Source organism: Cricetulus griseus, chromosome 4 (genome assembly GCF_003668045.3).
Source record: "Cricetulus griseus strain 17A/GY chromosome 4, alternate assembly CriGri-PICRH-1.0, whole genome shotgun sequence".
NCBI classification, from domain to species: Eukaryota; Metazoa; Chordata; class Mammalia; order Rodentia; family Cricetidae; genus Cricetulus; species Cricetulus griseus.
Window position 1 is genome coordinate 176,704,681 of NC_048597.1, and position 140,938 is coordinate 176,845,618.

The window sequence follows — 140,938 nt, forward strand, 5'->3', positions numbered from 1 at the left end:
CCAGGAAGGAGAGTGGAAGGCGCAGCGTGCAGAGTGGGGCGCAGGAGCAGTCCCGTGGTGCCCAGGAGCAGGGTTCCCTGTGGGGCAGGGTGGCCACACTGGCGGGGCGCCCCCGCGTGGGCCGCTCGCCCAAGATGGCGATGGAGGGGCGGGTGAGCTGGCCGCGGCCCGGCCCCGCGCCGGCCCCGCTCGGGCCGGGCCCCGGAGGCCGCGCCCCCCGCCCGCGGCGCCGCGCCTCCCGGAGCCACTGACGCCCGGCGCGCCCTCCCCCGGCGGCGGCCCAGGCGCCCGGACGCGGCGGCGGCGGGCGCGGCCCGAGCCCGGCCCTATGGCGCGGGCGGACACGGGCCGCGGGCTCCTGGCGCTGACCTTCTGCCTGCTGTCCGCGCGCGGTAAGGGCCCGGGTGGCCGCAGTCACGAGTGGGCGTCCCTAGCACCCGCGATGTTTGCACGCCGGGGGGCTGCGGGGACTTGCCCTCAGGGGGGGTGTGTGTCCTTGCTGTGTCCGTGCGTGTCCCCCTGCGCGTGGACCTTGTGCGTGTGAGGTGTGCATGTGTGTGTGTCGGGGTGGGGGTGTCCTGCGGGAGAATGTGTCCACAGTGCGTGCCGAAGGTGCCGGGTGGCATCGCCAGCGCGCGAGTGCCTGCGGCGCTGGTAGCCCTAAGCGGGGCATGCTTCTGCCCTGCTCGCACGCGTCTCGCGGTCGCGAGTGTTCCTGAGAGAGCCGGCGGGGCGGGTGTGTGCTCTTACACCTCCATTTGTGTCGGGTGCGATGTGGAACTGGATGGAGCTGAGCTAATATTTGGCCCTGGCTTTTGGGGAGTGTCCTTGCTCGTGGTGGGGGCGGCGGTGAGAAAAACCACACTCAACTTTGCCCAGTGGGTGTGGCCCCTGGGGCCAACTAGGGCCCTAGGGGAATGTGGGGGTGTTGTGGACGCAAACCCGGGGTTCGGAGGGGGTTGGGGGAAGGGCAGGGAACCAGTTGCTTTAGTGAACGGACCCAACACTAGATCTCTGGATGGGACGCGTGTCACTCCTGCCCCACCCCAAAGGGCGGACCGGGGAAGCGTGGAGGAGGTCAGCAAGGCCCCCTCCAGTCCCCCGGTCCTAGTGTGGGGTAGGGTCAGGGGTAAGGATCACAATTGTACACACCGGAAAAAGGGTTGGGAGGGGGTAACGAAGTGTCCAAGTGTGTGTGCCAGAGCTGCTTCTGGCACCCCCGGGCCCTCTGACTCTCAGTGGGGTATGCGTTTGCGGGGCGGCCCGAGGGAGGTTAGGTGGTAGGGCCGCGAGGGGGATGGGCTGCCCGCTTTGTTCGATTACTTCTTGCCTTCCCTGCCGAGGGGGGAGTTGAGGATGTGTCCGGGGCGAGCCGGGGAGGGACTTGGCAGTGGGGGTGGGGAGGGGGATTTTTCTCCAGCTGCTGCGGCTTTCCAGAGAGACTGGGCCAGGCCACGTGGGAGGGAGGCAGGGAGGGGAGAGCGGCGGGAGGGGGGGTGGAAGGAGCCTCCGCCGGGCCAACCCCAGGCCCATCTCCAGGAAAACAGCGGGTGGGAGAGTGCTGAAAACAGCTCGGACCCTAGCTCGCCCGGCAAGACACGCCCCTTTCCCTCCGAGACGGTGACCCGGCTGGAAGCCAGTGGCCGCTCGGTGCGTTGGGCTGGGCCGCAGAACCTGGGGGGCCCGGAGTTGTCAGGTGAATGCAGCGCGGGGAAATGTCAGAGAGGTGTCTTCCGGGAGCCCAAAGGATCAAGGAATAGTTGCTCCTCCCTACCTCCTGCTCTTCCCAAAGCTCCACGGACACGGGATCCTGGCTGGCAACCTCACTCGCGCTTTATTAAATACTTCTGAGGCCTCGGGCTGGAGCATCGGGGAGAGAGTCTGGAGACTGCCCTCTCCCTGCTTCCCAGTGCACAGGCAGAGAGGAGCGTGCCTTGAGATTCTCCCTGGCTGCCACCTGAATGGCTACAGCAACTACTATTCTTGCCCTGGTTTAACCTCCTTTGAGTGTGTAACCTCTGCAGTCTGCAGACACCCCTATGGAGTGGAGGCCATCCACTCTTTCACAGCATTTGGTTAACGTGTTCCTGATGCCCAGAATGTTGCAAATAAGGTCCTAGCAGCAGGCTACCAGCCTTAGGATCAGGGTCAGAGGTCAGGATTAGCAAGGTACTGCAGAAGAGAGGCTCCCGAGCCATACTGGGAAGACCAGGAGAGGTTCTGAAGAAAATGATGGCGAGAGGAAGAGCCAGCCCTGCAGAGGGAGGAGTCTTTCAGATCAAGCAGGGGGTGCCAATACTGGGAGGTGATTTAGTTCACATCATTGCATCAAGCTAAATCTGGTGCCATTTAGAATACGTGGTGGGAGTTGGGCATGTGGGGGAGGGGTAGGCCACTAGAGAATCAAGAGAGGACGCTAAGGAGGGAACTAGTCCCAGCTCGCAAAGAACAGTGTCAGTCCCACCAAGGTTTCTGGCCTGAGACCTTCCTGCCCCACTATGGGCAGGTTTTCAGACTAGCTTTGCATCAGCTCATTGGAGCCAGTGTGGAGAATGGATGGTGCAGGGATAGGCAAGAATCTCCAGCTCCTGGGGAGGAGGTGGTGATACAGGAGACAGACAGTGTTGGCAGCTAGCAGAACAGCATGGCCAGAGTGGCTGAATTCTAGAGATATTAAGGAAACAGAATCAGAAGGGTGTGAGCATGGATCAGTGGTTTTTTTCTTTGTTTTCAATTTTATTATATGTGTATGGGTGTGTTGTCTGCAAGCATGTCAGTGTATACCATGTATGTGCCCAGTACCTGTGGAAGCCAGATGACAGTATCAGATCCTCTGAAATTGGAGTTACAAATGGTTGTGAGCCACCATGTGGGTGCTAGGAACTGAACCCAGGTCCTTTGGAAGAGTAGCCAGTGCTTTTAGCCACTGAGTCATCACTCCAGCCCCTATAGATGTGGTCTATTAGCGAGAGAAGAAAGTCAAATTCAGCATGGGCCAGAATGAGGTCTGGGACTGGGTTAAAACAATGGCAGCACCTGTCTAGTCCCGTGACCTTGCTCTTCAGTCAGAGATCGTGGCTGTGAGTTCATAGGAATGAGATTTACATCTGAGGGCAGTGGTAGGAAACAGATCTTTTACCATATGAAGGAGTGGGGCTCCCATCTCCAATCAAATCAGAATTTGAGGTTTGGGGAACCCAGAGAGCTCTGAGAATATAGGAGCCCTTTCCTTACCTGGAAAACCTCCTCCCCACCATCCCTTTCTCAACCTTGAGACTCAAGCCCATCTTAGAGGCCAACACTAGAAGCTTTTTGTTTGTTTTGAGACAAGGTTGTAGCTCTGGCTGCCCTGAAACTGGCTTTGTAGACCAGGCTGGCCTAGAACTCACAGAGATTTGCCTGCCTCTGCCTCCCAGTGCTGAGATTAAAGATGTGAAGCTTCTTTTAATAGTGACTGGTGCAGGGAATTTACCTAGATCTTCAGGTGATCTGTGTGTATTTTCATGGCCTAATTAATCACATATTTATATATGAATATTTTCCTGATTGTATCTCTTTCAAGCTAAGAGATCTCATGATCAAAGCATTATATAGTATCAGCACTCAAAGAAACATAGGAAGCTAGGCATTGTGGTGCCTATCTGTAACCCCAGTGCTTGAGAGACTGAGACAGGAGGATTGCAGTGAGGTCAGTGCAGCTGGGCTATACAGTGACTCAACTTACTCCAGTCAAAAGAGAGAAAGTAATCGAAAGAATTTATTCAAAAAGAGTCTATTTTACAGATGGGCGACCTGAGTGTTATTCAATTAGGAACTGATCTGGGGCCAGACCAGTCTCCTGGTTCTTTCTTGTAAGGCAGCCTGGCCACTCTTCCCAGGGAATTGTACACAAACCAGTTCACCCTCACTGCACTTCTTCCATAGAGAAGTTAGCAGCTTTGAACCTGAGTCTTCTCTCTGGTTGGTCCAAAGATATGGAATTGTTTCACCCACCTCCTGCTCGCTCCAATGTCTCTGAGGTACAGCAACCAGACTTGGAATTCTAGATGCAGAACATATGTGGCTGCCAGATAGTCCTGGGGCTCCCAGGAAGGCAGGGGGAGGAATAAGGGGCTCTATGGAGAAGTCGTGGGGATGGAAAGTGGGGTTCAGGGAAGGATGTCCTGGGGTCTGCAAGAATGGGCCAGGCTAGCTGTAGGATTCCCGTAGATGTGGAGGGGCAGTGGGGTCATTGGGGTCAAGGAGGCCAAGGGCCAATAAGCTTTCTCCAGGTGCAGGTCAGGACTCCTGATCACTTGATGAGGGGCCTCTTACTTTATTTACATGACCTTATTGTGTAGTTTTGAGGACAGAGCTCTGGCACCCATCGGCAGAACATATGCAGAGACACAGGTTGGTTCAGAAGAAATTCTTTTAAGCATATGAGTTGTATAGCAGAAACTATACAGCTGTATAGCTATATAGCAAGATAAAGGGCTCCCGCCCTAATGTTGTTCAGACAAAGTTTTACTATGAATTTGCTGTTCTGTTTCTGTGTGGTTTTTGTCAGCATGTTTCAGACAGGGCTGATGTAGCCTAGGCTGGCCTTAAACTTACTTTGTAGCTTCGAACTTCTATTTCTTCTACCTTTACCCTCTGAGTGTTGGGATTACAGGGTTCACCACCACATGAAGTGCTGGGAACTAAACTCGGCATTTCATGCATGCTAGGTAAGCATTCTACCAACTGAGCATATCCCCAGCTCCCAGTCTAGGTGGTTTTAAAGCATTTTATTAGGTGTTTAGTAGAGGCCACATAATATGCCAGGCAGTTTCTGTCTGTATTATTCAGATCGTCCCTAGCTCTGAAGGGAGTTACTTTCACAGATTACAAAGCCAAGGCTTGGAAAGGCATACGGAATTCTATGATATTATTTGAGAGGGTCTGCATATCTACACAGCCATTTGAGAAATATGTATTGAGTATCTACACAAGACACTTGTTTTAGATGCTGAAGCCTAAAGGACAACTAGGATATGATCCTAAGAGATAATTAAGGACAAGTCAAAAGCTCAGTTGGTAGCTTGCTGGTGGCCCTGTAGCCCAGCATGTAATCCTAGCACTTGGGAGGTAGAGGCAAAGGGATCAGAGGTTCAAGGTCATTCTCAGCTGCATATAGAGATCAACAACAGCCTGAGCTACATGACATGGGTCTCAAAAAGACAGTCTGGAGTGGTAAATGCAGCAATCAGGCACTCCATTTCCTAGAGGCAGGAAGCCTTGGAGGGACAAGTGTAGTACTGTTGAAAGCCTTTCTAGGAAGACGTAGCAAGGGAACCCACAAGGCAACTTCCAGAGGCTTGGGGGTGGCTTGTTTTGTATGGCTTGGTGAGCAAGGACATCAGAGGGATCAGGTGGAGGGAGGGAGGTCATGTTGGATGTGGCTTTGCTGTCACCCTAGATGACAATGAGTCTCCCTCTCTGGATTGTAGATAGAGGGAGGCTGAGGCCTTCCTTGTGTTCTTGGCACCCACTCAGACTCTCCTTCCAGCTGTTGGAGGGAGGGACTTAGTATATGGTGAGGAAGGTGGCCAAGGTTCTGGAAGAAACTGACTTGTGTCTCTTGGGAAAGAAGAGTGGCCTATGGTGTCAGGGAGGATTGCCCTACAAGTGAGAACAAGTTGTAAATCTGTGGAAAACAGCAAGGAAGCTCTGATGTTGTGGCAAGTCATTGGCTTTACTCCCCTCCCCCACCTACATACCCTGTCCTTTCTGAACATTCCATGAAGAATAGAACCCAACTCAGGCTCCTGGGGACCTCACCAAATAGCTCCAATCAGACCCTGGAACTCTGTAACAAATTGCCTTTCTGATTAGGTTCTTACTGGTCTTATAAAACCTAATCTATCCTCTTGGGTGGCCAAAAGAGCTTCTTAGAGCCCAGCATGGTGGTGCAAACCTGTGTAAGAAGTGTTTGGGAGGCAGAGGCAGGCAGATCTCTGTGAGTTTGAGGCCAACCTGAGAGCGAGCTCCAGAATAGCTAGGGCTACACAGAGAAAAAATCAGGGGTGGGGAAGTCGGGGGTGGCAAAGAAGAAAAAGAAGCAGAGGCAGGAGGGTCAACATAGTGGGTTACATAGTGAGATCATGTCTCAAGAAAGAAAGAAAAGAAAGGGGGGAGGAAAAAAAAAGAAGATTGAGGGCCAGGCACAGTGGCACATGCCTTTAATCATAGCACTCAGGAGGCAGAGGTAGGGGCAATCTCTGTGAGTTTGAGTCCAGCATGGTTTACATAATGAGTTTCAGGACAGACGGGGCTAATTTGAAAGACCCTGTCTCAAAAAGAAAAGAAAAAGAAAAAATAAGGTTGAGAAATGGCTGGGGGAATTCCAAAAGCAGTTCTGTATCTATGATTGGGTCTCACCAAAAAGACTGATGTAGACTGAGGGAAACCCCTGAAGATGAAAGCCTGGTACCAGCAAGTGTCTCCTGGTCCTGTGAAGACCAGGAAGATGCTTGTGCAAAGGACTTTGGGAGTCAGCTATGCAGTGGCTTGGGGGAGCAAGGTCCCTTGGACAAGTGAGGTTTACTCACTTTCCCCAATTTCAGTCATCACTATTATGGGCCTGGTGGTAGACAAATCAGACTTTTTTTTCTTTTGGTTTTTCAAGACAGGGTTTCTCGTGTGTATCCCTGGCTGTCCTGGAACTAGTTCTATAGACCAGGCTGGCCTCAAACTCACAGAGATCGACCTGCCTCTGGCTTGCTTTTCTTGAAACAGGGTTTTATGTAGCCCAGGCTGGACTTGAACTCCCTATATCATTGTGGATGACCTTGAACTTTATGTGTGTAGTGTTAGGAATTGAACTTAGGGGCTCAAATATACTAGGCAAGCAGTCCTATGACTGAGCTATATTTCTAGCCCGCTCTTGAACTTCTGATCCTCCTGTCTCCGCCTCCCTAGTTCTGACATTTCCTATTTCAGGTGTGTACCACTAAACCCTAATTATCCAGAGCTAGGGATCAAACCCAGGGCCTCCAGCATCCTAGGTCTGAGCTGCTTCTCCAGTCCAAGAAGTTTGTTGTAAATGTTTGAGTTTGGAGATTGCCCTTAAACAAGGATGGAAAAGTGAGAAGGGGAGAAAAGGAACTAACCCAAGATTGTGCAAGAAATGACTGGACTTAGTCCTGGAGGAGGGGGCCAAACGATGGGGGCGAAGCACAAAGCTTGTTTCACCTGTAATAGAAACGGAAAAATGCTCAGGAGACGTGCAAATGGCATTTGAAAAACTTCCCTAGAGGAAGGCAGAGAAGTCTCCTGGAGGGAGGCTGGCATCTGGGCAGAGCTCCCTGGAAAACTTCTTTTTCAAGAGTGTTCTTCCTAGTTGCCGGTTCATCTCCTAAAAGTCCAAGGACCGTTTGCTCAGATCTCCACACCGCACCCCTATCTCTGGTCCTTAGTTTCCTCACCCGTGGAATGGACCTTGGACTTCGGAAAGTTGCCACTGAAATGGGTCCACTAAGCCTTTGCCACAGGCCTGCTGCTCTCTGAAGCGGACCCCTTCTCTTTCTGTGTCTTCATCCCTGCGGGTTTCCTTGATTCCGCCTTGCTGGGCTCCTCTGAGGTAGTGAAGCTAGACATCTGCTGATCCATGAATATTCAGGAAGGGAACTGGAGCTCCTGGGGCCCCCCTGCCAGCCACCAGCCCCTCTGGCGGCTGTCCTGCCCGCCAGAGCCCAGGCTGCTGACATACTCAGCAGCTGCTCGGGCCCCAACTGTTCACATTGTTTGTTCAGCACGGCAGGGGATTTTCCAAGCCCCGGACATGCTTTAGGGGGTGGGGAGGCTGCCAGAGGGCTCGAGGATTCGTGTTTGTGGGGGCTTTTTCTCCTCTGAAACCCAAGCCTACAGTTCTGCCACTGGACCAGAGCATTTGAAGCTGCTGGGCTGAGAGCCCATGCTTGCCTTCCACGACTCTAAGTTTGAATCATGAAATCTAGGGCTTTAGAAGAAGAGAAAGGGCTGGATGCGAAGAGCAGCAAAGAGCGTTTGTGTAGCTCCTTGACGGGTGCCCAGGGTCCTAAAGAATGCGCGGCTGGGGCTCCGGGTGCAGCTGTGTGATGAGCTTTTGCCTAACCTCACAAAACCATTGGTTCTATCCCCAGAACCACCAAAAAAGAATGAGCTCCCTGCTTCTTGAGCGATGTCCATTGGGCTCTGGGCTGAACCCCTGACACTTTTGCAGCACTTGGTTGATTCCCACAGGCTCAGTAGCATCTGCATTTTAACTATGTGGAAACTGAGACTCAGAGAGGACACCAGGCTGCTGTCACAGCTGGCAGGGGAAGCAGCAAGACTGGGACCTTGATCTCTCTGTCTCTATCTGGTGTGTGTGTGTGTGTGTGTGTGTGTGTGTGTGTGTGTGTGTGTGTGTATTTGTTGTATGTGTGCGTTCATGTGTAAGTGTGCATGCAGAGGTCTTTTTTTAAGTGAGGGCATGGATGAGATGCGGTTCACTGAGGATAACAGCAGCATGAACCACCTGGTGTCCTGAAGTACCAGGATGCTTAGCTGAGGAGGAGGGAGAGTTTGAGGAGGAGGTGGGCTGTCTCAGAAGCTAAAGCATAGGAGCAAGGTGAACCCTCTATTCACTCACAAGCCTGTCTGCTGGTCGTGCCCTGACATCATTTGTACAGATGCCACCATTAGAGCAATTTCATAGTGAGAAATAAATAATTAATTAAAATTTAGATGTATTTATTTTATTTGATGTGTATGAGAGTTTTGCTTGTGTATGTGTTTATTCAGGTACATGGACCTCAGATCCCTTGGAACTGGAGTTACAAATGGTTGTGAGTCACCATGTGAGTGCTGGTCCTCTGCAAGAGTAACAAATAGCCTTAATGGCTGAACCATCTATCCAGTCCCTACCTTACTTTTTTGAGACAGTGCTCTCACTGATTGGAGCTCATTGGCTAAACTGGCTCCAGGGATCCACTTGTCTCTACCTCCTCAGCACTGGGATTACAGATGTGAGTGCTAGGGATCCAAATTCAGATCCCCACAACTGTGTGGAAAACACTTTTCCCACTGGGCCATCTCCCCAGCCCCTGGAAGCTCAATTGTATGCCCAGAGTGGGACTGCCTTCTCCCCTGACACTTGCTGCATCACTCAGGCCAGCCTTGCAGCCAGATCTGTCTAGGAGAGCCTTGCGGATAAAGTGGGAGAGCAGCGGTCTGGTGAGGTTCTTTCTGACCCTCCATCCTTCACATCTCTTCCCTGTCCCCTTGTCTCAGCGAGTTAGGACTGTCTCCCCACCCCTTTACTACTGTTGTTATATTGTTATTATTATTATTATTATTATTAATTTTACGTGTATAGGCATTTTGCCTGCATATGTGCCTTGTGTCTGCCTGCTGCTTGCAGAGAGCAGAAGAGGAAATCAGAGCCCCTGGAACTGGAGTTACAAATGGTTGTGAGTTGATGGGGGTACTGAGCCTGAATCCCAGTCCTCTGAACAAATAGCCAGTGCTCTTAACCACTGAGCCATCTCTCCAGTCCCTGGCCTATCACCCCCATCTCCCCAAGACAGTGTTTTTCTGTGTAGCCCTGGCTATCTTGGAACTTGCTCTGTAAACCAGGCTGGCCTTGAACTCACAGAGATCTGCCTGCCTCTGCCTCCCAAGTGCTGGGACTAAAGGTGTGCACCACCACCACCCAGCCCCTGGACTGTCTTATTCCTCTTTGAATGCTATAGGGAGGAAACATGAAGACACAGGAATTGTTGACCGCTGTGGCAGACAGAGGAATATGTATGTCGGGAAACATAGATGGAACAGCGTGGGGTGTTCGTGGGGAGTGCTGTGTTTGCTCCATAACAGATATCTCTGTATCAGTGAATAAGCTGAGACCTGGAAGAAGCGCTTAGCTCAAGGCACACATCTTCCTGATTGCCTAGCCTTCCTGCTTTGTGTGGCTCTGCCACTCCAGACTTGCCTGATGATAAAGATGTCACTTCCATCCTTGGTCTGCTTTCAGATGTGTCATGCTACCTTGCAGTGAGGAGTCAGGCCAGAGACTAAGAAAAGACTTTAGACTACTGAGTTTTTATGGCACAGGGAGATACAGTTTAGCTGTGATGAAGGACTCACATGGCAAACCATAGATCCATAATAATGATGGGCAGGCCCTATTGAATCATTTAAGTATGATAAGAAATATTTCCCTCTGCAATGTTGTCTTGATTCAGGATCGAGTGCATTCTATAATGATCCTCCTCCCTTTGTGGCAGGGGCAGTGTTAGGATCTACAGGCAGTATGTACACACACACACACACACACACACACACACACACACACACACACACACACACACTCATACTTGCTTTACACACATAGTACATTTCTCAGAGTTTTCCACTTACAACATTTTTCTAGCTGTGGTGTGTATTTAGCTGGGTGATAGTGGTGGGGATATCCATTGGATTCCAGAGGGAATAAAACCACTGACCCACCACACAGTGCCAGGCAATGCTACGTCTTCTGCATGTCATCCGAGTGGGCACTCACGACAGCCTTAAAAGGAAGGAATTGCTATGTATTTTTTTTTAAACCAAGATACAACTCACAATTTACATGGAATTTACCACACCACGTGTATAAGTATGCTTTTTTGAGACAGAGTTTCATGTAGCCCAAGCTGGCATCTAAGTTACTACATAGCTGAAGATGAGGATGACCCTGAACTTTTGATCCTCCTGCCTCCATCCCTGGAATTTGGGGAATATAGGTGTGACCCCAGTGCTGGGGGTCAAACACAGGCCTCCTGCATGCTATGCAAGCCATCTACCAACTGAGCTATATCCCCTGCACTGTACCCTCCACCCTGTGGTTTTTAATATACTAATAAAGTTGTGTTCCTCGAACACTGTTTAATTCTAGAACATTTTTATCAAAAAGAAACCTCATGCTCCTTAGCAGTCACTCTCCATTCCTCTCTCTTCAAAATTCTTGGTAACCATTAATCTACTCTCCTGTCTGTGGACATTTCACGGAAATGAGATCACCAAGTTTGTAGCATGTGGTGACTGGTGTCTTTCACTTGGCATGAAGTTTCCAGGGCTCCTCCATGCACAAGCAAGCAGAGTACTTCATCCCTTCTGCTGAATGAACAAAATATTAGTCACTGGTGAAAAGCAAACACTTGGGTCGAATCTACTTTCTGGCTGTTGTGATAGACTGCTGTGAGCTGGGATTTTGGTGGTTGAAGAAGTCAAGCTAGGGGCTGGAGAGATGGCTCAGAGGTTAAGAGCACTGACTGTTCTTCCAGAAGTCCTGAGTTCAATTCCCAGCAACCACATGGTGGCTCACAACCATCCATTATGAGATTTGGTGCCCTCTTCTAGTGTGCAGATATACATGGAAGCAGAATGTTGTATACATAAATAAATAAAATATTAAAAAAAGAAACTGTTCTAAAAAAAAAAGAAGTCAAACTATGGAAAGATGGGACCCAAGAAGAAAGGAGCTTCTGGCAAATGGAGAACTGGCTCAGATAGATGCAGGGTCTTTCCACACAAGATTGGCACTGGGTGGTGAGCCAGTGATCAGAAGTCCACACACCCACAGCCCTGGTGCCTCTTTCTCCTCACAGGAGAGCTGCTGTTGCCCCAGGAGACAACTGTCAAGCTGAGCTGTGATGTGGGGCCACTGCAAGTGGTCCTGGGGCCCAAGCAGGCTGCAGTGCTGGACTGTAGTTTGGGGACTGCTGCTGCCGGACCACCGACCAGGGTGACATGGAGTAAGGATGGGGACTCTGTGCTGGAGCATGACCACCTACAACTTCTACCCAATGGCTCCCTGTTGCTGTCCTCACCTCTAGAACCAGAAGACAGTGCTGATGAGGAAGCTTTTAGGAGATGGAAGGTCATTGAGGGCAGCTATTCCTGTCTGGCCCATGGCCCACTGGGAGTAGTGGCCAGCCAGGTTGCTGTGGTCAAGCTTGCCAGTAAGTGCTTGCATATGGGGTGAGGGTTGGGATTTGGAGACCAAAGGGAAGGGATGGGGGTGGGGGGGGACAGAAGCCCAGCCCAGGATCCCTCCTCCTTTCCTGTCTTGCCTACTAGGTCCTGCCCTGCTACTATCTGCCCTTACTTCCCCGCCCTAGTATATAGGGGTAGCATGTCTACCAGGAAGGGGTCAGGGCCCCAAAGCTGTCTTTTTATGTTCCCCACCCAAATACTACCATGCACAAAAGGTATAGCCAACCCCATTCTCCTGGCACTGACCCCTCAGGGCTCTCTAGAGCCCAGGCTACCAAGAAATGAACCTGTCTTATAGTGTGACTGTGAGGAGGACCTTGCATTCACTCAGCACCATCTAACCAGTAATCTTTTTTTTTTTTTTTTTTTTGCCACCTCTCTGCTCCCCAACGGTGTCTCCCTTGGCCACCTGTCTCCCCTCCCCAACTGTGTCCCTTGCTCTGGATTTGCTTGGCTCTGTGTTTCCATGACTCTGTGTTCTGTGTCACCGTGCATACTGCACTCACTCTCTCTTCACTGTGCTTATCCCCAGCACTTGCAGACTTCTCTCTGCACCCGGAGTCCCAGACAGTGGAGGAGAATGGGACAGCACGCTTTGAATGCCACACTGAGGGGCTACCAGCCCCCATCATTACTTGGGAAAAGGACCAGGTGACAGTGCCTGAGGAGCCTCGGTGAGTGATCTGCAAAGGAGTCTGCCCCAGTGTGTGCAGGGCAGAGGGTTCTGGGACATGCTTAGAACTGTAGAGCTGGGATTCTTAGATCCAAGGTGGCTCCAATCACCTAGACTCACCCAAGAGCCAACTGCTAGCCTGACTTCTAGCCTGGTTAGAAGGTTTCCTCTCTGGACAAAAAGTCACCCACCAGGTTGGGGTGCATAGAACTGGAGAACAGTCTAGAGCCCTTCCAAGCACTCATAGTCCACCGCTTGCTTTACTGAGGACACTAAGTGCCAGAGAGTGGCTGTGATCTATTTACAACCACAGCAGGAGCCACTGACAGAAGGCTGGCTTCTGCTCAGATTGCTCTTTCCAAGGTTCCTCTGGAGTTTCTCCCTGAACTCCTAACTTCTCGTCCTGTCTCTGCTCTATCCTGTCAGGCTCAGGCATCTGGTAGTAGTCCATAGGGCCTGTCTTGTTTCATTCTCCTCTCTTCCTATAAAGATAGTGGCTTGGTGGAACAATCCAGCGAAAGTTCCAGATTGGAAGCAAAGCAGAGGACAACCAGGACTTTTTCCCTGCTGTGGCCTCCTGGCAAGTCCAGATGCACACATAGCAGCCCAGAACCCAGAGGCTTTCTGCCTCTGAGGTCTCCGGGTTGGCTTCAAGTCACCCCTTGGGACTTATACATCTTTGGGGGATGTGGCTTCAAAGGTCTGTCCCAAGCGTTCCACAGCCCTCTTCTGCATCTGTCTATCAGCTTCCTCTTTATCCTCTGCTACATGGAAGTGGGATCCTCACCTCTGGCTTCCAAATGACTCCTAAGCACCCCCCCAACTCACTCCTTGACTATTGGGCTGCCCCTAACCTTGCTGAGTCATGGGGTTGGGAAGTGTAGAAAAATCACAGGACATCTGTGATCAGATAAAGTCAACAGATAGGATCCTTGTTGACTTAGTGTAGCTTGGCCTCCACTCATCCTTAGTACATGGCTTCCCATTCAGCTCTACTCTACCTGTATTTGTGAAATGAAATGGAAAGGGCATTCAAACAAGTTGGAATTTCCCAAACATGGTCTTTTTTATTTTATTTTATTTTTTGTTTTTTTGAGACAGGGTTTCTCTGTGTAACAGTCTTGGCTGTCCTGGAACTTGCTTTGTAGACCAGGCTGACCTCAAACTCACAGAGATCTGCCTGCCTCTGCCTCCCAAGCACTGGAATTAAAGGTGTGCCCAACCCACCACCCGGCAGTCCAAATGCAGTCTTTATATTAGTGTATTAGTTTTTTCTTTTTCTTTCTTTCTTTTTTTTTTTTTTGAGACAAGGACTCATTGTAGTTCAGGCTGGCCTCAAACTCAACATTAGTCAAGGATGACCCTGAACTCTTAATCTTCCTATATGCTGGGTTCTGGAATAACAGTTTATGTGGTTGTAGGGATGGGACCCTGGGCTTTGGACATGCTAGGCTAGTATTCTTACTTAGCAACTGAGCTACATCCCCAGCCCCAAAATATATTTTTAAAGTTCATATAAACAACAAAGAAAGAAAAACTATCTCATTGCCCAACTACTGTTATTTGTGGGGAGGTCAATTGTGGGTTTTTTTTCCGACATAGGGTCTTGCTAGGTAGCCCAGGCTAGCCTCGGACTTAGGACCTTTCTGTCTCAGCTTCTGAAGTCTTGGAGTTATAGGCCTGTGCCACCATACTTGGCTCCATTTATTAGTTTTTGTTTCTGTTTTTCACTCATTGTTAGGTTTCTGTTTTGCTTTAAACAGGATCTCCCTGTGTGTTCCAGGGTTGTCTAGATCTCACTATGTAGACCAGGCTGGCCTCACTAGAACAGCAGGGATCAGACTTTCCCTCCCAGCATCTAATTCAGGCATCATCCCATGGAGCTACAGGCGTCACCCACAAGGTGAAGCTGCCAGCTCCTGGCTCCAGCAGCGCTTGCCACCAAGTCCTCTGAAAATTGATCCTGGTCTATAAATAGCCCAGGCTCACATGCCCCAGCACATTGTGTCAGGGAATAAAGAAATGTCTAAAACAGCAACTTGATTTTGGCCAAGGTATGTATTTTCACATGTGTCCAGATATACAAAATGATAGTGGTAAACTCAGCCCAGTGGTTTTAGGAGGTTGTAGGCTGTGAACATTTTCAGTACAACCATATTGTCAGAAGAAAGGCACAGATTTTCTAACTAATGTTAACAGCTAAATCCCAAAGCAATCCCTGGTGTTTACTCTTGTTTGTTTGTTTATTTCAAGGCAATCTCATGTAGCCTAGGTTGGTCTTGAACTTCCAATTTCCCTGCTTCTACTTCCCCAGTGCTGGGACTGCAGGCATGAGCCACCATAACCTGCTCATGAAGTGCTGAGGATAAAACCCAGGGTTTTGTGTATGTCTACTCTACCAGCTTAGCTACACCCCAGCCCCACTTACACTAACTTCTAATAATAGGGTATACTTTGTCTTCCACAGGGGCCAGTCATAAATGAGACTAACAATTGGACTTTATGTTAAGATTTATGCCAAAACACGCAACTTTACGGAACGAGAAGGAAGGTCACCTACTAACTAAACATAGTTACTAACATTTTGAGTATTCCATACAGTCCATTTGAAATACATGTGAGGTTCATACCTGTATAAATGTGTTTGCAGTTTGTAACTTATGGTGTCTGTGTCCCTTACGGAATGTGAGCTCGTGGGAAGAGGGTCAGAGCTGTGAAGCACGCAGGACAGGATCACTGGACTCTTTTTCCAGATGAAAAAACTGTTACCCAGATATGTCATGTCCCTTGCCACAGCCACATACATTAGAACTGTTTCTCTCGCCCTTCTACATTGCTGTTTCTTCTGTGTGGAAGCCCACCATTACAAAACAAAATGGGGAAAGGCATACACTTTTAAGTTTCACATTTGAAAATGTTCTATCCCGGGGCTGGAGAGATGGCTCAGAGGTTAAGCACTGGCTGCTCTTCCAGAGGTCCTGAGTTCAATTCCCAGCAACTACATGGTGGTTCACAACCATCTATAATGAAATCTGGTGCCCTCTTCTGACATGCAGGCAGAACACTGTATACATAATAAATAAATAAATCTTAAAAGAAAAGAAAATGTTCTATCCCAGCATTCAGAAGGTTGAGGCAGAAGGATCAGAAGTTCAGACTCATCTTCAACTGTACAGAGTGAGTTTCAGACCAGCCTGTGGTATCATATTTTATCTCAAATAATTATTTATTTCATTTTGTGAAGCTCAACAAATAAGAGTCCCCAGTAATTGCTATGCAGAGAAAACCCCATGCACTACCCAACCTTGGCTTTTTCTTCATGCATCCCAACCTATCATTTATCTGTTTTCCAAAACCAGAATTTCTTCCTAAGCAATATTTTGTGACTTCTCCCCTACTAGCCAATACATCCCGGACATCTTTCCAAAATCAGAGCTTCCAAAACTACATTGTAACAAAAACAGAAAAGGTTTAGACAGCCCTGAGCAGGCAGGGTCCCACCTTGCCTCTGGCTGCAGCTACAGCTCTGTGCCCAAGAAAGGAGCGTGTCTACCCATGCACACAAAGTTAAGTTCTAGGAACAGATTTGCTCTTGGCACTTGGTGTATCATTTTCCTGGCAAGACCAGAGACCCTTAGGGTTAGAAAGTGGAGGCTATTAGCTGGAGGGTGGAGGGAAGAGGAAAAGCTTTGGAATGCAGCTTTGTTAGGTAGGGTCTGGCATGAGGGGGTCTCATGAGGGGCCTGCTTGTTCTTTCTCATTTAATTTCTCATGGCAGTGGGTTGGGTACTGGCCCAGATATTTGCTTGCATCCCCTCCTGATTCAATACCCCCACCTCTTACTTTAGCACATGTGTGAGTGGATCTGGAGCTGAGGTCAAAGGTTGCATGGGGGACAGAGGTTCACCTGGGGGACAAGGAAAGGAGTGACACTGCCACTGCAGGTTTCCAAGCACCTGTCTAGAATGTCTCCCAAGACCCTTCTTCAGTCCCTGGTCCGTTCTACCTCTCCAACATTTAGATTTTCTCAGCCCCTGCTTCTCTAGGAGCAAAGGGTCTTCCTCCAGCACACCTCTGCCCTGTCCCCCTCTGACTCCGCTCAGTTTTTCACCTAAGATTTTCATCACTTGGAGCTGACCCTGTAGAAGACCTCATCACCCCCTGTTTGGTTGAGAATACTCAGTGCCCATCATCCCAATCTTCCTGCCCCAAATTTCTCAAGCAAGGCCTCCTGGCCTCCTCAATCCTCTAACAGGAGATCAGGTAACAATGCAGTCACCCCACCTGGCCCTCTAAAGTGCTGTGTAGATTGCTGGATGGGACCTACTAGAAACCACACCCATTCCTTCCCACAGACATCCCTAGCTCTGTGAGTAGTGGGCTGAGCATAGCATTGAGGGCCAGGAGACCCAGGTTCAAGATGTTTTATTTTGTAGCATGGTGGCCTCAAACTCACTATGTAGCACAGGACGACCTTGAACTTCTGATCCTCCTGCCTCTACCTCCGGAGTACTGTAACTGCAGGCACGGAGCATCAGTGGTTTATACAATGCTAAAGATGGAAGCTAGGACCTGGTGTACACTAGATAAACACTCTTCTAACCACAGCCCAAGACTCTGGTTTCAGTTCTGAACTGCTCCAGCTTAAAGACCCTAGGTGAACATCCTCCTCTGAGATTTGTTACTGTAAAATTAAGGTTGTGATTCTCCTGTCTCTTGGGATTCTTTCGAGGGTCAAATGAGATAAGGGAATTTTTCTTAGGGAGAAGAAGAGGAAACAACGGTAAGAAGTTAATGGGGCAGAGAGATGGCTCAGCAGTTAGACATGGACTGCTCCTCCAGAGGACCTGGCTTCAGCGTCCAGCACCTATATCCAGCTGCTCCATCTGTAATTCCAGCCCTCTTCTGGTCTCAGCAGACACATGCACACACCTACACATAGTTTAAAAAAAAATCCTCAGAAGGAAAAAAAAAAGAGGTTAAAAAAATCCAAATTGTTTTGTTTGTTTTTTTGTTTTTCAAGACAGGGTTTCTCTGTGTAGCTTTGGACCCTATTCTAGCACTCGCTCTGAAGACCAGGCTGGCCTCGAACTCACAGAGATCCACCTGCCTCTGCCTCCCGTGTGCTGGGATTAAAGGCGTGCACCACCAACCCCGGCAAAAAAATCCAAATTGTTTAAAGTATATGTATGCATAATAAAAAGTAAGTTTCTGACAGGCAGTAGTGGCATACATCTTTAATCCCAGCATTCAAAAGGCAGATCTCTGCGAGTTCAAGGCCAGCCTGTTCTACAGAGTGAGTTTCAGGAAAGCCAGGACTACAATGTGAAACCCTGTCTTGAAAAAAAAAAAAAAAAAAAAAAAAAAAAAGTAAGTTCTTTATACCCCCAGAATTTTAGTGTCCACTCATGTGATTTTGTGGCACCAAAGCACACTGTGCAGATGGCTCCTGGACCTGCAGCATTCCAGGAAGTCCTCAAACCTGTCAACTCAGGCCAGACCCAACTGTTTCCAGCCTCTGGCTTTGTGGACAGGGTTGCTGTGTTTGCTGCACATGTCTGAGACTCACGGGGTTACAGTCCAAGAAGTGCCAGGGCTAGATCAAAACCTCCTTGATTGTTGAACTGTGTGAGCTTGCCCAGGAAACAGGATATGTTAGGTGACAGCTGCAAGACAATTGTGCCTTCCTCAATTTTCTCGCCCACCTAAGCTGTTACTAAATCTTTTAGTCTTTGCCAATCTGTTAGATAAGGTTGGATCTTGTAGTTTGGATTTGCATTTCTGTCACTGTGGGCCACCGCTATATGTCCTTCCCCCACCTCACAGGCTCCCTCTCTTCCTTCTCAAGGCTCATCACTCTTCCCAATGGCGTCCTCCAGATCCTGGATGTCCAGGACAGTGACACAGGATCCTACCGCTGTGTGGCCACCAATTCAGCCCACCAACGCTTCAGCCACGAGGCTTCACTCAGAGTGGCCCTCAGAGGTAAGGGGACAGGCAGACAGGAAACCTGGAGATTTCCAGGGACGGACATCTTGGAAATGAAAGGGACCAGGCCAGATCTTCTGACAAATGACTGGGTAGTAGTAGTTCTACATGAGGCTAAGACTGGGGTTAGGGACCCAAGATCCCAACTTCCGGTATAAGGTTTCTTCCTTCTTATGGGGTATCTGTGCTTCCTAGGACTGGGCAGGAACTGGTGAGCAGGCAAGGTTATCAAAAGAAGGGTGTCAATGACCTACAGTGTCCATCCCTTCTCCCCCTCTGGGTGCCTTAAGGGCTCTGGGCAGGTGGGGGCCCTGTCTCACTCTCCATTTTATATACTGCCAGTCTGGCTCAATGTCACCTGTGTGCTGGTCCTTTTCTGCCTTTCTTTTTTTTTTTTCCTTCAATTTTTTACATTTATTTTTGTGTGTTTGTGCACACGTCCATGACACTCATGAACAGAGAATAATTTGTGGAAGCCATTTGTCTCCTTCCACTAAATGGGTTCCTAAGATCCGACTGGTGTCTTCAGGCTTGGCGGCAAGCAACGTTAGCTCTTGAGCCATTTTGTAAGTCCCTTTTCTGCCTTTCTTTGAAAAGCTCCTGCCGGGATAAGTTGGTGGCAAGGGCACTGGTTTTGGTGTCACAAAGACTTGTTTTGACTCTCCTCACCCATCTGTGTGACCCTGGTCTGGAGATGGAATGTTCAGCTCAGAGAGGTTAGAATAATAACCGAGATGGAAATGGAAACTTGTTTGGCACTCCACAGCTGCTCAATAGATCTAACTTCGAGCCTCCCCCAAGTTCGCTCTTGTGCCATAACTCCCTTTCCCTGGTCCTATCCTCTTGTCCTTGGGGCTTCTCTGGGTTGCTGCTAGGGAGGACTTTGCGCTCTCTTCTGCACTGAGCCTCTGCCTCCCCCTGCTGGGCAAACAAGGTGTTCACCATTCTGCGTCGCAAAGAGAGTATTGGATACAGAAAACACAGCGCGAAGCGTCCGTGCTAAAAACTGGAGGCCACCCTTTGCTTTTGTACTTAGGACCCCCAGGCATTTTAGGGAAGGCATCTGCCTAACTCACACAACGCCTTATAGGTTATATAGATCTGCCTATATAGATCTAGGCAGTGCTAGATCTAGAATCGAGTGCTGGGTCCAAAGCAAAGGCCCGGTGGGATGGATTTGGGAGGGAAATATGGGTGTAATCTGCGACAGTCATTTGCGGGGTGGGGTTCATTTGTGTCGAAGAGCATTCTTCTGGCTCCAAGAGACAGAGCCCCGAGGTTCAGGCCAGCTCTATTGAACTTGGTAGCTGCTTTCCCCTTCTGACAGAAGGAATCCTGATGCCCCCTGCTCCCCTGCCTCAGTCATTACAGGAGCAGCAGGTGGCAGGCAGACCCCCTCCTCCTATTGTCTCTCCAGGGTCTTTGGAGGCTACCAGGGGCCAGGATGTGGTCATTGTGGCGGCCCCAGAGAACACTACTGTAGTGTCTGGACAGAGCGTAGTGATGGAGTGTGTGGCCTCTGCTGACCCCACGCCTTTTGTGTCCTGGGTCCGACAGGGTGAGTGCGGAGGGAAGAGGAGGAGGAGACTGGGGGAGTGGGCAGGATGGTGCTGTGTCTCAGGGACTCCAGGTCAGTAGCTACCTAAAGATAGATGGCTCAGAGTTTAAGAGTGCTGGCTACTCTTCCAGAGGTCCTTAGTTCAATTCCCAGCAACCATATAGTGGCTCACAACCATCTATTATGAGATCTGGTGCCCTCTTCTGGTGTGCAGATATACATGGAAGCAGAATGTTATATACATAATAAATAAATAAAATCTTTAAAAAAAAAAAAGATAGAAGGGGAGAACTGACTCCACAAAGTTGTTCTCTACCTCCGTAAGCACTTTCTAGCATGGCCAACATGTACATGCATTCATGCAATAATAAAGTGTAAAGAAGTTTGTATTAAAGCCCAGCAAAGGTAGCTCATGTCTTTTATCCCAGCCCAGAGGCAGGCAGATCTCTGAGTTCAAGGACAGCCTGGTCTACAGAGTGAGTTCCAGAACAGCCAGGGCTACACAGAGAAACCCTGTCTCCAAAAACAAAAAATAAAAACAGCAAAAAAAAAAGTTGTATTAAATATCTGCCTCAGGGGCTGGAGAGATGGCTCCGCAGTTAAGAGCAGTGTTTGCTCTTCCAAAAGTCCTGAGTTCAAATCCCAGCAACCACACGGTGGCTCACAACCATCCGTAATGGGATCTGATGCCCTCTTATGGCCTGCAGGGATACATGCAGACAGAACACTATATGCATAATAAATAAATAAATTTTTAAAAAATGGACTCCCAGACTCCCTCTAGCTGCCATCTTGCATCCCCATATGTGTGTGCCTTATCTCAGTTGGTCTGCCCAAGACCCCTGAGTGCGAACCCTAGTCCCCCACCTGGGCCCATTTCCACTCCAACAAGATGAAAGAAACGATCATGAACCAGGAAAAACTGGCCAAGCTGCAGGCACAAGTATGCATTGGTGGGAAAGAAACTGCTCGCAGAAAGAAGAAGGCGGTTCACAGAACAGTCACAGCAGATGATAAAAAACTGCAGTTCTCCTTAAAGAAGTTAGGAGTGATCATGTTTACAAACCAAGGAACAGTGACCCATTTTAACAACCCTAAAGTTCAGGCATCTCTGGCAGCAAACACCTTCACCATTACAGGCCATGCTGAGACAAAGCAGCTGACAGAAATGCTTCCCAGCATCCTAAACCAGCTTGGGGCAGACAGTCTGACTAGTTTAAGGAAACTGGCTGAAGCTCTGCCCAAACAATCTGTGGATGGAAAAGCACCACTTGCTGCTGGAGAGGATGATGATGAGGTCCCAGATCTGATGGAGAATTTTGATGAGACTTCTAACAACGAGGCAAACTGAATTGAGGCGACTTCTGAAGAAGGTGACACTTGCAGAAGTCACTGGAGCTGCTATTTTATATCATGACTGCTTTTTAAAATTCTTTTGTTTATGGATCTGATAAAATCTAGGTCTCTAATATTTTTAAGCCCAAGCCCCCTAGGCACTGCAGCTCTTTTCAGTTTTTGCTGAAACACAATTTATTCTTTGTAGCAAATTAAGCTGAAGAAGGCTGGGAATAAAGTATGGAAAGGGGTTAATAAAATTCTTTGCCTAGTAAAAACACAAAACAAAACAAAAATGTCTGTCCCACTCACCAGAGGCCATCTAACCAGTCTGCCCACTGCCCATCTCTCATCTCCCATGTACCTAGGAACCAGAGGAACTGGGATTCAGGCCAGCCAGTGTGGGGTGGAGGGTATAGAGGGAGCCCCTTAGTTGGAGAGGGAGTGGAGGGACAGCCCCAGCGTCCCCATCCAGCCTGCTCCTTCTCTGTCCCCAGATGGGAAGCCTATCTCCACAGATGTCATCGTTCTGGGTCGGACCAATCTACTCATCGCCAGTGCACAGCCCAGGCACTCTGGTGTTTATGTCTGCAGGGCCAACAAGCCCCGCACCCGAGACTTCGCCACGGCTGCTGCTGAGCTCCGAGTGCTGGGTGAGGGCTGAAGCTGTGGGTCACTAAAGGACGGGTGGTGGGTGGGTGTCAGAGGGAGGAGGGGGGTTCCTAGAAGATGGAACTTGGAAAGGGATGAAAAGGAAGGGGTCTTTATTTACTAATGGTGACTGTTGGAGGACTGGACTCTAGCTGGAGGATAGAGCAGCCAGAGTTGAGACAGGGATGGAGAGGGGTGTATAAGGCCTAGCTTGGGTGATGGAGAGTGAGTGAGTGGGTGATCTGGAGGGGGGTGAGGTTATGGGAAAAGATAGTAGAATGGCCTGGATGGTGTAAGCCTAGGAGCCAGAATCCAGACGTGTTAGCTAGCACTTGTCTGTTATCCCATCACTTGGAAGGCTATAGCGGGAGTGTGAGTTCGATGCTGGGAGCTGAAAGAGAGGAAGGCTAGCCCAGGATGGGCCAGGGCAAGTGGGCAGGCGGGTGGACTCGAGCTTGGTCCAGGTGACTAGGGGAGAGGACCTCAGGGAGCCGGTAGAGGACGCGGTGTTAGGACCGACCTCTTGTCAGAGTCCCCCTCCTGCCCACAGGGGCTCCTGCTATCTCTCAAGCTCCAGAGGCGTTGTCGCGGACTCGGGCCAGCACTGCGCGTTTCGTGTGCCGCGCGTCGGGGGAGCCACGGCCCGCGCTACGCTGGCTGCATGACGGGGCGCCACTGCGACCCAACGGGCGCGTCAAGGTCCAGGGCGGTGGCGGCAGCTTGGTCATCACGCAGATAGGCCTGCAGGACGCCGGCTACTACCAGTGCGTAGCAGAAAACAGCGCGGGAACCGCGTGTGCCGCTGCGCCCCTGGCGGTGGTGGTGCGCGAGGGACTGCCCAGCGCCCCCACTCGGGTCACGGCCACGCCGCTGAGCAGCTCCGCTGTGCTGGTGGCCTGGGAGAGGCCTGAGCTGCACAGCGAGCAAATCATTGGATTCTCCCTTCACTACCAAAAGGCAAGGGGTATGTCTACTCAAGACCAAGTGGCCCTACTTAGGGCAACCACGGATTAGATGACTGGAAGGATTGCCTGGTGGGGACCGCTGTGGGTGGGGTGAGGGAATGGGAGGCAGTGACCTTCAGTCTAATATTAGAGTTCAGAGTGTGCACCCGCTCCTTCCCCAGAGAGGATACTTCTCTATACAGGGTTAATGGAGTCATCTTCCACCTCAGCTAACTAACTACAGTAGTAGCTACTTCAATTAGACAGCACAAGGAATTTCCTAATCCGTTCTGGAATTGATACAATGGTTAGACTAGATGGCAAGGGCATTTATACCCTTCAGCCTAGATTGCCTTTGATGATTTAGCTATACATAGGCCATTAGGATCCCCAAACTAACTCCAACTGCTCAAACCTGGAATGGGCTGTGACAGTCCCCTTGTCCCCTGTGCCACTACCTCAGGAGTGGACAACGTGGAGTACCAGTTTGCAGTGAACAATGACACCACAGAGCTGCAGGTTCGGGACCTAGAACCCAACACGGATTATGAATTCTACGTGGTGGCCTACTCTCAGCTAGGGGCCAGCCGAACCTCCAGCCCAGCCCTGGTGCATACTCTGGATGACGGTAGGACCTCTGAACCTGCAGTGGCCTGGAACCCAGAGACAGTGTACCCTAAGGACTTCGTCCTTGCCTTGTGATGTCTTTTGTGTCCTGTAAAGGAGTGGGCAGGGTTTCTTCTTCCCAGTGTAAAAGGGGGAGACTGAGGATCAGAGAATGAAAGTGACTTGCCCAAGGTCAGTAGGACAGCTGGGACTTGAGCCCAGCTCTTGTGAGTCCCTGTATCATACAGCCCTCCTTCCTAACACCCATGTCCCATCCAACCATTGGATATAAAAGCTTCTGGCCCACACTGTCTGTTAGCCTTGGAGTAGGAAGGATGTCTCCTCATCCTCCAGCTTGGGGCTCCCCTAAGAGGCTCCCTTAGGAGCTTATGCCGCTGTTCTTCTGTCCTCAGTCCCTAGCGCAGCACCGCAGCTCGCCCTGTCCAGCCCCAACCCCTCAGACATCAGGGTGGCATGGCTGCCCCTGCCTTCTGGCCTGAGCAACGGACAGGTGGTGAAATACAAGATAGAGTATGGTTTGGGAAAGGAAGGTGAGTGGGATTGGGGCAATGGGAAGTCGTCAGTGGGAAAGGGGGTTCTCCACCAGTTGTGGGAGCGGTCCCAGCAGGGGCATGAGAAAGCTCTGGGAAAGGGCAATGGGAGGCTAGAGAGATAGCTTGATGCATAAAATACTTATGCAAGCCCAAGGACCTGAGTTCAATCCCAGCCTGGCACGGTGGTGATGCCTGCTTGTAATCCCAGTGCAGGGAAGATGGAGACAGGAGGCTCCCTTGTACTTACTCACTGGGCTAAATTGGTGAGTTCCAGGCCAGTGAGAGGAAGCCTGTTGTAAAAGGTGCACATACCAGAGAAATGCCAGCAGATGCCATCTGACATGTACCTGCATACGTGTGAACACAAACACTCATGTTAGGGGGCAGTAGAGGAAAAAGAAAGGCAAGGAGGGTTAGTAGCTCAGACAGGGTAAGCAGGTGCCGTGTGTAGTTAGTGGACCCTCTGACTCAGTTTCCTTTCTGTAAGCATGCAGTTCACCTAGTTGATCTTTGGAGCCCTTCTAGTGTAAGCACCAGAGGAGAGATGGGGTCCTACAGGTGTGCATGGGCTTGGGATGGTCCTGCTGGGGAGATGGCAGTCCGGGGGAGGTGACGTGGCTCTAAAAGGAATGGAGAATGTGGAAAGAAGAGTGGCCGCAGTGAGGGTAAAGCTAAAGAAACAGAGGCTGACCCAAGGCAGCAGCCAGGGCTCCTGACCCCAGGTAGTGCTGAGTGCTCTTAGCTGGTCCTCAAGCCCGCACAAGGGGTGTGTACTGCTTACTTTGACGGTGCACAGAGAGGAGATCGTGCCTTGGTCTTTCCATGCTGAACCAAGACCAGTGAGTAGGCTTCAGCAGCTGGAGCTAGAGGCCCCGGGGTAACCTGGAGGCATGGAGGGGTCAACCTGACTCCATGCTGAGGGGTCAGTGCCCACAGCGCTTTGGGACCTGAAGTGGAAGTCAGTGTGGCAAATTTATAGATTATGGTTCCCAGAAGAAGGACACCAAGCAGCCCATCCCTTTTGTTCCAGAAGATCAGGTTTTCTCCACTGAGGTGCCCGGAAATGAGACACAACTTACGTTAAACTCACTTCAGCCGAACAAGGTGTACCGAGTCCGGATTTCAGCTGGCACTGGGGCCGGCTACGGCGTTCCTTCCCAGTGGATGCAGCACCGGACACCCGGTGTGCACAACCAGAGCCATGGTATGGAGCTGCGGGGGGTGGGGGCGAAGACTGGACAGTGGGAACGAGTGTTCTGTGGCCTTGGAACCCCAGACCATCCCCAGCACAGACCTTTATTGCCACCCCACCCCCTCTTCCCACCTCTCATCCCCCCCCCACCTTTTGCACACACACGTGATGCAACAGGGAAGCCTGGGTGTAGGAGTGAAGGGCTGGGTTCAAGTATCTCTCTCTCTGTTCACTTTGTGACCTCTGACAAGTCACTCACATCTCTAAAGCTTCATTACTGCTATAAGGGGTGGCATCAGGAGTCGATGTATTTACACATAAAGGGGTTGGCACAGAATAGGAACTCAAGCTGAGGATATGGTTCACTTGGTAGAGTGTTTGCCTAGCATGCACAAAGCCCAGGGTTCGATCCTCAGCACCACATAAACCCAGCATGGTGGCACTTGTCTGTGATTCCAGCAGAAGGATCAGAAGTTCAAGATCTGCCTCACCTACCTAGTGAGTTTGGGACCAGCCTGGGATGCACGAAACTCTGTTTGGAAGGAAGGAAGGAAGGAAGGAACCCATTAAATAGAGGCCCAGTAGTAGAGTAATTAAATGGCTACAAAGTCAGCCACCATTTTCAGATATCTGGCAAGTTACTTGACTTTCTGAGCTTAGTTTCTATCTGTAAGATACAGATAATAGATTTAAAAAAAAACCAAGATTATAGAGTGGATTAAAATAAATACACAAAGGCTGCCATGATGGCCCAGCTAGTAAAGGGGCTTGCTCCTTTTTTCTGCGGATCAGACTCCTATTGTCTCCCCAGAATCTATATGGTGGCAGGAAAGACCTCAGACCTACACACACACACACACACACACACACACACACACACACACACACACACACACAAATAGATACTTAAAAAAATTTAAATACATATACAAAGTGTTTGAAGCAGTGTCTTACATATAGCCAGTTCTCTATTCTTGGGCTCAGAGTAGGGGCCTTCACTCTAATGGTTCCAGACCCCCTTCCTTACCTAAGCAGTCCCTTGTCTGTATTCCTTCAAGAGAACAGCAGCAGCCCCTCTGTTCCCCACATCGGGCCTGCGCCGAGGCGCCCCCTACTGTCTCTTTTGTGCATGCCCAACAGACGCGCCTTCACAGCTAGCATGCAGTGCTCCAGGCCACCGGGAGGTGGCAGAGTGGAGGAGTAGGGAAAGCCCTGGGACAACTCGCTATGCTGTGCCCCGCCCCTGCCCACCATCTGCTCAGGTCTCTGACCTCACTCCTCATTCTCTTCCCCTTGTCTCCATCATCTTCCTCTGCCCCCAGTCCCTTTTGCCCCTGCAGAATTGAAGGTGAGGGCAAAGATGGAATCCCTGGTGGTGTCATGGCAGCCGCCCCCTCACCCCACCCAGATTTCTGGATACAAACTCTACTGGCGTGAGGTGGGGGCAGAGGAAGAGGCAGACGGTGACCGCCCCCCAGGGGGCCGTGGAGACCAGGCTTGGGATGTGGGGCCTGTGCGGCTCAAGAAGAAAGTGAAGCAGTATGAACTGACCCAGCTAGGTGAGCAGGCCTGGGCTTGGGAGGGTCATGGAAGCCGGGCAAGGTGGGTACAGGGAGAGTGACCCCAGTGGCTTTCTTTCCTCAGTCCCTGGCAGGCTGTACGAAGTGAAGCTCGTAGCTTTCAACAAACACGAGGATGGCTATGCAGCTGTGTGGAAAGGCAAGACCGAGAAGGCACCCACGCCAGGTGAGGGGGCTGCAGGGGACGTGAGCCTCCTTTCTCCTTTCCCTGACCAGCCAGCAGGCAGTGAGCATGCCACATCCACTCCAGCCCACCTTCCTGGGCAGGAGTCCTTGTGCTGTCAGACATGCCCCTTTATTCTCAAGCTAAGCAGAACAAATGGGGGAGAGTTTGAAAAGGTTTAGGAACCCCATGCTTGATGCGTGATTCCTGGTTTCAAACCGCAAGATCCTTCGATCCTTCCGATCATCCCATAATTCTCATTTACGTAAAAAGAAATGAGTTTTGTGTATGGATGTTTTGCTTGCGTGTGTCTGTGCATCACCTGAGTTCTTGGTGTCCCTCGAGGCCAAAAAAGGGCTCCGAATCTCCTGGGACTGGAGTTACAGACAGTTGAGAGCTGCCTTGTGGGTGCTGGGAATCAAACCCAGATTCTTTGAAAGAGCAGTAAATGCTCTTAACTGCTGAGTTGTCTTCCTCCCCCCCCCCGCCCCGCCCCATGCTCCTGGTGTATTGCTTCTGCACAGCACTTCGCTCAGCACAAACCATAAGCTAGCTTAAAACATTTTAATGTTTGTGCGGGCCGGTGGTGGCACAGGCCTTTAATCCCAGCACTCGCAAGGCAGAGGCAGAGGCAGAGGCAGAGGCAGAGGCAGAGGCAGAGGCAGAGGCAGAGGCAGAGGCAGAGGCAGAGGCAGAGGCAGAGGCAGGTGGATCTCTGTGAGTTCAAGACCAGCCTGGTCTACAAGCACTAGTTCCAGGACAGGCTCCAAAGCTACATCAGGGAAACCCTGTATCGGAAAAAACCAAAGGAAAAAAATTAAGGTTTGTTTGACTGTAATCTTAAATTTTTTAAATTATTTTTTAATTTTTTTTTATTATTATTATTTTTACTTTGCATGTGTTGGTGCACTTGCAGGGGTGAGTCTCTGTTCTCTTCTGTCATGTGGGTCCTGGGGATCAAACTCAAGTCCTCAGGCAGGGTTGGCAATAGGTGCCTTTACCCACAGAGCCATCTCACTGCTCAGTGTTGACAGGTGTGTGTGGGGGGTCTGATTTGTTTTTTGTTGTGGTGGTGGTTGTTGTTTTTCCTCAAGGCAGTGTCTCACTATGTACCTCTGACTGTCCTGAAACTATATAGACCAGGTTGGCCTTGAACTCACAGAAACCCACCTACCTCTGTCTCCCTAGTGCTGGGACTAAAGGCATGTGCCACTATGCCCAGAAATTTCACAGTTCTTTGTTTTGCTTTTGTTTTTTGAGACAGGGTTTCTCTGTGTGCCCCTGATTGTCCTGGAACTCACTCTGTATACCAGGCTGTCCGTGAACTCATATCCACCTATGTTTGCCTCTCGAGTGCTGGGATTGAAGACACACACCATGCTCCCCCCCAGACTAATTTCACAGTTTTTGAGAGTGAACTTTATAGGTGATGGTATCCTGTCACAGTGTCAAATGTCACTGACAAGGGTCAAAGAAGCAAAGGAATTCACCTAAGGCCACACAAAGCCTAGACTAACTAGGACCAAGAGCCCTGGCTCCCAAGCAAGGGTGTTCACGGTTGTGTTGCCCTATGGGCCTACTTTGTCACCTTGGGGACATCCTGACAGTCAGAAGTAAAGAAACCTGGGTTCTAATTCCAGATAGTTCTTTTTTTTTTTCTTTTTTTCATTTAACGAATACTTGACTAAGTATCTACCACATGCCAGCTCTGTTCTGGACATTTAGGTGTCTGCTGTCTTGGAGTTTATTTTATGTTTATCTAATAAACATTTGTCATCACACAGTATACACTATACCAGACAGTTTCCTACCTGCATTGTATTAACTAATTTAACCTCAAAAGAACCCCCATGAGGGGGGCAGTGAGATGGTTCAGCAGGTGAAGGGCTTGTTGCAAGCCAGATGACCTGAGTTTGGTTCCCAGGCTCCCCCAAGTTGTCCTCTGACCTCCACAGGCACAGCGCAGTACACTCACCCACTTTCCTCCACATAGCAAATACATGTCTGACTGAGATGGCTCAGTGGTCAAGAATATTTACTGCTATTCCAGAGGACCTGAGTTGGGTTCCCAGAACCCATTTCAGTTGTCCCACAATTGCCTGTGACTTCAGCTCCAGTGGGTCTGATACCCTCTTCTGGCTGCAGGCACTCTCACACACACACATTAATAAAAATAATATTTTAAATAAATACATTTAGAGAGAAAAAAAACCAAGACATAGGTACTGTCATCAGATCCATATAAGAATAGGAAATGGAGGCACAGAGAAATTATGCAACTTCTCTAAAGTCACACAGCTAGTAAGTGGCAGAAATGGAATTTCAACCAAGCCTGGCTCCAGAGTCCTGGCATGCTTTCTTTGTCACATTCTCGCTGGTGATGATTCATAGTTGTTCTGTGTGTGACCTTAGCAAAAGTCACTTCAATTCTTGGGAGCCTCAGTTGCAGTGGGGATAATGCCACCCAACTCACAGGATCAAAAGCGAGGGACAGTGTCAGCTGTGGTAGCACACAGCTATAATTTCTGCACTGGAGAGGCAGAGGCAGGAGGATGGAGAGTTAGAGGTCAGCCTGGGTTACTGTGTAATGAGACCCTGTCTCAAAAATAAGAGGAGGAAAAGGCCAAATAAAGCCTATTGGGTCTATGAGTGTGGGTCCCCTCTCCCCATACTTGGACTTTCCATTCTAGACCTGCCTATCCAGAGGGGGCCACCCTTGCCTCCTGCCCATGTCCACGCAGAATCAAACAGCTCCACTTCCATATGGCTCCGGTGGAAGAAGCCAGACTTCACCACCGTCAAGATTGTCAACTACACTGTGCGCTTTGGTCCCTGGGGGCTCAGGAATGCCTCCCTGGTCACCTACTATACCAGGTATCAGCAACGGGAGGCCTCAGGAGTGCTAGGAGAGAGACTACAGGGCTCGGCTGTGGCAGGGGCACACCCAGGATCTACACAGGTGTCTCTTCCCTGACCGGGGTGCAACAGTGAGAAGGCTGAGTTGTCTGGTCCCATCCCCTAATGGCAGAGCCTGTGGTCACCCTTTGGTGAGAGTGAGGTACAAGACTAGAGGCTTCCATCTGCTGGGGCCCTGACCTCCCATCATGCAGAAAGATAGCTCTAGGAGCTGCTAGTCTGGTTGAGAAAATACCCTGTAAATGGTAACAGAGATATAAACTAAGACAAGAAAAGATGCCTCGGAAGTGATCAGTCCTCCAGGTGCAGAATAACTTAATTAATTCAGGAAGGCTTCCTGGAGGTCAGGAGGGTCTGGTTTGGAGGTTAGACATGAAGTAACATACATCCAATTTCTCTGTGGGTTACCTGGATGTGTGTGGAGGAGAGGTTAATAGTCCCAAGGAGCAGCTCCCTCCAGGGTAGGGCCTGGCTGGAGACAGGGGCTTACACTTGGGGTTCTGCCTGGCTTGAAACCTGTCTGAGGTCACTAGCCCTATCTATCTCCCCCCACCCCCAACAAGCTCCGGAGAAGACATCCTCATTGGTGGACTGAAGCCATTCACCAAGTATGAGTTTGCAGTACAGTCCCATGGTGTGGATATGGATGGGCCTTTTGGTTCCGTAGTAGAGCGCTCCACCCTGCCTGACCGTAAGTATCCACCGCCCTCTTCCCCATAGGTGCCACCATTTGCTGGGTCCAGTGAAGGAGAAAGAAGGGCAGATTGTGCCCTCATCCCCTAACTTCCTGCCACCCTCAGCTGGGACTGTGTCTCTGATCCTTCCCTCCCTCCCCTGCACTGCAGGGCCTTCGACACCCCCGTCTGACCTGCGCCTGAGCCCTCTGACCCCATCCACTGTTCGGCTACACTGGTGCCCCCCCACAGAGCCCAACGGCGAGATTGTGGAGTATCTAATTCTCTACAGCAACAACCACACCCAGCCTGAGCACCAGTGGACACTGCTCACCACAGAGGGTAAGGGTGCCCTTCCACCCTCTCAGGTGACCAAGTTAGTCCTGAGAACGTTCTGGGGGCTTCGAGGTTAGGTGCAGCCTCCTGCCCACTCCCTTCTACCTGCCACCCAACTCTCCGCATCTCATCACAGGAAACATCTTCAGTGCAGAGGTTCATGGCCTGGAGAGTGACACTCGGTACTTCTTCAAGATGGGGGCCCGCACAGAGGTGGGGCCGGGGCCTTTCTCCCGCTTGCAGGATGTGATCACTCTCCAGGAGACATTCTCAGGTACTGGTCAGCTGTGGTTAGAGGAGGAGAAGGGAGGAGGTCTTTGGGGCAACCTGGGGTCCCAAGATCCCTGAATTTACTCCCAACATCCTGCCTTTTGGAAATTGCACTCTCTTGACTTTGGTACCATGGGGTCAGGGTGGGGGGACAGCGGTAGCCTGGTAGAGGGACTGTCATAGTTCTTTTATTATTTTGTAGTGGTGTGTGTGTGTGTGTGTGTGTGTGTGTGTGTGTGTGTGTGTTAGTATAGCACAGTGCACATGTGATGGTCAGAGGGCATCAGAGAGCTGGTTTCTTGGGGAGCTCGCTTTGCTTAGAAGATTGGCTTTGGTGAGCTCATGAGCTCTGGAAAGGGCAAGTGGATAGCAGGCTGCATAGAAACTCACAGGGCTCAATTAAGATAAGAATGAGAATCCAGGGCCCTTATTGAAAATTATTATAGATGCAAAGATGGAACCAACAGAGCATTAAACACACATAGGACTGAGGAGATGTCCAGTTGGTAAAATGCTGCCATACAAGCACCAGGACCTGAGTTCAAACACCCAGCACCCATGTGAAAGCCTGATGTGGCAGCTTACACTGTAATCCCAGTGCTGAGGAAGCAGAGACTGGCTGACCTCTGGGACTGAGAGCGATTGAGGAAATCATGTGATGTGGACCTCTGACCTCCATGGGACACATGTGTGCACTTGTGTGCGTCTCCCCTACATGCACATGTGTGTACATCACAGATACATGTGTGTGTACACAGCACACCACACCTTGAGCCCTTCTAGGTTATTCATGTATTCAACATGAAAGCAGGCGGAGAAGGCCTTGCTGAAAAGCTGATTCTGTGAAGTCTGGTGTTGTGGGGAGAGAAAAGTGGTGTAGAGCAGGGAAGACCATGGTGGACTTAGTACGGGGCTTGGTGAGGTCCTGTGGCCGTCTATACTCCAGTCAGAAGAGTGGGGGCTTCGAAGCTTGGTGTGGTGGCCATGCCTTGATCCCAGTACTCGGGAGGCAGAGGCAGGTGGATCTCTGAGTTCGAGGACAGCCTGGTCTCCAGAGTGAGTTTCAGGACAGCCAGAGCTATGCAGGGAAACCCTGTCTCAGGAAAACAAAGCAAAAATAAAAGAGGGGAAGAGAGGGGGCATCCCCAAATCGTGAGACTGAGGCTGGCAGTCCTCTGCAGAAGGAAGGTCCAGCCCTTCTGGATTTATGACCACTGTGCCCTTCTGTCCTTGAATTGCTCTGTCCTTCTCCCCGCCAGACTCCTTGGATGTGCACTCTGTCACCGGCATCATTGTGGGCGTCTGCCTGGGCCTTCTCTGCCTCCTGGCCTGCATGTGTGCTGGCCTACGACGGAGCTCCCACAGGTGAACCAGGGAACTGTGGGGACTGAGGGTTTCCAGGAAGGCTGCAAAGTGGACCCAGGAGCATACACTTCCTTGTTGTACATGGAGTCCCGTTAAAGTTAGGGCTACGGAGGTGGGGTGGGTTCAGTGCTACATTAGCCCAGCCTATGCGAAGCCCTGGGCTCCACTCTCAGCAGCACAAAAACAGGCCAATAATTTATTAGCATTCTGAGATGAAGGATTGAGGAGTTGTTTTCATGAGAATGTGGGATGAGCTTAGGGGAGCCCCGGTCTCCCCACCTCAACAAGAGCAGGCAAAGCTACCCTGTGTGCTTCCTTCATAGCTTCCAGCCGAGTGCACAGAGAAGCCCACCTCTCCATACGAGGAAGGGGTCAGGCTGGACAGACACTATTCCTTCCTTTCTTGTTGCACACACCACGCCAGGAAACCAAGTCCACTCTCGTCTGACCCATTGCTTTGTTCCTGTTGCAGGGAAGCCCTCCCGGGTCTGTCCTCCACAGCCACCTCCTCCGGGAACCCAGCCCTGTACTCCAGAGCTCGACTTGGGCCCCCCAGTCTCCCTGCTGCCCATGAGTTGGAGTCCCTCGTACATCCCCGCCCCCAAGACTGGTCCCCACCACCCTCCGATATGGAAGACAAGGCTGAAGTGCACAGCCTTATGGGTGGCAGTGTTTCAGATTGCCGGGGCCACTCCAAGAGAAAGGTGAGAGACAGTCTGGATAGGTCAGAGGCACACGCGGACTCATTCCCAAATTAAACACCAGGGGGAGACAGAGCACAACTTTTGACCGCAAGACATACCCCAGGCCCTGAGCCAACTGGAGAAGCCTGTGTCCATTTCCTTGGCCCTTGGGAGTAGCCAGCCTTGTTCTCACCTGGGAAGGCCCCAGAGCTGTATTTGCTCAGAGCACCCAGATCTCTCCTCACTTCCCTTATCACTTTGGCTGTGGCCAAGTAGGGCTGGGTCCAGGATTAGGTAAGACCCCATAGGCCAGGTCCCCTGGGAGCTGCAGTGGTGTCACACCCTGACTAAGAGGACAGTCAGTCCTCCTATCTCTCCCCTTTCCTCTGAGATGAGGAAGAGTCCACCAGACTTGAGAGCCTCAGGCTTTGCATATCAAGTGTTGTTGGGGCTATGATTCTGCCCTTCCTATGCTCCCTACCTCAGTTCTCACCCTGGCCTAGGGAAGGCGCTTTAGCATGGAACCTGTCTGGAGATAGCAGGGTCCACAGGCCTGGACGCTGCATATGCCTTCTTCCTTCTCTGCAGATCTCCTGGGCACAACCAAGTGGGCTGAGCTGGACAGGATCCTGGGCAGGCTGTGAGCTGCCCCAGGGTGGTGGTCCTAGGCCTGCTCTGACCCGTGCCTTGCTGCCTCCAGCCGGAACTGGGCAGACACTGTTGCTCCAGGCTCTGGTGTATGATGCCATAAAGGTCTGTGTCCTGAGAGGAAGGGGAGGCAGGAGGGAAGGGCCCCCTATGTCTTTCCAGGGATAGGCATGTATTCAGGAGGCCTTGTAGCTTCCAAAGCGGAGTGGGTGACAGGAAGTCCAGTTTGGGTACAGTTCCTTCTTTACCTGGAACTAAGTGGCTCACAGTAGAATTACAGAGTAACTGAGGGTAGCCTAACTCCTGATACACTCAGTCCTTCCTGCTCCTCATGGAGGTCCTGTGTCTAGTACTTTCTGGAAGCCTAAGTGTGGGCAAACAGGTGAAATTCTCTACTACCTTCCTTTGCCAGAGTCTGAGCACCTTCTCAGGTGGGACAGTGCTTGTGATATTATCTAGTGGAGGGTCCGCCTTTCTCCACCCCACATCTGTTGATCGTTTTTCTGATGACCATTCTCAGTGATGCTCACCTGGCCTTTTGTTCTCTGCCAGAGCAACGGGAGAAAGAAGCCGCCCCCAGCCTGCAGGAATCAGGTGGAGGCCGAGGTCATTGTCCACTCTGACTTCGGTGCATCCAAAGGAAGTCCTGACTTCCACCTCCAAGACCTGGAGCCTGAGGAACCCCTGCCTACTGAAGCTCTGCCTTCCACCTCAGGGGCTGTGGATCTGTCTCAAGGAGCAGACTGGCTGGGCAGGGAGCTGGAAGGGTGCGAAGAGGCAACCACTGGGCCAGAGAGGCTCACCTGCTTACCAGAGGCAGCCAGTGCCTCCTGCTCCTGCCCAGACCTCCAGCCCAGCACTATTCTAGAGGAGGCCCCTGGGGAAAGCTACCAGCCCAAAGCTCTGTACCCTTTAGCAGTCAGCCCAAGCCTCCCCAGAGCCCCTGTCTCCTCTGCTCAGCTTCCCTGAGCAAAAGGCTGATATGGCTCAGGGACCTGATATGCACGGCCACACACGTGTGTACTAGAGATGTCAACAAGCCTTTGGAGCCTCTTAGGATCCTTTGGCTGGGATGAGGGAGACCTTTACTCTCTCCCCCATATTCTGCATCACATACGTGATACTGGAGGGACTTGAGACACAGCTCCATGTGATGGACGTATGTGAAGTCACGTGTGTGAGCTGGTTGAGCTGGGAAACCTCATGGTATGTAGCAGTCACAGTGACCTGATGGATCCTCCATGGCAGGATGGTGTAACAGTGATCAGTGCCAGCTCTTTGAGCCATAGCTTTGTCACCTAGCCTTTTATTACACTCTGAGAGTGTCTCCAATGCTGTGTCTACGAAGACAGCCCCAGCCCCTCTGCTGTCAGCTGGGCTGAGCCGGGTGCCAGTCAACTCTGCAGGCCTACGATGCAGCCTGCAGTTGCACAGCCGTCATCCCCCTGGCCTCCTAAGGCCCAGAAGGCTGGGTGAGCCCAGCTCAGCTCCCCTGTCCTTTGAGCAACTCTGCACCTAATTTTGTAATATGGGAAGTGCCTGGCTTGGGGAATCTTCTTCTCTCCCTGTCCCCTCTTTTGTGCTCCTTCTTTGTTCTAGTGGTCTGTGTTGTGTTGCCTTGCTCCCTTATCCTGGGGCCCTTCTCTTTCCTGTGATGCCTCCCATTGCCTCACCTTTCTCTGTGTCTCCCATGCTTGTCATTGTGTCATGTGTTTCTTGTCCCTAGGTTCGACCTATGCACCCTTCCCTAACAACATGACTACCTCATGTCTGCTTCAGACCATAGTATGACCCATGGGTTCCCCACGACCCCCCTGCAAGCCCCCTCTCTGGGCAAATGACCCACTCCAGGTAGATTTGGGAAAGATCTTTTGGCTTCCTGGCCTCCTTCCCCTTGAGACTGAGATGGGTACGTTTTCTGCGGAAGTGATGAACCCAGGCTGCACCAGGGAAACCATGAGAAGGGGTAGGGACTGAAACCAGAGGCTGAATAAAACGACTGCCACCCATCTGCTCAAAAAAAAAAAAAAAAATGGGTTCATGCTTTTGCCTTGCAGTCTCCAGTCCCGGCAGAAGCTGAAGGGGGAGGGGGAGCTGCAGTGGCTTCAGTTCCCTGACCTGACTGGACTCAGAGTGGGAAAGGAGTCTCCTCCAAGATGCTAGAAGGGAAGTCTGTGCACAGGAAAAGGGTGGCTGGCTCATTTTGTTTTATTTTTCTTTACATTGAATCCTGAGATCATCTTATCACACAGGGACAAGCCTGACTTGTACTTCCTGTATCATGAAAGCCATGCTATCTATTTGATGTCTCATCTTAGTCATCTTCCAGGAGTATGGAATGTGGGGTGTTTGCTCTCTGACTGCACGTCTTTTTATTTTAGCTGGCTGGCCTATCAAGCGTTAACTCTGGCTTCTGGGCCAAATTAGAAATAACCAGTGTATCTTTCTTTCTTTCTTTCTTTCTTTCTTTTTTTTAATGTCTTTCAGCAGAGTTGCAGCTTCCTCAGCCCCTGAAAGCATCTGTGTTTATTACCCTCGTGTGTCACTCACGTTTGACACCTCACCTACATTTCCTCCTCCTCCCCTCTTCGCCAGCCTATGATAACACTAAAGATTATTAATGTTGGTTTCGTGTCTCGTTAAAGACAGGATTGTCACTTGAACTACTTCTATAGCATTCAGAGTGGAGTGGCCACGGCCAACACCACTGTGTGTTTCTTCATTGCTTTGAAGGTCAAAAGCCTCATTTTATTTTGCTGGTTAGATTTTTTTCCTTGCCTTGAATGAAATAACCGTTTTAGCAGTAGGCTCTTAGCATTACACCACATAGTCATTTCTCATGTTCTTGTTTAACAGGCACTGAGGTTCTGGTTTAAATTAAATAGCTGCAAATGAGACAATTTATAACCCATTAGGTTGGGTGGAAGATTGTTTCTCAAAAGCAAATAAGTAATAAATCTGGTATCTGCCTATAACTCACAGTTGATAAGAAAGTAGCCGTTACTCATGAGCATTATATATGATTTGGGTTCTGAGTAACTGGGGAGTGTTCAATTTGTGTCTTTGTAGCAGCAGGTTTTATTAGAAAAGAGTCTATTGGCCTTTTACAGGGTATTAATTCCTTTGTCGCTTGCCATGGATGCCTTAAATTCTTTTGAGTCTCATTTAAAAATCTTGCTTTTCTTGAAGCATGACAAGTGTACTCAATACTTACATGCTCACTTATTTACCCATCCTTAGTTTATGCTGTATTATTTAATTGCATTTTCCAGCATCATGTTTCCCCCTTACAAATATGATATTCTTTAGTGTTACACTAAGGCATTGATCATGTATCTGTCCCTATAATGAATTAATAAACTATTTTCCATATATGTTGCTCTCTTTTTTTTTTTAACTTTCTCTTAAAAATTGTGTGTTTGCATGCACTCAGGACACACATGCATAATTTATGTGTACCACACATATGCAGGTGCTCACAGAGGCCAGAGCACTTCAGATCCCCTGGAACTGGACTTGCCAGTAGTTGTCATCCCGTATGGGGGTTGAGAACCAAGCAAGGCTCCTCCGCAAGAGCAGTGAGCACTCTTAACCACTGAGCCATCATTCATCCTCAGGATGTCTTCTTTTTGTTTGTTTGTTTGTTTCTTGAGATAGGGTTTCTCTGTGTAGCTTTGGAGCCTGTCCTGGAACTTGCTTTGTAGAGCAGGCTAGCCTAGAATTTACAGAGATCCACCTGCCTCAGCCTTCCAAGTGCTGGGATTAAAGGTGTACACCACCACTGCCTGGCAGAATATATTCTTTATGGAACCAAATGGTTGCAGTCTCCTCAGTCTTCCTGGCCTAGGAAGTTTATTTCTTGCCAGGATGGGAAATGTTTTTTTTGGGGGGAGGGAGTTGAGACAGGGTTTCTCTATGTAATTTTGGAACCTGTCCTAGAACTCATTTGTAGACCAGGCTGTCCTCGAACTCACAGAGATCCACCTGCCTCTGCCTCCTAAGTGCTTTGATTAAAGGCATGCGCCACCACTGCCCAGTGGAAATGGTAAATTTTGAGAGGAAAGATGGGCCCAAGAAAAAAACTAGAGCCTCTTTCTCACTCAGTAGACATTTAGGAAACACAGACACAGATACATACACACACACACACACACACACACACACACACACACACACACACACACTTTCATAGACACATGTATACAAACATGTTTTTTTTTTCAAACTTCAAGACATGGGGGCTGAAAAAATGTCACTGTGTGGTTGAAAAAGCACGCCTAGTGTGTGTCATGCATGCTTGCCTGCATGTACACAAGTGCACCACATACAAGGCTGTGCAGGGAGAGGCTGGAAGAGTGTATCAGATTCCTTGCCAACTTTTTGAAATTGTGACATACATTGCGGCCCCCAGATGTGTTCAGCCACATTCCCAGCTCTCCTGGATGAACCTGCAATCAATGCTCTCTTAGGTTCACGCCTACACGCTCATCTTCACAGATATCTTGCTATGCAAGAACTCAAATGTATACACGGTCACAAATGGTACTCCACTCATCACAGGACCGCAGTGCTTTTTCACCAGAAGGAATCATGAGCCAGCAGAGAGGCTGTCATGTCCAGGACCACCCCCAAAGTGGCTGGTGGGCCAGGCTCAGAGTTAATTGACAGATCACACAGAGAGATACTGCACATTTTGCATGCAGCAGAATAGCCATTATTTGCATATCACTCTCAGACCAAGGGTTGTGATAAAGAAAAATTAAACACTTGTCAAGATGAATTTAAAATGACAGCAATTCAGGACACCAATTTGACCTCTCTGGAGTTCCGAACATGCCAAGAAGGGGTGGTTGATGATTCAAGGCCTGCAGGAGGGCATTCCAGGACTTCAGGCCCCAGAGAGGCCCCTCCTTCAGTACCACCTTCTCTGGTGTCTGTAGAAGCCTCACTCTAGCCCTTCCTCAGTGAATCCTTTGGTGGCAGTGGCAGACCCAGGTCCATGCTCTTGAATCTCTCCGTTGCTCACATGACTCCAGACAATCCTCTCTGGTTTATATTAATGCAGATCTGTCTGTGTACAGGCACCTGACTTCTAGAGGCCTGAAGGGGTTTTTACTTATTTAGGTTGGTTTTTTAAATTTTGTTTGTTTATCTAGCCAGGGTTTCACTATGTAGCTCTGGCTGTCTTGGGACCCATTATGTAGTCCAGACTGGCCTCAAACTCATAGAAATCCACCTGCCTCTGCCCACCAAGTGCTGGTATTAAAAATGTATACCACTATGCCTAGCCCTTCTGAGTGTTTTTGTTTGTTTGTTTGGTTGGTTGGTTTTGTTTTTTGAGACAGGGTTTCTCTGTGTAGCCTTCATTGTTCTGGAACTCACTCAGTAGACCAAGCCAGCCTTGAACTCACAGAGAAAACTGCCTGCCTCTGCCTCCCAAATGCTGGGATTAAACGTGTATACCACCACCACTCAGCCTTTCTGAATGTTTTTTAAATTAGAAAATGTTAGTATATTTCATTTATGGTGTGTGTGTGTGTGTGTGTGTGTGTGTGTGTGTGTGTGTGTACACATGTGCCATGGAGCAAGGGCAGCTGGCTGTCAGAGGACAATTGGCTGTGGATGTCATTTTCTCCTTGCATCATGTAGGTCCCAGGGATGGAACTCAGCTGGTCAGTCAGGCTTGGCCCCTGGTGCCTTTCCCTCCAGAACCATCTCATTGGCCTAAGCCGGAACATCTTTACTCACTGTACCAAAGCACGGTGGCACATACTTGTCATCCTAACACTTGGGGTGTGGAGGCAGGAGGATTAAAGAGTCCAAGATCAGCCTCCAATACAAAATGAATTCAAGGCCAGGCTGGGCTCTCAGAGGTGAGAGACTTAGTATACTCCTACCATTCCTGTCATGTCAGAGCACCTTTGTGAGGCCAGCGCTGCTAACTTTAAGCCTCTAGCATCCAGGATTATTTTTGATGAACTCGTCCTTCAAGTTGGACCCAGGGGATGGTGGCATAGAGTAGTAAAAGTCCAATATTCAAGATATTTGTGGGGTAACATATATATGTCTCTCTAGAGTTGTCTTCCCATGTGTGAAACATCAGATACAGCACAGAGATGATCCTGGCAATTTTAAGTTCTAGTGTGGTTTCCCAGTTACCAGGTCATTTGCCTGGACCTTTGCTTTCAGCGATCTGCAAAGTTGAGGGGAGATACTATTGTCTTCAGGTTTCAGACCAACTCAGTGAGAATGGCTGGGCTGGATAGCAGGCAGAATTGAGTGGGGTCTCGGGTTTCTATTGGGGCTCTTATTGTAGTGTTGGGGCTACTCTTCCTAGATCATCTACGGAAGTGTCCTAACTCCTCCGTCTACAGAGTCCAGTCTTGTAACGACATGGCCCATCCCTTGAAAAAAAGGACTGGGAACCTAGGGAATACCGAATTTCTAGCAACTTTAAGCAGTTTTAAGGGAATTGTCTTTAAAACAGAGAGTTGAACATTGTGGCAGAGGGCACCGCAGAGAAAGTGGGGGAGAGCAAACCCCTCAGCTTTGCGTGTTTTTTCTCATCCCGGACCCTCTCTCACAATCTTCACTTTCCCAGATCCTGAAGTCCGGACCGACCACGAGGAGCGGATACCGGGCTGCAGCCCGGGTCGGCGCCGGCTACTCCCGCTGCAGTTCAAAGCGCAGGGGGCGCGTCCGCCGCGCAGCCGGGAATGTCCGGCAGCTTAAAGCGCTCGCCGGCTCTTTTGTTCCCCAGACCCGGCCTCCCGGGAGAGGGGGTTGGGGGAGGGGAGAAGAGGGGGGCGGCGGGCAGAGGAGGAAGGCGGTGCGGGCGCGGGCGGAGAGCGGAGCGCGCACCCCGGGCGCGGCTGACAGATCGCCGCGGTGGGTGCAAGATGGCGCAAGCGGCGCTCTCCCTGATCCCCGCTCCCCGCTAAGGCCAGCATGCGGCCCCAGCCTCCCGCCGCCCGGGCTCGGCCCCGGCCTGAGCCCCGGCCCCGGCCCCGGCGCCGGCCCCGCGGGACGCTGTGAGCCCGCGAGAGGCCCCCACCCCGGGTACCGCCGCGCGTCGCCGAGCCCAGCGGACCGAGAGCCCCATGGCTGCGCCGCGCACCGCGTCTCCGCGCCGCCCGCCCGAGCTGCGCCGGCCCCGGCTCCTGCCGCCGTTGCTGCCGCTGCTGCTACTGTTGCCGCTGCCTGCGCCAAGCCGGGGTGAGCCGGGGCTCAGAACCCAGGCGAGAGGGGCGGACCCCCGGACACCGCGCGGACCTGCGCTAGGAGCGCGTGCTGGAGAGACCTGGCGGGACAGCGCTCTGCGGGCACAGGGAGAGCCACTCTGGCAAGGCTACCTGTGGTTGGAAAGACTGAGGGGGGCAGAATCCCGGGAGAGGGGTCGGGGATCGGTTCCCCGGGTCTTGGGGACTAGGGTTAAGTTCGGGGCTGGACCCTGATTTTGGACGGAGGAGCTAGGAGCGCGGCAAAGCGGGAGTTGGGGAGGCAGGCTGGCGTTGGGGACCAAAGGAAACAAGCCACAGGAAAATGAGCGGACGAGTCACAACCAAGGAGGGCGAGCTAGGGTGCGCAGAGCTGGGCTGGGGGACTCTGAGTAGCCCAAGGCGACTGAAGCTGGAAGCGACAGATCGGGATCCGGGGATGGGGGCGCGCCTGCACGGAGCTGAGAAGACATCATTCCCACCCCACCCCCCAGCAGTGATTAGAGCTGGGACTGGGTCCGGGGGTATACTAGGAAAGGGGAAGAAAGATTCCCGGTGGGTTGAGAGGGCGACCCTGCCAAGAGCCTGAGGAGAGGCGATGTCGTCTAGGGCAAGTGCCTGCCCAGTGCCCCGCCCTTCCCCGAGGGAGCTCTCTAGGAGTCTCTGTCCTTGGTTTGAGGGGCCACCCGTAGCTTCCTCGGTGGCTGAAAAAAATTCATTTCACCCCCAAAAGGGTGTGGATCTAGGTCCTCCTCTTTCTCAAATCATTTGCAGACACACATTTGAACTACTCTCTTTTCTTTCTCAAAAACCAAAATATTGCATCTGCACCCAGGAGAAACTTTATCCCCTATGGCTTCAGCCGGGGCTGGCTTGGAGGTGGAGGTGGAAGTGGCTCAAACTTAGGGTGTGTGGAGGATTCGAGGGATCTGAACGAGTGCAAGCGTCAAATGTCTTAAACTGTCCTTATCCTAGAATGGAGGCAATGCCTAGACAAACCATCTGCACCACCCCACCCCACCCCACCCCCGCCCTTACCCACTAGGGCCGGCTCAGCAGTGAAGGACTTGGGTCTATGAGGGAGAACCCAAGGTCCAGGATCACAAGGCCCCAAACATGTGAGGAGGGGACTTTGTGTCTGACCTTTTAGACGAGGAGGACTCATTCCTCTTGAAGGGAAGTCATAACCGATCTGGTAAATTGCTTGCTGGAGAGACTGGCTGTCACCCGTGGGATATTAGTGCTTATTTCTCTTACCTGGTCCCTGATTCACTCCTGGACACCATCACACACACACACACACACACACACACACACACACACACACACACACACACACACACACTTCCTGCTAAATTTAGGAAATCTAAATTAATGTTTACTATTTCCAATTTCTCCACGTAACAAAAGTCAAAGGACCAACACCCAGAGCCTGGAGTAAGAGGTACAACATAGGCCATACACAGCCTAGCCTGTACCCTGAGTGCTGGGCTCATACCTGCTGCTCCCAACCAGGCATTGGACCAGGTCTCTGACAGTTTGCCAGCAAATGGAAACCTGATTTATTACTATCTCACATCACTTTTTAGGTTTGGTTTGGTTTGGTTTGGTGTTTTGAGGCAGGGTTTCTGTGTGTAGCCCTGACTGACATGGAACTCACTTTATAGGCCAGGCTGGCCTCAAACTCAGAGATGTGCCTGCCTCTGCCTCCTGAGTGCTGGGATTAAAGGCAAGGGCTACCATCACTGCCCAGCTGAGACTCTGATTTTTTTTAAATTTTAGTTTATTTTATATGTGGGGGTGTTTTGCTTGCATGCATGTCTGTGCATCTCTTTGGTACTTGGTTCACATGGAGGCCAGAAGAGGGCATTAGAACCCCAGGACTGGATGCAGATGGCTGTTGTGTCCTCATGTGGGTGAAGGAAATCAAATCTGAGTCCTCTGGAAGAGAAGCCAGTGCTTTTAGTCACTGGGCCATCTCTCCAGCCCTCCAAGACTCAGATTTGTAATGACCAATTCCAATTGTGAGGCCCTGGGCAAGTCACCTAACATCTCCAAGTTTCAGTTTTCTTATCTATGAAAGGAGTGGTACAAATGGCATTCACTTTTCTGCTGTGGTTGGAGTTAAGTAAAATACTGCACAGGATGGCATTCTGTAAGACATAGTAGTTCTGTGTTTAATAGGAATTCCTATTAAGTCTACAGATGCACCAAAGGGTTGTGATGGGTACACAGAACCATGGAACTTGAAATCTCTCTGTATGGAATCCTTCCTGGCTATATGTACATTCCGTGCTAACACCTCCTTTCCTTCCTGATGCAGGTCTGGGCCACTCTGCTGAACTGGCATTTGCTGTGGAGCCAAATGACGATATTGCTGTCCCTGGACAGCCCATAGTGCTGGGCTGCAAAGTAGAGGGGACCCCTCCAGTGCAAGTCTCCTGGAGGAAGAACGGAGCAGAGATGCCTGAGGGCACCCACTCCACGCTGCTGGCCAATGGGTCCTTGCTGATCCACCACTTCAGGCTGGAGCAGGGAGGTGGCCCTTCAGACGAGGGTGACTATGAATGTGTGGCTCAGAACCGCTTTGGGCTGCTGGTCAGTCGGAAGGCTCGTATCCAGGCTGCAAGTAAGTAAATGTCCCTTTTTTCCTTTTACATTAACCAGAGTGGTGACTGGGGTCAGTCAATATCATGAGAATGTGGAAGAGGCCCATTTTGTGAAGCTCAGAAGAACAAATTTTCTAGCTTGGATCAGTTGATAGGTGGCACAGTGGTGACTTGCATGGCAAAGTTATGTCGTGTGCTCTTTTTAGTGACTGGAATGTGAACTGACAAGAATGTACTCAAAGATTCATAGGCTGGAGGCAGGGCCTCATCCATGTCTTCATTCTGCTTATCATGGTTTTCACATATGTGCTGTACCATGGGCATCCTTTACACCCGCATGCCATACCACAAGCATCCTGGTCCATTGTATGTGCTCTGGTGTTTAAACATAGAGAAACTTGCCTTATTTTGTGAGGGCACTTTAGATTTTTGAAGACTCATTTTAACAACATGAAGTTTTTAGTTATAGGTTAATTTTTGGAAACATTTGGAGTAGGATAAGATTTCACGATGCCAGTAATAGACATCTCAAACCTGTCAACAATTCCTTTAAAAACAAAACAACAACAACAAAAACATATGGTAGGTGCTGCTGGGGAAACAGTTGAGTTGGGAAGTACTTGCTGCATAAGCATGAGGGCCTGAGTTTGGTCCCCAGAGACCTTGTAAAAACCCGAGTGTGGGAGCAGCATTCTACATTCTAGTGTTGGGAAGTGGAGACAGGAGGATCCCTGAAGCTCACTGTCCAGCCACCTCAGCTGAATTGGCAAGTCCTAGGAGCCAATGAGGGACCCTGTCTCAAAAAACAAGGGGGACACTGTTGCTGAGGAAGATACCTGAGGTTGACCTCTGCTCCCCACCCCCCATGCATGCCCCACTTGAGCACATACACAAACAAACAATAAATAAATGTTAAAAAGAGAAGAGTTTGCCAGGTAGTGGTGGTGTATGCCTTTAATCCCAGCACTCAGAAGCCAGAGACAGATGGATCTCTGAGTTCCAGGACAGAGAAACCCTGTCACAAAAAAAAAAAAAAAGAAAAAAAATGAAGAAGGAAAGAGAGGAGGCTTATTGGAGGAAGAGGAGAAAAAGGAAGGAAGGGAGGGAGGAAAAAAAGAAAGAAAGAAAGAAAGAAAGAAAGAAAGAAAGACACTCCTCTTGAGAAATGGCAAGAGTTGAGTGAACAGTGTTCTACATCCTAAATCTCTGTACTTCAGGGAAGCAGCTGTTCCTTAAAACCGCTGCTTTGACTTGGTAATAATGCTAGCCAGCATTTATTTAGTACTTGCTGCACGCTGAGCACCCAAAATGCTTTATGTAACTTATTCCACTGAACTGTCACAACTGAGGAAGACATTCACTAACATTCCCCCTTTGGAGATGAGAAATCTGGCCTGGAGGAGGGTGGGATTCAGTAGTGACATTCTGGGAGGCAGAAGAGCCAGGCTGCAGCCTGGGCAACCTGAACTCTATACCCTCCCACTTAACTCCTATGGCATGCTGCCTCCTTCCCTGTGAAGGCTGACAAGTTCCTTCCTGGCTCAAAGGACATTTGCACTGTGACTGTGAACGGGCTGGTGAGTGATGAATTGTTCCAGGCAGGAGCCCTCGTGCTGGGCTGAAGATGCCCCTTTGTTCTGAGGAAGGCTGATCCAGGCCCCCATATGGAGCTTGCTGGGAAGCAGCCCTGGACTTTGAGATGGGAATCACTTCTGGCTCAGCCACCCCTGGCCCTGGCCCTCTCCACCAGGCAAGAGAGACTGGTACAGCCTCTGAGCAGATGGCCGGGTGTGTGAATGGAGGGGATGGGAGGAAGGAGGGCAGAAGGAACTTCCCAGGAATATGCTGCCTACCTCCATGGTCTGTTTTATTTTACTTTATTGATTCTGGTAGGTGCAATGAACTTTATTGATAGTGTTCAAGAGAGTAATGCTCCCTAAGCCTCTCCCCTTCTCCTGTGGGGCTGGAATGGCAATTGTGAAGGGAGATACAAGTGTTCCAGGGCTGAGTTGGGACAGGGACTCCTTAGAGGCTGAGGGCCTCTCTCTTCCTCACTGTTTTTTTCAGGGTAGATGGTCCAAGGCTTCTTACTTCTTGGAGGCCATGTAAGCCACTCACCACCCTGTTGCTGTAGCCATATTCATTGTCATAACAGGAAATGAGCTTTACAGAGTTGTCATTGAGAACAATGCCAGCCCCAGCATCAAAGGTGGAAGGGTTGGCAGCATTGTTAAAAACTTAAGAGACAACTTGGTCCTCAGTGTAGCCCAGGATGCCCTTTAGTGAGCCCTCCAAAGCCTGTTTTGCCACCTTCTTTACGTCGTCGTACCTGGCAGCTTCCTCCATGTGGCATGTCAGATTCTCAACAGACACACTGAGGGTAGGAACATGAAAGGCCATGGCAGTGAGCATCTCCTTCAGCTCTTGGATGACCTTGCCCACATTCTTGGCAGTGCCAGTGGGTACAGGGATGATGTTCTGGGAAGTCCCACTGCCAGAACGCCACAGCTTCCCAGAGGGACCACCCACAGTCGTCTGGGTGGCAGTGATGACAAGGGCTATGGTCATGAGTCCTTCCACAAAGCCATGGCCTGTTATAGTGAAGAGAGACAGAGGCCTGTTGGGTCTTTGAATAACCAGCAAAGGATCCTGGGAGGTAAAACCTCAGAAGGAGAGAGAAGAGTTATGAGAGGGGAAGAAAATGGTAGATGTGTTTTTCTTTCCTTTTTTCATGCTGTGAGTCAAACCCAGGAACTTAAACATACTAAGCATTCTATCTCTCAGTCCCATTGTATGAGTTGTATGTGTGTACATGTTCATGTGTGTGCACATATGAGGGAGTGTACATATGTGTGTGGAGAACAGAAGTTGATGTTGGTTGCCCTCCTTAGTCACTATTGACCTTATTTTTTTAAATAGTGTTTCTCATTGAACTCAGATTTCACTGATTTAGCTAGACCAACTGGACAGCAATTCCCTGGGATTCTGCTGTTTCTACCTTTCGGGCCCTGGGATCATAGGCCCAGCTTTTTATATTGGCCCTGGAGATCTGAACTGCAGACGTTGTGGGACACAGGAGGGTCGCCTTATGAAAAAGTATAAGGAGCCACTAGGGCCTTGCTTCTCCTGTGAGATCCATGGGGATGGTGTGCTTGGCCCTGCTCACAGGCAGGTCTGCTGGGGCATCAGAGCTCTAGGCCAGAGGCCACTGGTCCACACCAGATGCTGTCCTTGAACTACATTCTTCCCAAGGTGGGCTGTGCTACAGGCTGATCTGTCCTAGGAACTTCAGGGGTGGGGGGATACAGCAGCTCAGGGTTTTAAGATCTATTCATAATCTCGAGATGGGCGTTGGTGGCGTACACCTTTAATCCCAGCACTTGGGAGGCAGAGGCAGGCAGATCTCTGTGAGTTCGAGGCCAGCCTGGTCTACAAGAGCTAGTTCCAGGACAGCCAGGGCTACACAGAGAAACCCTATCTCAAAAAAACAAACAAACAAAAAATCTATTCATGATCTCAGGATTATTTATTTATTTATTTATTTATTTATTTATTTATTTATTAGTTCTAGTTAAGGAACAAGCTTGTTTCACATGTAAGTGATCTCATGATTCTTGTAGTCTGACTCTCTGCCTTGTTGTCTCCCAGGCTAATAGTGTGAGAGTTGGAAACTGAGACTTTTTTAAATTTATTTTTATTTTATTTGCATTCGTATTTTGCCTGCATGTATGTCTGTGTGAGGGTGTCAGATGTTGGAGTTACAGACAGTTGTGAGCTGTCATGTGGGTGCTGAGAATTGAACTAGGGTCCTTTGGAAGAGCAGCCAGTGCTCTTAACCCCTGAGCCATCTCTCCAGCCCAGGAAACTGAGACTTGGCTGATGTGGTGTTCCTGTTCCCTTGGTGAGTCTCCTGGCCCATGACACGTGCATATATATCATCCTACCTTGAAGGGAAGTCACATGGACCACTGCATCCTAAACTGCCTGACAAACAGGAATCACTCAGGCATCCATGTCTGTTTAAAGTCAGCTTCACAGACAAAAACCTTTAAATGTAATCTCTGGCTGAAGTCAGCTGCCTGATCCTCGCCCAGCCTGGGCTTTCTCACTTGTTGGACTTCATCTAGAGAAAGCTCCATGGAAATCTACCAGGCCATGATCTGTGAGCTCCATGTTCTGCTGTAGCCCTTCCCAGCCTAACTACCACTGACTCTCTGCTATCTCTCTGGAGGGATAATGCATTAATTGACTCCCTCTTGCTGAGTGAGATTTTTGTGCCTGGTTTATTTCAAGAAGGGATGATTTTAGGGCTGGAGAGATGGCTCAGTGGTTAAGACTACCTGTTGCTCTTTCAGAGGTCCCAGGTTCAATTCCCAGTGCTCACATGGCACCTTACAACCATCAGTAACTCCAGTCCCTCGAATGCTCTCTTCTGGCTTCCTTGGGCACCAGGCACAGACGTGATGTGCACAGACATACATGCAGGCAAAACACCCATGTACATAAAATAAAAGTTGTTTGTTTTTGGTTTTGTTTTGTTTTGTTTTTTACAAGTATGGCTTAGGCTCAAGTTGTAGAGAAACGGAAGGGATCTATTCCTAGTTCTCTGTTCTCTGGTAGACGCTTTCCATCCTGCCTCTTGATTCTTGGTCCCAGGATTCTTAGGGAATGGAAAAGAAACACCCTATGATCAAGTACTGGATTGCCCAAATGAACCCATCCTGCCAATGGGTGGGGAATCTTGATTAAGATACAATGTTGAATCTAAACTTCTAGACAAGGCCCATATTTCTGCATTGAATGAGAGTCCAGGTAAAGTCAATACTGCCCACCCACAGCTGACTCTGAGTGGCCACCCAGTCTCCCGTCATAATCTAACATCATAACCTACAGTTTAGGAAACTGTGGGTGGCCTAGTTAAGTCTATAGAGCAAAGGCTTTAGAGGAAGAGGCTGGTAGGTTTGAACCAGCTCTGCCATCACTGACCAGAATCCCTGAGCAAGTTTTACTTAATACTCTTTAGCCACTGCACCTCCATCTGGGCAAAGGCTGTGATCCCCTCTGTCTGGCTTTGGGAACACTTTTTGAAGTAGTGGAATAAAGGGCTTGACATCTAGGAAAAGCCCAATGAGCATCCTAGGTAGTGGGAGGCATTGTCCACTAATACCACATGCACACTTACCAAGCAGGCTGGGCAGTCCTAACAGTAAGTTCAGATATGGCTGATACAGCAAACAGACCTGGGCAGGGTGGCCTTGGACCTTGGCCCCGCTACTCACTGGCTTTGGGACCTTGGGCAAATCAGTTAACCTCTTGGAGCCCCAGATTCTCTAGAATTATGTGCCTGGCGAGTTCCTCACAGACCACAGGCAGTGAGTGCTCTTGTCTGTGGATATGAAACCACAATGTGAGCTATTACCTTTCTGAGCCCTGACTCCAGTATGGTTCCAAGGAAGGAGGCACAGTGAGACTCTGTCTTAAAAAACAAAACAACAACAACGAAACCAAGATCAGACCAGATTCCTAGGAAAAGCAGTAGGTACCATAAGAGGGAGAAGGCCAACTCTAGTTCCCTGCCCTCACCAGAGCTGCTCTTCCTGCTTCAGAGAGCAGAATCGTTCTCAGCAGTGAGAGAGCTCAGGTGGGGCAGCTTCTGATCCCCTTTCCCAGGATTGGTGGTCACGTGGGGCCAGGAAAAGTATGCGCAGGAGCTGCTGGGGGGGCTACACTTGGTGGGAGGCTCAGTGTATTTACAAGGCCCTGAGAGAGGGGATGGGTGGTGGGGAAATGGGTCCTGGTATTGTGGCCTCTGTCACCTGAGAGTTGATTGTTCAGGCTGTGTGTGAAACTAAAGCTTTCCTGCTGTCCTCAGAGGGCAGCCTAGCTGAGGAGAGCCAAGGGCAAGTATCTGGTTACTGTCAGGGCAGGAAGCAGGCACTGCAGCTAAAGTGTCAACTGGTAGGTGAATGTCCACACATAGACATACTTCCTGCTGCAAGTTCACCCCTTTCATGATGTGACAAATGGGTGAGGGGCAGCCCCTTTGACGTGCCAGTCCTGCCTCACAAGTGACATGTGTGTCTGTTCATTTGTGTGCATATGAGTGTTGAAGCCAAAGGACAGTCTTGGGTGTCATTCTGTAGATGCCATCCCCTTGTTTTTGTTTGTTTGTTTTGCTTTTGTTTTTTAAGACAGAGTCTCACTGTGTGTCCTTGACTGGTCTGGAACTCACTGTATACACCAGACTAGACTTGAACTTATAGAAATCCACCTGCCTCTGCTTCCCAACACTGCTTCCCTAGTGTTGGAATTAAAGGCATGGCCCACTACACACAGTGCAGTTTATTTTATTAAGGCAGAGTCTCTCCATAGCCTGGAGCACTAGGAATAGACTTGGTTGGCCAGGGAGCTCCAGGGATCTGCCTGTATCTACCTCCCTAGCACTAGAACTGATGTCTCTTTTTGTTTGGTTGGTTTTTTCTTTCTTTTAATTGATTAATTAATTAATTTTTTGTTTGTGTGGTTGGTGTTTTTGAGACAGGGTTTCTCTGTGGCTCTGTGGCCTGTCCTGGAACTCTCTCTGTAGACCAGGCTGGCCTGGAACTCACAGAGATCTGCCTGCCTCTGCCTCCAGGGTGCTGGGATTAAAGGCAAGTGTCACCACCACCTGGCCAATGTCTCTTTTTTGTTTTGTTTTGTTTTGTTTTTCTATAAGCAGGTTCTGGGAATTGAATTCAGATCCTCATGCTTGCAAAGCAAGCACTTTCCTGACTAGGCTAAACCCACATGTAGACCATCATTTGGCACTCTGGAGACCCTTTGAAGGGTAAGGAGTGGCTGGAGAGATGGCTCAGAGGTTAAGAGCACTGGCTGTTCTTCCAAAGGTCCTGAGTTCAATTCCCAGCAACTACATGGTGGTTCACAACCATCTGTAATGAGATCTGGCACCTACTTCTGGCCTACAGGTATATATGAAGACAGAACACTATATACATAACAAATAAATCTTTAAAAAAGGAAAATGAAAGGAAAGGGAAGGAGAATGGAAAGGCCCTTTTGGGACCCAGGAGTCCTGTGTGCCTGAACAAACAAGTCATTGAGAGTGTGGTCCAGGCCTATCTCTGCTGTGAGGTCCCCAGGACAGACCTGCCTTTGCTGGAACTTTCCCCAGCCCATTCTTGCTCTTCTTCCCATATCCAGTTCCTCCCTAGTCATCTACTTATAGTCATTTCTTTTTCTTCTCCTATGGTGGGAACAATTGTGGTCTGTGGCATTCAGATTAGAGCCTTTCCCCTGGGTGATGGCTGCTTGCATTGTTAAGTAACTGGTTTATAGCTACACACTCCATCTGTCTCTTCAGCTACATTTTAAGCTCCTGGGGGCCTTCTCAATTTTTTTTTTTTTTTTTTTTTTTTTTTTTTTTTTTTTTTTGTATTTCTCACATCCCCTGCCTGAGAAGCTTAGTAAAAACTAAATGAACATGTGGCCTTCTGGGCCCCAAGTACGGATCTCCTCTCTCTCTCTCTCTCTCTCTCTCTCTCTCTCTCTCTCTCTCTCTCTCTCCACTTCTTAAATTGACAGATAGGCTGATAACATAATTCCAAGGAACAGAGAGCACGAGCACGGAGATGGGGCCTAACGTACACTGTGTTCACATGGTGCAGGATCATGGGTGTCTGCTTTTCCCTTGAGGAGCTGAAGCTCTGACTGCCCCACCAGATGGGGTGTGACTCACACTCAATTGCATGATTCTCCCTATAGGGTCTTCGATCTCCTGCCTTGAACCTTCCTCTCTGGCTGGATGGGTCCTGCAGCCCCAGGCACTTTGGCCTGATGGGAGGGAGGGCCTCCAGCTCTGTGCAGGGCTCAGGGCTGCCCCTCACCCCACCCGCAGAACTCGAGTGTGGAAGTTGAGTGCTTCTGGTTCCCACACCTTGGCTCCACTGTCGCAGGCAGCCAGCTGGCCCCTTAAACACAATGTGCAAATCTTCTCTGTTCCTGTCCCTGCATTGTCAGTGGCCAGGCGCCTGGGCTGGGAATGTGGGCCCGTGAATAGGAGAGGCATTTGCAGCCTGCAAATGAAACAGGCCCCCAGCCCCCCTTAACCCTCTGCCCCCTTCCCACCCCTAGGGAGAAAGGACTTTTTCACTCCTGGCCTACTTGTATTGCCTTTCTCTTTCCTCTCCAGAGCCCCTACAGGCTGTGTGTGTGTGTGTGTGTGTGTGTGTGTGTGTGTGTGTGTGTGTGTGTGTGTGTGTGTGTTGAAGAGAGACTTTTACACAGTAGCTTGAAGGTTATTTTACATCCCTTTAATAAAAGTGAATGGAACAGTAAGGTACCTAGAATGGCAAACCAAACAGCTCCCTTCTGTCTTTGTTTAAGTTGTCCTGAGTAATTCCATCAGAAGTGTCTGCTCTGTGTGCAGCTAACCCATGACACCCTAAATTTCTCTAGCTGTAGCCATGGGGGGGTGGGCAGCTAGGTTCATCTCTCCACCCTCCTAGTGTGAGCAGCGTAGCCTGGCTATGGCTGCAGAGCTGCTGCAGACCCCATAAAGGCTTGATAGTTTCCTGTCCTAATGGACTGAAGTGCGAAGGAAGCAGGTGAGCCACCGGTCATTGCTTGGAGGGTGAGGACTTAGACTGTAAGCCGGTGGACATGACCATAGCTCCCCAGTCATCTAGCTCCTAGTTCTCATTCAATAGGTGGGTCCCCAAATCTGCCTGCCATCCTAAGTGAGCCAATGGACATGTGCTGACTCCCTGTTTCCCCAACCTCTCCCTCGTTTCTGAGCTTGCAGCCCTGTCCCAAGGCTTGCTAAAACTCTGATATTTGCTGCTCTCAGAGCAGGAAGGGGAGTCGAGCGTTGGTGGTGCACGCCTTTAATCCCAGCACTGGGAGGCAGAGACAGGCGGATTTCTGTGAGTTTGAGGCCAGCCTGGTCTCTAGAGCGAGTGCCAGGATAGGCTCCAGAGATACACAGAGAAACCATGTCTCAAAAAACAAAAAACAAACAAAAAAAAAGAGAGCAGGAAGGGAAATGCTTGTGCACTTCACAAGGAGGGGCTCCTGGACCTGATATCCCACGCTAAGAAGGTAGACAAAAGGCTAGAGGGGCAGACTGAACCTAGGCATAATATAGCCTGGTTCCAGCAGAGGAGAGTTTGGCGTAGAGACTTGCACCCACCACCACTTTGGTCTCTTGGTTGCTGCTCAGAACTTCCACTCACTGCCCACCTCTGCCTTCCTCTGAGGCAGCTTTTGGTGTGTTTGTCTTAATAACAGGACCAGTTTCTTCTGCTCTGCTCTCCCTATCTTCTCTTCACCCCTTCTTTCTTTCCTCATTTACTGGCCTGACATTTCTCCTACCTTCTGCCATAGTGATTTCTCTAATCTGCTGTGTTCCCAGGGAACCCTCTGCTATGGGACCAGATGGCCTCTGTAGAGAGTTAGAGAGAGAGAGGTTCAAAAAGGACCCCAAAAGAAGGGCTCCACAGGCTCCCCCACAAGTAAGGGCCTCCCTAGAGGCCCCTCTTTGCCAGGGGGAATCTGAGAAGCTAGCTGCCTCCTAGCTGGACACTGACCCTGACTGTGAGCTGGGGCAGCCCTAGGCTGCTCTCTGGAATGCTGGTGTTGGGTTGCAGAGAGATGCTAGCAATTGATAATGGGCAGAAACTGGACTTTCTGGTCTCGCTGCTGCCCCCAAGGCCACTGGAATGTGAGGGAGTGGAGACTATCAGGAGGCCCTGGGGACTTAGGGTGGCAGATGGAGACCAGACCACCTAAACCGAGAGGAGGGGCAGATGAGGGGCAGACCACCATGAGAGAGAACCAAGTTGTAGCTCTTTCCCGAAGGGTATACTGCAGAAAAGGATCCTAAAATGCTCAGCCCACTGGGACCTGAGTGGTCTTCCCAGTCTCCAAGAGAAACCAGAAGATACTTGAGAGGAATGTAGCTCCATTGTTTTTCTTTTTTCTTTTCTTTTCTTTTCTTTTTTTTTTTTTTTTTGAGACAGCATCTTCCAATGTAGCTCAGGCTGACCTTGACCTCAAGGCAGTCTTCCTTGTCTTCCTAGTGCTAGGATTACAAGCATGCTCTACCACACTTGGTTTTATAGACTTAATAACTGAGTCTTTAGGCCTGGAAAGATGATTCAGAGATAAAGAGCGTTTGCTGCTCCTGCAGAGGACCTGAGTTTGGTTCCTAGCACCCATAACCAGCTGCTCACACCCACCTATAATCCTGCTTCCAGGGGATCCAATTCTCTTTTCTGGCCTCTGTGGGCCACTTGCACACACATGGCATACACTCATTCAGATGCACAAATTTTATGCAGATACATAAAATTTAAAAAACATTAAAAACTGAGGACTCAAGGACCTCTCAGTCCTTCCACCTGGGCAGCAAACTCCCCCTCTCCCTGCCTGCCCAAGGGCAGCCTGTACCTAGGTACCCCCAACCCCATCTCTTTATCCTATTCTTCAGGCCTTGGCCCAGCCACTTTCATGTGTTTCCCTGGTTTGTGAAACCTGTTTTGTCACCTCTCTGAATTCTGGCCTTGGCCAAGAACCTTATTGCCCGCTACTTCAGAAAGAGGGTAAAGGATAGTCCCTTGTGCCCCTCTCCTAGGACAAACCGGAATATGTATGTCTCTATTTTGCTTTTGACATGGTTGGAGTTCTGATGAGGACTGTGACACACCTGTGGCAGATTTTGGAGAACTTGATGAGTTCCCAAAGCACACTCGATACAGGGGACTGACCATGAGTTGGCACTCAAGTGAATCGGCTAATAATAATAAAAGATGGAGTCGGTCATGAGGGGCTGCTCTGTGATGAAGCCTCTCTGGGCTCATTTAGTTTCCACAACAGTGTCATTAGTATTTCTAGTGCTGTTCTGCAGGTGAGAAAATGGGGGTCCAGAATGACTGATTAACTTGCTCAAGGGGACACAGGAAGTAGAGAGGCTGAGATTCAAACTCCAGTTAGCCTGCTGCAGTGCTCACTGGAACACACCAGGTACCCAAGCCACAGGGGGTGGAAAAGAGACCAGCTTGGAACCCTGGTCTAGGAGGTTCCTCTTCCCCTAGCCTGAGCCACTGCAAGAACTCCCAGGAAGGCTTGGGCTCTGCTCACCTTCCTGGAGGGGCAGAGTGGAGTAGCGTAGTAGGGAAGGAAATTGGGGGGTTTGCCGGGACTGCTGGAGGTAGAGGTGGGGTTTCCCTGCTCCGGAGGAGAGAAGACAAATTCCCCTCCCCCCACAGGGTCCCTAGGCTTCCTTTCACTTTCTTGTTCCTCACGCATAATGATGCTGATTGCTCCACATCTGTCATAATTACTCTTTGTTTGAAAATTCAGAACAAATCACAGGAGAGGAACTGGCTTGGTTTGTGATGGCTCCTTCTCCCCAGGGGTCCTGGCAGGAGGGGGAGGGGAAGGAGGGTGTCAGGGAAGAGCCTTAATCAGCCTGGAGGAAGGAGCTTTGCTACTGATTGTCCTTGTGCTGTCCCCTGGCCAAGGCGGTAACTACAGTCCCCCCCCCCCCGTCCCCCCAGGCTTGATGGCCCAATGCTTCCAGGAGCTATCTGCCCACTTCTGCCCAAGGTTATAGTCTCTCCTGCTGTGGAGGCCAGATGAACACCTCCTCCCACTAATCTAGAGAGAAGTCCATGGTGGTGTCCTTGACCCCTTGGCCTTATTGGACAATTCACCAGCCTGCCCAGGCGGGAAGGGCAAAAGGTATCTGTTTGGAAGGGCACAGGGCAGAGATCCTTGCTAGTGAGGGGTAGATGTGGCTGAGTCCCCGAAACAGATCAGTCATTGTATCTTTTAGAACTCAGATGACAGCCATGGGCTCAAGGCTTCGGTCTCCCCCAGCCACTGTTAGCTTTCAGTTCTGCTCAGAGCTCAGCCTGAAGTCACTTGAATTGGGGGTTTCATAATTGCCCTGGCCCAGCACTTGTGGTTCTGTAGGTCGTGTGCAGCCCTTTATGCCTCTCCCAACCTACGTCCTCACACCTCTGTAGTTTATTAGCCTTTACTGCCAAGTCACCTCTGCAGCTGCTAGCAAGTATGAGAGTGTATATCTGTGCATTGTGTGTGTCTCCTTACTTCCCTGGCTCTGGGTATCCAGGACGCGGTGTCCCAGGGACCCAACCCCTGTAGTCTGCTGTGCCATCTTGAACAGGGGCATCTTTACCTGGCTAACCCTGAACGCTCGCCCTCCACTCAGTTTGGGAATCTGGAACTGCAGAGTAAAAAGTGAAAGAGCTATATAGATAAGTCTTGGGTTCCCCGTTCTGTTCTTCCCATGGGGGCTTTGGCAAAGGATTTCTGATCAAGGGGCAAGACTAGACAATGTATTTGCAATTTGCAATTGGGAGGGAAAAATCAGAAATCTCAGAAGTGACAAGACAGCAGACTTAAGCATGGTGGGGGCATGTCAGGCTGACAGTGCTTCTGCCCAGACTGCATCAGAATGGGGAGGACATAGCTCTTCTGGCATTGCAGGCTCACACTGCCCTGCTCTCCCCTCTTTCTGTCCTCCTGACCATTTCTCATACCACTGCCCTGGAAACAGAAAACCTTGTCCCAAGTCCTGAATGTAGAACTGTGGCAGAAGATAGCAAGGGACCAGATGCTCTTTCACATATGCTGATTGGTCAAATGGGATTTGAGTTTTAATTTCAGAGCCAGAGTTGAATAGGACCTTAGAGAATTGGAACCCAGTGATAAACAACAATTCCTGGATCTTTTCCTGCCATTTTCAACTCTGGCTTATTTTTTCCTTTCCTTTCGGGGTATTTTTTTTTATCATGTCTCTTACATCTCATGTTATATAGAATGTCACACTCTTTCTGCAACAGTCCTCTTCGCCCTGATTTTCTTGAGATCTCTGATAATTATGTCATGCTCTTCTATCACCCCAGAGAAGCCCTGTCTAATGCAGTGTCACCTGCAGGTTGCATTAGGATATGCTGTTTCTGTTACTTCAGATCACCAATAATAGTATTATATAGAATTAGTCCAGCAGCATTCCTGTTCCCTCCTTTGCTTCTGACTTTGCTTCCTAAGTCAATCATTTTCCCATCAAACTGTGCCAAAATTAAGATCACAACAAGTGACCTGGTGTGATTAGGACTTTATGAGATAAGATAATACTGATTTTTTGTTGAATGTATTATTTTATTTTAATTTTTTGAGAGAGGGTCTCATGTATCCCAGGCTGAACTTGAACTCATTATGCAAACAATGATAACGATGAACTTCTGATCCCAGAGTGCTGGGATTATAGATATGGCCACTATACCTGGTTTATATAGTCCTGGGGATCAAACCCAGGACTCTTTGCATGCTGGCAAACAGTCTACCAACTGAGCCACAGCCCAGCCCGATTGCTTTTGAGATAATTCCAAGTGCTGAATTACAAGCATGTACCACCAAGCACCGAAAGCTGCTGCTTTTATCACATCATTCTGAAGAGGATCCACTGGGTTGTGTGAACAGCTTTACTCTTTGGGTGCTTAAGAAGGCTCAGTCCTTCTGTGTCTGGCTCAGCTTTCACTCTGGACTATACACCAGACATAGGAGAGGATCCTTCCTTCTTGCAGCCTTGTAGCATGGCCTAGAGTTGGTACCTGAGGATGGAATTGGGAGTCCGATGTGAGAAGACAGGAGCCCTGCCTGCTGTGATTTCCTTGCTCTCTGGAGCTCCACAGATGGGTTGGGGTGAGCCAATGAAGCTGAGTTTATCTCCAAGGGCTCCAGGAATGGTTTCCCCTAACCCACTCCCAGTAACTACTCAGTCCCTGCATCTGGAGTCCACAGTGACTGTGTCTGGCTGCTCTTAGCTCAAAGATGATAAAAGAGTTTTATCCAACTCCCTTCCTCTGACTGTACCCTTTAACACCCATTTTAGTCACAAGCACCCACTCATATGCCACTGTATAGAGTCTAATTGAGCTGGAGGTTCCTTTTGCTTTTGAATCATGAACCATCTTCCAAATTCTAATATATCTGAGGGTTAAACATTCAGCACTGATGCTGAAATCTGGTCAAACTACAAAGGCACATTTCTGTTTGAGTGAGCATTGCATCTTATAAATTAAAGGTAGTAGGCTGGGGAGGTGGCTTGCTTGGTAATGTGATTGCCAAGGACCCCAATTCTGATCCCTAAAACCCATATAAAAGTCTGACACAGCAGAGCATACCCAGCCCCAGGGCTGGGTATACAAAGACAAGAGGACCCTGGGCAATTATTCAGTCGAGCCAAACTGATGAGCTTCAGGTAAGCCAGGGAGCCTATCTATCTCAAAAATGAAGGTGGTGGGGTCAGCCATCAAGAGCACTTGCTGTTCTTCCAGGGGACGCCAGTTCAGTTCCTAGCACCCACTTCCAGTGGCCAGGTTGCTCACAACAGCCTGGAACTCCAGCTCCAGGGGACCGGACACACTCTTCTGGACTTCAATGGCATATGCTTGCATACACATGCACACACATAAATAAAAATCTTTTAAAAATTGTAAAATAAGATAAAGGATGAGAGAGGAAGACACCTGACATTCATCCTCTAGCCTTTGCATGCATGTGCACACATGAACACATGTATACACATACTTTCACATGTACATACACAGAAAGTGAAGGTAGTGGACTCTATCAAATTAAAAATGATCTTTGATCTGCTACTAATAGCTGTTTCCTTGGATAAATCCTTTTTCTCTATAGAAAAACAAACATTAAACATCATTCCCTAGAGTCTTGTGGTTCTGCAGAAGGGGTTCAAGAACCAGAGGTGGAAGAAGAGGAGGAGGGAGTGGGTCTGGGGTGGGGGCGGTCCCAGACCTCCTGCCTCTCCCCCATACACAGCAACTCTGCTTTTATCTCTTTGTTTTGTTCTGGTGTTCTCTAAATTGACTAACTAGGCAGATCTTTCAAAAGTAAGTAGTTCACAGCAGCAGGTGTTGTGAAGCCAAGCAGGCTTAAAAGGTCCCATACAGCCTTAGGCAGAAGAAATAAGAGTCTGTGGCAAAGATTTACTTGAGTTATGAAGGAAAACATTGTGATCACATCTAGGGCTAGGACCAGGGTTCCACTAAACCTTGTTTTGGAATTGGGTAAGGAAAACAATGAGCTAGACTTAAATTTTGAAAACATGCTTTTTACCAGTGATTACAGCCAGTACTTGGTAATGTTAAACACATTTGCTTACAGCAAGGAACTGGTTGGTGGCTGCTCATTCACTCATTCCCTCCAGTGTCGGCCTGGGATTCACTATGTAGCAGAGGATAAATAACCTTGAACTTCTGATTTCCCTGCCTCCTGGGTGCTAGGATTATGCAGTACAGGGGACAGAACTGGGCTGTGTGTGTGTGTGTGTGTGTGTGTGTGTGTGTGTGTGTGTGTGTGTTACTACCTGAGCTACATACCTAGCCTTCTGTTCTTTAGTGCTAGTTCTCAAAGGCAAAGGGGTTGGCTGCAGCTGCCTGCGGCTGCTTGTAAAGGGATTTTAATGTTGTTGTAATGACATGGACATTAGAAAATCCTCAGATGCAGGGAGAATTCTTTGGTATGTGTCAAAAAAGATAACGCTCACTAAAGCCAGGCATGGTGGCTCACACCTATAGCCCTGGGCAGAACAGAGGGCAGAGGGAAGGCACTCCTCATGGAAGGATGTGCTGTCTGTGTTACCCCAAGACCCTTGTCTTTTTTGGTAGTGATGAAGAAAAGACAGCAGCGGCCCAATGCAGCATGAAGCATCTTACACAGCAGGACCATCCGCTTGCCCATATGTATCAGTTTCCTTTAGTTCTGATTGATTTCTTAGCTGAGCTAACTATCCTAATAGATGAAGAAATGCTTCAGGCTTGACTGGTTTCTGATGAGGAGTCGTTTTCACCTATCTGTGGCTGGAACCTTTGTTGGTACCTATCAGCTCACCACCCTGCTATCAAAGCCCAACGTTTGCCTCCGAACTCCTGACCTGACAGACTTCCCCCTGCATGTTTTTGTTTTGTTTTCTTTTGTTTTGTTTGCTTGTTTTTGTTTTTTGTTTTTCTATTTTTTCTAAGATTTCCTGAGCCATTATACTCATTCTCTGAACTTTTCGGTTGCTTGCAGTTGGTGACCTACAGGTGGGCACCAAAGTGGACAGTTTTCCCCACTCTCCCGCCAATGGTTTCATGTGTTCTCACGAAATCTAATTAGGTCCTGGTGAATGCAGGCCTCTCCTGGCTTTCAGAGTCAAGCATGGAAGCGGGAGACGAAAGGAGGTGATTGCGAACGGAGAAGGCAGGCTGAGGAGCCAGGAGTCGTTCCGAGCGGGAGGGGTGCTCCAGTCTCGTTCATCATCTCTTTGGGGAACAGGAACTGCTTGCTGCCTCAGTTTCCCCTTACCAGAGCAGGGGGCCAGGCCTACCTCGGGAATTCGAATCGCTGGGGAGGGAGGGGGTGGCGGGAAATGGTGCTTTGCTCGCCCCAGCGACATCAAACCCTCGTTTGGCGTGCGAGGACAATGGCTGTCTTATTTTCTCCATTCGCCGCGCACAATGTCGGATTCTCTCATTCACCCGCGGTGGTGCGAGCGAGGTAATTAGCCAGTGCCATTCAGCGCGGACACTATTGCTATGCGGGGGGGACGAGGACGCCCGCGTCGGCCCGGATTAGCCGCGGGGCGGGGTGTGCAGCTGCGGCCACTTCAAAGGGGCCCGGCGGGCCGGGCGGGCTGTGGGAACCCGGCCTGCCTCCTGCGGGAGCGCCCGCCGCCGGCGCCTGCACCGCGCACCGAGATCGCGCATCGCACGTCTTGCGCTCTGGCTGCGGAGATTACCGGCCGGGGCTGTGCGGTGCCGCGGAGGCTGGTGTTGCATCCCCATCACACTCCCACTTTCATCAGGACCTCAAGTGCTTTTCTCCCTTTGAGTCTCGGGAGTCAAAGGGCAAAGGGGAAGAAAAGAGGGAGGGGAGCGAGGGGGATGGGGAGCTTGACACAAAGCAATGACCTCCGAGGAGTGGAGCAGATGGTCCCACTTACTCCTGCCGCTGAGCGAGCGAGACTCTCAGGGCCCCCGGCTCGGGCCCTGACCTTGCTCGCCCGCCTCCCGAATGCCTCTACCGGGGCCCCGCGGGGGCTGAGCTCTGAAGGCTCCCCCACCGCCTGCTGCCCTCTGCGCCTTGCCTTGCCTAGGGCGCTGGAGTTGGGAATACTAGGACCAGCCGGCCTTCAGGAAGAGGTGGGGGGCTGGGCTGAGAATCTGCCCTTGTGGCGGTTCTCAAGAACCTGCACAGTGCCAGAGGTGCCCAAAACTAGCTAAATATGTTAGTCGTCTCCTGGAGCTTTAGTAGAAACGGATTCTTGTCGCCTTCATCCACCCAGACCAAGGAATCTCTGACAGTGGGATACGGCTGTCTGCATTGTTAGGCAGAACTCTGGGTTGCTGGAATCCATAAGCAAGTTTGAGAACCACTGTCTGTCCAACTTTTAAATTTTCACTGAAGAAGCTTAGGCTAAAGTAGAGGTAATTGTGCAAACATGGGGACGTGAGTGGAAGACAAGACGAGGAAGGCTTGGGGACAGCTCAGTTGGTAAAGTGCCTGTCTAGCATACATGAAGCCAGTACTTCATAAACTGGGTGCCATAGCCCATATCTGTAATCCCAGCACCTGGGAGGTGGAAGCAGAAGGATCAGAAGTTCAAGGTCGACTTCTGCTACATCAAGTTGCAGACCAGACTGCTATACAGGAGACCCTGTCTCAAAATAAGATGATGAGGAACGACTGACCTCCTAGACCCTTCAGAGTAGACGGCAGTTTATGAGGACTTACTGTTGTTTTTTGTTCTTAGTACTACAAATAGGAGGGCAAGTTAGTCTGTTCTCTGTTCTCATTGGACTCATAGCCCACAGGTGACTAGGCAGAAAGATATGTGGGCACTTGACTCTAATACAGTTTTGGTGAGGATTGGGTAGGAGCTGTAGGCAATGCTGTTTCTTTTGGGAGATTTGGAAGATGGAAATATTTGCAGGGAAAGGTATAAAATAGTTTCAGGCCAAATGAAGAGGAAAAGCAAAAAAAAAAAAAAGTGAGAATAAACTTCCATGGTATAGTCCGGTGCCCTGTTCTACACCTTTAATACCAGCAGCACTCAGGAGGCAGAGGAAGGCAGATGGATCTCAGTGAGTTTGAGGCCAGCCTCAAACATAGGTCTACATAGAAAGACCATGTCTTTTGGAGGGAGGGGGGCACAGGTTGCTAGGAAGATGGCTCAGTGTTTAAGAGGGCTTGCTATTCTTGCAGAGGACCTGTATTGGGTTCCCTATACCTTATAACCATCCTTAATTCCAGTTTCAGGGGATCTGGTGCCCTCTTCTGGCCTCTGAGGTCACTTATATGAATAAGTAAAATACCCACACATATAAAATAAAACAAATAAATCTTTTAAAAATCAAAACAACCATGGTATATTCAGGGAAGGAAAACCTATCTCATGTGACTACAGAATTATTGTCTTTTGAGCATAGAGAGATGAAATCCCCTAGTAATGAATGCCAATCTAAGTAGGGTCCCCTGATAAATAGCAACGGAGAGACACTAACTACGCTTTAAGAACATCATGGCTTTGGGACATTTGGGAGGAGAGACACAAGACAGAAAGAGAGAAGGGTGGAGGCGGGTAGGTGTAACTATTGTTGCAGCAATAGTTGCAAGTGATGAGACCCTAAGCCAAGGCAGTAAGAAGAAAGGGAAGGATAAGTCTGTATCAGTTAGCCATGGGAGGGAGGGAGGTGGATCAGTGGCTCCTTTGTTTATAACCTGGGCCCCTGGCAATGATGGGGCTATTAATAAAGTATACAGTAAGAATCTCCTCTTGAGTAGGTCTGATGATGCCCACAACTTCATGGGAAAACTTTTAAAACTCTCTGCAGATGGTTCCTAAGATGTTAGGAGACCTCTTCCGACCACTGTCCCATACTAGCCAACAAACTCCACGGTCCTCCCGGGGTTATGAACCTCCCACCTCCTGAAAATAGATACCTCTTGTTCAAGAGAGCTATTGGGGTGGAGGGTCTACAGGTCTCCATCTGTTGGGTTTGGTGTTGAGGCACCAGACATTCTAAGAAGCAACAGTGTGTTTTGAGATACAATGCAGAAGTACTCTTTGCTGGATGGGGAAGGGACATTGCCTAGTGTTGTCCTAGAATCTTTTTAAAGTTTTAGTCGTGTGTGTGTGTGTGTGTGTGTGTGTGTGTGTGTGTGTGTGTGTGTGTGTTCATGAATGCAGATGCTCCTGGAGATCAGAGATCTCCTTTGAGCTGTAGTTATGTGATTGATTGTAAGCTTCCCAATGTGCAAGTGGGAAACAAACTCAAGGGCCTCTGCAAGAACGGTGTATGCTCTTAACCACTATGCCACCTCTCTAGTCTTTAAGGAAACAACAATGGCAACAACTAAAGATCCCCAAGGTCCCCTGTAGCCCAGGCTGGTCCCAAACTCAATATGTAGCCAAGAATGACCTTGAACTTCTGATCTTACTGCTTTTCTTGAGTTCTGAGAGCTCCTGTATGTGGTGCTGGGGACAGAACCCAGGGCTTGGTGCATGCCAGGCAAGCACTCCACCGAAGGAGCTGCATCTGCAACCCCCTTTAGATAATCTCTTTTCCATTTTTAGGTCCGGATCTTGGGAATTACCTTTTCTATCCTCTACATCCATTTTACAGACAAGTAAAACCAAGGTTGGAATTGAAAAGGATACATAGCCTAATTAGAGAGCAGTGCCTGATCCAGCTTGCCTCTCTATTACCTAACTAACCCCTACACCATCAATCCCTACAAATCCTAATATATGGCTCTGGAAATTTGGGGGAAGTGTCTGTTTTTGTTGAGTTGTCCTGGTGGTCATGTGAAAGCAATTTACTTAATAGCTCCAGCCTGGGCCCCCTAACCAGACTCCCTTCCGGGAGGTGCGAGAGATCCGGTGTCCCGACCAGAACAACGGAAGTTAAGGATATGGTGGGACCTGGCAGGTTTACATAAGGAAGATTGGTGACCCTGACACTAACAGAGACACACAGTCTGCATAGAGAGGCTCTGCTGGACCTGGGCATTTTCAAATCCAAAGCAGAGATTCATTCCTAGGTCCACCCCCACCCCCTGACCTGCACCTCAGGCAGCACTGGTGCCTTGAAGGTTACATCTGGGTAACACTTTGTAACTCAACAGCCTTAACTCCCCAGTTGCACAGAGGGAAAAACAAAACAAAACAAAAACTGAGGCCCAGAGAAGGACTTTGACTTTAGTATGATTGCATAAGTAGTTATTTGAAGCATTGGGTGGGGCCTCCCTCTCCCCCCATAGAAGCCACTGGCAATTCACCATGCTTCGTCCTTCCAGCCTGAAGGAAAAAAAATGCTTCTCCATTTGTATATCCCACTGGGGTATCCTGGGCCTCCCCACTTTGGAAAGATCTGTAACTCAGATTTTCTGATGGGAAGTGCTGGACTTGCTTAGAAAAGAGCCACTTGGGACAAGCACATCTTGGCTATTTATTTACCTGTGTTAATAGAAGTTAGGGGCCATTAGCGCGGTGATAACACCACCTCATCATGGTGCTTTTCTGCATTAGTTACACTCTATAAAACCACCAAACCCTGGGGCAATTAAACTAAAGTGAAGCTTGTGTGGGTATCTCAAACAGTGATCAGGAGTGATGGCTGCAGGGTCTAAGATGTAGGGCACCCAGTGTGTCTTCCTGTGGGCGTGTCAGTTGTATTTGAGCAGCAGTGTGAATGTGTATTTTCTTACTGAGGGCAGCTGTGATGCTGGGAAAGAGCTCTCAATTTGAAGTCAGCCCACCTTGAGTTCAAACACCTGCCTTAATTCCAGGGCTTATCTGTGTGACCTTTATCAAATTCTTTTTTTTTTTTTTAATGTGCATTGGTATTTTGCCATGGGTGTAGGGTCCCCTGGAACTGGGGTTACAGACAGTTGTGAACTGCCATATGGGTGCTGAGAATCAAACCTGGGTCCTCTGGAAGAGCAGTCAGTGCTCTTAACCCTCGAGCTATCTCTCCAGCCCCTTTATTAAATTCTTAACTTCTCTGAGCCCTAGAAAAGTTGGCAATCCCTACCACACATGGTTGTCATGCCAATATAAGCAATATGGGCCTGGTTTTGTTGTTGTTGTTTGTTTGTTTTCTTTCAAGACAGGTTTTCCAGACCTGGCTGTTCTGGAACTCACCTTGTAGACCAGATCTCTGCCTCCCAAGTACTGGAATTAAAAGCATACGCCTGGCTCCCAGGGCCTGTTTTCAGAGCCATGTTTTAAAATCTTTGTTTTATGTGTGTGGGTGTTTTGCCTATATGTATGTCTGCATACTACGTGTGTGTCTGGTACTCTCAGAGGCCAGAAGAGGGCATTGGATCCCCTGCAAGCATAGACTTTTGTGAGCCACAATATGGGTGCTGGACACCAAACCTGGGTACTCTGGAAGAGCAGCCATTTCTCTTAACTGCTGAGCCATCTCTCTAGCCTTCACAGCCATGTCTTTGTGACAACACATAAGAGCCTGGTAATGATTTCACTAGGTTTTTCTTTTTTCAGGATGTGATGGCAACATCTAAGGACAGTGCCCAGGGGTGGGGCAGCTTTGTTCCTGGGATGCCAGAGTTGATGTTGACACTCCCATTCAGTATGTGTGTGTTGAATGCATGCTCACAGTGGGCTCAGCAGGTCTGTTGTGTGACTGGGACAGGTGACTGTACTTCCTGAAGCAAATCCCAGGACATATATTCACCTGATACGTGACATGAAAACAGGACGAGATAATTGAAATTGGGTCTGCTTTTGAAACCCCAGCTGGGGTGGAAGGGCTACATGGAGCTGGGGTGGGGGTGGGGCTTCCTTACATTTCCTCTGTCCCCCCTCACCCCACCCCACAATGCTCCAGAGGCCACCACCATGTGTCTTATCCACCCTTAGGCACACATACTTAATAGGCAAGCACACACTCTCCAGGCATACTTCACACCCTCCATGGGAGGCTGGAAGTGGAGGAGGAAGTGTCCAGGGAAGAGCTGGAGCCTCCAAACTTCCAGGCTAAGTGATTAAAAGGGCTTTGTGGAGTTTTATTCTCCTTGGCCCCAGCCCTGGACTTCTCTGCCATCCTGCCTTTGACCTACTGGTGTATCCAAGTTCGGAGGTTCCCCAGCCTTGCTACGGCCAGTAGTTGGAAGCACGCTTTTCTAAGGAGAATGCAACCCCCTCCACTCACCATCCCACACCACCACTCCCCCTTCCAGGCCCCCATTTGTCAGAGGCGGCTGCAGAGGGGTGAGCTGTGGATTTATGGCTGGGGACTTGAAAGACAAAGTTGCCTTTTGTGTTAGAATTGGGGCCAGGGTAGAGGAGATTGGTGAGCTGGTTGTGGAGTCAGAGGGTGGGAAAGAAAGCCTGAGGTTCAGGGGCCCAAGAAGGGGTCAGCAGCTCCAGGGATATAGAGGTTTCTCAGCAGGGTCACCTGGCAAAATCTGGCCAGCAAAGCCCAGCAGGCTTCTGAGCCAACCACAGTCTTATGAAGCTGTGTGTAGGTCCATCTGCCCTCCTCTGCTATTCCAACATCCACACAGCCCTCCCCACTTCCTAGAGCACTTTTGGATTCAGAACCCCAGTTCTATCCACAGGCAAGTCCACAGGACTACTGAGTTGTACTTTTGATCATCTCGATGACCTGGCCAGGGTGTCTTGCTCCTTAACAGAGCTAAAGTCAAGGGTTAAGAGGAATGTGGATGATGGGGAAATGTGAGCAGTGTTAGCAGGGGTGAGCCTGAGCCAGATAACTGTGTTTAAAGGCCAGTACTTCCCACCCAGGGGTAAGGGCAGCAGGAGCAATACACCAGCTGCCCCAGGACCCAGGGCTCCTCACCATCTCTGCCCTCCTTCCGCTAGTCTTTTTGGAATGGGGCATTTACAGAGGTGTCCCTGGGATTAAAGAGCATGTGAGGTCGGGTACAGCTCCTTGCCCTCCAGAGCCCAAATTCCATTAGGCTTCATGGCTGGTTCTGCTGAATGGGACTAGACAGAGGCCAGAGTCGCCATTGGTGCCTAGTTCAGCAGGTGTTTTAACTATGCCTCAGAGAGCCACATTCAATGCTGGGAATGAGCCTGGCCAATAAAGGCATGAGTTTATGGGCTTCATAAACATTTTACTAGAGAAATCAAGGCCCCGATTACCGGCGGCCTCTTCCAACTGACAGCTTGTCTCTGTGAAACCTCCAAGCAGAAGTCAGATAGAAGCGACCACACTCTGGTTAATGCCCTGTTATCCCTAACCCCCGAGAACTGCCTCCCTACTCCTCTTGCAAATTCTCTTCTTTCCCATATCCAGGGGACTTGAGGTGCCCACCTCTGCTTTGTCCTTTCCACGAAAGATTGCTCTACCCTTGATAGAGCCATTAATCTCCAGCCTTGTTCATTCATTACCTCTTTAAGTTCAGTTTTCCTAATCCCCTCTAACAGTAGATAGCAGCAGGCCCAGTGAGGGAAGCACACCTATTTTATAAGTGAAAAAACAGAAGTTCTGAGAACCAGGTGGATTGACAGGCGCATGACTCTCACCCCAGAGGCAGAGGCAGGTGGATCTCTGAGTTTTGAGGCCAGTGCTTCCCACTCCTGGGAAGTGAGTTCCAAGCCAACCAGAGCTGCTTAGTGAGGCCCTGTCCCAAAACAAACAAACAAACAAAAAAAGCCAACAACAACAACAGCAAAAGAAGCTCTCAGAGTTCATAATAGTGAACTGTAGTGCTGAACTTTGAACTCGGTTCTGTGTGATTCCAGAGTCTTCCTTGATGTCTGTACCACTACTCCCAAAAAGTTCTTAGCAAATATTTCCCATCTTGGGATAGGACAGAATCTTGCCATGGGGAGTCACCTGGCTAACAAGTCAACATACCAAATGTGGGCCTTGTCCTCTGTTTCTGTGTTCATATGGCCAAGAGGAGATCAAGCTGTGAGCAGCAGGGAGACAAGAAGGAAGATGGACAGAAGGAAGTCCTTTTTGGTGGGGCAGCAGTTAGGACTCTGAAGCCTTCCATTGAGCACTTTCCATAGAACTTGGTGATGACTGAAATTCTGTTGGGGCTGCCCCATAGCCAATAGCCAACTTATGGCTGTGGAGCATTTGAAAGGTGCCAGGAAGTCTAAGGAACTTAGACAAAAAAAAATTTACATCTTTTTTATTTTGGTTTTTTTTTTTTTTTTTTTGGTTTTCTGAGACAAGGTTTCTCTATGTAGCCCTGGTCTTCCTGGAACTCACTTTGTAGACCAAGCTGGCCTTGAACTCAAAGATCTGCCTGCCTCTGCCTCCCAAGTTCTGGGATCAAAGGCTTGTGCCACCACTGCCCAGCCAGAAATTATTTATATTTGTTTGTTTGTTTGTTTTTGTTTTTCGAGACAGGGTTTCTCTGTGTAGCTTTGGAGCCTATCCTGGCAATCGCGCTGGCGACCAGGCTGGCCTCGAATTCACAGAGATCCGCCTGCCTCTGCCTCCCGAGTGCTGGGATTAAAGGTGTGCCCCACCAATGCTCGGCCAGAAATTATATTTTTAAATTGAATTTATTTCATTATTTTCAGTACATTTATTTTTGAGGGAGTGGGGGCTCAGATATTATGGGCCTTGTGTAGAGGTCAGAGAACAACTTGTAGGAGTCAGTTTTCTCCTACGCTGTGGGTCCCAGGGATGGGATTTGGGTCCTCAGGCTTAGTGGCAAGCACCCTCATGTGCTAAGCCATCTTGCCAACCCTAATTCTAGCCGAAATGTATAGACACTTGATGGCCAGGACTTCCTTTAGAAGATGTATGTCCAGACAACCCCCACCTCAGAAGTTAGGAGGACTGTTGCACAGAAACAAGTTGAGGTTTTCAAACCCTCATTGGCTAGTGAAAGTATTTTAGTGCCACATGCAGTTAAATCCTCTGGCAGTCACGTTTACAAGAAAGTAAAAACAAAAACACAAGTAGAGTTTACTTTATTATTTTATTTATTTATTTGTTATTTTTATGTTTTTGAGACAGGAGGATCTCACTCTATAGCCCTGGCTAACCTGGAACTTGATATGTAGACCAGGCTAGCCTCAAACTCAGAGATCTGCCTGCCTCCTGAGTGCTGGGATTAAAGGCATACACCACCATGCCCGGCTCCCTGAGGCTTTTTTTTTAGTTGCTAATCCAGTGTGTATATTATATTTATAGGACTTCTCAGTTTTACCTGAGTACATATCAAGTGCCTCATAGCTTTCCACCATACAGTCAGTCCTGTAGCAGTGGGCTTCAGCTTCCCAAATTTGAATCAATTATAAATTGTAGATTGAACAGACATAATGTGTCTGTGGGGAGTGGGGGGATGTGCACATATCTGCACATTCTTATGCAAAATATTTTTTAAAAAGACTTGCATCTGGACTGATCATGTACATACATTTTCAGTCATTATTCCCTAATGTTTAAGGCCTAAACAGTATAATGTAACACTGCCAGCATTTATATGTTATTAATTATTATAAGAAGTAATTCGGGGGGGGCTGGAGAGATGGCTCAGAGGTTAAGAGCACTGACTGCTCTTCCAGAAGTCCTGAGTTCAATTCCCAGCACACACATGGTGGCTCACAGCCATTTATTCTATAATGAGATCTGGTGCCCTCTTCTGGCCTGGAGGGACACATGCAGACAGAACACTATATAGATAATAAATAAATGAATGTTGGGGGAAAAAAAAAAAAAAAAGAAGTAATTCAGGGACTGAAGAGATGGCTCAGCAGTTAAGAGCACTTGCTGCTCTTCCAGAGGACCAGAGTTCAGTTCCCAGCACACAGGCCAGGCAGCTCACAACTTCAGCTCCGGGGATTCTGACACCTTCTTCTGGACTCCACAGGCAACTACGTCCACACGCAAACACCCCCCCCCATCTCCACTGCCACATATAATTAAAAATAAGGTAACTTGGATGATTTAAAGTGCATGGGAGGTTGGCAAATAGTATGTGCACTATTTTATGTAAGGAACATGAACTTTCACAGATGCTTGTTATCTGCAGAGTGCTCTGGAACTGATCCTTCGTGGGTATGCAGACATGACTTACTGAAGAATGCAGTTCTAGGGAAAGTTTGAAGCAATGGGTAGCATTGTCTGGGGTGCAGGCATGTGCTTGGTGTAAAAAAAAACTGCTGTAAGTATCCATGTTGTCTGAGGAGGAGCTGGGTTTCCAGGATGCTATGTGCTTTAGTTCTTGACAGTGATAGATGGATAGATGGGTATGTAGATGATGATGTGTGTGTGCATGTGTGCACATGTGTGTGTACCTGACTGTGTGTGCATGTGTGCACATGTGTGTGTACCTGACTGTGTGTGCATGTGTGCACATGTGTGTGTACCTGACTGTGTGTGCATGTGTGCACATGTGTGTGTACCTGACTGTGTGTGCATGTGTGCACATGTGTGTGTACCTGACTGTGTGTGCATGTGTGCACATGTGTGTGTACCTGACTGTGTGTGCATGTGTGCACATGTGTGTGTACCTGACTGTGTGTGCATGTGTGCACATGTGTGTGTACCTGACTGTGTGTGTGTGTGTGTGTGTGTGAGAGAGAGAGAGAGAGAGAGAGAGAGAGAGAGAGAGAGAGAGAGTGAGTGTTTAGCCTCCAGGATCTTTGGATAAGTCTTCACAGTGATCCCCTCTTGAATGAGTGTATGAGAATGGAGCAGTCACCTCTCAGAAACCCCCCACCTGGTACCTACTAACTTTGGCTAAGTCTAAGTTTCCCAAACTGTGTCCACAGCTCCTTTTTATCATTGCACACCAGATAGTAATCTAGCTGCAGCCAAAGGTGGGAGACCTGAGCTTCCTTCCCAGTGCTCTGCCTTAACCTTTCACTGCCCCCCACGTCCCCCTGGAGCCTGTCTAATCAAATCCAGGCCTGACCTCTGCAAAGGCCCTGGACCAGGCAATAAGTTCCCTCCCTGAACTGCTGTAGATCCGGTTCTCAGGAGATCCTGGCCCTCTGGGTGATTTATAGGCGTGTCCAGGACCATTTCCTGCCATTTCTATTCCCTTCCAACCACGGAGTGCTGCCCTCATTCTTGGCCCCTCTTGCCTCCACCATAACCTGCTGTACCCATTGGTGGGTCACAGGAGAGCTGGAAGACCCTTTTCAGAAGTACACAGGACATAGGCTTGTCATCTCCTTTCCCTGTTGCTTCCTTTTGGCCCTCCCACCTGGCAGGGCTCCCACTACTTCATTACCTCTCCTGTCACCCATCTGGAAGTGAGGAGCCCACAACCGTCCTCAGAGGACCAACAAGTTTCTGTACCAACAGCAAGGGTCACAGCACTGCTTTAATGTCTAGCAGCTAATGCAGGTCACAGTCATCAACCACTGGGATGACTTGTTCAGGGAATCCAGAGGCCCTGCTGGCAACCCAATGTTCCATATGTGCCCAGGAACCCTTTCCCCAGACAGATAATAACATAAAAGTACCAGGAACCCAGAACTGCTGTCTCAAGCCCAACATGAGGGGACCTTATTTTCATTTTTGATTCAGAATCCCACTGTGCAGCTCAAGCTGGGCTCGAATTAATGATTATCCTGCTTCGGCCTCCCTAATACCTGTATTACACACGAATATTGCCACACCCGGCTAAGCACTGATTTCTGTGGGGATGTGGTAGCTCTTGTCTAGAATCCCAACACCTGGGAAGGCTACAGGAAGATTGCATTGTTTGAGGTCAACCTGGGCTACATAGCAAAACTCTGTCTTTAAAAACAGAACAAAAGCCTTTAATCCCAGCACTCGGGAAGCAGAGGCAGGCGGATCTCTGTGAGTTCGAGGCCAACCTGGTCTCCAGAGCGAGTGCCAGGATAGGCTTCAAAGCTACACAGAGAAACCCTGTCTCGAAAAACAAAAAAACAAAACAAACAAACAAGCAAAAAACATAACAAAAGCCAGGCAATGGTGGCACAAGCACTAGGGAAGCAGAGGCAAGCAGATCTCTGTGAGTTCGAGGCCAGCCTGGTCTACTGAGAGAGTTCTAGGCCAGCCAACGCCACACAGAGAAACCCTGTCTCAAAAGAGCAAAACAAGCAAGCAAACAAAAAACAGAACAAACAACACACACACACACACACACACACACACACACACACACACACACAACTTGTGAACCAATTATGTTCTACCCTGACACTAGAGGAATCCAAAAGCCTGTTTGTATGCAATGAGTCTTTCTTTGTCCCTCCAGCCAGCTCCCCAATAATGACATGAAGACTTCTTATTATGAAAACTCAGCCTATAGCTTAGGTTTGTTCCTATCTAGCTCTTATAACTTAAATTAACCCACTTATATTAATCTATGTTATATCACGTGGCATTGTCTCTCTTCCATCTTTCATCTCCTGTTTCCTCTCCATGTCTCCCGGCATCACTTGCAGGCCTAGATTCATCTCCTGCTTCCTCTCTCTCTCCCTGGAAGTCCTGCCTATACCTCCTGCCTAGCTATTGGTCATTCAGCTCTTTATTAAACCAATCATAGCAATGTATCTTCACATAGTGTGCAAATATCCCACAACAAACAAACAACATACACACACACAAGACTTATGAAGCATTTATGTCCCACCCTGACACTAGAGGAGCCCAAAGCCTGTTTGAGAGCCAGGAGAGCCTTGAAGGTTCCGAGACTCCAGCCTAGCTGGGTAGGCTCTATGGCCTGGAGACTGTGGCAAAGGTTAGCTCAGAATCTGAGGGTCCTGAGGCACCTACCCCTCCATAAACTAGGTTACTCAGCAAGCCCCAGGGTGACCAAAGAGTAAGTGAAAGACAGGAAGAGGCCAAGGAAGCAGAAGCACACCTGACAGGCCAGCTGGACTCCCCAGGTGAAGCTGTGGAACCGGCTCTATCTGTGCTCATGACCTTCCCTCCAGCCACAAAGGAAAAGCAGGCCAGGGCTGGAGAGATGGTCCAGTTGAGAGCACTGAATGCTCTTCCAGAGGACTCAGATTTAATTCCTAGCACCCATATGGCAGCTCACAACTGTCTGTAACTCCAGTTCCAGGGGTACCCTGTTCTGATCTATTTCAGCAACAGGCACACACATTGTACATAGACATAGATGCAGGCAAAATACCCATACACATAAGATAAAAATAAACAATGTATATTTTTGTTTGTTTTTTTTGAGACAGGGTTTTGAAATCCAGCTGTTTTGGAACTCCCTTTGTGGACCAAGCTGGCCTCAAACTTGCAGAGAACCACTTGCCTCTGCCTCCTAAGTGCTGGGATTAAAGGTGTGCGCCACCACCACCCAGCCTAAATAATATCTTTTTTAAAAAAAGAAGTGGAAAAAGAGTAGCCTGGTTTAACATACAGTCTGCTGCAGGGTTTCCTGGCCTTGGAGAGAGAGGAAAGGATTTTTACAAGACAAAAGGATTCGCTTCAAAATGGTTTTCAAGCATTTTTGGACAAGCAAAGCAGTGCTCCAGAATAAGCGTGCCCACAAGACAGCACCCAGGGCCCTCCAGTAAAGGCAGAGGGCAGGACGGGCCCCAGGGGACCTTTAGGAGTCCCATGACCTTACTGGTGTGAGGATCGAATCCTTGCCCACACCCTTCGAGCACTGGTATTCCTTCCCAGCAGCCTCATATTCAAGCTCCCTGTGCTGATAGTTTCCCTCTGAGGTTGGGGTTTGAGGGAGGGCTGCCCTGCAAAGGCCAGACCGTGCCATCCCAGCACCTAGACCTGAAAAGCAGCAGCTTCTTCTGTCTCTCCTCAGACCAGTTCTAGGGCCTCCAGGGAGACCAGCCAGGGGGTCTAGGGACACAAAAAGGCTTGATTCTAATGAGGAGGCATCTGCAGTCAGCAGAACCATTAGTCCACGCCCCAGGTCTGGGGTGGGGGTTAGGGAGATACAGCTCCTCTCCCTACTGGAGTGAGGAGGGGACATCAGCTCCTACTTAGGCAGGGTCTGGGTGAGGAAGCAAGATAGAAGACTCTGGAGCCTAGGTGCCCCCCCTCCCCCAATTCTGACTCCAGCCCTGCCTTCCTGGAGGTTGCGCTGGACAGGGCCCCAGAGACTTTTCAACCTCCACTCCTGAGCCCTAGGATGACCCACAAGCCTTTAGCCAAGCACAGCCTTTGGCCTGAGGCAGGGCAGGCTGACCTCTGCGTGCTCCCTAGGGATCCTCTCATCGAGCCTGATGAGGGCCCCAGCTGGACCGCTTGCCCTTCCCTCCCAAACCCAGTCCAAAGTCCTGTCCACAAGAGCTTTACCCACTGGGAGACACTCGTGATTGAGCACCTACACAACACCAGGAATGCATACCCGCCACAGTAGCTGGAAGATTCAAATCCCTACTGTTGTCTGATGGGGACAGTCAGGCCAGATATAGGAGGCAGAGCCAGGCTTCCCAGCAAACACCTGGCCTGGAACACGTATACAAGGAGCTGTGCACACCCATCCACCACACTCCCAGGAGGCCATCAGAGAGGAGGAGGCTGGGCAGGGGATTTTTATGCATGTTTATATTTAATGAACCACATGCAAATGAGATGGGGAATAGCCACAAAGGAGCCAGCCCCCAGAGACTCTCAGGGGAGGCCACAAAGGCTCCTCATCCTCATCCTTTCGAGCTGCTGGGATGCCTGGGAGTCCAGAACAGGACTGTGGATTGAGGGAGCCTGAGAAGGGACACTGGGGCCACAAGGAGGGCTGTCCAGGCATGCCGGGGAGTCTAGAGCAGGGACAGCCAGCAACAAGCTACAGGGTCCCTGCTGCTGTTGGGAGGGGGCTCCCTGTGGGAGGGAGGGAGCCACTGCCCCAATTGATGGAGTGCCAGAGGGGAGGGGCTGCAGCTTGGACAGATGGTGTACCGCCTTCCTGCACTTGAAGCAAAGTGGATTTTAATGAAATCTCAGTCCGGGTGCTGAAGCTGGGAGCTCGGATGGGAGGGGCCTTTCTCCAGGTTTGCAGTGTGGGGCCTGAGCCAGGGTGGGAACAGGGTGGGAGGAACACTTAACCAGCTGGGGGTACAAGGGGCCACCATGGCCCCCTCTGTAGATCAGAGTTTAAGTGTGAATCTGATCCCCAGATTGAATATTTATGACACATTGAAATGTAGATGGGTAGGTTTGACAGTCTTCTGAGAGGCCTGTCACCTTGCATGGATACACTACCCTCTTGGGGCGTTTGTGGAAACTGCAGAAGAACTGCGTGTAGGGGGAGAGGACAAGGGAGGAAGAAAACGATGGAAGTCCCCCGGCTCTGGTACAGAAGAGGCTGGCAAAGCTACTATTGACAATATTCCTACTAGGTAACAGTGGTGAACTGGGCCTCTGGGCCTCAGTTTCCAGTTCTGTAGAACGTGGCACATACCGCTCAGGTCACAGCAGTTAAAAAGACAGCCGCCAATTTGGGAAAAGTGCCTTTCTCTAGGTGGCCTTCATAAGTGAGGTCCTGGAGACCCTCCCCTCCGAGGGAAGCCTCCACAGCTCACACAAGTCTTGTTAGAGCTTCATCATTCTGGAATTGGTCTGCCAGCCATGTCTACCCTACAGTCAATTGAAGCCACAAATACAGTCCAGTCCAGTGTTATAAATATATTCAAAACATTATGAATATTTTCTCCCCCCCCCTTTTTTTGTAACACGATTGTATGGTTCTCAGTTGTGAACTTTGTGTATGACAACGTATTGTCTCAGTGTCTCCTCCCCAGGTCTCTTAAAGATTATGCCATGTCTGGGATCAGAGTGTGCCTGCCCACAGTGGGGAGGGCTGGTGTGTTTCTTAAGCTACTATACTGCCTCAAGCAGACAGCACCTCAGTGGGTGACCCTCACCTCTCCCTCTGCACCTCCACAGTGCACCTTATCTGTCCCCCCTCTTCTGTTTCCCCAGCCATGTCAGACTTCCATGTGCACCCCCAGGCCACCATGGGTGAGGAAGGTGGTGTGGCCCGCTTCCAGTGCCAAATCCATGGGCTTCCCAAGCCCCTGATCACGTGGGAGAAGAACAGAGTTCCCATTGACACAGACGATGAGAGGTGAGCCTCTAGTGGGAAGGGCAGAGAGGATGACTGGGGTACTGACTTTGGATGAAGACTGCAGAAGCCTTGTGTGTGTCACCAGTGCCTACAGCCTGGGGCAATGCTATTTATGCAAGCTGCAGTCACATGGCTTACTGGGCCCAGATTCTAGGCTCATGAAAATGTGTGTGAGGATTGCCTGTGGTTGTTATCAAGATTGGGGGGTGGGGGCTCCCAGTGAGCGTCTGTGATCACAACACTCTGGTTGAGTTAGTGTCCACACCTCAGTTTATGTCCCCATGGTTTGAGGTTGCAATGACTGTGCTGGTAGTCAACTGTGCCCTCCCCTAACAGGTACACATTACTGCCCAAGGGGGTCTTGCAGATAACAGGACTTCGGGCAGAGGACAGCGGTGTCTTCCATTGTGTGGCCTCAAACATTGCCAGTGTGCGGGTCAGCCATGGGGCGAGGCTCACTGTGTCAGGTGAGCTCCTTTGGCCTGCCCAGTTCTCTCAGCCACCCCAGCTGGTCTACTCCCAGACAGACCCAGTTCCCCAGCATGACCAAGTATATATGGAGGCCCTGTGAGCACAAGCTGACAGCAGCTAAGCCTGGTCTCTAGTCCTCTCTTCCTGAGAAGCATGTTTTCCCAATGATCCCTGAGCTCTCCTAGTGCAGGAGGCCTGGCTGGGAGAGGAAGAATGGTCAGGACCCTCAGGCTCCCCAGCATCTCCTAGTCTTCAGTACTTGGTTTGGGGGTGGTGTGTGTGTATCCACGGTCATGAGTAGGAGTGAGGAGGTGGAAAGGCCTCCAGCTGAAATCAGGAAATGTGGTTTTCTCCTCCCAGGCTCAGGCTCTGGGGCCTACAAGGAGCCCACCATCCTTGTGGGGCCTGAGAACCTTACCCTGACAGTGCACCAGACTGCAGTGCTGGAGTGTGTCGCCACGGGCAACCCGCGTCCCATTGTGTCCTGGAGCCGCCTGGGTGAGCCTTATCCAAAGCCCAGCTCTCTGGCCAGCCCAGCCCCTGGGAGGGCTGGTCTCATGGTCTCATCACCCAGCTCTGGGGACTTTAAATTGTGTTTGTTCTCCGCAAGGGCCTATCCCTCCCTCCCTGTGGCCTGGGGAGGGGCTGCGTTTCTCTGAGGTCAGCCTGCTGCTGCTGCATTCTCTCCCTCGCTGCAGGGCTGGCTTAGCTCCCTGGGTTACCAAGTATAGACAGTTCTCAGTGCCTCTCTAGGCCCCAGAACTCTCTGCAGCCCTCAGCACCCAGTCCCTCCCACCCACCCTCTGTGCCCTGGCCACACCCCCAGCTATGCTATCCTCAGCCTTCAAAATCCTAGCAAGCAACCCACCCTGGCTCTGCTCTCCCACTCCCAGGCTTGCCCCAGCCAGAATCCCCAGGCAGCAGAAGAAAGCAGTGAAAGGGTGCAGATGGGCCACTAGTCTGAGCCGAAAGGTCACTGGGGGAAGGAGCCTCTAGAGGGGTGGGGTGGGGCGGCATTCACCAGGAGACTATGCCTCACTAGCAGCTGAGTGATGGGGGAAGGAGGGGCCGTGTGGGATAATGGAGTAGATTTCACCACTTCAGGGTCTGAATGGGGAGCTGTCTCCTTGTGTTCTGGCTGTGCTAATCTGATCCCTGGGGTGGGGGGAGGGCCTGGGTCCCAGGGAGAGGCTGGAAAGAGCATACTACCATCAGGAGCCACTAGGCACTCTGGGGGCCATCTGCTCCATCATTTCCCAAAGTATGGCCTAGCAGGAGAAAAAGAATGGCTCAGGGGCCTAACAAGTGTGGGAAACAGAGTTAACCAAGGCTCTTTACTGAGGAACTTCTCAGAGCCGTTATATTCATGGGCTTGTAATGTGCCTCAGCATCCTAGAGTAGAACGGATCTTAAACCACGGGGTTTACAACTGCTGGACGATTTCAAATCCTCTATGGATTCAGGGAGAAGGAACTAGGGGCTGAAGCAGGAGGGTGTCACCCTAGGCTATGCAGTGAGATGCTGTCTTAGTCAAAACAAACAGTAACAGCAAAAGCAGCTAGCAATCATCACGCTAGCATCAGGACACTGGCCCCTGCTGCTGGGCTCAAGTACTGTGCATTTCTCTGCCACTTCTGGAGCTCTGCCAAAGCCATAGGTCAGGGCTTTCTGAAAGAGTGGTAAAGGGGAAGCCTTCTGGAATGTTCTCATCCTTCCCATCTTTCACACTCCTGCCACTGCTCATTCTCCCTCCACTTCCATTGCAGATGGCCGCCCCATTGGGGTGGAGGGCATCCAGGTGCTGGGCACAGGGAACCTCATCATCTCAGATGTGACCGTCCAGCACTCAGGTGTCTATGTCTGTGCAGCCAACAGGCCTGGCACCCGGGTGAGGAGGACAGCCCAGGGCCGGCTGGTGGTACAAGGTACAGAGCAGCCAAACCCTCCCCATGCCCCATCAGCATCTCTGGTCTGTGTCAGAGACTAGTACCTTCTATTACTGCAGCTGTCTATCCTCACCCTAGCCCTGACTCTCACCCCTCTTCAGTCTCCGGCCAGGTCAAAGACAGCAGGTCTTCCCCAGAACATGAGTGCTAGAAGCAAGAGGGGTGTGGCATTCTCTGACTTGCGACCCATGTACCCTGCACATGTCAGTGACACCCCTCCACCTTGGAAGGCACTGCCACTTTCTGATATCAGCAGGTCATTCCCTGGCTCACACATGTCCCTTCCCGTGGAGCCGTTTCATTCACACATGGGGCACTTCCATGCTCACACCCGCCTGCTGTGCGCTCCAGTGTGCCTGTCATCTCCCCCTCACACAGCAGCTCCCACCCTGCTCACAAGATGTGGGGCCTGCAGCCAGCCTCAATTTCCATTTCCAGGGCTTTCCCTGGCTGTCTCTCCTCCCATGGCATGGGCATGGAGATGGGAAATGAGGGATTAGGAACTTAAATGCCGTTTGTTTAGCATGCTATATGCTGTTAATCTGTCCACATGAAGGTGATAGAGTATTCCATTCCTGGGTGTTAATAGAGGCTTGAGGCCGGGGATTGGAGGGAAGTAGAACTGGGTGGTGAAGGGGGGCAGCTCATCCATCTCTTGTCATTACAGCCTTGGAGGTGCAGCCAGCCCTATTAGCACATTTATTTATTTAACAATTTCCTGAGCAGGGAGCTCCGCTTGATTGCTTTCGGATACAGATGTCAGTCTTTTAAATAGTCCTTAAGATGGAGTCCTATTCCTAGATGCTGGGGTGAAGGAAGAAGAGAGGGAGCCCCTCCTGGCCTACGTAGAGTACTCTTCTCTGGCATGTTACCCTTCCTCCTCACCCCCTCATTCGTGGCTGTCCCTGTTCCTCTTTACATGACCCCTATGACTCTACACACTTCTCCGTGCCCACTCAGCCCCAGCAGAGTTTGTCCAGCACCCTCAGTCCATCTCCAGGCCGGCTGGGACCACAGCCATGTTCACCTGCCAAGCTCAAGGTGAGCCACCTCCTCATGTCACATGGTTGAAGAATGGACAAGTGCTGGGTCCAGGAGGCCACGTCAGGCTCAAGAACAATAACAGGTGTGTGAAGGGGGGTGTGCGCGTGCGTGCACAAGCGCTCGGGCACATACTCATGCATGCTTCATGTTAAGGTGCCATCATGGGAAGAAACAGTGGTCTGAAATAAGTGACCCAAATATACTGTGTATCTCTAGCTGGGGGAGAGTGCTAAGATGGGAGCCTGGGACTTGGGTCTTAAATCTTGCGCCTGCCACCCTTGTGCTCATAAGTCTTGCTCAGACAAGGAGGGGCTCAGTCTCTCAGGTGAGAGGTGTGGTCCGCCTCTGAGGCTCTCCCTTCCCTTGCAGCACATTGAGCATTTCTGGAGTTGGTCCTGAAGATGAGGCCATCTACCAATGTGTGGCTGAAAACATTGCTGGCTCATCCCAAGCCAGTGCCAGGCTGACCGTGCTGTGGGCCGAGGGGTTGCCAGGCCCTCCACGCAATGTCCGTGCTGTCTCTGTGTCCTCCACTGAGGTTCGAGTGTCTTGGAGCGAGCCTCTAGCCCACACCAAGGAGATCATTGGCTATGTCTTGCACATCAGGAAGGCTGCCGGTGGGTAGTGATCATCAGGAGAGCTCTGTCAGCCACCCTCACTCACTGTAGCTAACCCCCTGAACCACACACAGCCTGACCCCAACACCTTCCTTTCCTTCCACACCCTGCTCCCTGACCACCTCATTTCACCAAAGCTCCCAAGATGCCCTCCTGTTCCTTTACACTCCCTTTGCCTCCCAGACTCACCCAAGCTGGAGTATCAGGAAGCCGTTAGCAAGAGCACCTTCCAGCACCTGGTCAGAGACCTTGAGCCTTCCACAGCCTACAGCTTCTACATCAAGGCCTACACACCAAGGGGGGCCAGTTTAGCCTCTGTCCCCACCTTGGCCAGCACCCTGGGTGAAGGTAAGGAATATGGGATGCAAAACCATAGACGCTCAGGCTTTGGGAGTAGAGCCATCACGTACACCTGTTCAGGTTATGTATACACAGGTGCTGGGCCCTGAGGCTGAGTAGAGACTGGCTGTGCTGGGAGGAAGGGGTGACCTTTTCTAATTCACAGAAAGGTGCTGTCTGAGTAAGACCATGTCCTGTGCCTGAGGTCAGAGGGTTGTCAGGTTCTTGGGTTCTAGGTCACAGGCAGAAAGCTAGAGCTCCATCTGACTGCTCCCGTCTTGGCCCCCTAGCCCCCACCCCACCCCCACTATCAGTGCGGTTGTTGGGCAGCTCCTCTCTGCAACTGCTGTGGAAACCCTGGCCACGGCTGGCCCAACACAATGGGGGCTTCAAGTTGTTTTACCGCCCAGCCAGCGCAGCCTCCTTCACCGGCCCCATCTTGCTCCCTGGGACCGTCTCCTCTTACAACCTCAGCCAACTTGGTGAGACCTGCAGGGCAAGGGGCTGGGCAAGGTGTGACACTGGGTGCCAGGGGTGGTGTCCTTCCCTTCCAGGACAAAGCTGCCTGGTAGGGAAGGGAAGTTGCTCAGTAGCCCTGCTTCCTGCAGACCCCAGCACTGTGTATGAGGTGAAACTCCTTGCCTACAACCAGCATGGGGACGGAAACGCCACAGTCCGCTTTGTGTCTTTGAAGGGAGCCTCTGAGAGGACAGGTGAGGGTTAACAATAGGACATGGGCTATATCCTGGCCTGAAGGGAGGGAAATGGGTGGGAAGAAGGCTAGGTAGGAAGAGGACAGTGTGTGTAGCCCGTGTGCACACAGCTGTTTGGCCGTGGGCAAGCTGCCTAACTTCTCTCCAGTTTCTCAGTATGAAGCAGGGTTAACTATACCTACTTTATAAAACTATGGTAAGGATGAAACAGTCGGAAAAAAAAACAAAAAACAAAAAAAAAAAACAAGGTGTAGCTGGTCCTGGCTGGGAATACAGCTCAGTTGACAGAATGCTTGCCTAGGGCTGGGCAGTGGTGGTGCACTCCTTTAATCTCAGCACTTGGAAGGCAGAGGCAGGTGGATCTCTGTGAGTTTGAGACCAGCCTGGTCTACAGAGCAAGTGCCAGGAGAGGCTCCAAAGCTACACAGAGAAACCCTGTCAACCCTGTCTCCAAAAACCAAAAAGAAAAAAAGAAAAAGAAAAAAGAAAGAAAAAAAAAACCCAAAACAAAAAAACAGACATAGCATCTATAATCACAGCACTCAGGAGTTAGAAGCTGGAGGATGAGAAGTTCAAGGCCATCCTCAGCTACATAGCAAGTTTGAGGCCAGCCTGGGCTAGATGAAACCCTGTCTTGGTATCTGGCACAGAGCTGATACTTGGAATTCAGAAAAAAACTGAAAGATTGAGCTGGGGTCCCAAAGGAAAACTGTAAGGGGTCAAGCAGAGGAAGAGGGCTGGGGAGTCTTGCTTGCTGGGGAGGCCAGGCAAGCTATGCCCCAACCCACCCTGCCCTCTAGCCTTGAGTCCCCCATGTGACTGCCGGAAGGAAGATGTCACCAACCATACATCCACCACAGGCATTGTTATCGGCATCCACATCGGAGTCACCTGCATCGTCTTCTGTGTCCTATTCCTCCTGTTTGGCCAAAGGGGCAGGTGGGTCCTGAGTCTGGGGAGGAACTGTTGGCAGGGGAAGGTGGCCGAGCTGGCACCTCAGCCTCTGTCCCTGATGCTACTCCCCTAACTCTTGGCTCATCTCTTAGGGTCCTCCTTTGTAGGGATGTGGAAAACCAGCTTTCCCCTCCCCAGGGTCCCCGGAGCCAGAGGGACCCTGGTATCCTGTCCCTGAATGGAGTGAGCCGAGGAGAGGGAGGCCAGCTAGGCCGAGATGAGAAGCATGTGGACGCCAAGGAGTTGGAGCAGCTGTTCCCTGCAACCGGATCAGCTGGGCAGCCAGGCTCCAGGCCTACTGTGAGTGCCTGTGCCTGCCACCCATCTCCCTCAGTCTCTGACTCCCTCATGCTGCCCCTTCCTTCAACTCCACCACAGGGCAAGATCTTCCTGGGACACCTAACTCCTGGTCAGGGATGCTCTTTGGGTCCTGAGTCAGGCTGGAAGGCCTAGGGATGGTCAGGCATAACCAGCCTGCATCCTTCAGGCCACAAGCTTCTGCACCTGGCAGTAACAGCTATGAATGTGGCCCAACACAAAATCATAAATTGACTTAGAATGAACTGGCCAGGCATGGTGCGCACACCTTTAATCCTAGCACTCAGGAGGCAGGGGCAGGTGGATCTTTGTGAGTTCAAGGTCATCCTGGTCTACAGAGTCAGTTCCAGGACAGCCAGGGTTACACAGAGAAACCATCTCTCTGAAAACAAAACAAAACAAAAAAAACAAAAAACAAAAACAAAAAAAACCCAGGGTGAACTGGGTGTGGTGGTATATACCTGTAATCCTAGCATCACTCATGATGTGAGGGTGTGAGGACCAGAATTCCAGGATTAGCCTTGGCGACATAGAGAGTAAGCCTGAGTTACATGATAACCTCTTTAAAAAAAAAAATGATTCTAGCCTTGGTGGTGCACACCTCTAATCCTAGCACTCAGGAGGCAGAGGCAGAGGCAGAGGCAGATGGATCTCTGTGAGTTCAAGGCCAGCCTGGTCTACATAACAAGTTCCAGGCCATCCATGGCTACACAGTGAGACCTTGTCTCAAAATAAAAAGGGAAAGGATTTCAGGGTTTTATTCTTTGTTTCGGTTTTGGTTTTCTGAGACAGGATTTCTTAGTGTAGTCTTGGCTGTCCTGGAACTGAACTCACAGAGATCTGCCTGCCTCTGCCTCCCAAGTGCTGGGACTAATGCCACCACCGCCCGTCGAGAAAGGATCTTTTTATATGACTTGACTAAATGGTCCTCCAGCATGATCTTTTTGATGACAATGTGCTACAATGTGAAAAGTCTAGACACATCTGCTGGACCCACAACCCAGGGTGGGGTGGAGACTGACTCTTACCTCTGACTCTGATACTGACTTCTATATCCAACCTTTCATTCCTCAGGATCCCTCAGCCCCTATTCCATGTGGGGAGACCCAGGTCTCCATGGTTCAGCTCCAAGGTTTCAACCTTGTGCCAGGGAGGACAACAGAGGCCAAGTCCCCCTTTGCAGGCCCTGGGCCTTCCCCAGAGCCCCAAGATGCAGGCCTCCTCAGTGAAGGACAGGCCACCCTGTCTCCAGCTTCTCTGTGAGCTTACTTGGGACGACAGCCAGAGTTGGTGTGTTCTGAGGGGCAATGCCCCATTCTCAGGTCGAAAGCGAGGTTTTTCCTGTTCCGTGGAACTTGGATGGTTTTGGGAGCTCGCCAGTGCTTCTAGCTTGACTGAAGGACAGGGTTCTCAAACCACAGAAGCCAGAGGGTCCTACAGGAAGGCATCTCCCCTGGAGCCAGAGGGTCCTACAGGAAGGCGTCTGTCTCCCCACTAGAGCTAACGTCCCCTCATCAATGCCTGCTGCCCACAAGACTTCTAATGAAACAAAGTTTTCCTTTAAAAATCAAAATTTAAAAGTCAAAAAAGAAAGAAGAGAGAGAAAGTGAATTATACTTAAAAAACAAGACAAACAAAACCCACGTCCCTACTGTGGCTTGGCCGATGCCGTTGCCCTGCTCCGATCTTGTTTTCTCAGGATGGATTTTAGCTGTTTTGACTCTCAGCACCTACCTCAGCCGGAATGAATGTCCTTGGGAGTAGTGGGGCAGTAACCTCAGCCCCCTGTCCCCCAGAGTCCCAGTGCACTCCTACCTCAAGCCCTCCTTTGGAGTACCCCTCCCACCCCATATTCTTTCCCTGAGTAAAAGAAAAAGAAGAAAAATAAAAAGGAAAAAAAGAAAGAAAAAGAAAAAAAACAACAAAAAACACTGTCCCAATTCTAAGTGTGAAAGAAACTGTCTACCTCAAGCCTCAAGGCCCTCGGTGTGGGCCTGTGTTGTCACTGGACCCTCCTAAGCCCCCTTCTCCTCTAGCCTTGCCTACCTCTCCCCCAAAAGAGGAGGCTGTGGCTAAGTGACCATGGGGCTTACAGAAATTGAGATGAAATTGGCCAGAGAGAAAATGTGAAACAAGCCAAAAACAAGGGGAAGGTTGTTCCTTGAAGTATAAATTGTTGTCCCAAACTAGTCACCTTCCTGCATACCGCTTGTCCTCCATCCCCTGTGTCTATCCACCCCCCTGTCCTGACCTTCTCAGACAAGCCACTGGGCCTGGAGAAGGTAGGACATAACTTGGAGGCTTGTCTCCTGCTCTGCCCAGACATGGGGCCCAATCCCTGGAATGTACTATATTATTTGGAGTGGGTACACCCCCACAGAGGCACCCCAGCTTTCTGTATCATGGGACCCAGGTAACCTGATCTACCCAGTCAGCAGGGGTGGCCAGGAGTTATTTTTGTATGAGGTGTGTTTACGTTTTATTTCTCTGTTCTGTTGTATTGTTCTTTGAACTACTTAGGTTAAAAAGAAGAAAAAGAAAGAAAAAATGCCTATTTTTGGTTACACTCAGAAACATTTTTTTAAATAGAAGAAGGAAAACTTTTTTTAAAGAAAAAAAAAGGGGGATAAATGTATTCCTTAAAAATAAGGTTAGAACATAAAGTCCCTGACCCCGGATCCTCTAGGGACTGTTCATCCTGAACTTTAGATAATTAGCTGACCAAGTTAGAATTTGTGGTGTTTTATTAGAAAACTAGAGTCTTGTCCAAGTGGACATGGGAAGGGCAGTTTGTCCCTTCTCCCAAAAGGTAGGTGGACTTCAGGGTTCTTCCTGTTCTGAGGAAGGGCCCTCTGTCCCATTCTCTTTGGTCAGAGGGGCTGTGGGGAGAGGGGACTGGCAGCCTCCTTGGCCTGGTTTGGGTTTGTTACAGTCTGTTCATTTTAACTGAATAAAAGTACTGTTGCCAAAGTGAACATTGAGTTTTTTGGTACTGTGTCAGGTTCTGGGCCATGGAGGGCAGGGGGATGGGGGCACATTTTGGGGAAAGGATCCTCACAGTGTCAGGGCCTGGGACAACAATGGCAATCAAGCCTTCAGAACTGTGTGAGGCACCACAGGTGGCCACGGTGTGGTCAGGTCACATGTCTATGCATGGCCTTGTGAAGTAGTTGGGCCAGTAATCGTTTCCATTATTAGTTACATAACTCAAGAAGGGGAGGAGCTGGAGTTGTAGCTCAGTTGGCAGAATCCTAGCATAAGGCCCTGGTTATTCCCCCAGCACTGCATAAACCAGGCATGGTGGTATGCAGCTGTCATCCCAGCACTCAGGAGGGGGAGGCAGGATCACAGGAAAGAAGAAGTTCAGGGTCATACCCAGTTACATTGGCACCCCTCCCCTCCCACCAACCACCCCATCTACTGTCTCAAGGCAGCCGGTACTAGCCACGGCTTGAAACCTATTCTGACTGCCTGGTGCCCTTTAACGTATTTTAAAGTGGAGTCTACACTGCTTAAGAGCTGTGGTTTGGGCAGGCCTGGGAGTGGGCAGCTATCTCTGTTCTACTCAGTCTCACTCACCGGACCCTCTTCCCATTGGTGTAATCTATTTCCCTAAGTATGAGCAGCCTTCATGACTTGCTTTAATTAACAATGTAGCAGTTAGTATTGAATCACTAGGGCCAGGTTAGAAATAATTGTATGACTGCTACATTGTTTATTAAAGCAAGCCGTGTAGGTTCAGTGAGAGATGATGTCTCAAAAATAAATAATAAATAAAATAAATATACACAAACAAAAAATCAGGCAAAAAGCAATCAAGGCACACACACACACACACACACACACACACACACACACACAGGCATGTAACACACACAGAACCAGAGGCTGGGCATGAAGCTCTGTTGGTAGTTTGGCATGAAACCCTAGCTAGATTCAATCCCCAGAACTTGCATAAACCAGGCATGGTACTACACACCTGTAATCCCAGCATCTGAGTTGTAGAGGCAGGAGGATCAGTTCTGGGTCATCTTCAACTATGTAGAGAATTTGAGGCCAACCTGAGCTAGAGACCCTGTTAAAAACAAACAGGAGGCGGCAGGTGATGAGCCTAGCACCCACATAGTGGAAGGAGAGAACTGACTTTTGCAAGTAGTGTTCTGACCTCCACAGGCACACTATAGCATGCAAACCAAACAAACAAACAAACAAGGCTTAAGTGGAGGGAGGGCAGCTGCAGCTGAGGTGGAAAGGAATCCTATTCTTGGCCTGACTTCCCTGAGCTCTCTGGAGCGAAAGGAGCCTCTGGCAGCCTGATAGCCCAGCTCTATAGGAGCTGAACTACGACAAGCAGGCTTTTCTGCCACCTCGTGGAACAAATGAACACTACATCCAATGGGACGGATGTGCCACATTAAACACCAGTAGCAATCAAGATGTGCTTTGCCCCCTCCCTGCAAGAGAGGGGCAGAGACACCTTCTATGAACTTACAATACAAATAATCCACAAGTATCGAAAGACTGTCTTGGATGCATAGCTGTGGAAACAGAAGGCATGGGGTTGCTGAAGTACTGGATTAAGGAAGACTTTTTAGAGGGATAGAAAAGTCAGGGAGTAGCAAAGAAAGGTTGGAGGTATGGACATGAACCAGGAGGTCATCGGGCAGCCAGGACGCTGTCATTTGCTGCATGGGTCATGGCACTTTGATACACAAATGGAAAACATATAAATAGAATGACTACTGGATTCCCACACAATATGCTCTTCCTTTGTTTTGATGTTGCCTGGAATCGTCTGAGTAAAGAAAGGGACTCCAGTGAAGTCTCATGTCCCAATGACAGTGATGACATCTGTAATTTATTCTTTTTATTTTGCATTAATTTTTTATTACATTTGTTTATTTACGTGGAGGAGGACGATGTGTACATCCTGGGGCACATGTGAAGGTCACAGGACAACTTATGGGATCTGATCTCTCCCACCATGTGAGTCCGGAAGACTGAGTTCAAACCATCAGATTTAAAAGCAGGTACCTTACTCACCTGGGCAGCACTGGAGAGCTCACCCTGATGGTGCCGATGAAGGGGAACTGGTGGGCTGACCAACCCTGCCACCACCCAGGCCCAGACCAGGGCTTTGATTTGGCCCACCCCAACATCCACCCAATCTATGATCTGCTGGAGCACATGAAGGGACTGGTCCTGCAGACCCAAAGCTGCAGGATCTCCATGACACAAGACAACAACAGGATAACCCAGAGGAGTCCCATTGAGGGCCCAGTATTGGTGGTAGAAACCAGAGGCCTAGAACCAGACCAGGGACTCACTGCAATGAAAATTTGCAAGTATAAGAACTAAAGGAGAGGGGCTGGAGAGATGGCTCAGAGGTTAAGAACTAAAGGGGAGGGGCTGGAGAGATGGCTCAGAGGTTAAGAGGGCCGTTCTTCCAGAGGTCCTGAGTTCAATTCCCAGCAACCACATGGTGGCTCACAACCATCCATTATGAGAGCTAGTGCCCTCTTTTGGTGTGCAGATATACATGGAAGCAGAATGTTGTATACATAATAAATAAATAAAATCTTTTAAAAAAAGAGCTAAAGGGGATACTCACTCTGTCACACTGCAGCTTCCATAATGAGATTTGTTTTTCCTTTAAATTTTATTTTGTTTTATCTTGGGGGGTGGTTGCAAAGGCAGAGAGAGGGCAGATATGAAGGGGCTGGGAGATGAGTTGCAAGTTGCACGTTGTGAAATCCACGAGGAATCAGTAAAAAGTTAAAATAGAAAAAAAAAAAAAAGCAGATGCCTTAAGCAGATGAAGAAACCAAGGCCCAGGGAAGTGAAGGGTAGGTCAGGGCTTGACTCCCAGAGTCCTTGTCCTAACAGGCCACTGACTTGTTCTGTGTTTCCAGGAGGAAAACTGGAGGATGGAATAGAAACAAACTGAAATGGAGTTTTTTGGTTTTGTTTATTATAATTTTTTATTAGAAAGAAAATTATTTTACATGTCAATCTCAGGTCCCTCTCCCTCCCCTTCTCCTCTGCCCCCACAACTAACACCCTACCCATCCCATCCCCTTTCTGCTCTCCAGGGAGGGTGAGGCCTTCCATAGGGGGTCTTCAGAGTCGGTCATATCCTTTGGGATAGGGCCTAGGCCAACCCCCTTGTGTCTAGGCTCAGGGAGTATCCCTCCATGTGGGATGGGGTCCTAAAGTCCATTCCTATGTTAGGGATAAGTACTGATCTACTACAGGAGGCCCCGTAGATTTCCAAGGTCTCCTCACTGACACCCACAATCAGGGGGTCTGGATCAGTCCCATGCTGGTTTTCCAGCTATCAGTCTGGGGACCAAGAGCTCTCCCTTGTTCAGGTCAGCTGTTTCTGTGGGTTTCACCAGCCTGGTCTGGACCCCTTTGCTCATCAGTCCTCTTTCTCTGCATCTGGATTTCAGTTCAGTTCAAGGTTTAGCTGTGGGTGTCTGCTTCTACTTCCAGCAGCTACTGGTTGAAGGCTATACAATGGCATATGAATTAGTCATCAATCTCATTATCAGGATAGGGCATATAAGGTAGCCTCTCCTCTGTTGCTTAGATTGTTAGTTGGTGTCATCTTTGTAGCTCTCCAGACATTTCCCTAGTGCCTAATTTCTCTTTAAACTTATAATGTCTCCTTCTATTACATTATCTCTTATCTTTCTCTCTTCTGTTCTTCCCCCAACTCAACCTCCCTGTCCCATCATGTCTTCCTCACCCCTCCTCTTCTCCCCCTCTCATTCTCCTACTTCCCTCTACCCTCCCCCAATGCTCCCAATTTGCTCAGAAGATCTTGTCCCTTTCCCCTTCTCCAGGGGACCTATTATAATTTTTTGAATTTACAATATAATTAAATCATTTTCTCCTTTTCTTTTGCTTCCCCCAACCTTTCCCCTATGTTCCGTTTGCTCTCTCTCTCTCTCTCTCTCTCTTTTTTTTTTTTTTTTTTTGGTTTTTCGAGACAGGGTTTCTCTGTGTAGCTTTGGAGCCTATCCTGGCACTGGCTCTGGAGACCAGGCTGGCCTCGAACTCACAGAGATCCAACTACCTCTGCCTCCTGAGTGCTGGTATTAAAGGCATGCGCCACCAACGCCCAGCTGTTCTCTCTCAAATTTGTGGCCACTTTTTCTTTAATTGTGTGTGCGTGTGTGGTGTATTCCTAAGTATATAAATACAACCTGCTCAGTCTGCATAATGTTACTTGTGCCTTGTTTGTTTGTTGTAAGAATGAGGAGATCTTGGGCTGTCAGACAGACCTTCTGTGCAAAGGAATGTTAAGTATATCATAAAACGAACAGGGAACCTGCCATAAACTCACTGCACCAAAGCAGACCAAGGACCATGCTTTATGACCATCACTCATCTCCTCACGAGAGGCAGGGGTGGTCAAGCGTGTGGGCTAAGGTTTATAATCCTGGCGCTGTCACCGTCCAGCTGAGCAACCTGGTGGACACACTGTAATCTCTGTCCTAATTCCCCCCTCCTGGGTTGCTGGAGAAAGTCAGAGCACAGGAAGCCCCCAGGATGGAGCACACTGTCACTATTATTAATGAGGAATGAGGCCAGTGTTTGATTCCCATCCCCAACCCCATCTATCTAAAACATGGCCCTGGCTTCTCCAGGCCTGCTTCCCTGTGAGAACGCTGGACCTTGCTAGGCTGTGCCTTGATCTGGGGAGATCTTCCCTGTTCTCTCCAGCTAGAGCACTGCTGTGCTTTCCACTGCACCGGGCTTAGCTCTCATACCCAACCCTCTCCCCTGAAACACTAGAACACAGTGGGCTCATCCTCAGCTGTCTGGTGACCTTAGGGTTCAATTTCCCAAAGGCCGGGGGACATTGTGACCTGACTGAAGTAGCATTAAATGCTCAGTGAAAACTTGTGGAACAGTAGGAAATGTGGAAGAGAGGAAGGAAAGGAACAAAACAGAAGAACTAGAGATGATGTCAAGGCTGGCCATATCAGTCCATGCCTTTAGTCTCAGCAGTTGAGAGAACAGGTAGATGTATCTTTGTGAGTTCGAGGCCAACCTGGTCAACACAGCAAATCCCAGGTCGGCCAGGACTACACAGTGAGTAGTCCTCACAAAACAAAGCAAAAGATAAACCTTAGCTGAAATGGTGGTGCACCCCTGTAATTTCAACCCTGGGCTACATAGCAAGACCACATTTCCAAAATAATAACAATAAAACAATATATATTATTTGTAATAATACTATGTTATAATAGTATATATTTATATATTATATATTATTATATGTGGCTCAGTGGGTGGAGTGCTTGCTGTGTAATCATCAGGACTAGAGTACAGACCCCAGAACCCCGGTAAGCAGGCGCCATCCCACATACCTGCATGCACACAGAAACAGGAGCATATACCCACATAAACAAATATTTAAAAGTAAACAAATAAGGTTGCTCCTAAAGGCACAGCACAGGTAGAATAGACACTTAGCATGTCCAGAGCTCTCCAGATACCTTCTAACTTCTTAAGGGAAATGAACAAAGAGCTTGGGGACACTGGCAGTTTACACACACACACACACACACACACACACACACACACACACACACACACACACCCGCCAGTTCCCTTTCATTCCTCCAGGGCAAGAAAACAGACTTTGAGAATCTCAGTACAGCCCCAGACTTGACCTCTGCCCCACGGAGTATTTCCTTAACCAGTGGTGATCATAACCAGACTTAAATGTCTGCTTTGTGAAGAGTTCAAATGAGGACCCAACTAGAAAATTCTTGGCACCCGGTGCAGTGTAGGCAATCAGTAAACATTCTGTGTCATGATGGTGGTTGTTTGGTTAGTCTAAGGATTCCAGTTGGGATAAAACTCAGGGGAAATGGCTTGCCTAGCATGCAAGAGGCCCTGGGCTTGACCCCCCACCCCCACCCCAGCACCAGGAGGCAAAACAGAGAAAGATATTTCATTCATGTGACAAAGGACTGCACCCTGCTACTGCTCTCTATCCAGCCTTGACTGTTCTTGAATCTGGCCCAACAGTCACACAAAGGTCACACAATGCTTTCCCTGGCCTCCCCCCTCTTCCTGCAAGACACACAATAAAGGGTCCTGATTGCCTGATTAGAGGAAGCGGATATACAATTAATTTTAATTTAGACCTAAAATCCTCCTCCTACCTTTCAGAAAGAATTGCACACCTATTCCAATTTACACACTGAACAAACACGGGATTTTCCAGTGGATTTTGTAGCCTTTGAAGTGACCAGACCATACTATTGATTTATTTCCAACTAACCTCTTTCTTTGAACCCAGAAGGGTCAAGGTTAATTATATAATAAAACACACTGTGCCCAGCTGCCCTTCTGAGGGTGCAGGGAGCCCCCACTCCCCTTCTGAGTCAGCAGAGGTGGATCAGATTTCTGATTCCTTCCCCCCCTCAATTCATTTCCTTCATCAGGACCCATTAAGAAGAAGGAGGAAAAAAAAGTCTGACCTCTCATTTCCTCCCTGAGAGATAAATTTTAATTTGCAGGAAACCAACAAAGGGATGTGAGCCACGTGTCTACACTATCCCTTCAGCTGGGAAATCTTGCTAGCACCCTATTCTAGAGGTGGTGGAGGTAGGTGGGGTAGTCAAGAGGTCCAGAAGTCAGGAGTCTTTATCTCCAATGAAGTGGGACACTGTCCCCCAGAGGGACCCTGCTGGTGCTGCCACCACAGCCAAGCTTCCACTAACGTTGACATGATGGTGAACCAACTGGCCATGGGCTACTCACACACACGGTTAGTCTTAAGTAGCCACTGAGATGGGCAGTGGGGCAATGCCGCTTTCCCTATAGAGAGCAGTGGCACCAACAGCAAGTGTCACAGCTAGGAACTACAAAGGCCTAGTTAGGAACCCAAGGGTTTTGTGTTGCTTTGCTTCTGTATCTTCTGCTTGTAAAATGGTCTTCTGGAAACTTCTAGGAAACGAGACTGTGAAAATGTAGGCAGATCTAGCTTCATTTACAAGAACCCACATAAAAAAAATGTAAAGCTGGCTATGGTTGGCACTTGCTTATAACCCCAGTGCTGCAGATGTGGAAATTGGCGAATGATCCCTGCAGCTCACTTGCCAGACAGCCCAGCCTATTTGGTGAATTTCAGGCCGGTGAGAGTCTAGATAGATAGATAGATAGATAGATAGATAGATAGATAGATTAGATAGACAGACAGACGGGTGGATGGGTGGATAAACAGATGATGAAATAAAATAAAATAAATGCTTGGCATGGTGGTAGACAACTTTAATCCCAGCAGTTTGGAGGCAGATGCAGGCAGATCTCTGTGTGTTCAAGGGCAGCTGATCTACATAGCAAATTCCGGGCCAGCCAATAGTGGGACTGTCTCATAAATAATTAAATACATATAAGATAACTCTATCAGTAGAGCATTAGATTTTGCGGGTGGCTGGAGGAGACTTGGTGTAGGGTGTTGGAGGATTGAGGTGATCAAAATACTTGTATATATCTATGAAATTATCAAAGAAAAAAATTTTGGTTTTTCAAGACAGGTTTCTTTGTAGCTTTGGAGCCTGTTCTGGAACTCACTCTATATAGACCAGGCTAGTCTCGAACTCACAGAGACCTGCCCACCTCTGCCTCCCAAGTGCTGGGATTAAAGGAGTGTGCCACCACCTCCAGACAAGAATAAATTGTTGATAGCATTTTTATTTTATTTTATTAGTTCAAATTAGGAACAAGCTTGCTTCACATGTCAATCCCTTCTCCCTCTCCCTCCCCTCCCACCCAACATCCCACATGCCCCTAGCCATCCCCCCTCCACTCCCCAGGCAGGGTAAGGCCCTCAAAAGGGGCTCCCCAAAGTCTACCACATCTGTTGATAGCATTTTTAAAAAGATTTATTTATTATATCTAAAGTGTTCTGCTTGCACATATGCTTGAAGTCCAGAAGAGGACACCAGATCTCATTATAGATGGTTGTGAGTCACTATGTGGTTGGTAGGAATTGAACTCAGGACCTCTGGAAGAGCAGCCAGTGCTCTTAATCTCATCTCTCTAGCCCAAGCATAAATTTAAAAAGTAAACAATAAAACAAAATAAATTTTAAAAGGCTGGTGAGATGGCTCAGAGTGTAAAAGCACTTGTCCACCTGAATTCAACCCCTAGAACCCATAGGGGAAGGAGAGAACTACATTAGAAGGCTGTCCTCCGACGTGTGCAGCTTGGAACATGCATATTCTCTCTCACACAAGTGATAATAACAACAAACTAAATTAAACTTTTTCCAAGATGGACAGTGCTTGAGGAACAATACCTGAGGCTGACCCCTGGCCCTTACATACACACACTTAAGGGCATGCGCACCTTCACATACAAAATTTGTTCTTTTTTTTTCACCCATAGACTCCCACCCCCAAGGCAGAGAACTTTGTTGCTGCCAATGCCCACATTGTTGAAGCACAGGTGGAGGGCTCCTGGGAAGTGAAGGGTCTTAGGAGGTGGAGCCTAGAGGAAGGAAGTTGTAACTCAGGGGCGTGTCCCTCAGAAAACTTCCTCTCTCTGGGTCTCTGTCGGTTTACCTCCTAACGGTTCGAGTACAGCTCTCTTATGCTAACCTGCCCCACCTCGGGTCTGAGTTCATGCAGTGACCCAGTGACCTTGTAGCCCTGAGCCAGAAGCAACCTTGCCACCGTCACAGCACAGAAAGCTGACTACCAATAAGGTTCTTTTTCTTCCTGTCGTTTATAAGCAAAGATTTTTCAGAAGCCGACCAGTCCTGGAACGCCTGGCAACACGGACCCAGAGAGGAGGCCATGAGGGAGAGAGATTCACGACGGACAGCTGCAGCTTGCTGGATGGAAAGGTGGACATGATTATCTCCTAGGTGTGCAGCCCAGAGAAGAACCCCAAACTCTCCCTTGTACGTGATCAAGGATGTGGGGATGGAGTGTGACTGGTTGGACACACTCGGGAACCACCATCCCTCCCAAAGCCCCAAATCTGTGGCGATTTCCCACTGCACAGCCCTGGTTCTAAGTGAAAACTGTGCCTCGGGAGAACCAGTAAACCCTGCAACGGCCTGCATTGCTGGAGAAGGTCCTACATACTGTGGCCAAGGTGGCAACCCCGGGCCCAGAGGCCCAGGTCCTGGGTAGGGGATGCAGACTCTTAAGATTGTCCACTCCGCCCCGAGTCAGCGCAGGCCACCCTGCCATGGACACACTGTGCTGTCTGTCGCCTTCCTGAAACCCTTGGGAAACTGTGGGCCAGGCACAAGATGTCCAGACACATGGGGGCCATCAGCGGTGCCTTTGAGGGTAAATGAGACCCTTCTCTGGACAGAGGAAGAAAACTTGAAGACTGGGAACTGAGCCTTGCTCACCTCTGCTCGTGGCTGGCTCCAGCGAACGCTCTGCCCTGGTGGACTGGCATCCTGGCGCCGGGGTTGGGGGGTGGGGGGACAGAGCTAAGTAAAGAGCAGTGTTCATGGCAAAAGAAAACATCATTCTTAGAAGAACTAAAGACTGTCACGTGAAAACTCCGGAGGCTGAGGCAGGAGGATGAATCAAGCCAGACTTAATACACAGTAAGATCATATCTCAAAAGAAAGTCTAAAACCTCTAGCCTAAAAGTAGCTTCGGGTGATCATCAACTGCCTGCCCACAGAGGCCCATTCCCTGTTTTTCCAAAATGTATGATGTTGTTCTTTTGTTTAAGTTGAAGAAAGCGCGCTATGCTTTCTTCACGAACCAAGAGATGCATTAACCATAGAGTTTATTACAGGGGGAGAGAGCTACAGGGGGAGAAAGAGAGAGGGAGAGGCAAGAGAGGAAGAGGAGTAAGAGGAGAGAGCAAAGAGAGCGTAAGTGGTTGGGGTCTGTCTTTTAAAGGGGCCCTTTACATCTGCATGCAGACTAGTATTCATGGAACCCTGGGCTGACCACGGTACTGCCGGAATACATTCTGCCAGGTAACAGGGGCAGGCCAGCGTAATGCCTGAATCCTTCCATATGATTCATGGTTTCAATGTAATTTTTTGGTTTTTAGACAGGTTCTCATATTGTAACCCAGGCTGGCCTGAAACTCTATGTAGATCCGGCTGGCACTGAGCTGTCAGCCTGTACTGAGATTAAAGGTATGTGCCACTATGCTCAGCATGTTGCCTCCTACCATCCCCATTTCATGTTGAAGTTTTTTTCTTTTCTTTTCTTTTTTTTTTTTTTTTTTTTTTTTGACCCGAGACAGGGTTTCTCTGTGTAGCGCCACCAACACCCGGCTGAAGGTTTTTTTTTGTTTGTTTGTTTGTTTGTTTGGTTTTTGTTTTTATTCTTAGTGATTATAACTCAGAGCCTTGTGCACACGAGGCCACATACTCTACTACTGAGCTACGTCTCCCACCCTAGCTTATTTACTTCATAAAATGGTTTTATGAAGGACAAACCACTCTTTATTTAGGAGTACTAATACCTCTAACTAACAGTATTGTTTTTGTTTTGTTTTGTTTTGTTTTTTAAGATTTTATGTATTATGTATACAGTCTTCTGCCCGCATGCCAGCAGAGGGCACCAGATCTCATTCAAGGTGGTTGTGAGCCACCATGTGGTTGCTGAGAATTGAACTCAGGACCACTGGAAGAACAGTCAGTGCTCTTAACCGCTGAGCCATCTCTCCAGCGCCTAACAGTATTGTTTAGATACATTCCGATAATCTTTTGGTATGATTGAATTACATCTCTTGGGCGGTTTACAAAGACTGAAAAACGTTGGCTTGGAGAGATGGCTCAGTCGTTAAGAACACTTGTTGCTCTTGCAGGGGATCCAGGTTTTGTTCCCAGCACCCACAGGGTGACTCACAACCACCCATAACTCCAGTTCCTGGGGATAAAATGCCCCTAGCTGTGATCTGAGGGCACTAGGCAAATAATGCAGGCAAAACACTCATACACATAAAAATCTAAAAAAAAAAAAAAAAAATTGCTGAAGAATATAACCAAGAAATTGATAACATTTGGCTTTGATACAATAATTTTAACCTTTTTTTTTTTTTAGATTTGTTTTGCTGGGTTCAATACCACATACCTTTAATCCTAATGCTTGGGAGGCAGGGGCAGGCAGATCTCTGTGAGTTCAAGACCATCCTGATCTACATAGAGTTCCAGGCCAGCTAGGACTACATAGTAGAACCATGTCTCACACACACACAAAAAAAAAAAAAAAAAAGAAAGAAAGAAAGAAAAGAAAAGAAAGAAAGAAAGAGGAAAGAAAGTTGGTTATCGCTTTACTATCTCTACAGGTGAGAACATCAAGGCCTATTGAGATTATGTGACCACTACCTGCTAGTGCAGTAGTTAACAGTGCCACTCAAATTCTCTCCAGTGGGCTCACTCTGTGCTTACTCTAGCGTCGATCTGTGAGGGAGTTTTTAGTGGAGTATGTCTCTGTGGGCAGCCATCTTTGAAGAGCAGAACATGATGATTCATTACTGATAGAAAATCATAATCCTTTATACCCCGTGTCTTCTGTCATCCCAGTGGTGTCTTTGTTAGCGATCTCTGATCCAAGTCAGGTTAAAACTCTCCCTCTCTAGCTGGTCACATCTGTGTCCCACTTTGCTTGTTTTCCAGGACATCAGTGTTTCAGATGGTACTAGGTCTGCCATCTCGCAGAGTGATCCTAGTGTGGCTGTGCCTCCCAACTGATCAGGGTCAGGTGTTTGGGACATAAATAGCTCAGAAGCCATGCTACATCCTCCTTGATGGGTCACGTATGGAGCACCCTGGTGGCAGCATGTCTAAAGTTAGGGACCTAGGATCAACAGCCAAAGGCTTGTTTTCCCTTCTAGAGGCTTCACCAGCCCAAAGCAGGAGGAGAGAGGTGGGAATTAGCTTCTTCCCATGGGAATTAGTGTGAGACACAGGCAAACAGTCTCTGGGACTCTGCCACAAAGGGTGAGCTTGGGAGGGAGCCCACCCATTCCAGCCTGAGATGTGACTGCCAATCCTTTTTGGGACATTCCAGGTTTATCTCAAGGCCTGACACCCGCACCTCTGCATCCACAAGACCTTTATGACTCTTTGGGCAGAGTCAGCTTCCACTACCCTTCACTTCCATGGCTTCCCCTAGGCCCATTGCTGTAGAATTCCAGGGCCCAGGCCAGTGCTCAACATAGCAAGCTCTCCATGGGCAGCGAATATAACTCAGTGACAGAGCTCTTGCCTGCCAGCATGCCTGATGTGTGGTTAAGCAAGCTACGCATGCCCAGTAGTTCCACTCCCAGATATGTCTGGGAATGTGCCTGTGAATGTAAGTGAATACGTGTGTATGAGTGTATGCAGGCAAGTGCATGAGTGTATGAGTAACTGCAGGTTATTTATGAGAATGTATGTGTGTATGTGGTATGTGACATGAGTATATGATTGCAAGAATATCGATATGCATGTTTGAATGTATGCATAGTCATACACATGTACTGTGTGCCCGTTTCTATGTATGTGCCTGAGCATACAACAGCATATGTAGCCTGTCAATCTTGGCTTGACTTTGCAGTATGGCTTTCTTTCATCCCCACAGGAAGCCTGTCCGAGTCAGGTCCCATAGGATGGACAGCCTTGTAGTAACTAAAGGCAGGGGTTGTTTTTATAGACTGTGTGCACTTTGGTACTGTTACTCTCTTATCTCTACTCCCTGGAGCCCAGGGCTTAACATCATGAAATGTCAGCGCCTGGGAGACGGGGGCTAAAGATTATCTGACTCACCTGACAAATAGGGGAGACCAAGCCCTAGACAGGTCCCTGAATCAGGACTAGAAGTCACACAGTATTTAGCCCCTAAGCCAGCTGAGAACAGCATCTCCCGTCTCTTTTCTCTATTGCCACAACAACCTTGAGTCTTCTGTCAGCCACAAAGTCTGCAGTCTGCAAAGCTGACCTCTCTGGAACCTCCAGCCCTAATCATCAGGGTGGGATTCAAGGCACTGAGTGGCTGGTAAAGGGGGTCCATCAGGGGAGCCATTGCAATCTGACCAAGCTGTGCCTTTCTCATCATCACCTGTCACAAGGGGTTTCTCATTGGGTCTGCCTTAGACTCCCTCTTCAAGAGAGTGCTGGTCTCCTGGTGCTGAGCAGAATTCTAGCTGTTAGCTAACAGTAAGGTTGTTTGTTTCTGAGTCTATGTAGTCTTGGGACTTTCTGTATAGATCAAGCAGGCCTTAAACTCACAGAGATCTGCCTGCCTCTGTCTCCCAAGTGCTGGGATTAAAGGTAAGTGCCACCACGCCTGGAAGATACATTATTATTATTTTGCTTTTTCAAGACAGAATTTCTATGTCTCTGAGTAGCTCTGGCTGTCCTGGAACTCACTCTGTAGACCAAGCTGGCTTTATACTAGAGATTTGCCTGACTCTTCCTCCTGAGCACTGGGATTAAGGGTGTTCTCCACCACTGTCCAGTACAGATACTGAAAGACCCCTGAAGAGGTACTTTCGTAGGAGGAGACCCGTACCCAGGAATCAGCGAGACCACGAACTTGGATGCAAACTGCAAGAGGCTTTATTAGCGGCACGGATACCCGGGGAGGCTTAGCTTCTGTTGGGCCAAGCGCGCCGAGCCAAGGGAGAGGGGTCCTTATATAGCAGAAAGCGCAATACAGAAGCGAGAAGCAGAGATTCTATTGGATAATTCAAATGAGGCGCAGTACAGTGTTATTCCTATTGGTCAATTTAAATGAGGCACTATATAGGGTTATTCAAATGAGGTGAAGTATAGAGTTATTCAAATGAGGCAAAGTACAGAATCATTCAAATGAGGCAAAGTACAGAGTCATTTCTATTGGATGGTTCAAATGAGGCACAGAGCCATTCCAGACCAGCATATTCTCAAGGTCTGGTGTCTGGTACAACAGACTCAATTTCCCCCTCCGCGTCCAGATGGCTGACCTTGGGGGCAGAGACCTTGGGACGGAGTGTTCCCCATCGGGCGGGGGCGCGGGGGCAGGGCCCCGGGCCGGCCCACCTGGTGCTCGCCCTCGGGCTGGGCATGCGGCGGCGGGGGAAGTGGAGGCCAGCGGGGGTGGGGATCGGGGAAGCCGCCGACCGGAGGAGGAGGCAAACTTGAGAAAGAAAGGGCTAAGGGGCAGGGGTCTTTCAATACATTATTTTTTGTTGTTGTTGTTTGAGACAAGGTTTCTCTGTATTGCTTTGGAGGTTGTCCTGGAACTTGCTCTGTAGACGAGGCTGGCCTCGAACTCACAGAGATCCACCTGCTTCTGCCTCCAGAGTGCTGGGGTTAAAGGGTGTGCGCCACCAATACCTGGCTTAGATACATTACTATTATTATTTAGATTTTATTTATTATGAGCCACCATGTGGTTGCTGGGAATTGAACTCAGGACCTCTGGAAGAGCAATCCGTGCTCTTAACCGCTGGTCTCTCCAGCCCCGATTTTTAAAAACAATTTTAAAAGTTGTTTTTTTTTTTTTTTTTAGTTTAGTGTATGCCTATGGGTGTTTTGCCTGCATGTGTGTCTGTGCACTTCATGCATGGAGTGCCCATGAAAGCCAGAAGAGGGCATCAGTTACCCCAGAACTTGAGTTAGAGGTGGTTTTTAGGAGACATGTGGGGTTCTGGGAGTAGATTCTGGGTCATCTGAAAGAGCAGCAAGTTCTCTTAAGCTCTGAGCTACCTCTCCAGCCAATAAATTCTTCCTTTCTTTCGTTTTTTTTTTTTTTTTTTTTTTTTTTTTTTTTTTTTTTTTTTTACAGAGTTTCTCTGTGTATGTAGCCCTGGCTATTCTGGAACTTGCTTTGTAGACCAGGCTGGCCTGGAACTCAGAGAGATCCACCTGCCTCTGCCTCCCGAGTGCTGGGATTAAAGGCATGTGCCACTATGACCCGAAACAAATTCTTTCTTGATGAGCATAGTGGGCAGAGCTCTTGCAAACATGTAGTTAATGAGAGAAAAAAGATAATTTCATTTTAAGAAAAATACTTTTGGCCGGGTGTTGGTGGCCCACACCTTTAATCCCAGCATTCGGGAGGCAGAGGCAGGTGGATCTCTGTGACTTGGAGGCCAGTCTGGTCTACAGAGCGAGTTCCAGGACAGGCTCCAAAACAATACAGAGAAACCGTGTCTTGAAAAACAAAAACAAGGAGAGAGAGAGAAAGAAAAAGAGAGAGGGGGGAGGGAGGAAGGAAAGAAGGAAGGAAGGAAGGGAGAAAGGAAGGAAATAAGAGAGTTTTAAGTAGAGCCTGGCGAGCCAACAGCCTGTGAGTTCTGGCTGCTCTTTGTGTTCTGGGGGCCAACCTGGGCTGCCCTTGGAAAGCCTAGCAGGGGTCTGTTTCAGCACAAAACCTTGGGAAGGATGAGGGAAGTGGTCCCCACTGGGGCAGGAAATGGAGAAGGTCTATAAAGAAAACACACAAGCGCTGATTTGCGCCCTGAGGAAGCTGAGAGGAATAAAAAAGCAAGTTGGACGGACCAGGATGTTCCTCCATCCTCCTAGATTCAAGGGACCATAATGGACAAGTATTTCCTGTCCTTAATACCCTGGGTACTGTAGAGAGACACTGCAGCCTCGAGGTGTCTATATAGTGTTGGTGCCAGAGACTTGCAGAATTAGGAGGGCTTCTCACTTTGAAGCTTCGGGGCTTGGAACTGTGTGTGTGTTAGAAGGCAGAGAAGCGTGCATGCACATGCCAGCTTCCTCTGTTTTAGCAGCTTCCGAGCAGGTAGGACTGTTATTAAAAACACAGAACACTAAAGAACCCTTCCTTAAATACCAGTAAACAGAAAGATACCATCCAGAGATGCATACCTAGACTTACTGGAAACTAGCCAAAGCCTAACACAAGTTCTTATTTTAGACAGCCTTAATGTAGCCTTGCCTAAACAAGGCCTCAAAAAATTAGTCAAAGACTCAGAGTTGTTCCTCTCCACGGAAATCTTTAGTAAAAGGCGAAAGATTTATACGATCTGAAGAGAAACCAGAGTATGCTGAGGTGCTCTGTCACTCACAACTCGAATAACAGCAACTCCTAGCACAGCGATGGTGTCTACCTGACTCAAGGCTACAATATCTAAAAAGAACCATTCTTTTTGCTTTATAAATTAAAGTCCTCATTCACAAAGACATTCTTAGAATAATACGTTAATTTTTCATTTTGTCTTTGTCTTGTGCGCGATGTTCTGTGGGTATGCAAATTACGGAGGCCCCGCCCTATAGACGAGGGCGGGAGCAACGCTCCACGCAATACCCAGCCAGACCACCAGAGGGCGACGCCAAGAGCTATCTGGGAACGGATCTCCGCTCAGTCCAGGACCCAGACTCAGGTTTTGTTTTATGTTTTGTACGTCTACATTTTATTAATTTTAAAGACTGGGTTTTTTTTTTCTTTTTACTTTTGTAGTTGTGGGGATTGGACTTAAAGCCTCACACGTATCAAGCAAGTGCTCTACCAACGACCTGGACAAGAAAATAGCTATCATGTGTGGGGACGCTAAATTCAGGATGCTGGTTCCCGGCTTTAGTGAGAGCGAGGAGTGGATATAAACAAAGTGCCAGTTTCCTCTTTCTTGCTCTGCACGGCGGGCATCTGAGTAGTGTATGGTTGTAGTGGATGTTAGCTGCGCACTCAGCATTTCACTTGTGAATATTCTGCTTTCTTGTCTGTTATTGGAGAATATCTAGCAACGCTTGCTTTAAAAATTGGAACTTGAAGCCAGGTGTAGTGGTGTGCGTCTTTAATCCCAGCACTCGGGAGGCAGAGACAGGCAGATCTCTGAGTTCGAGACCAGCCTGATCTACAGAGAATTCCAGGACAGGCTCCCAAGCTACAGAGAAATCCCGTCTCGAAAACCAAAAAACAAAGCAATCTGTTTGCTTTTATTTTATATGTACGAATGTTTGTCTGCATGTGTGCATGTATACCAAGTGTGTAGACTCCAGAAGAGGGCATCAGATCCCCTAGAACTGCAGTTAGAGACTATTGTGAGCCACGATGTGAATGCCAAGAATAGAGAATTCAGGGCCTTTGAAAATGCGCTTAGCCACTGAGCTATCTTTCTAGCCTCAGTTCCTGGACTTTTTGTTTTATTGTTTTAATTAATTACATTAAAATGGATAGCATGGGTAATGGTTACTATGGTGTACAGTGTTTACTCAGCCATGTTTTAGGCACTGTTTTCTACTTGAGAAAGGCTGTAATGTTGGCTTTTTTCTCTCACCGGGAAGAGGAGATGGGAGTCAAGAGCCTCTTTTCTGCAGTTAGGTCTGAAGAACGGGACTATGACACTGAGGCACAAGATTTGTTTTGAGCTAAAGACCTTTGGGGGGCGGAGTGGGGCGAGGGGGGGGGGACGGACACGACAAAAACCAAGAGTTGGAGAGATGGCTCAGAGTACTGGCTTCTCTCCCAGAGGTTCTGAGTTCAATTCCCAGGAACCGCATGGTACCTCACAACCATCTATAAAGAGATCTGGTGTCTTCTTCTTCTGGCCTGCAGGCAGAACACTGTATACATACTAAATAAATAAATCTTTAAAAACAAAACAATAACGAAACCAGCCGGCTGGACAGTGTTGATGCACACCTTCAATGCCAGCACTTAGGAGGTAGAAGGCAGGTGGATTTCTAGCCCAGCCTGGTCTAGAGTGAATATCAGGACAACCAGGGCTACACAATGAAACCCTGTCTCAAAAAGGAAAAAGAAAACAAAACCAAACAGCTTGCACATGAATGGCCCTCTGACCTCACCTCCTCTTTCTGAGAGCAGGAAAAGACAGACTAGCTCCCTGTAAAAGATTCCCTATGCACGGTAGGAGAAAAGAACATCCTGGTCATCACAGAGGGGCATCTGGCTGAGGGAAATCTGTGCAAACAAGCCTTGATAAAAATGCCTCCCAGCTTCCATTAGTCTTATTCTAGTTAGGTTTCTATTGCTACAGTAAAAACACCATGACCAAAAGCAGCTCAGGGAGGAATGGGCTTATTTAATCTTCTTGTTTGTTTTATTTTCCCAGACAGGGTTTCTGTGTGTATTAGCCCCAGGTCTCTAGCCCCCTGCCCTCTTTAAAGTTTTATAAGACATGGGGGACAGGGTATGTACATGGCATCATGTATGTGTGAAGGTCAGAGGTTAGCTTGTGGGAGTCAATTCTGTCCTTCTACCGTGTGGGTTCCAGGAATCAAACTCAGGTCATCAGCCTTGGCAGTAACTGTTTTTGATGTCATTTAGAGGTGCAGGCATGGGTTCATTTTTTTTTTTTTTCTGATTAAAGAAAGGCAGGAACAAAGTTCATCATAAATCTTGAGGCTTCCCAGCAGAGCCATTTTATGATATCAGGGAACTTGGTGTCCCCTCTTGGGGTTCTTAGTCTCATTGGTAATAGAATTTAAAAATGGGAGTTTAAAAGAAAAATGCCAGGGCAGGCAAGCTATAAGTCTTGCAGCTGCTTGGAGGAAGAGATAGAGACAATAAGCTGGCCTGGCAGCAAAATGGCAGGAGGGGAGCTTGGAGGAAGCTAAGGCAGCTAAGAAGCTTAAGGCATACTTAGGCTCTAGTCAGCAATAGAAAGAAAACAAAGGGAATAGAGTCGCATCTCTGAAAGGTAGGCGGACCCAGTCAAACCTCCTATCGGGGTCTGCACTAGGGGCTGTAGTTCAAGGAAAGAAAAGTTATAGCACAAATTCCAATTGTTAATAATAAAAACGCAGAGTCCAGAGTCGGCCATCCAGGAGTAAAAGCTGAAAGCTCAGAGAAGTAAAGGAGCCAGCCACAAGAGAGACCCTTACCTCTACTTAATCCTCAGACCAGTGGGGCATTCCATCCTCAGACTGGTTCCTCAGACTGCACTGAGCTCTGTCTCCTCCCACCTATATTCCTCTCTCCACTCAGCCATATCACTCCTCTCTCCAGCTCCCTAGTGCTGGGATTAAAGGCATGTGATCCCAAATTCTGGGATCAAAGTTGTGAGCTCTGTATTCTCTTTTAGACTGATTCACTCTCGTGTAGCCCAGTATGGCTTTGAACTCAGAGCTCCATCTGCCTTTGTCTCCTGAGTCTTGGGGTTAAAGGACTGTGCTACCATAGACTGGCCTCTATGGCTAACTAGTGTGGCTAGCTCTGCACTGTGATCTTCAGGCAAGTATTATTTGTTAAAGCATAAACAAAATATCACCATAAAAAGTGTCTATTTGTAAAGTAAACTCTTCTTCCTAGAGGTGGTTCCTTAGCCAGACCCCTGACCTGCCCTACTGGTTTAAACCTTAAGAGAAAAGACAGGGCAGCGCTCTACCTGATGCTGAGTCCATTCTGCCTAGCTTTCCAGCCAATGGCTCCAGCCCTGGATTCCTTCCCTTTATTCAGCTGTGCATAAACAATTTCAGTGCTCACTTTTCTATGAGGTGCTTGTATATGTAAAAAAAATGTGTATGCTTTTCTCCTTTTTATTAAAAGATTTATGCATTTTACGTACATGAATGTTTTGCCTGCATGTTTGTGTGTGCACCATTGTGTGTCTGGTACCTTTGGATGTCAGAAGATGTTGGATTCTTTGAAACTGAAGTTATGGATGGTTATGAGTCGCTCTGGGTGCTGGGAACCAAACCCAGATCCTCTGGGTGAGCAGTCAGTGCTCTTGACTGCGGAGCCATCTCTCCAATCTCCAGGTTTTTTTTTTTTTTTTTTTTTTTTTTTTTTTTTTTTTTTTTTTTTTTTTTCCTGAGACAGGGTTTGTCTGTGTAGCCCTGGTTGTCCTGGAACTCTCTCTGTTGATCAGGCTGACTTTGAACTCCTGGCTGCCAATTTAATTCTTAGGCTGAAAGAGATTAGGGTTTTTTGTTTGTTTTTCGAGACAGGGTTTCTTTGTGGCTTTGGAGGCTGTCCTGGAACTAGCTCTTGGAGACCAGCCTGATCTCGAACTCACCGAGATCTGCCTGCCTCTGCCTCCCAAGTGCTGGGAGTAAAGGCAAGCACCACCACCACCGAGCCCTGAAAGAGGTTTTATATATTTTATTTTTTGTGAGAGCTCTAGCTGTCTTTGAATTTACTATGTAGATCATGCTGATCTTGAACTCACAGAGATCTGCCTGCCTCTGTCCCGGTACCCTCCCAGTGTTGGGATTAGAACAGGTGTGTGCCACTATGCCCAGCTACCTGAGAGGTTCTAAAGGAGTAGTATAATAAAGTTTATTCTTTATTATGAATGCCAGGAAGTAGTAATACACACCTTGAACATACTGTCCTTATTAGTCTTGCAGGAGATAAACTGCCAAGTCAGGATAAGACGGTTTTTTCAATTTCCCTGCTTCTGAGATGGCCCATCTGATACTTTAGGCCTCAGCCTCTCCCCAACATTGCTGTGAGATCTTGGGTGACTGTCTTTGCTGCAAAACATGTTTCTGCTTGAACCTTTAGGAAATTGCACACTTGCACTTTCTGTCTACCTAGTATTTTTATTTTTCTCCTCAGGTTTTTGATGAGGTTGAACACTAGACAGTCATAGCAACATAACTTTATATAAAGGCTGCACAAAAAGAGTACCTAACAGTAATTAAAGTTCAACAACAAAAATTTACGCAGCAAACAGATATCTCAAAGTTTGAGCCAAGCCAAATCTGAGCGAGTTTTAGTGTGCTAGTAGAAAACTATGTACATATATATATATAACGTTTTTAGTAATAACCAGGCAATGGTTGCACAAAACTAAAGACACAGAAAAGGTTATCTATTTAGTCAGCTTTTTAAAACCTTTACTGAAGAGCCTTTTCTGTATTTTTGGTTTTGTCTGGCTAAATAGCTTCTAGCTTATATCAGGTAAACGAAGTCTATTGTTGAAACATTATTGTGGAGCCTTGTTAAGACAAGGCCTCAAAAAATTGGTTTCAGACTCAGAATTGTTCCTCTCCACGGAAATCTTTAGTAAAAGGCGAAAGATTTATACGATCTGAAGAGAAACCAGAGTATGACTAGAAAACTGCTTAGCACGTTTCAAAGGTTAAAGAGCCTCCTGGTATAGTGATGGTGACTATACATTTAAGGACTCACTACCGACAAGAACTTTTTCATGATGTCCTTAAATAACATGTATATTTTTAGTTTTAATACTTCTAGTTATAGATAAGTATATTTCCACGAAAATATGTGCATTAGTTGCAGTGTATTATGGGTATGCAAATGAGACGAAGCAATTGCCCTAGAGACTGGCCCTGTTCCCGGGGGGCCTCCTACAAGGGGCGGGGCGAAGGTTTACGCCTCCTGCTCTCAGTGACCGGGTTTGTTCCTCTGTACACTGGAATTTGAACTTGGTTTCTTTTAAATAAAGGAGTTTTCCGGTGGTTTTAGGCATCGAGGAACTGAAAAGGACGAAGAAGTGACTGGCAGATTTCCTATTCTGAGGGGTGGGATTGTGACAAGAGCAAAGAAGGCTTCAAAGTTGTTGGCAATGTTTTTTCTCTGTTCTCACTGAGAACATTAGTTTCTGTAATGAAACCAACGTAGATAAGATCTCGCTCTTGCATATTCGGGGTGCAGCGTTACCTCTGTACAAATGGAGAAAGAAAAAAAAATGAAGTTCAACATTTCTAACCCATTGTGGCTTTCATTTCCATACCGTGCTATCTTAATGTAGTAAAAGAGGTTACTTTTTCCCACAGTTGAAGTATGTATCCTATTTGTGAGTGTGTGTCTCTGTGTGTATACGTTTTTATTTGGGTAAAAAGACCAAAAATTGTAGCACGCTCTGCATCATTAGCAGCAGCAGCAGCTTTTCCAGATTCTGCAGTCATGGGGGGAAAACGTAGAGACATTGGGCACACTCCATTAAAATACAAAGTCAAAAATAAAGTCCCGAAAAACACATTTCCCTTAATGTTCTGATACCTAACACTTTTTTCTTTCTTCTCAGTAATCTTTTTTCTTAACTAAAATTTACTTTTCTTGGTAAAGTGTTTTCTTCTGTTTTGGTTTTTCGAGACAGGGTTTCTCTATGTAGCTCTGGCTGTCCTGGAACTCTCTTTGTAGACCAGGCTGACCTCAAACTCACAGAGATCTGACTGCTTCTGCCTTCCGAGTGCTGGGATTAAAGACGTATGCCACCACTACCTGGCTTAGAAATAATTCTCTTTAACTTAATTATTTTTATGTGCATTGGTGTTTTGCCTACATTTATGTTTGTGTGAAGGTGTTAGTTAGATCATGGAGTTACAGACAATGTGAACTGCCATATGGGTGCTGGGAATTGAACCCAGATCCTTTGGAAGAGCAGTCAGTGCTCTTAACCGCTGAGCCATCTCTCCAGCCCCCAGAAATAATTTTTTAAGATTTATTTATTATGTGTACACTGTTATAGATGGTTGTGAACCACCATGCAGTTGCTGGGAATTGAACTCAGGACCTCTGGAAGAGCATCCCATACTTTTAACCTCTGAGCCATCTCTCCAGCCCCCTAGAAATAGTTTTTTTAAATATTTATTTATTATGTATAAAGTGTTCTACCTGCGTACATGTCTGCACACCAGAAGACGGCACCAAATTTCATTACAGATGGCTGTGAGCCACCGTGTGGTTGCTGGGAATTGAACTCAGAACCTCTGGAAGAACAGCCAAGTGCTCTTAACCTCTGAGACACCTTTCCTGCCCTAGAAATAATTTTTTAATGTGCCGGTTTACTCATGTATCCTAAAGAATTTTGTTTTGTAGGCTGGGGACATAGCTCAGTTGGTAGAGAATCTAACATGCAAAAGTCCTGAGTTCGATTGCTAGTGCTTCATTAAACTGGGCTTAGTGGCAGATGCTTATAATCCCAGCCTGGGAAGTACAGGCAGAAGGGTAACAAGTTCAAGGGCATCCTCAGGTACATAGGGAGTTGCAGATGAGCCTGGGTGGACTCACATGATGGAAGGAGAGAACAGACTTCCAGGAATTGTTCTCTGACCTACACATGTGTACATACACACACAAATAAATAAATAGATAAATGCAGGGATTTTTTTGTTTGTTTGTTTGTTTGTTGTGTTTTTCAAGACAGGGTTTCTCTGTGCAGCTTTGGAGCCTGTCTTGAAACTAGCTCTTATAGAGCAGGCTGGTCTCAAACTCACAGAGATTCACCTGCCTCTGCCTCCCAAGTGCTAGGATTAAGGGCATGTGCCACCACCACCCAGCTTAATAAATGTAGTTTTAAAGAGACCTTTCTCTGTGAGTCTAAAATTGAAGGTGCCTTATGAAGTATATGGTTCTGGTTTGGAGATGAGAAATTGCTGATAAACTAAAAAGCTGCACAGTCTCCGTGTTAAGCAGCCATGGCCCGTTTCCTGTTTGAAACATATTGAGCAGTCCTGAGGGATCAGGACTGCTGTTTTAGCCTCACCCTCCCCCTTCACCCCTCCCCCTGGTTTTGTTAGCTCTATTGAAGCTCTTGATCCTCAGCCAACAAGAAATGTTAACCAGATCCTGGAGTGAGCGACTTCTTTCCCTTCCATGTACCCTGAACTTTCCCTGTCTTTTTATGCTGCCTTGTGTATATTATCTACATTTCCTTGTTGTACTTTTCCTCACTTGAGTGATTGCTTTAGTAGTCACTGTTAAGTGCCAAATTTTCAGTTGACCAGCCAGACTTTGCTGGCAGGGTGTCCTCGCAGCTGTGTAAGGTCTAATGCGTACACAGTCCCACACTGCTGCTGTCACTATGCTCTTACAGAAAATTATTTATTCAGCACCAGGGATTGAACCAGAGCCCTGTGACTAATAAGCAAGCTCTCTGTGTGCTGAGCTATAGCCCCAGCCCTTCCTAGCGAGTCTTGAATGTCCCTGCATTTTTATCCTGCTCCCAAGCTGTGCAAGATTTCTAGTACGAAATGTTTTTGTTGTTGTTATTTGTTTTTCGAGACAGGGTTTCCCTGTGTAACAGCTCTGGCTGTCCTGGAATTTGCTTTGTAGGCCAGGCTGGCCTCGAACTCAGAGAGATCCACCTGCATCTGCCTCCCACGTACAAGGAATAAAGGCAAGCACCACCATTGTCCAGTAGGAATTGTTTTGATGAAGCCTCTTTTACTCTATTTCTAGTTTTCTGGAAAATGAGCGTGGGCTTTCTATTCTTTCATTTTTTCTTTTCTTTTCTTTTTGGTCAGGATCTCACTATGTAGCCCTTACTGTCCTAGAACTCTCCATATAGACTAGGCTGGCCTTGAATGCACAGAAATCCACCTGCCTCTGCCATCCTTGTGCTGGGATTAAAGTTATGCATCATCACCACCACCACCCTTTTTTTTTTTTTTTTTTTTTTGGTCTTTTTTAATGCTCTCCTCTTCTTCTTTAGACCTTTGTGTGTGTGTGTGTGTGTGTGTGTGTGTGTGTGTGTGTGTGTGTGTGTGTGTGTTGTTAGACCCCTGGAAAACTCAGGCCTCCGGGGTCTCAGCCCACAACCACAGTCACCCCAATCACTAGGCAGATTTGAGAGCTTGATGCAAACTGCATGAGGCTTTATTGTTTTTTAACAAGCTAACCCCATGTTAGCTTGGGTCTTTCACCCACCAGCCATGGCGGATGGCTAGCAAAGACACTTCAAAGCGTCTACATAGAGATCTTATAGGGCAGCGTAAGGTGAGTGTCTAGGGGTATGCACAGGCTCAGGATTGGTGTGCCTCCAGGCTTGGAGGGCTTGCCCTGGGTTGATTGGCCAAGTGTTTGTTATGGACCATAAGCCCTCCCAGAGTGGTTGCTATGCTCTTCGTGTCATTGCTGTGTGCTTGTCCATAAAGCACACCCGGAGTCGTAAAGCATAGCACCACCAGCTAACTTCTGATTGGTTCCTTGTCAGGAGGCAGGCACCTAACCTCTAGTGACTAAGGCAAGGTCAGAAAAGCACGTGTCTGGCTGTTATGGCTGTCGAAATGGGGAGCTGGTCCCTTCAGTGTGTGTGTGTGTGTGTGTGTGTGTGTGTGTGTGTGTGTGTGTATTATATGTTCTCAAGACCATAAAGGCCCCATCAGATCCCCTGGAGATGGAATTTCAGGCAGTTGTGAGCCATCTGATATGGGTGCTGGGAACTGAACTCAGGTCTTCTGGAGGAGCAGCCAGTGCTCTTGATGCTGGGCCATCTCTCCAGCCACGCTTCTATACTCTTTTATACCATGCTTCATTTTCTGTGCTCTATTTTCTGATCTTATTTTTATTTAATTCCTTAGATTTTTGTTGACTTTCTTCTGTGTCGGGGACCAGTAAAATTCCATTAGGGAATTTCCAGCGGTTTCAGTAACAGGGATCTCTGGTCTGCATTGAATAGTGGATGCTAACTGATTTGCTATTGAATAGCATGGCCTCAGTGGAGAATGTCCCCTAGTTTGCATCTCTACAGGACTAAGGATTTGAATAGGCCCGCACCAGGGCAGAGGGTTAGGTGTGTTAGTAACAAGTGAGGAGGTGACCTGGCAGAGGAGTCGAGTAGAAGGGAGAGAAATGGCTTCAGGTTTAGGGAAGCATGGTTAGGAAACAGCCAGGAAGATGCTGAATAAAGAAGAGACTCTAGTTCTGCAGCATGGAATTGAGAACTCTCTAAAGATGACAAGTTGCCTGTGTTTGGTCTTTATCGCCGTTGGGTTGCTAGGAGTTTCCAAGTCCACGCTCCCCCACTCAGGCCAAACCTCATGGCTGCCGTGGCTTGGGGCTGAGACATGCCAGGTCATGCCACTTCTGTTTCTTGATATTGAGGCAGAAGGATTGCTTTCAATTCCAGGTTTCCCTGGACTAACTTTGAGTTGTAGCTGAAGGACCCCAACCTAAAATGTTTTCTTTGCAGATACATGAGAATCTGAACTTATGACCCTAACAGGAAAGAAAATGAAGGACCCCAGCCCAGCCTAAGATGTTTTCTTTGCAGATTTGTGAGAACCTGAATTTATGACCTTAACAGTAAAGGGTTGAGGAATTCCACCCTGACAAATGGTTCCCAGAGATAAAGATGTAACTGCCCTGAACGCCCCATGAACCTGGAGATTGTGGTAGGCCACCTGGAACGAGCCAATCAGAACTGTTACCCTCGCTCACCCCAGACCCCATCTGTTTGCAGTTTTTGCCTTTAAGAAGCCCCTAGACCCCAGCTCGGGGTCTAGCTCCTCTGCTCCTGTGTGAGTAAGGAGTTGGGCCCCTGAGTGCCAGTTGCTGAATAAAGCTTCTTGCGGTTTGTATCAAGTCCTCATCTCCGCCTGGTGACTGGAGTCACCACATTCTCGAGTGGTCACCCCAGGGTCTCACCCCATGGAGGTCTTTCATAGCAAGCCAAAGTTAGGCTGTGGTTCTCTCCTCTTTTCACTAGAGCACTTAACAGTATTTTATATTCTATTTTTAAATGTGTATGTGTGTGTGTGAGTGTGTATGCGAATGCATAAAATGAGCACTCTTTAAAAGACATGTCTTTATTTGTGTCTGTGCATGCTAGAGGATAGAACAGGGCACCAGATCCCTCTGGGCTGGAGTTACCAATATTTAAGGGGTATCAGCTTGTTATTTGGGTGCTGGGATCTGAATTCTCGTCTTTATGATTGCACATCAAGTACTCTAACCACTGAGAAATTCCTCCAGCTCCTCCACTGGCACTTTTCTTTCTTTCTTTCTTTCTTTCTTTCTTTCTTTCTTTCTTCCTTTCTTTCTTCTTTTCTTTCTTTCTCCCTTCCTTCCTACCTTCCTTCCTCTCCTCCTCCTCCTCCTTCTCCTCCTCCTCCTTCTTTTATTTATTTATTTTTGGTTTTTTGAGACAGGGTCTCTCTGTGTAACAGCCCTGGAACTTACTCTGTAGATCAGGCTGGCCTGGAACTCACAGAGATCCCTCTGCCTCTGCCTCTGTCTCCTGAGTGCTGGGATTAAAGTACCACTCAGAAAGGAACTTCTCATTGTCCCCACCCCATCTCCATAGTCCTGGGCCAGAGACTTTACCTACAGGGAGAAGACTGATGTTTCCCAAAGCCTCCTGCAAACAGATTGAGATGTTGTGTGGCTCAATTGTATGGCACCTTCCCAGTATGGGAGAGGCTCTGGGTTTAATCCCATAACAAGGCAAATAACAATGATAATAAAAACAATAACAATAGTAATAATAATAAATAGAGAAATAAAATGGAGCAGTCCTGCAAGTTATGGTGTAGGGCACTTGGGAGATTAATCTCACTGGCTTTATGGGTTCATCTAAAGGCTGGGAAGATTTCCAGGAAAGTAAACAGTTAGAGTCACAACAGATGAACACTGACTCAGGGAACTAACTATTTCTTCCAGGGAGTCCAAAGCAAGTGAGCAACCATATAGTACTGAGTGAATTTTAACAGCTGGGTGTAGTCAGGAACAAAGACACATGAAAGGTCTGCAGAAAATACTGCCCCAGCACTTGTGAGGCTGAGGCAGGAGGATTACCTACTGAACATTTGAGGCCAGCCTTGGCTGAACATAGAGTTCCAGGACAGCCTATGTAGAATGAGACCCTGTCTCATAAAACTCAAAACCATGTAAGAAAAAACAAAAACAAAACAGGTCAGGTATGGTGGCGCATGCCTTTAATCCTGGTACTCAGGAAGTAGAGGCAAGAGGATCCCTATGAGTTTGAGGCTAGCCTGGTCTACATGGTTAAATTCTAGCCCAGTCATGGCTATATAGTGAGAATATATACTGAGAACTTGTCTCAAATAACAACAAACCAAAACCAGCAAAAAAAAAAAAAAATCCTTTAAAAACCCTCAGTTGTGCCAAAAGTCACTGCGAGCATAATACTCCCTACAGTCACTGTGAACATACCCACTGCAGTCACTATGAGCACCCCCACTGCTGTGTGGCATGAGTGGCAACTTTAGAGGCACTGAAGGAATGAAGTAGGTTTGATCACCTCCACTGACATCACTAAATAAATAAACAAGCAGACAATAATCACATACCCCAGAAATAGGAGAACAAGCAACAATATATTTTCTAAAACGCCCTTTCTCCAAAACAACAGAAATTAAAAGGCAGGAAAATATGACTCATACAGTGAAAAGCAAATAAAAGCAGGCGGCAGAGACTGCCTACGCAAGTGGCCAGAGGTCAGATTTGACAGACACAGCCTTCAAAGTCACTATTATAAGTAAGGAGCCAAAAGAATTGTGATTAAAGAAGGAAAGGACTGTCAAAGGACAATGTCACATCAAATGGTGTATCACGAGAGAGAGAGAAATTGTTTTGTTTAAGGTCAGCATGAGCCACCTAGTTCCAGGTCAGCCTGGGTTACAGAGTAAGACCAAAAAGAAAGTAACTGAAAAATTTAATAAACTTGTTGCTGGGTAGTGGTGGCACATGCCTTTAATCCCAGAATTCAGGAGGCAGAGGCAGGTGGATCTCTGTGAGTTTGAGGCCAACCTGGTCTACAAAGTAAGTTTCAGGCCAGTCCAAAACAGAACAAAACAAAAAATCCACTAGACTTCCAGGAAGCCCAATGAACTCCAAGTAGGATAAATGCAGAGAAATCTATAAACAGACACATCTTGGCAAAAATATTGAGGGCCAAAGACCAGGAAGGAATATATTTTTGATTTTATCTTTTTGGTTTTTCTTTTAAGAAAAACTTTCTTTTTTTAAAAAAAGATTTATTAGTCAGGCATTGGTGGCACACGCCTTTAATCCCAGCACTTGGGAGGCAGAGTCAGGTGGATCTCTGTGAGTTCCAGACCAGCCTGGTCTACAAGAGCTAGTTCCAGGACAGCCTCCAAAGCCACAGAGAAACCCTGTCTCAAATTTCTATAGAGCAAGTTCCAGGACAACCTCCAAAGCAATACAGAGAAACCCGGTCTCAACCACCCACCCACCCCACCCCCACTCCCCATTTAGTTACTTTTATGTGCGTTGGTGTTTTGCCCCATGTATGTCAGTTTGGAGGTGCCACATTCATTGGAAATGGAGTTACAGACAGTTGTGAGCTGCCATGTGGGTGCTGGGAATTGAGCCTGGGTCCTCCAGAAGAGCAGAGCACCCAGTGCTCTTAACTGTTGAGCCAGCTCTCTAGCCCTAATTTTTGTTTTTTTGAGAAAGTGTTTCTCTTTGTAGCCCTGACCGTCCTGGAATTTGCTCTGTAGATTAGGCTGGCCTCAAACTCATGGAGATATACCTGCGTCTGGCTCCCAAGTGTTGGAATTAAAGGTGTACATCACCTTAAAGGTGTACATCACCATACCTGGCAAGGGAATATATTTTAAAGATTTCTTTCTTTATTATTATTATCATTAGTGTGTGTGTGTGTGTGTGTGTGTGTGAGAGAGAGAGAGAGAGAGAGAGAGAGAGAGAGAGAGAGAGAGAGAGAGATTGAGAGAAAGAGCCCTAACTAGAACTGCAGATCAGTAAACCTTTCCAAACAGCCAACAGCTGAAATACCCTGTCCAAGAAATCCTAAGTGTACCGGGATGTTTTTTAGAGGTAGACTTCACATGGCAGGAGCCCCTGGGTTCAACCCCCAGCACTAATAAATAAAACAGTGTTGAGCTCTGAAGTGTAGAAATGCAGTTGTCAGCCTGAGCACAAAGGCATGGTATGGGACAATTCTGTGCAGGGCCTCAGAAATGTCTCCAGGTGGTAACTCAAGTTCATAAAAATTAGAACCAGAAACATAAAGATTAACATGACAGAACTGTAAGCATATACTTGCTCTTTTTCTCTCTGTTTCATTAGTACTCTTTGTTATTTAATATAATTAATTTATCTACTTATTTTTGTTGTTGTTGTTTTGTTTTGTTTTTCAAGACAGGGTTTCTTTGTGTAGTCCTGGCTGTCCCAGAACTCGATCTGTAGATCTCATTGGCCTCTAACTCAGAGATCCTTCTGCCTCTGCCTCCCAAATTCCGGGATTCCGGGATAAAAGGTGTGCACCACCACTGCCACTGCCCAGTATTTTTTTTTTAAGAACTGTAAAGATTTTAAAAAATTATTTATGTGAATGGGTGTCTTGCCTGAGTGTATGTTTGTGTGCCACATACATGCCCAGTGCCCAATGAGACAGAAGACAGCATTGGATCGTCTGGGACTACAGTTACAGAGGGCTGTGAGCTGCCATGTGGGTGCTAGGAATCGAACCTGGGTCCTCTGGGCGTACAGCCAATGCCATCTGGGCCATCTCTCCAGCTCCTTTATTTTTAGCTTTGTGTGTCTCCACACAATTAGCATGTACGCTCCGCATGTTAGTGCAGTGCCTGTGGAGGGCAATCGTGTTGGATCCCACGGAAGTGGAGTTACCTGCTGTTGTAAGCCTCTTGATGCGGCAGCTGGTAACTGAATTCAGGTCCTCTGGGAGAGCAGGAAGCTCTTTGAATTGCTGAGCCATCTCTCTGGACCTTCATTAATATTTGTTGTTGTTGTTGTTTGGGACAGGGTTTCTCTGTATTGTTTTGGAGGTTGTCCGGGCACTCGCTCTGGAGACCAGGCTGGTCTGGAGCTCACAGAGATCCGCCTGCCTCTGCCTCCTGAGTGCTGGGATTAAAGGCGTGCACCACCACAGCCTGGCTCCATTAATATTTTTAAAATTACATTTATTATACTTACCTGGCAGGAGAGATGGTCAGAAGGTTTTCCCAGGGGGAAGCTCGTCCATTGAACTCCAGATGTGCAGCAGCTACCTCAGCGTCCTTGGTGCTTGGTGGGGCCACAGGACTTTGGGGGCTTAAGGGATTTTATTTGAGGCCGTAAAGCTTTTTGGACATTTTGGTGATTCTAGATCAGCCCAGGCCTTACAACAACTGTTATCTGGAGGACTCCTGGGGGAAGTACTCACCCATTGCCTGGCCTGAGAAGCTCTGTCTGTGAGGTCTGGAGATGTAGCCCTGTCTGCCTTCCTTCCCAAAGTTTGTTGAGCACAGAGCCCAGTCCCACCTGAATGCCCAGTGAAGGGGTTTATTTCTCTTAGAGAGCAGAGTGAGTAAATGTGTATGTTTATTTATTTTATTTAATTAATATGTTTGGTTAAGGTGTTTTGTTTTAAATGTTTGTATATGTGAGTATCTCTCTTTCCACCGTGTAGGTAAGAAGGATTATACTCAGGTCATCAGTGTAAGCGTTTCGACAGCTGGGATGGATGGACCAGATGGATTCTGACATTCTGGAGCCAAAGAATACTGAGTGTTACAGCCCGGATAGAAAGGTATCCTGGCAATCATGAGCCAAGAATACTGCAGGTCACAGTAAACATAGCAGCTTCCAGTCCTGCTTCAAAGGGAAAGGTTTCCCCAGTATATCAGCCCTGCTTCTGCAGGAGAGAGCTTCCTGGCGAAGTTGTTACAGTTCGGCTCTAGATCCCTAGAGAGCAGAGTGTAACAACTTCACTTTGCCAGGGAAGGTTTCCCCAGTGAAAAGTATTACAGCCGTGATCTGCTCTGCTCCTCCCAGGGTCGTCTCTGCTCCAGTGAAAGAAGGTCTCGCCCAAACCTCATTCAAAAGATTTATTGGGAGGAAGAATCCTGGAGAGTGGCTGCCACCCTGCCAGAGGACAGCCCAGTAGCCCCAACAGCCACAAACTGAACAGACACAGGGTTTATATAGGTATTCTTAGGGGGAGGAGTTTTTCCAGAGTAGGGATTGGTCAGATTTCAATCCCTGGCTAGATCTCCTGCTCAGGGATTGGTTAGTTTTCTGCACAGGTGTAGGGTCAGATTTGGCTCTGGTTTCGTGGCCAAAGTATGTTTCTTTCACTGGTCCTTTCTAGCCTTTTGGCTCTAGTTAGGACCAGGGTGTATTTTTTTCACTGACTCTGATTCCAGGGACAAAGTGTGTTTCTTTGGCTAGCCCCTTTTCCCTACAATCAGGCTTGGTAGCAAGTACCTTTACCCACTAAGCCATCTCCCTAGCTCCCCCTGGCTCTCCACTTTAGTGTGTGAGCTTTTGGACTCATGGAAGTGGAGGCCAGAAGAGGAAGTGACCAGGTCTGTCACTTTCCATCCTAGTCCATTGAGATAGGGTTTCACTGAACCTGGAGCTAGTCCTGCAGCTAGCAAGCCCCAGAATCCCCCTGTCCACCCACAGGCATGGCCACACTCTGTTTTTAATGTTGTGCTGGGCATTTGAACTCAGGTCTTATGCTTGAGGAGCAAGTGTTCTTACCCTACCCACTGAGCCATTTCCTTAGTGCTGTTTGTGGTGTTTTTATTTGTTTAATTATTATTTGAGACAAGGTCTCTCTTTGTAATCCTGGCTGTCCTGGAACTGGACATTTAGACCAGACTGGCCTGAAATTCAGAGATCTTCTTGCCTCTGCCTCACAAGGTGTGTACTACTATACACAGCATGTGTGGGGCTTTTAAAGGGTCTTTTTTTGTGGTTTTTTTTTTTTTTTGGTTTAATAATTCAGTAAAGGCTGTTCTTATATTTCTTTTTTATTTCATTTTACATTCCAACCAAAGCTCTTCCTCCCACCCCTCCTCCGGCCTCCCTTACTTCCCCCCAAGCCCATTCCATTCCTCCGAACAGGTAAGGGCTCCCATGTGGAGTCGACAAAGTTCAGCGCATTAAGTTGAGGCAGGACCAAGCCCCTCCCCCCTGCACTAAGGCTGAGCATGGCATCCCCTCATAGGGAATGGGCTCCAACAAGCTAGCTCATGCACAGGGATAGATCTTGGTCTTACCATCAGGCAGCACTCAGATAGCCCAAACTTCACAACTGTCTCCAATATGCAGAGGGCCTAGCTCAGTTCAATTCCATGGAGTCTCCACAGCTATTGGTCAAGAGTTCATGAATATCCACAAGCTTGGTTCAGCAGTCTCTGTAGATTTCTCCATCATGATTTTAACTTCCCTTGCTCATATATTCCCTCCTCCCTCTCTTCGACTAGATTCCTGGAGCTGGGCCTGGTGCTTGGTTGTGGATCTCTGCATCTGGTTCCATCAATTACTGGATGAAGGCTCTATGATGGTAGTTGGGGGTATTTATCAATCTAATTATAGGAGAAGGCCAGTTCAGGCACCCTCTTCACTATTGCTAGGAGTCTTATCTGGGATCATCCTTGTGGATTCTTGGGAATTTCCCTAGCACCAGGTTTCTCCCTAACCCCATAGTGGCTCTTTCTATCAAGATATTGGGAATCAATCTACCTCAAGACCCAGAGATACTACTCTTGGGCATATATGCAAAGGATACTCAATCATACCACAAAGACACTTGCTCAATAATATTCATAGCAGCATTATTCGTGATAGCCAGAACGTGGAAACAACCTAGATGGCCCTCAACTGAAGAATGAATAAAGAAAATGTAGTGCATTTACACAATGGAGTATTACTTAGCTGTAAAAAAACAATGACATCATGAAATTTGCAGGCAAATGGATGGAACTAGAACCAACCATCCTAGGTTAGGTAACCCAGACTCAGAAAGATAAACACCGTATGTATTCACTCATAAGTGGATATTAGATGTAAAGCAAAGGATAACCAGACTATATAGTCCACAGCTCCAGAGAAGCTGGGTAACAAGGAGAACTCTAAGAAGGACACATGGATCACCCTGGCAAGGGGAATTAGATGAGATTTCTTGGGTAAACTGGGCGCGAGAGGGTTCGGTAAAGGGGAGGGGATGGGGGATGAGAACATGAGGGAACTGGATTGGGGGGAGGGATGGAGAGGGAGAACAAGGAAAGAGATATCTTGATAGAGAGAGCTTATGTTTCTATGTGATCAGGAGGCCAGACAGTTTTGTTAGGTGGTGCAAAGCCTGCTTGTTATTACGTTTACTTGTTTTGTGTATGTGTTTCAGTGTGGGCGTATTCAAACCTTGGGGCCCCCTGTGGAAGTCACAGGACAAATTGCTGGAGTCAGTTTTCGGCTTCTACCAGGTGGGATCCGGGGATTGAACTCAGGTTGTCAGAATTGGCAGCAGATGCCTTTTCCCGTCCAGCCGCTGAGTCATCTTGGAGTCCGGTCTTTTCCCTTCTTCAGGGATAGGTCACGTTCCCTCTGCCCTTCTGTGCTTGTTTTCCCCAGGCTTCCTGTTAGAGGCCTTCGAAGCAGGAGGATCTTGGGAGATCTGAGGTCATACATTTGAGCAATTGAGAGAATTCCGGAGGCTGTAAGGTAAAGAGGAAGGACTTTGCGTTAGCTACAGTGTCTTGAGAAAGTATTTCGTCACTCCGAGCCTCAGTTTCCCTGGGTGTCAAGTGGCTCCTTCTGTGCAGCATGTCGACTTCGGAGGGAACCAATTTATTCAACAGGTGGCAATTCCCAAGGTGAGAGAGTCAGGCTCAACCCGCAGAACCAGGACAAAGGCAACTCCCCGGGGCGGGTCCCAGAACGGTTTCCACCTGGGGCTGCTGAGAGGGTGATTGGGAGGGGCATGGGTTCCTCTGTCCGACACCCTGGGCAGCTGGGATCCTCCGGGACTGGCCGGCTGGCGCGAGGGGCTCGCCCGCAGGTCAGGGCGCGGGAAGGGGCGGGGCTGGGCCGGTGGGCGGAGCGGCGTGAGAGCGGCAGGCGGGGAGGTAGGCCGTGGCTGCAGGCAGTGGGGCGGCCAGGCCCGGTCTGCCCGGGTCCCCGGGGTGCTACCCCCGCCGGGTGCCGTATCGGCTCCTCCAGGCCGGGGGCTCCGGAGCTGGCCCGGTCCGAGAGGCGGCTCTCTAGACCTCGTGCTCCCCGCGCTGAGCGATCGAGCCCAGTGTCCTGCAGAGGACGCTCGTCAGCGCGTTCTCACCACTGTCATCTTGTCATCCCTTTGCCTAGCTCCACCCCCCGGGCTGGGAAACCCGGCCGCTGACGGTCCGCGGTCCCCCGGGCCCAGACCCTGGGCTGCCCCGCGTTGTCTCCCCCGTCCACACGCTACGAGCCTGGAATGCAGCTCTCCAACAGGGCGGCAGCCAGGGAGGCGGCGAGCCGCGACGTGCTGGCCGCGGACCTCCGCTGCAGCCTCTTCGTCTCGGCGCTGCAGAGCTACAAGCGGGACTCGGTGCTGCGGCCCTTCCCCGCCTCCTACGCCCGCCACGACAGTAAGGACTTCGAGGCCCTGGTGAGTGCGCCCTGATCCAGCGTTGCTCGCTGCATCCTGGGCCAAGTGGCCCCATGGAACGGCAGGCAGAGGCAGCACCACCCGTGTTAGAAAACACACCAATTCCTTGGACTTCCCTTTCCCAGCCTGGCCTTGGGGAAGGTTCCCATCAGCAGGAACACTCCTAAACACCCTCGTGTAGACACACTGCCAAGCCATTTGGTGGCTGCTTCCTCGTGTCAGTGACTGACTCCCAGGAGTGATGTGAGGAATGTGGCCCCAAAGGGGCGTTGATCTGAACCAACTGTTCTGCTTAGCTAGGAAATTGACCCTCCCATTGCAACCAGCTAGACTTTGCTTTTCAGATAAAGTTACATATAGACAATTCTTATATAAACTATCACACCCAGTGCACATAGGTGTTGTTAATTTCTGATGATTTATAATTCTGAGTACGGGGATTACAGGCTTGAACACCAAACCTGGCCTACAAGGCATATAATTTCTTGAAGTGATAGGGTCAGTATTCCAAATGTCCGCTAGTCTTGTCATCCAAATATCTGGAATTGCCTGGGAAGATATAACTTGTCAACATTGAATCAGTTAAGAAAATAGGAAGTCTCTGGTAGTGGTGTGTACACCCACAGCCTCAGCACTCAGAAGGATGAGGTAGGAAGAGCACAAATTTGAGGCTAGCCTGGGCTACAAAAAGAAACAAGCAAACCTTTTGAGCCTAGCTACTTCATCGATGAACTCTATTTCAAATATAGGGGTAATAAATAATTGCAATCTCACAGAAATTCTTCTAAAAATTGATATGCAGTTAGATGTGGTGGCAGGCAGACACCTGTAATTTCAGCACCTGGGAGATGGAAGTAATAGTAGTACTAGTTTAAGGTCAGCATCATGTTGAGTTTCTGTACAGCCTGGACTACATAATACTATCCCAAATAAAGCAAAAAAGAAGGAAGGAAAAAGAGGCTGGCATGTCCTTGGCATTAAAACTGATAAAGGGAATATAAGAAAATTATTGAGCAATGCCATTCCTGAGTATAAATGCAAAAATCTGGGGCAGGGGAGACAGCTCAGAGGTTAAGAGAACTGGCTGCTCTTCCAGAGGTCCTGAGTTCAATTCCCAGCACCCACATGGTGGTTCACAACCATCTAACTCTAGTTCCAGGAAGGTCCAAGACTCTCTTCTGGTCTCTGCCAGTACTAGAATGTACGTGGTGCTCAGACATACATATAGGCAAAACACCCGTATACATTAATTTTTTTTAAATACAAAAATTCACTACAAAGTATTAGGATCCCAACTCAATGTATAATAAAAGGTAATTCATCATCATGGGGTTGAGTCCCTGCCAGGAATTCATAACATTTTCAGTTTAGGAAGCCAACCAATGTAATGAACCATGTGAATCAATGAGAGAAATGTTCAGAATGGACATTTAGTATATAGTACCATCTCTGAAAAGTTTGTGAGTACTGGGTTTCCTCCTTGCTTTTATTCCTTGGAGGTCAAGCAGCAAACAGAGGCCCTGACAACCCTCCCCAGTGTTGAGGATGTCTCAAGTCTTGACCACACTGTCCAGGCCAGTTAGGGTACAGGAAGTGGGAAGTCAAAGAAACAGGCAAATTGACTTCCACCATGGCTTGTTTTGAGAAGTTCTGGTATTCACTTTTTCGTTTGTGATGTAAGGGGTTTAGGCATAAAATATGCTTTCTTAGGTTTGACAACAGGTATTTATAGGTCAAGTGACTTCAAAGGCTAATTCTCACAGAAAAGCAAACCCATTCTGGGTTTGGCCTTGTGGATCATTTTATGGTTGTCTGAAGAAGGTGATTTAGGAAGCTGTTTTTAAAAGAGTCCCTCATTCTCTTGCTGGAAGCATTTGGCAAGTAGTATGAATGTTTGCCACCTTTGCCCATTTGCAGGTACTTTTCTGCACAGTCTCAGGGGTTATTACATTACAGTGGTGTAACTTTGAACAATTAGTGCTCTGGTTTGAATTGTTTATTGACTGTTGCCTGCTAGGGAACCCTTTGATAAACCAAGGTCTGGCCTTTTCCTGCTACTGTCCCCAAAGCCCTCAGTTATCTCTGAGGTGACAACCTTTGTATGCTAAGTCAGTTATTTGTTTTTTTTTTTTTTTGAGAAAGGGTTTCTTTGTGTAGCCTTGGCTGTCCTGAAACTCACCCTGTAAACCAGGCTGACCTCGAACTCATAGAGATCCACCTGCCTCTGCTTCCCAAGTTCTGGGATTAAAGGCATGTGTCACCACCACCTGGCCAGTTCTTTGTCCTAGCAAGTTCTTTGATTTAAAAAAAAAAAATCTTTTTTTAAAAGATTTTATTTATTTAGTATACAGCATTCTGCACACCAGAAGAGGGCACCAGATCTCATTGTAGATAGTTGTGAGCCACCATGTGGTTGCTGGGAAATTGAACTCAGGACCTCAGGAAGAGCAGTCAGTATTTTTAACCACTGAGCCATCTCTTCAGCCCCCAGTTCTTTGATTTTTACACTGAGAATTCTTTGTGTTCTCTGGGCCTGGCTTGGGATGTACTAACCCAGATTTGCGGAATGTATTGAGTAGATGGCACAGGCTGAGAGTCTCTGACCTTGTTTCTTGGCACAAGGGTTTCATAAGGCCAGAAAATCTATAGCACTCTTGGGATTTCCTGACCCTTTGCCTTTTGTCCCCAAACTTTTGACTGTCATTTGAAAACAGACCTTGTCACTGGCTGTAACAACTGTTAAGCTTTTGTTTCTTTCTTTCCTTTAGAAAATACTAGGTCCTGGTTTTCTGTTAGACCACAGACCCTTTGCAAGGGTGGGAGGCAGCTGGTGACTGCTCCTCTGAATTGACTCCAGTCTTTCAGTGCTCAGCATGTTTGGGACCGAAATCCATGCCCGAATCCCACACCAGCATCGCGATAAGCATTACCTTGGGGGCTTGTTAGAATGGCAGAATGGAGCTAATGAGCTCCATGGGTAAAAGTGCTTGCTGCACGGGCCTGATGACTTTGGTTTGGTCCCTAGAACTCACAGTGGAAGGAGAAAACTGACTCCTGCAAGTTGTCCTCTGACCTCCACAGTGACTGTGACTGACACACACATGCACACACTGCTGGAGGCAGAGCAGACTGGTCTCTGTGAATTTTGAGGACAGCCTGGTTTACATAATGAGTTCCAGGATAGCCAGTTAGACTCCACCCCCCCAAAATTAATTAATTAAAAAAAGAAAACTTATATAATGTTTTCTGTGCCCTGAGTCCTCCTGATACCATTTCTACTCCGTGCCCTGGAAATTCCTCCTCCTGTAAAACTCAGATGAAAGTTCTCCTTGTTCTATGCCCCACTTACCTACCCCTAAAGGTATTTTCCCCTAAAGGTATTTTATCTATTTATTTTGCATGTGTTTGTGTGTATTTGACTGTGCATGGGCTCCTGTGTGTGTGCACACTGGTGTGCAGACCTGAAGCTTATATCTGCTGTCTTCTCCATCACTGTCTATGTATTGATGCAGGATTTCTCACAGAACCCGAAGCTTGCCAATTCCAGCTAGTCTAACTAGTGCTACACGCCTCCAGATTTTTCACACGGGTTTTAGGGATTCAAGCACTGGTTCTAAAGCTTGCATAGCAAACATCTTATCCACTGAGCTATTTACCCCCCACCCCCACCCCACTACCCCTTTAATGTGATGCTGAGGATCAAACAAACTCTGGGAGTTGGTATTTCTAGCAGACACACTGTCAACTAAGGTGCATGCCAATTTTTTGTTGTTGTTGTTGTTTGTTGTTGTTTTTTAAGCCCAGACTGGTCTGGAATTTGGAATCCTCCTGCCTCAGACTTCTGAGTACTTGGAATCACAGGTGAGCACTACTGTGCCTGCTTCTTTCACAACTTTTAAAAATGACTGTGGTGGTTTGAAAGAAAATGGCCCCCAAAGGGAGTGGCACTATTAGGAGATGTGACTTTGTTGGAATAGGTATATTCTTGTTAGAGGAAGTGTGTCACTGTGGAGGCAGGCTTTGAGGCCTCATATTTGCTCAATGTACCACACAGTATCTCTGACCATTTCTTAGAACTCTCAGCTAATTCTTCAGCACTACGCCCCACCATGAAAATAAGTTTATGAACCTCTAAACTGTAAACTGCCACCCCAATTAAATATTTCCTTTATAGGAGTTGCCTATAAAGGCATATAGGTCATGGTGTCTCTTCACAGCAACAGAAACCCTAACTAAGACAATGACTCTCACAAATAATGCCACAGTAATACACCCTTTTATGTCAATAACTGTTTACATTTCTCATTGTCTTCTTGAGACAGACTCTTGGGGCATGGCATTGCTGGGTCAAAGGCTAATGGAGTTTTGTGAGAAAGGCTTTTGCTGCTTATTTCCGGTTTAGAAATGGGATATTGACATTTACTGGGATAGATCGCTTTCTAGACTCTCAACCTTGTCTGACATTGAAGTCACTCAGGAATCTGGGGAGGGTGTCATCCTTACAGCACATGGCTTAACTGATCAGTGTAGCCTCAGCATTGGGATTCTTGTTGTTTGTAGATTACATGAAGCATTTTAATTTTCCTATCAATTGATTTAGGGGTTTCCACAAGTATTCAGATGATGGATAAGGGAGAAAATTATAGTGTTTAGATTTGGTTTTGTATAATAAAAATGCTTTAGGTAAATACTATAACGGAGCCCTGGATGTCCTAGAATTCGATTTGTAGACCAGGCTGGTCTGGAACTCAGAGATCCACCTGCCTCTGCCTCCTGAGTGCTGGAATTAAAGGTGCGAGCCACTATTGCCCAGGTTAATACTCTATATTTTTTTAAAGTGTAGTTTTTAGTCTTTCAAATTAACCCTATACCCTCCCCCCCAGTGTAGGGGACCAAATTCAGGGCTTTCAGCATGCCAGCTAAGTGCTCTACCATTGAGTGACATCCCTTATCCTCAGATTCCTGGTGTGTTTATAGCTGCTCCACTCAAAGATGTGTATGAAGAGTAGGGAGAACAAAATTACACAACTCCAAAGGCTTGGGTACAGATACAGATACAGCCCAGTGTGACTGCTGGAGTATATGTGCCAGGGAAAATGTCTTGGCCGTGGGAGGTAGTGTGGAGGATGGGAGGGGTGGGGTGCCTGCTTGGGTGCCAACCACTTCCTCTTTTTTTAAAAAAAGATTTTTTTTATTTATTATGTGTAGTGTTCTGCCTGCATGTATACTTGCAGGCCAGAAGAGAGCACCAGATCTCATTACAGATGGTTGTGAGCCACCATGTGGCTGCTGGGAATTGAACTCAGGACCTCAGGAAGAGCAGCCAGTGCTCTTAACCTCTGAGCCTAGTAAGTACACTGGTGAGCAGTAGAAGATGAAGATGATGTGTAACGATAAATCTTTCCGCCAAGCTGCCTGAGCCCCACCGCCACGTGAGTGCCCAAAATAACACACAGAGACTTATATTAGGTACAATGCTGCTGGCCAATGGCTAGGATTTCTTACTTGCTAGGTCAGTCTTAATTATCAACCATAACTACTAATCTATATATTTTATAAGAACTTATTGGACGCCAGCAGCAGGCATCTTCTCTTGCAAAGATCACATGGTAGCTCCACAGAGAAGAGAGGAGGAGGAAGAGAGTGATTTCCTGCTTGTCCCTGCTTATATTCTGAGTCTGCCTGCCATGTCACTTCCTGCCTGGATCACAAGACTTCTCTTTACTACATTTCCCAGCATCCTCCTTGATTCCTAGTCTGGCCTAACTTGCTTCCCTACTTTATTTATCAACCAATAATACAAACATATACACAGAAGGACCTCCCCCATCAATGATGGTTTAAGCAGTGCTGGGGACCCAACCAAGGGCTTCGTAGCCAAGGACCTCATGCATGCTGAACAGTCACAGTGTAGCAGTTGAATTACATCACTAGCCTGGTATTGGGATGAGCGTCACCTGTGGTGACATCTGCAAGTGGATTCTTGGGCCTCTGATGCAGGAGCTGGTGATCTGGGGAGTAGTAAGGTGTCCCCTGGGCTGCCATGTCACCTGCACAAAGCCAGGAGGCTGGAGGCTGGTTTGTCCCCTGCTGGCTCACTGGGCCTCTCTTCTCTGTTCACTCTTTGCTGGTTATTGAGACTTTGTCTCAAGCTCTCAGTCACAAGCTCTCAGCTCTGCCCACCATGAATACCTCCTCCAGCCATCTCCTCAGCTGGATCTTTCCTTAGTCTCCATAGCAGAACTGCAGAAGTGAGGGTTGTGAAAGCCAGGTGTGGAGATTCATACCTGAAATTTTAGCTGGTGGAAAGCTGAGACAGGAGAGTTAGAGATCGCCTCTGCTGTAGAGTGAGACTCTGTCTTGGACAAACACACAAATGTAGAGCATTAGCTGGATTTGTTTGGATTTGTTTGTTGTCTTGCTTTCTAGAATTTAGGAATTCAGAAAAAAAATCTCAGTTTGCTGACCTCTTTTCTTCTTTTTAAATTTTTTTGAGAGGGCAGTGGTGGCATACTTCTTTAATCCCAGCACTTGAGAGGCAGAGATAGGCAAATCTCTGTGAGTTCAAGGCCAACCTGATCTACAGATTGAGTTCTAGGACAACTAAGGCTACACAGAGAATCCTGATCTCAAATAAATAAATATAATAAAAGATAAAAAGTAAATCTTTTGGCTGGGAAGACAAGAGTTCACTGTGTAGCCCAGGATAGCCTCCCACCGAGAGCCTCCTGCCTCTACTTCCTAAGTGCTGGGATTGCAGGGGTGTACCACTATGCTCAAGTGATTGATTGGTCACTTTCCTTCTGTCTTTCCTTCAGTTTTAAAATTCTACCTATCATCTGTCTATCTATCTATCTATCTATCTATCTATCTATCTATCTATCTATCTATCTTATCTATGTGTGTATCTGTGAGTATATGCAATGTGCATAGAGGTGCCAGAAAAGAGTGTCAGGTCCCCTGGTGCTAGAATAACAGGCAGTTTAAGCCATCTGACATGGGTGCTGGGAACTGAACCCAGGTCCTCTTGAAGAACATGAAGTGCTCTTAACTGCTGAACCATCTCCTACCCTTTGATTTCTTTTCTTTTCTTTCTTTTTTTGTTTGTTTTTTTTTTTTTGTTGTTGTTGTTTTTTGAGACAGGGTTTCTCTGTGTAGCTTTGGAGCCTATCCTGGCACTCGCTCTGTAGACCAGGCTGGCCTCGAAATCACAGAGATCTGCCTGCCTCTGCCTCCCGAGTGCTGGGATTAAAGGCGTGCGCCACTAACGCCCGGCCCCCTTTGATTTCTTTTTAACCAGCAAAGTCTCAGACTCAGAAGCTTTGCTGAGACTTATTGCACAGGAGCCACCTGGAGCTGGAAGGTGGTAGATGGTTCTTTTGTGAGACTGGGGTCTCCAGTGCAACAGCCATTCCCCCAGACCACCCCTTACTCATTTTCTACCCCCCCTTTTTTTTAAATCCCTGGGGGGTGTTTGAGCCCAGTATGCACCTTTGGAGTGCCCTGCTGTTCACATCTGGGTGTCCACTTGCTCAGCCTCTCACAACCCTCCTATCACTCCACTTCCACACACACCCTGGCGCAGTGAGTTACCTCTTGCCAGCCTTCCCCTTGAATACTTACTGTCTTCCACCCAGGTATTGGTAAACGTGTCCAGTCAGAAGCTGTGGTGTGGATCTCTGTCTCCTGCTGCATTGCATACTGCACACGGTATATTTCTTCTTCCCTGCCTTTGGCAGGCCTAAGGCACAGCTAGTAGGTGTCTTGGTTGTATTAGCTGGTGGGTAGAGTAGGGATTATATGATTGATTAGCTTCCCAAGCAGCAAAGTCTGGCCCAATTCTTCCTTTGCTAAAATACTCAGGCTCTCACTAAAAAAAAGCTCCATTCATTAGGGGCTGGAGAGATAGCTCAGAGGTTAAGAGCACTGACTGCTCTTCCAGAGATCCTGAGTTCAATTCCCAGCAACCACATGGTGGCTTCCAGCCACCTATAATAGGATCTGATGCCCTCTTCTGGCCTGCGGGTATACATGCAAAGCATTCATACAAAAAAAAAAAAAAAAAATCATTCAGTAGTGCAGTGGTTCTCAGCCTTCCTAATGCTGCGGCCCTTTCATGTAGCTCCTCATGTTGTGCTGACCCCAACAATAAAGTTATTTTTGTTGCTACTTCATAACTATAATTTTGCTACTGTTATGAATCGCAATGTTAATATCTGTGTTTTCCAATGGTCTTAGGTGACCCCCGTGAAAAGGTCTAGCCCTTCAAAGAGGTCTTGACCTACAGTTGAGAATAGCTTCAATAGAGGATTTTTGAGATTAGGGAGACTCTGGAGTCAGGTTACTTGGCTTCATGCATTCTTGCCCTGCCTGACATGGACAGGCTAGCTTTATGATACCAGGCAAGGTACTTAGGACTCCAAGCTTCAGTTTCCTTGCCTTTAAAATGAGTTCTTATTGTTTTTGTTTGGTTTGGTTTTCAAGACAGGCTTTCTCTGTGTGGCCCTGGCTGTCATGGAACTCACTGTGTAGAGGCAGGAGATCTGCCTGCCTCTGTCTCCCAAGTGCTGGGATTAAAGTCGTGCACCACTACTGCCCAGCTAAAGTGAGTTATTGAGCTGAGGACATAGCTGGCTTGGTAGAGTGCTTGCCTGTGTCACATGGTGGCACACACCGATAGTCCTTGGACTTGACAGCATGAAGCTTGAGGATCACTCCTAGTTTGAGGCTAGCCTGTTCTACACAGTGAGTTACAGGTGAGCCTAGACTATATAGTGAGACACTATGCCCCAGATATCACATAGGATATTTTTGCACCGAAACAAATTCTTGCTGTGTAGCCTTGGCTGTCATGGAACTCCCAACATAGACCAGGCTGGCCCTGTCTGTGTGGTCTTCCTGCCTCTTGAGTACAGGTCTGTACCACCGTGCCCATTTTTTACTGTTGTTCATCTGAAACACCCATTTAACCGGGCATACTGTATTTTGTCTGGTAGCCTTACTTGTGTGTCTTCCCTCCAAAGGTCTGACTGCAATGTAGACAGGGAAGACTCTTAGCTTATTAGAGCAGAATAATGGAGTGAAGTGGGCCATGAAGAGTGCTAGAGGGTGGGCAGATGGAGGGCCAAGAGGGCAGGGCGCAGCAGGGGTCCTGTCAGGGCAGATGGCAGGGGGAGGGCCTGGAAGATGGCTTCCTACAGAGGAGCTGGGGTGGGACCTGGGTCCAGACTGGAGCTGGTAGAGGGCTTTTGCATTTGCACAAAGTCCCTAAAAGAGGTCTAACTACTGTTCTTTTGTGGGGCTCTCTGAGCCCAGGTCTGGATTGTGGATAGGGCTGTGGTGCACAGAGTGAGAGGAGGAGTGCTGGGCAGCCAAGGAAGTGGCTGAGCTCCGGTTCTGGGTTAACAAATATGCAATGGATAAAGCAACAAACAAACTGAATATGAGCCCAGTGGGTTCATATTGAGTGTCCTTTGTTACTATTTTTTCCTCTTTCCCTCTCTTCTTCTCTTTCTCCCTCCCTCCTTTTCTTTCTTTTTCCAGATAGGGTTTTATGGAGCCTGGACTGGCCTGGAACTTGCTATATAGCTAAGAATGACCTGAACTCCCAATCTGCCTTCACCTTCTCCTGAATACCAGGACTATAGTATTGTGTTGCTTTGTGGTTTAAATGTAGTGCCGAGAGCATCAAGCCTAGGGTCTCTTACATCCATTGATGCAACTTCGCCAATGGAGTGACACTACCAGTCTTTTGTCATATAGGTAGTGTCTCACTTTGTTGTTCAGGCTGGCTTCAAGCTCACAGCAACCTTCTTGTCTCAGGTTCTTGACTCTGAGATTACAAGGGTGTGCTTCCAGCCCTGACTACAGAATATTATTTTTCCAGCACTGGGGTTTAAACCCAGGACCCTGCATTGCTAGGCAAGCAATCTGCCACTGAGTCACATTTTTATTATTATTATTATTTTTTTCAAGATAGGGTTTCTTTGTGTAACAGTCTCAGTTTTGTAGATCAGGCAGGCCTCAAACTCATAGAGATATAGCTGCCTCTGCCTCCTGTGTGCTGGGGATTAAAGGCACATGCCACCATGCCCAGCATTTTTTGTTTTTAACTCTGTCTCATCATATAGTTCAAGCATGTTTTAAAATCACTAGGTAGCTAACCCAGGTGGACCTTGATTCTTGATCCTCCCATCTCAGCTTTAATTAACTTATTGTGTGTGTGTGTGTGTGTGTGTGTGTGTGTGTGTGTGTGTGTGTGTGTGTGTGTTTGTGGACATGTGTAGGTCAAAGTGTGGGAGTTCTCTCCTTCCACTATGTGGGTCCTGAAGATGGAACTAATGTTGTCAAAGCTTAGCAGCAAGCACCTTTAATTGCCGAACATTCTCACAAGCCAGAGGGTGAATATTTTTTATTCCAGTGGCAGGGTTTCTCCTTGTAGCCCTGGCTGTCCTGGAACTTGCTTTGCAGACCAGGCAGACCTCCAACTCAGAGATCTACCTCCTGAGTGCTGGGATTAAAGGCATGCGCCATGACTGCCCAGCCAGTGAATACTTTTAAATAAGGATTATTTTGCTTCCTTCTCCATTTCACCACGATTCCTGTCTCTAATGCCTCCCAGATCTACAGGCCTGGCACTGAGTAGGTGCTCAGTAAGAAAGACCACCTTCCTGGATGGGATTAGGAATGGAAGAGGCAGGAAGTGGGAACAAAGAATAAGAATAACATCAATCCATTGTGTTCAGGAAGGGGAATGGTGTAGGTACCACCCATTCAGCAAGGTGTAGGGACCACCCATTCAGTTATTCCTGCCACCTTGCAACTAAGGGCATCAGTTATAACAAGACGAAGACCAAAACCTGACATCAGCTCAGGTCATGTTTTGTACCAAGTGAATAAAACAAAACAAAACCCTGTAGAATTAAAAGATTTCAGGAGACTGATCTAAAATTCCTCCAGACAGAAGGAGTGACGTTTTCCACATCACCACTAGAGGGTGTTCAATTACCGGGGTTTTTTTTTTGTTTTTTTGTTTTTTTTCTGGGATCCTTGCTAATGGAGGTTCTTTCTCCTTTCAGCTTGCTGATGCTGGCCGGTTACCCAACCTGAAGGAACTTCTCCAGTCCCCCAGAGACACAGACAAACAGGCCTGGGACCTGGTGAGCTGGATTTTATCTTCAAAGATCCTGACAATCCACAGCGCAGAGAAGGCAGAGGTGAGGCTTTGGCATGTAGGTCACAGATTCCTAAGGCTGACTGCTTCGGGACAGCACCTCCTCCCTGTGTACCACTGGGCAGATGACTGAGAATACAGCACTCTTGAAGATTCTCGTTGTATGTCTGAAGAGCCCCAGGAACTTACACACTGGCAGGTTCAGTTCAGCGTGTGTCTCCTCCCGTGAAATGGGAGTAATTATGGTGTACTTCAGTTGGGTGACTGTACATCAGCTATGGGAATGAGTTTTCCCACTTGGAGCACATACAGAGGGCTCAAACATCCATCAAGAGTTGCAGGCACTTCTGCTAAGTGAAGGCCCTGGTCATGCCTTAGGGATGTCCATTGGTGGCAGAACACTTCTTAGCGTGGGCTAGGTCTGGAGTTCTATCTTGAGCACTTGGAGAGAACAGAAGGGGAGGGGAAGGGAGAAGAAGGGAAGGGAAAGGAATTGACTTAGTCTGGCTATTAAACAGTAAAGTATCCCAAAGTCGTGGGATACTTCAGTTTTTGGGGTTCAAATCCTATTTGGTCAATTATTGAGCCCCCCCCCCTTATTTTTGTTTTTTGTTTTGTTTTTTGTTTTTCAAGACAGGGTTTCTCTGTGTAGCTTTGGAGCCCATCCTGGCACTTGCTCTGGAGACCAGGCTGGCCTCGAACTCACAGAGATGCACTTGCCTCTGCCTCCCGAGTGCTGGGACTAAAGGCGTGCACCACCAACGCCCGGCTTTGAGCCCCTTTTGTAAGGTGAGACCATAGTTATCTCCAAGAGGAGCAGTAACAGAAAGGGTGTTACCTTAACAAAGTTTCTGGCAGAAGACAGATGTCCTATAATTTAGTTTTCCTGCCTGGCTGGAGGCTCTCAGGAATAGGCTGGGACAACAACGTCCACAGTGGGTCATGTGGTTCCTGGACTGCTGTTCTGTCTTCTGATTGGCAACTGGGGTGGTGGTGGCACATCTTTAATTTAATCTAAAAGAAAGGAAGGAAGGAAAAAAGAAAAGAAAAACAGGGGCTGGAGAGATGGTTCAGTGGTTAAGAGCACTGACTGCTCTTCTGGAGGACCCAGGTTCAAGTGCCAGCAGTCACATGCAGCTCACAACTGTCTGTATCTCCAGATACACTTAACACACTCACACAGACGTACCTACAGGCAAAACACCAATGCATATAATATAAAAGCAAAGAAATTAAAAAAAAAAAGAAAAGAAAGAAAAAAATTAATACTTAAAAAAGGAGTTTCAGCATCTGTGCCAGTCAGCTTTTGCTGGATAACAAACCACCCTGTAGTTTGGTGACTTTAAATGGTGAAATGAAAGTGCTGGTTGCATCTCATGACTCTGAAGTCATAACTCTGAGGTCGTGACTCTGAGGTCGTGACTCTTAGATGGCTCTTTGGAGCGGATGTTCTAGGGTAATTTTGCTTGCATTTCTGGGCTTTACTCGGGATGGCTGCCATGGCTGAGCCCTCCCTTTGTGAGGCTCTCACTTTGCTGAGGCTGGCCTGGGTAAGGTGACGGCCATCAGCAAGGAAGGACAAACCCTTTGCAAGCCTCTGCCGTGTATTGTGCTAAGGGCCCATTGATCAAAACAAATCTGTGGACAGCCAGCTTCAAGTGCTGAGGAATAGATTCCATGTCTGGATGCCATCCTGGGGGAATCCCACCTGCAGAGCCACACTTGAAGGAGCACAGGCAGAGGTAGAGGGGAATTCTGTGGCTGCTTTTGCCATTTGTCACAGCTTTCTGCCTCATGAGAAACACAGGAACAGATGGGAAAGTGTTGGTTTTGTTGTCAGGGTTTTGTTTTTTGGAGACAGGGTCTTGCTGTAGAACCCAGGCTGACCTAGAACTTTCCATCCCCCTTCTGAAACCTCCTGATAGCTGGATTGCAGATGTGGGCTACTACCCAAACCTGAAAAGTACTGGGAACATTAGAAGTGATTTCTGAGCCAGGTGTGTGACGCATGCTTTAACCCCAGTACTTGGAAGCAGTCAAATGTGGGCTACATGAGATAGTGTCTTAAAAACTGAAGAAGAGAGAGAGAGAGAGAGAGAGAGAGAGAGAGAGAGAGAGAGAGAAGGAGGGAGAGAGAGGGAGAGGTATTCCTTGGGTTAGGAGCAGTTCATGCTTCTCCCCTGCCCATAAGTACCCTTAGAGAGAAGCACTCTTGATCTGTCAGAACCTCTGAGCTTGATTATAGTGGAACATCTTCAGAATTATGACACTAACTGTTCTGATGGGCAAGCTGATGGGGGGTGGGGGGAGCCCGAGGTTTAAGAGACCTTTTGTCTGTCTTCTCCCTTCTACCCCTCCTTCCCTTCTTTTGTCTCATGTAGCCCAGGCTGGCCTTGAACTTGATATATAGCTGAGGATGAACTTGAACTTGAACAGTCTTCCTGACTTTACCTCCCAAGTACTGGTAATACAGGCTTGTGCCAGCATACTGGCCATTAGGAGGACATGTGTGCAGCACACTTACCAGTGTCCCAAGCAAAACTGTGAGTCCCTTCATGTTTCACTTTCATGTTTTCAAGTTTGAAAAGATCCAGAAGCTGACTGGTGCCTCTCACTTGCCTGTTCCCACTCCGGACTTCCTATTTGAAATTGAGTACTTTGACCCGGCCAACACCAGATTTTATGAGACCAAAGGAGAACGAGACCTCATCTATGCCTTCCATGGCAGCCGCCTGGAGAACTTCCACTCCATCATCCACAACGGTCTACACTGCCACCTAAACAAGGTGGGCCTGCAACCCCCTGCAGAGCATGGCAAGGGTGTGCTGGGACCCAGTTAGGGGCTGCTTGGTGGGGAGTACGTGGGTAAGATGGGTTTACCAAGGCCATAGCACTTGGAGTGGTCTGCAGCCTAGCAGCACGGTCACCTGGTCACCTGAGTAAATGTAACATCTCAGGCCCACCGTGAACCTTCTGAATCCGGGGGCCACCTGTGTTTTGATAGGATCTCTGGGAGATTCATGGGCTGATTATGGCTGGGGAAGCATCTGTGGTTTCTGGACTTAGCTCTGCATTTAGATCACTTGGGAAGCTTTTAAAAATCCCAGCGCTGGGGCTGGAAAAGTGGCTCAGGAGCTAAGAATTCTTGCTGCTCTTACATAGGATTTGGGTTCAATTCCCAGCATCAACACTGGGTGTCTACTGCCTGTTAGCTGTAGTTATCCAACACCCTCTTCTGGCCTCCAAAGGCACTGCACATACGTGGTACCCAAATAGACAAGCAGACTCTCAAACATACAAAAAAAAAAAAAAAAATCAAATAAAGGAAACAAAAATATCAGTACCAGAGAACTTGGGATGTAATCCAGTTGGTAGAATGTTTACTGGGTACGCATTAGGCTCTGAGTTCAATCCCAGCACCTGCATAATTGACCACTCGCTTATAATCCTAACACTAGGAAAGCAGAGGTAAGATGATCTGAAGTTCATCTGAAGCCTGGGCTACATGAGACCTTGTCTCACAAAAACAAACAAAAATCCCAATGCTAACTGAATCCCAGACCCATTAATTGAGATACTGTGGGGTGGGGTCATCAGTGTGCTTTACCAACTCTTCCAGTGGTCTTAATGTGTGACCCGCCCTGGTGACACAGTGTGGACCCTGGACCGGCACGTAAGCATTACCCAGGAGCACTTTGTTGGAAATGTGAAGCCTCAGGCCTGCCTTGGATGACACGGTGAGAACCCACACTTTAATAGGAATCCCAGGTGACCATAAGCATTGCTGAGCTCCTGACGGCCCTGAGAAATTGCAGGGTGTGCCAAGATTCAGTAAGAGGAGGTCCTTCCCCAAAACTGTTTTCCTCTCATATTTATGAGTCAAAACTGTCAACCACCTCTTCCTTCTGACACTTACTCTACCCCTTAGGAAGGAGTAGGAGTAGGATAACAGTCTACTGCAGCTAAACAGGCGTGGACAGCCGTGCAGGCCTGGGCAAAGGAACTTATGCTGTTCCAGTCTGTTCCCTCTACTGTTGCCCACTACCCTGTGAGCACACAAAAGGATTGGAGCGGCTTGTATGTGCAAAGGCTTCTTCATTTCCTAAGCTCTGGGAGAGACACCAGCTGCTTTTGTAGGCCAGTGAAGAGGGCATCTGAGGTAGTGGGTGCTGTGGGCCCTCCCCAGGCAGAGCATCGTCTGTCTTGTCTTGATGGGCTGGCTCCGGGAGCCTGGCCTCAGCTGAGGCTGATGTAGCCCCGAGGCTGGAGAAGCTGCTTCCAGCCCTTCTGCATCTGATTAGTGCTGGTGGGTTCTGGTGAGGATGACGGGCTTGTTTGTGCTGGCCCTTGGCTTATTGCTATGACCAGGCTACTGGAATCCAGGGGTCTCTGTTTTACCCTGAAGCTTGCCTAGAGAAGTTGCCTTTAGTTTATATTTTCCTACACTAAACCTTCATTCAGGTGCCCAGACAGTGCGCCATTTAGGTGAATCTGGGAGGGCTTGTTAAATGGGTGCGGGTCTTTGGCATCTCCTTGAGTTTTCAGTGAAGGGGCTCCTTTGAGGTAGCTCGTGTACCAGAGGGAAGCTGTGAAGTTGTCTTGGGGGCGAAAATGCCCCAGGACTCTCTTGTGCTCTCTGCTCACAGCAGCCTGGCACAGGTTTAGAGTTCCAGAAGCTGAGGACATATGTAGAACTTAAATAAAGGATTAATGTGCAGGGACAGAGAGATGACTCAATGGGTAAGGTGACTTCTGCTAAGCCTGATGACCTGAGGATGATCTCAGGCACTCACATGGCAGAAGGGAGAACCAACTTGCACAAGTTGTCTTCTTACCTCTTCTCTCTCTCTCTCTCTCTCTCTCTCTCTCTCTCTCTCTCTCTCTCTCTCACACACACACACACACACACACACACATACACACTTACTCTACCCCTTAGGAAGGAGTAGGAGTAGGATAACAGTCTACTTCAGCTAAACAGCCATGGACAGCGGTGCAGGCCTGGGCAAAGGAACTTATGCTGTTCCAGTCTGTTCCCTCTTCTTAGAGAGAGAGGGGGAGAGAGAGAGAGAATAAATATTTTTAAAAAGAAAGAGAAAACTGCAAACTGCAAAACTGCTGTGGGGTCTGATCTGAGGGTGTTTTCCCTGTCCCTGGAGATGGTCTGTGTCAGCTTTTGAGTGATGGGGACATTGTCCACCATGGCATGGGCGCTTTCCAGAGGTCAAGCAGAGGTTTGTTTCATTTGCCTCAAGCCACAGGTAGGCCATTTCTCAGTTCCAGAGCAGAGGATGTATTTCAGTGAACTCCTAGAGTCCAGTAGTGTTATCCAAGATACTGGGACTGGTGTCCACAGATAGCAATCGAATTTCAACTTGAATACCAAAGTCCATCACCCATCGATGGAGACTTCTGGAGTGTGATGAGAAGTGTTCTGAAGCAGTGCGACTCAGCACCGTGATGGATGTCATTGTGACTGAGTGGTGATCAGTCATTGGTGCCTGCCGTAGGGAAGGAAGACTGCATTCCCTCTGCCTGTTGTAGGCTCCGCTTTCCCCGCCACTCTTCCTTAGGGAGGGAACCAACTTAACACCCCTTGTCAGGCAGCTGAAGCCTAGATTCTTGGATGTTTTCTTAGTCTGCAACAACACAGAGGAAAACTCAATTCTGCCTCTCATGCCGGATCCTTCATTTAGTCCCAGTTTCCAATCAAAGAAACTAGTTTCTTTTTCAAAGTAATAGGATGTAACTCTGCTTTTGCAAACCCCTAAGTAGCAAACTAATGCATTGATATAATGGGAATTACTCTGTTCATTATAACAGCAGCACCTGTGATGGCATGCCCCCTGTGACTGTCACCATCTCTTATGTGCCACATAGCCTTCAAATGCACATTGTTTTATATACATTGTGTGTGTGTGTGTGTGTGTGTGTGTGTGTGTGTGTGTGTGTGTGTGTGTGTTGCTGAGGATCGAAGGGTTAGGCAAGAGCTCTACCACTGAGCTACACCCCCTACCTTATGTCTTTGAATCATGGTCATAGCTTATGCAGGAGGAACTTTTATACCATTTTACAGATGCAGAATCTAAAACACAGAATTTATGTAACTCTTTGGAACATTGAAACTGAGGTCTGTTTGAACGCTGATATGGTTGTTGTTTTTTCCATTCAACCTTGATCACAAGGTACAAATCCTTTGCCAGGCTAGGTGGCCAGATCCAAAGTCAGTTAAACCATTATCAGATCGGAATGTGTTTAGTAATAAGCCCTATGATGTCGTCAGAGGTTATTTGTCTTAAAGGGGTGGAGGTAGTGTGAACATTTTTATGTTTATAGCTCTGTGGAAGAAGGACATATACCATCTGGTGTCACTTATATGTGTTTCTTTTCTTTTTGCCTCTGCTGTTCCAGACATCTTTGTTTGGAGAAGGGACCTACCTCACAAGTGACTTGAGCCTGGCCCTCATTTACAGTCCTCACGGCCATGGGTGGCAACATAGCCTCCTTGGCCCAATCCTTAGCTGTGTAGCTGTGTGTGAGGTCATCGATCATCCCGATGTCAAGTGCCAAACCAAGAAGAAGGGTGAGTGAGAATTTGACCCAGGCCTGGCTACTGGCTCAGGTGTGGGATAGAGGGCCCTTGCATGCTTAGGGATGGGTTGGTCCAGGGCAGTATAGAACAGAGGCTGGTCTGCAAGGAGGGACATGGTTCTCAGGGATTGAACACATGATAAAAAAAAAAAAAAAGATCGCATACTATAGGTAGAGTCAGGGAATGCAGGGGGGTGGTGGTGTCAAGGGGTAGCTTAGTGGGTCCAAGTAGTCAGGAAAAACTTGGGAAGGAGGCAGGATTTGACAAATGGAGGCTCAGTGGTTAAGAGTGTTTACTGCTCTTCCAGGGAACCTGAGCCCTGTTCCAGAACCCACACTGTGGGATTCTCAACTACCTGTAACTCCAATTCCAGAGGATCTAACATCCTCTTTTGGTCTCATGGGTACCAGACATGTGGTGAACATACATACATGCATAACATACGTATAAAATAAAAATTAAAAAAAAAAGCTGGTTGGTGGCTCACACTTTTAATCCCAGAACTTGGGAGGCAGAGGCAGGCAGATCTCTGTGAGTTTGAGGCAAGCCTGGTCTACAAATACAGTTCTAGGACAGCTAGGGTTGTTACACAGAAAAACCTTGTCTTGAACAGCCCCCCCAAAAAAAGAAAAAAAAACCCAAAATTATGAAAAAAAAAAGATTTGACAAATGGAAGCCAGTAGGTAAGGTGAGGGAGGACATGGCTCCTTAAGAGTCAGATTTTGTTTGGTTTGGTTTTTTGAGACAGAGTTTCTCTATAGCTTTGGAGGCTGTCGTGGAACTCGCTCAGTAGACGAGGTTGGCTTTGAACTCACAGAGATCCGCCTGTCTTTGCCTCCCAAGTGCTGGGATCAAAGCACGCACCACCACTACCTGGCTGAATTTTGGTATTATTTCTGGGCACTTGCATCAACAGAGAACCTGGTATACACTTAACATTCAATAAAGGTTTGCAAAACAAAAGCTAAGGATAACGGGTCCAGATCCTCTGAGCTATACTGGAGTGTGCTGGAATCCCCAGATGACCAGAGGGGCATCTGAGGCCATGGACTCTGCAGGAGCAGATAGCTAGCAGCCACCTCAACTCCGCTGGCTTAAGGTGTCCCTTGGACCTCGTGCCCAGTGCCTCCCTCTGGGCCACCCTCCTCCAAGGCAGAAGAGTCACAGGACTGTCATTCCAGTCTCCAAACTGGGCTGTTGGCTTTACTAAGAAGAGAATTCAAGACACAAACTGTTCTGGCCTCTAATGTGAAACAACTGGTCCCAAGGAACAGGCCCAGGTCTGACGCCACCCTCCCAAACCAGACAGCACGAACACTCCATCGAATTCGTAATTCTTAGCAAGTTTGCATATGGGGACATTAAACATCAAAACAAAACTGCTCTGCCTCTGCTGCCACAGAGCCCTGGCTTGTGTTTGGTAAAGCTCTTTCGTGTTATTAAAAGAAAAGAGTACCCTCCCTCCCTCTCAGACCAGAGATAAAATATTTGCTTGGCATGTGCAAGGCTCTGCGTTCAGCATTTCACACATACACAGAAAATCCACAACAAAAAAGCAAAAGAAAAGTTTTGCTGGTTGTGATGGCACGAGCCTCTAATCTCAGCAAGTAGGACGTGGAACAGGAGGATTAGCAGATCAAGGATAGTCTTAGCTACTTTGTGAGTTTGAAGTCAGCCTTGGCTACATTAGACCCAGTCTCAAACAAAATCCTAAAAAAGTAAAAGAACAAAGCCAGGCATGGTGGTACACATCTTTAATCTCAACACTTGAGAGGCAGAGGCAGGCTGATCTGTGAGTACAAGACTAGCCTGGTCTACATAGTTCCAGTCTAGATGGAGTTACATAGTGAGATCCTGTCTCAAAAAAACTTTTTTTGTTGTTGTTTTAAATCCTGGGCAGGGCATAGTGATAAATATCTATAATTCCAGTATCTGGGACATAGACAGGAGGGTCAGGAGCTAAAGGTTATCCTCAGTTACATAGCAAGTTCAAACAAACAAAAGTCTTGGTAGCAGAGGTGGAAGTATTTGTTTTTGTATTTGTGGTTTTTGAGATAGAATCTCACTACATAGTAGCCCTGCTGTCCTTGAACTTACTGCGTAGACCAGGATGGCCTTGAGCTCACAGGAAATCTGCCTGTCTCTGCCTCCCTCTCAAGCACTGCGTTTAAAGTGCTGGGATCAAGCCACGTAGTAGCACAAGCCTTTTTTTATCCCAGCAATCTGGAGGCAGAGGCAGGTGGGTTTCCATAGCGAGTTCCAGGATAACCAGAGCTACATAGTGTGACCCTGTCAAAATAAATAAATAAAAAATGCTGGGGTCACAGTTGTGCTCCACCAGGCCTGGTGGAAGTAAGTGTTCTGAGAACTCAAATCTGGTGTGGCAACTTCAGAATGCCTCCTAGGCCCTGGGGTTGCAGCTCAATTGGTATTCATCTGGCAAGTGTGAGGCCCTGAGTTCCACTCTCAACACAGCATGGGCCTGGTATGATGGTAGGAGCCTGCAAGCCAGCACTCAGAAGGTGGAGACAGGAGGGTCAGAAGTTCAAGGTCACCCTTAGCTAGGTATTGAGTTCAGGTGCATGAGACTTGTCTGCAGACAGATAAATAAGTGGTCCTACTCCATCCACTCCCTGATGAGTCCTGGTCCGGGTCCCCGGGTATGTGACGTCCATCTGCTGTCTCAGAGGTTTTCTTCTCTTGTCTTCTATTTTCCTATC

The 140,938-nt window shown here is 48.4% G+C and overlaps 4 protein-coding genes and 2 non-coding genes across 9 annotated transcripts in view; 4 read left to right on the forward strand and 2 right to left on the reverse strand.

Moving 5' to 3' along the window:
* Window positions 1–285: 285 nt before the first annotated feature.
* Igdcc4 (immunoglobulin superfamily DCC subclass member 4) lies at window positions 286–37,531 on the forward strand. Of its 3 annotated transcripts, none has more exons than XM_027411338.2 (20): window positions 286–392; window positions 11,634–11,987; window positions 12,554–12,695; window positions 18,543–18,679; window positions 20,100–20,240; window positions 22,073–22,228; window positions 22,777–23,190; window positions 23,634–23,798; window positions 24,190–24,327; window positions 25,361–25,534; window positions 26,845–27,081; window positions 27,167–27,268; window positions 29,956–30,139; window positions 30,745–30,872; window positions 31,027–31,197; window positions 31,328–31,465; window positions 32,721–32,826; window positions 33,299–33,530; window positions 34,098–34,262; window positions 34,710–37,531. In XM_027411338.2, the coding sequence occupies exons 1-20, from the start codon at window positions 329–331 to the stop codon at window positions 35,124–35,126; spliced, it is 3,765 nt and encodes a 1,254-aa protein (XP_027267139.1). In that variant the 5' UTR covers window positions 286–328; the 3' UTR covers window positions 35,127–37,531. The 3 variants fall into 3 exon arrangements, with proteins under 3 accessions (XP_027267139.1, XP_027267140.1, XP_027267142.1); XM_027411339.2 differs by having other exon boundaries at window positions 25,364–25,534; XM_027411341.2 differs by lacking the exon at window positions 20,100–20,240.
* LOC103159389 (transcription factor BTF3-like) lies at window positions 21,119–21,666 on the forward strand. The gene has a single exon (XM_035443774.1). The coding sequence runs from the start codon at window positions 21,133–21,135 to the stop codon at window positions 21,589–21,591; it is 459 nt and encodes a 152-aa protein (XP_035299665.1). The 5' UTR covers window positions 21,119–21,132; the 3' UTR covers window positions 21,592–21,666.
* Window positions 37,532–41,257: 3,726 nt separating the features above from the next.
* Window positions 41,258–83,730, forward strand: Igdcc3 (immunoglobulin superfamily DCC subclass member 3). The gene is made up of 14 exons (XM_027411410.2): window positions 41,258–41,372; window positions 43,698–44,003; window positions 75,921–76,065; window positions 76,402–76,532; window positions 76,897–77,034; window positions 78,303–78,461; window positions 79,443–79,608; window positions 79,896–80,143; window positions 80,327–80,491; window positions 80,773–80,964; window positions 81,091–81,195; window positions 81,996–82,134; window positions 82,242–82,449; window positions 83,542–83,730. Exons 1-14 carry the CDS (start codon window positions 41,258–41,260, stop codon window positions 83,728–83,730), a joined length of 2,406 nt encoding a protein of 801 aa, XP_027267211.1.
* Window positions 83,731–101,349: 17,619 nt separating this feature from the next.
* LOC113835235 lies at window positions 101,350–101,465 on the reverse strand. Its single transcript, XR_003484611.1, has one exon. It is a non-coding gene; the product is annotated as a U5 spliceosomal RNA (small nuclear RNA).
* A 4,855-nt stretch (window positions 101,466–106,320) lies between these two features.
* Window positions 106,321–106,436, reverse strand: LOC113835234. Its single transcript, XR_003484610.1, has one exon. It is a non-coding gene; the product is annotated as a U5 spliceosomal RNA (small nuclear RNA).
* A 13,702-nt stretch (window positions 106,437–120,138) lies between these two features.
* The window catches only part of Parp16 (poly(ADP-ribose) polymerase family member 16), a 23,641-nt gene continuing 2,841 nt past the window's right edge, over window positions 120,139–140,938 (forward strand). The window contains exons 1-4 of one of the 2 annotated variants that reach the window (XM_027411336.2): window positions 120,139–120,453; window positions 131,532–131,669; window positions 134,206–134,412; window positions 138,038–138,209. In XM_027411336.2, the coding sequence (XP_027267137.1) occupies window positions 120,280–120,453; window positions 131,532–131,669; window positions 134,206–134,412; window positions 138,038–138,209 (691 nt within the window). In that variant the 5' untranslated portion in view covers window positions 120,139–120,279. The remainder of the gene's footprint in view (window positions 120,454–131,531; window positions 131,670–134,205; window positions 134,413–138,037; window positions 138,210–140,938) is intronic. The other variant, XM_027411337.2, reaches the window with a different exon arrangement.

Bases quoted from the DNA above. Each gene is read 5' to 3' on its own strand.
- Igdcc4 (XM_027411338.2), top strand. From the start codon at position 329: ATGGCGCGGGCGGACACGGGCCGCGGGCTCCTGGCGCTGACCTTCTGC. The intron at 30,140-30,744 runs GTATCAGCAACG...ACCCCCAACAAG, and splicing joins CTGGTCACCTACTATACCAG to CTCCGGAGAAGACATCCTCA. The intron at 30,873-31,026 runs GTAAGTATCCAC...CCTGCACTGCAG, and splicing joins GCGCTCCACCCTGCCTGACC to GGCCTTCGACACCCCCGTCT.
- LOC103159389 (XM_035443774.1), top strand. From the start codon at position 21,133: ATGAAAGAAACGATCATGAACCAGGAAAAACTGGCCAAGCTGCAGGCA.
- Igdcc3 (XM_027411410.2), top strand. From the start codon at position 41,258: ATGGCTGCGCCGCGCACCGCGTCTCCGCGCCGCCCGCCCGAGCTGCGC. The intron at 80,144-80,326 runs GTGGGTAGTGAT...TTTGCCTCCCAG, and splicing joins GCACATCAGGAAGGCTGCCG to ACTCACCCAAGCTGGAGTAT. The intron at 81,196-81,995 runs GTGAGGGTTAAC...CCTGCCCTCTAG, and splicing joins GGGAGCCTCTGAGAGGACAG to CCTTGAGTCCCCCATGTGAC.